We start from the raw sequence: 144,179 nt of genomic DNA, 5'->3' as shown, positions 1-144,179 counted from the left end.
ATTAAACTGATCCCTTTCCTTCCATTTCTATCCTAGGTCACCCAAAAACCAAGGCTTTTATCACTCATGGTGAAACCAATGGAATCTATGAAGCTATCTATCATGGAGTTCCCATGATAGGTGTGCCCACGTTTGCTGATCAGCCTGATAACATCGCTCACATGAAGGCTAAGGGAGCAGCTGTTGATGTTGACTTTCATACAATGACAACTGCAGATATGCTTAATGCTTTGAAGACAGTCATCAACAACCCCTCGTGAGTATCATAATTCACTGCTTCCTTACCACTGATAACCTTACCTACCAGTACTGGGAATTAGTATAGTGAAACAAACATTTGGTGTCAGGGTACCAGTTTGAATCCTTGTAGAATGCCAGGCCTGGCATCTTGAGTTCAAATCTGGCCTCAGAACTTTACTAGCTGTGTGGCCTTGGATAAGTAACTTCACAATATTTGCCGCAGTTTCATCATCTGCAAAATGAGCTGGAGAAAGAAATGGCAAACCACTCCAATATCTTTGCCAGAAAACACCAAATGGGTCACGCATAGTGGAACCCGACTGAAATTGCAGAGCCACTGTGTAACATGAGGACAAATCATTTCACCTTTTCATAGAATGTTGGACTAGATGGCCTCTAAGATTTGGGTGTACCCTAAATGTATGATCCTACAATGTGCTAATTAAATGTCACATTTTCAAAGCCTTTATTTTCTTTTCTTATGTTTCTCTTCTTTCTCTCTGTTTCCCTTCTTCTTTTCTTTCTTTTTCTTATCTTGCCCAGGGTAGAAGAATAGTGGCCACTCAAGGACCAAACCCATTGCTGATCAGCTGGAAACATTGACACAATTTGTTTCTGCCCTTGTCCAGTTCCTCCCTTCTTAAACAGCTTAGTGGCCCCCTATTACCAAGGTCTTCCCATATTGATGCGTACCAGTCCATAAAACTCCTAGCCTGACCTGTCTTCTGGATTAAGGTTTTGATGCGTCACAAAGATACTAAGCACCGTAGACATGACACTCATCATCTTACTCCTTGGAAGTGATTGACTTCCCACTTGCTTGCTTAGCAATGCTTGTCTTCATAGTTGCTAAATGCTGCCTGTTTTGCTGCCAAAAGGTGAGTACAACAGGAAAGAAACAGAAGAGGGCACAATTTCCTCAAATACTTAATGCAGATTGGCTTGAACCCTTTCGTAGCTCAGAATTCTCAGACTTCAATGATCCACTACTTTAATCATCTCCAATAGCAGGGACTACAGGTGTGCTCCGCTGTCCTTGGTTTAAAAGAGCTTATTTTCAATGAAATCATATATCTGAAAAGCAGCTATCATATTTTGTCATGTATTTCCCTCTACAACATGCTACTGAATCTCTATAAGATGCTTATAGAAAATTACACCTAAAAGTCACTTAATAAGTGTTTTCAATTGAATTAATGAAAATATTGGTGTGTCAGAAATTTTTAAAACTACTCTTTAGAACAAATGTTTCCAAATGTTATAGCTGCTTAAGTATTTCAGTAAAGCCATGACCTTATCATCCCTTCACGAGTGAAACACACAACATTGACAACTTCTCACCCTACTATTTGTATCTTTCCATACACATCATCCATAGATGATCTACTCAACCCAATGGAAGACTTCTATTAGGTCTTTTGCCATTTTGTGGACACTAGTGCAGGGATTAAGCTATTCCTCTGTTTTCTGGTGCTCTTAAACTTCATAAAGGTTCCCATATGATTAGAAAGGGATATTGACCAGTTCTGTGCCTGTGATGATTTTTCAGATATGATTCATAAAACAGATGCCCTATGGGGGAAAAAAACTTCGTCAATAAATAACAAGAATTGTAATTTCTGTTTTGCAACATTTGATGAAAGAGAAGAGAAGAATAAATTCTTTCAGTTTCAGACACTAAGTCACATGGTTCGTACTTCATTTCCCTTGTTCATCTTTAATAAAGGATAACTATGTGGCTGGAGTAGAAAGATGCTCAACATCCTTGACCAGCTCCAAATAGGAATATCTGCCATCTGATGACTTTGTAGGTATTCTAAGAGGGAAGAAGTAACTTACTCTCTTCTGCTTTGTGTATGTGTTTCCATTTCAGATACAAAGAGAATGCTATGAGGTTATAAGAATTCATCATGATCAACCCGTGAAACCCCTAGATCGGGCTGTCTTCTGGATCGAGTTTGTGATGCGTCACAAAGGTGCTAAGGACCTTAGACCTCCTTCCCATGACCTCACCTGGTACCATCACCATTCCCTGAATATGATTGGCTTCCTACTTGCCTGTGTGGCAACTGTTGCCTTCATAGCCATCAAACGTTACTTGTTTTGCTGTGGGAAGCTGGGTAGAAAAGGAAAGAAACAAAAGAAGGCATAATTTCCCATGATACCTGAGGCTAAAGTTGGGGTATTGAAGAGGTGAGAAAGAAGCCTGGAGGATCTCCACTTTAGTATAATGTAGTCTAGCTGCTATGAGATTGAAACAAACTCCTCTTTTTCACAATTCAACAATATTTATATGACTATTATTATGTGCGAAGCATTGCACATTAGTCCACAAGGATATGGAAAGATAGGTAAAATAGTTCTCCTTAATAAGCTTATAATCAATCTAGAAAGATAAGACATGTGCACAAATAATAAGAGTGGCAATTATAATATGATAAGAGATACTCCCAAAGAAGTACTTTTAGAGATTTTTTTGTCCTTTCATTACCTAGTTTGTGATATTAAAGTTTATCCCAGGTAGACTGGGAAAACTATAATACCAAACTCATTGGAAAATAACATTAAGGTACAGGAGAAAAAAACAAAATTCAAATGGAATTTTTCCTCAATATTCCACTTGATCTTGGTTGCCTAACTGTTCTCTGTTGATCTTCTATCTGTCCTTTCCACTTCCACAATTGTGATTTCACACCCTAGAATATAATTTCCAAGACTCATTCAAGCACCTTTTAATCTTGATGTATGAGGACAAACTTGACCCAAGTAGTTTCTAACCATAGCTTGATGATCTATGACTAATAACTCAGATACCTGAGATCTACTACACATTTTGCTGAGGAACCATGAGACTGCATGTCTCTGGTGTTCAAACAGTTTCCTCATTTGCAAAATGGGTAAAGGACCTATAAAACTGGAAGTGGACCAAAGACCCAGAATTCAGTGCTGACACTTTGATTCGGTATGTATCTATGATATAGCTGGGTCAGGGCTGTGGAGATACAAAGTTGCTCATGGGTGAAACTTACTGAAGTGTAACTTTCATAACCACAGTCCTCAGAGTCTACTGAAAATGTTTACCTTATTCTATGACATCAGAGTAAAGGAGTGAAAAGTCTTTACTCCATTTTTAGACCCAAAGGTCTCTTCTCTTTATACTATACTATTGAATATCAAACCTCACCAACGGAAATAGGACCAGAATTTTGTACTCAACATAACTTTGGTGTGTATTTGGTTTGAGGATACCCAGAATGCTGCAGACATTTTTCTGGGTGCTTTGCCCAAACTTTGTCATTGTGAGCATTTTATACCAAGTCAGAACATGACAGAATGTTGTCCTCCTTTTGCCATCAAACATTTTCTCGTAATATATGCCTTAGCTTTGAAACTCAAAATGTCTCATGGCAGTTTTCTACTAACCACATTGCTATTCACATATGGCTATAATTATCCTTGATATGTGCTTCAACCTTTTGGTTCAGCATTCCCCACTTCAAAGTTCATTATTATCTTCTTTCCAAAGAAGTAGTGAAATTTTCATTTCATTCAAAGCAGAAAATATGCTTTGGTTTGTGTATCTGAAAACTCCCACCTTACAGATCTTTTCTGAAAAGTGACCTGAAGACTCCCAAATATAGGTGACTGGAAAGTGAACATAATTCCACTGAACTGTAAACTATTTGAGCTTGCCTTGCCCTTCCCAGATATCTTCTCCTGTTCTCTTCTTCTCAATCCCATCCTCCTGACAGGCACAAGATCAGGGAGCTAATGACATTGGATGCCTCAAAGCATTCCCTCAGTTATGAGACTGATTGAACTTACACACTAAACTCAGCAGAATAAAAAACTAAAATTCACTGAAAAAAGAACTTAGTTGATAAGAGTTTCCCAGGGCCTGCCAAATCAGTAAAATAATTTAGGAGTAAGTAGGTCTGTGCTCCAAATAATAAAAACAATCTAAAGCTTCTCTATTTCTAAGGAGTATCCATTCAAGCCAATTACCAATGAAATAATCTAAGATCATAGTGTGTGGGATGCCTCAGGTCCCTACATAAATCAATTACTCAGAGGCCTCTCAAATTGATGACAGAAAAGAGATTTATTCGATTCTTGAGAAGCGGGGCTCACCTGTAGGAGTAGGAAAGCCGAAGACAAAGAAAAGGACAGTGATTTATATAGACCCTAATGCAAGTCCCTCCTCCCCCCACTGACCATTATCCTCATTAGCTGAGAATATGGTCTTACATTCTAGACATGAAATCTAACCAATACCTTTTGAAATGAAGACATCAAGGAATTATGTAAGTTTTGTCCAATCATTGAGACCCTAATACACTACACAGTTTTATATCCTTATATGGAATTATTCTATTCTAAAAATATTGTAACCTTGAGCCTTTAGGCCTTACCTCACCCCTGGGAGAAAAATTACAATCTACATGATCTCACACTGTCTATTAATCTCCTCATCCCAATCAGGATCATTCCTGTCTCTTGTCTCCACAGGTGCCCAACCTTCCTTCTTTAATATCATCCATCGAATGGCTCCTTCAGTCCTTTCTTCTACTCTAGCAAGTTTTAGTAAAGAATTTCTAACTATTTTAGTAATTAGTGAAATCAAACAAGGTAAACAAATAGGAAGTAATACAATACCACTAATTGCTATAAGGCCAAACCACAGTAACCTCTTCCACCAGCTCCCCTCAAACCAGGACCAGCAGGATGTATTGAAAGGGGAGCCCCAAGTTTGTATGGGAACATGAGCAACCTTCCTGATATTCTTGGTGATCTCTTTCACTATCCTTCCATTATCATCAATTTTTAAGCAACATGTAGATAAATTGAGTTTCCCACAAACTCCTCCTTCTTCTGCAAGTAAATAATCTAAGATTAATCTATGTTGCAGTACTGCTTCCCTAGTTTGTGTGGCTTGATCAGCCAATAAGTCCAAAGCCTTTGCTGTTTGATTGGTTATAATTTCAACTACTGCTTGGAGTCTGATTAGTCTGTTTAATAGATATATAGGGGTTCTATAACCCCAGCTCCCATCTTGAGCCCAAGTTGCAGGCCCATACTCTCTGATTATCCTCTCAGGAGGCCAAGTATCACCCCACCCATTTGCATTTCCAGTCTGAGTGAGGGAGGTGTCGATGTTCCTCTTTCTTTTTGCTAGATCACCATATAGAGGGACCCCTAGATGCTGTTTCCCTGATTCAGGCAAGAAAAAGAATTTAGGTCTCACCAATCCAATGTAACAAACACCTCTCCAGTTTAGCGGAAGGTGAGTATAGGCTGTCTGTCCACATATCCAATAATGCCCTCTCAAAGCAGGATTTTTCTCTAGAAACAGTCTTACTCTATAATCCACATCCAGAAAGTACTTCACATCATCCGGGCCTAATGGTCCCCCTTTCATGATCTCTGACTTACCCTTCCATAGTTGTTGTTTCTTCTTCCATGTACAATGTTGATAATTCTCCCCAGTTCTATTGATTACACTCCAGAAAACATCATCCTATGTGTTCCATTCTCCCACTTCCATACCCATTCTTTATATTCTGTGTTATTCTTAGTACTATTCATATATATATATATATATCTCCACAAATACTCATGGTCATGACCCCCTTCACATGGTTTTCTGGGATCAGAGGGGTTGTAAAACTTATACCCACAACTTTTGTGATATTCCCCTTTTGTTCTCTCTTTTTATGAAGAGGATGGAAAAAATGAATGGGTACAGGGAATCACCCTGCTATCTGAACAGGTAATACCTTTCTGATACCATCTGTTTGCATACTGGGCACAATCAATACAAGCCAGGGTTTCTGGCCTTTGTGTGAATGTCCATTTACAATTACTTTTTCCCAGCCATGTCTTCTGCAATTCAGGTCCTGTTTGGTTTAAACAATGTTCACCTGGAACTGATTCGGACAAAGACCATTGGTGTTTCTCTTGGCTTGTCCAGAATCTTGTTCTGTCATGTACTACAGATCTATTACTTAAAATCCAGACTGGACTCAGTGGTACTGCTACCCATGGCCATTGGCTTAACTGCTGAGGTCCCCCCACAAATCCAACAGTCGGATACCTCAAAGGTGTCCGCAATGGTCTGAATTAGGGCCAGGAAACTATTTTCAAGAGTGGGGTTGATAACTGGGGCCTGGTGTCCCAGCAGTGGGAACAGGATCATGCCTAAAAGGGACATTCCCAGGGTATTACATTTTGGTTGCATTGTTCCCACGGTTTGTCAAGTCCACACAGTCTTAATAGAAGAGTCCTGTTTAGATATTGTGATTAATGGCTTAGGACAATTGCTGAACAGAGAATCCTATTAAGAACAAATAATAATAATCCTAGTATAGTTCCCCAAATAACAAAACTTATAATGAATATATATATATATATATACCTCATTGGCTCTCCCTTTCCAAATTCTGTGTGTTCTCACACACGCTTCAAATGGAGCTTTTAATACTGACAAAGTGTGTCTCCAAGCATGAAGCTTGAGAGTTTAATAACTAATAGCAATAATTATAAATGACAATAAACAACTTTAAATTTTTTTTAAATGCAATAACCTTCCATAACTTTGTCTACTGGCTTCCCAATCATGCTAAACATTTTCTGAATTGGGATGGGGGAATAGATAGTTCAAGGTTCAATCTTACCCATATTCCTCCCCTCCTCTTATTTATTCCTGTTTCCACACCTAAATCCAATCAATAAATACCTCTTCACAGTCTTTCCCTTATGAATCCTTCCCTTCATCTATCTCCCTTTTATATGAATATGGGAAGGAAGCAAAGTTGACTGACACATTAGCAAATTATAGGGGGCAGTCCCCTTGTCATAAGTACAGATACAGAGATTTAAATTAATGAACTGTCCATTTAGAGGTTCCATCTCATACAGTAGTCTGGGGAGAAATATCATCTTCTGCAATTTTCTGATCTGGATGCTCCTTCAAACAGTCGTCAGCACAGCATCTCAGCATCTTCTTTTCTTTATCTTCTTGTAGAAATCTAGATGTCCACTCTCCTACAGAACTGAACTTAATACCATCTTAGATTACCATTCCTATCATTCTTACAAAAATCAAAATTGAAACTTTGACAAATTGTCACTTTTTTAAAAAAAAAAAAAGGAAATTCACATTAAAATGCAGCTTCTACATTTCACAGCAAGTCATTATTCATTCCCTCATGAGGAAGATGAGATTTCACTAAGGAGTCAATACCAGGCTCCAGTACTTCTATAAATACAATAAATAATCATTTTTAACACAGTGCATATCACATCATAAAACAATTCCAACTTCTGATCATGTGATGCTTCTTTTAAAGCATTTACAATATAGTCCACAAACCATTTTTCATTTAGCATTAACCAACTAGGACAAAATAATAACTGTGCATGCTAGTCTCACAAGCCTTTAACCTAATCATCTCCACACTATTACTAAGAATTAGAAGATCCTAACTTATTGTTGTTGGTCTAAAGTCCTAAACCTGTTAGCTCAATTTTATACTTAACCTCAGATGTTCCCCTACCGACAATCTATTATTCAACAGATCTGGTATTATTACTTACAAAACTTCTGATTTTAGGAATTTGCCACTAAGAGTAGGGACATTGCAGGGAAACAACATCTCCCTCACTTCATGTCAATTCCAGGCAGGAGTAGATTGTCAACTGGCATTCAGCCAGGCTTCAAGTCTGCCAAGTGTCAGTGGGGAAATTGAGTCAGGAGAATCCTACCTCAGCCCAGGCTGAACAGTCGCTCTCCTGACCTTCCCATGAGATCACCTTTTGCAGTTCATACCAGCATCTCACAGGCTTACTGGCCTCATGGATCAGTGGCTCAGATCGCCTCTCTTGCTATCCACACCTGGAGTTAGACTCAGAAGAACAGTCAGTTAATAGTCCCAGAAAAATCTTAAAATAGCAAGCTCCAATAATCAGTTTCAGACATGACTAATTTCACGTTGGCCAAGGAACATCTTTGAAGCAGGCCTTAAGTAGCCTACATGCTTTTCTATACATGTTCTAGTTCCTGATTGAATAACAATCATAAGTCATTGCTCTAGTAGATTTATATCCGTTTCCCAAACTACTTTATCTCTTTCTAACCCTGCTCAGTCTAAAAGAATGAGCTACACATGTGATAAGTTCAAACACTAACTTGAATTTTTATGTTTATGTAATGAATTCAAATCAAAACAATCATTTAACTTTCAATGCCAAATATTACCAGAGGCTACCTACCTCTAAGAAAATTAGACTGAAATTCTTTTTCCCAAACTGAAGATGTCTCTGATTTAGTCTCAGTAATTAATTCAGTTAATTGTTTTAATACTAATTACTTTTACATCATTTTGTAACATGTAAAGATCTCATTCCAAGTTGGGACCTTTGTCCATTACCCCAAAAGAGTTTTAGTCTCATTTGTCTAAAGGCCTTGGAAAACCTCACCTTGAAAACTCCTTGGTTTTTTTTTTCCATGTGAACCAGCTCTCCTAAGGTCCGCTCTATCACTATGCCCAAGTCTATTCTACTTCCCACTCTTAATTCTATCAGTCCAAATCTCCAGTTTACTGGCCACTCCCATCAAGACCATTCCTGGAGCTCCCAGACCACCTGGGCCCCCCCCCTTTTTTTTTTATAAGGGATTCCTTTCCTTGAATCCCCCTGTAAATAAAATACAATTACAGCTAACTTTGAATCCCAGTCTTATTCTATGTAACAATGATACAATATCTACTTATTCCCATTAGATTTAGAAAGAATGTTCCCAGAGATTTTATTTACCTCTTAGATCTTAAATTTGCCCTAAAGAGCCAATCACTGAAGATCATTTCTTGTACATTTTCAAATTCTCACCAAAGCAAGTTCCATATACAATCTCCTCAGCTGCTGGGGCTGTACTTGTTACTAGCCTGAGGACTGCTTCTTTCCCCCACATATTCACACAATGTACCAGCTTTAGGTTTTAGCATTAGAATTACAAATGGCAAACATAATTTTCATAAGTGATAACAAATTGTTTTAGCTATGAACCCGAACAATAAATTTCAGATGGCATCAATGGCATTTTCATATCCTATTAGAGAAACTCAATTCTTCCCACTTTTGTAACTTACAAATACAAATTGGATAGGTAGGCCTTCCAAAAACCCATACGAAAGATTTTACAAAGTATTTCTTAATACAGCAAATATTTCCTCTCTTATGAACAGTTTGCAATTTATCACAATCTCCTTGAAACTAATTGACAGAAATCACAAGAAAAGACCTAAACCCAAAGCCTTTTCACATTTGCCCATAAACTTTCTTTTACAAAAATAACTTTAGAGTAAATTCATGGCAAAAACAATTTTAGCTAAAATTTCCTTTTCAACAACAGAAATAAACTTTTAACATAATACATGCTCAGACGAAACAGGCTTGAAAATCACACCTATATATATATAATGTACATTTTTAAAGTGTTCTCATTTTCTTAACAAGAATGCTACAACAAGGAAACTCATAAAAAAATTCATAACAGCTCTTTTTAACCAATTCATTAATTAACTTAACAATGCAAATTCTAATACAATATTTAGATAGAGTACCTAAAAATTTAAACTTATTTAAGTTTACTTAAAACTTAAAAGAAGCCATTAACCTATTCAGCTCTTTTTTTAATAACCAAATGTAAGTTTCAAATTATCAAATTTCTATCACATCTTTTTAAAACCCCAATCTAAATGTGATAAATTACAAAATTTAAAATCGTGTAACAGTTACATTAGATTAATGTTGCATCTAACAAATACCTATCCTTTTGTTACTGGATCTAACATTTTTGGCAGAAATGCTGCTGGGTGTCTCTACCCTCCTCTTATTTGTGCCAGGATTCCCAAGGCCACCCCTTTCTGGCCCCCCCACTCTGCAAATAAAAAGAAAAACCTAAACTTATTATCTTTTTACTTTAAATACATTGTCTGGCATCAAATATATATTGATCTAATTAAACCTAAATCCAAAACTCTCAGCTCTAAGTTGCTTACTTGAGATTTTCTTTTACTTTCTAATCTTCTGCTTACTTCCACCAAACTTTAATAAATTCTAATCTATCTGAAATATTAAATTAAGAATGACACATTTCACCTATTCACAATTCCAAATATAAGCAGAGTGAATTCACTTAACTTTCTGTTATTTCCCATTGCACTAAAATTTCGTCTTTTGGGTGAGGCAGGAAATGGTTAATTGGTTGCTAGCATGCCTCTTAGGTATGAGGGAAAAAGATTTTTTTTTTCCTTTCTCTCCCTCCTTGTCCCTCCGCCCCTCTGAAACTAGTCTGGAGGGGTTGAAGAAAGGGAGTAACAGGAATTTCAAGGACAGTTCAGCTCAGCCTTTCTGCTCCTGCTGGCTGACTGGCTAAATTTACAACCTTATCAGATAAAAACAGAGACACACAGACTTTCATTCACACAGAAATACCAACACAACATATACAGACAAAACATTTAACAGAATAGAATAGTACATATAGGTTTAAATTTTTGGCAAACCCAATCCTTGGAGGAACCATATTTGGGCCAGATTGTGCCTCCTCCTCCGATGTCTTTTCACCCCGTATGAAACAACAATACTTAATCATCTTTTTCTTGTCCTTTCCCCTATAATTTTGGTAATTCATGTCAATTTTGTAATTGGTTTCCCAAGGGACTATTTACCAGTATTTCTTCCTGACTCCACTCTGAAGCTCTATTCTTGGACTGCTTTTGTCCCATTTTGGTCAAGGGTTGTCGCCAACACCTCCAAGTCTGAGACTCAACGAATTATGCTAGCTCTCTTGCCAGCTCTCAGGTGAGGGTCGCCCGTCACCAGCAGACACCCAACAAATGTTTTTGGGGGGGCCCTTCACCCTGGGGTCCCGCAGTCCACTAATTTGGTTGGGAGTCATCACCTTCTCCTTGAGTCTGTCTAAGACTCAACGAATTGACCCCCAGGGCCCACCCTGCGCTTACCGCTGGGTCGTATACACGTACAAGTTGCCTGACTGCAAACTTCAACACCAATCAGTTGGCATTTTTACACACTTCACAGCTTCGGAGTCTTTGAAGTCCCTATCTCTATTCTTTTCTGTCTTCACTGAGTTCCTCTTCTTCCAGTCGTTACCTTGCAGAGAGGGAGGCCCAGCAGCCCTTTTCAAGGACGATGGGGAAATATCCCCACGGGCACCCAGTCTTTGAACTGAGCTGTCAGCCGTCTCTCAGAAAGGTCACAGATCCCAGATGAGCCGCCAAACCGTGTGGGATGGCTCAGGTCCCTACATAAATCAATTACTCAGAGGCCTCTCAAAGTGATGACAGAAAAGAGATTTATTCGATTCTCAAGAAGCAGGGCTCACCTGTAGGAGTAGGAAAGCCGAAGACAAAGAAAAGGACAGTGATTTATATAGACCCTAACGCAAGTCCCTCCTCCCCCCACTGACCATTATCCTCATTAGCTGAGAATATGGTCTTACATTCTAGACATGAAATCTAACCAATCCCTTTTGAAATGAAGACATCGAGGAATTATGTAAGTTTTGTCCAATCATTGACACCCTAATACACTACACAGTTTTATATCCTTATATGGAACTATTCTATTCTAAAAATATTGTAACCTTGAGCCTTTAGGCCTTACCTCACCCCTGGGAGAAAAATTACAATCTGAGGAGTCTTTACTAAGTCTATCCCACTCAATACGATGGTCTTAGAGTAATGGGTGGTGATGGTAGTACCTGTTAGAAAAGGATTGCTAAAGAATTTCTTTCACATTTCATCTTGACTAGTAATACCTAAATTTAGAGCAAAGTAAAATTACTCCTATATCTTATAAGAAGAATTACACAGAATGCTTTTCCTTTTTCAGGAAAAGAGATTATCTCCAAACTGTTAATGGAAAAAGTAAGAGTATCTTAGAGTAAACTATAAAGGAATACAAGAGGAAAAATTATTGTTCACTGGTAGTATAAAACAAAACAATAACAAAATAAAAATCTTATGAGTACCAGGCATTTTTACTTTTGTTAATCATTTGTATTGATCAATTCTTAGACCATAGTCACAGTAATAAGACCCTGTGGGGAAACACTGAATTTTGTTCTCTAGGAATTAAGCTCTCATTGTGCTATCTATACAAGAGTGCTTTGTAAACCCTGTTTCTTAAAAATAATGGGGTTTCCTACAATTCTAGTTTAATTTTTTGATAGTGTTTGTAGCTAAATTAAATCTTTTATTTTTTTTCTAATTTTAAGAATTAATTATGAACATAGTCCATGGCATTTTATCTCATTGTACATTTGTAAACATCATGCAGATCATACAAAACCAGGTATTTTTCTGAGTCTTAAACTTTCTATTTATGCACAGAGGTTTACATAACACTCCTTAAAATGCCTATCAGTGTGCTAATTAAGTTGATTAAGCATTATATATTTGTAAGTGTTGGGAGAAAAGCATACACACACACACACACACACACACACACATACATACATATATATATACATATATATATATATATATATATATATATATATATATACAGCTGCTGTAATTCATACCCTTGTAATATATATTTCTACCTAGTAGTAAAGATCTACACATGATACATTTTCAGAAGACAAGTGCCCTCTACTGGCTTGATTAAAAACTGTAAATCTGGGCAGAGTTAAGATGGCAGAGTAGAAAGACACATATACTCTAGCACTTCCCCCAGAGACCACAAAATACCTGTAAAAAATGACTCTCAATAAATTCTAGAGCAGTAGAAGCCACAGAACAACAGAGTGAAAGAGCTTTCCAGCCAAGGGTAACCCAGAAGGCCAACAGGAAAGGTCTATCTCACGGGATGCTTAGCAGAGCAGAGCCCAGCCCTGCCCATGTGGCACTGGGTGGAACAGGATCTGAACAGACCTCCCAGGCAGAGTTCCCAGTAGGGAGGGTCTCAGATCCCTAAACCCACAAGTGACAAAGAAAGCTCCAAAGATCAGTGTAGGAGGCCTTTCCCAGATGGGTGAGAGGAGAACGTGGTTCCTCCAACAATAGCCCCAGGTAGTAGCAGGAGCACCACTAGCAGCAGCAGGCTACAAGCAGCTACAGTGTCCAGGAAGCAACCTGGGTTCAGTGTTCTGGCAGCCCAGCTTAAAGTCTCTGGAGGTAGGGAGCAGTTTATATAAACCTCAGCCCTCAGTGATGGCCCCACCCCCACCCAAAGCCCCAGGGAATTGAGCAGTTGATTTGAATCTCAGCCTTGAACATAGTACAGGAGAAAGGAGGGGTAATAAGACCCTCCTCTTGATAAAAGATCCAGAAGTCAAGTAATTGGCTGGGAAAATGCTCAAAAAAGTAAGAAAAATAAAACCAGAGAAGGTTACTTCCTTGTTGAACAGATGTATCCTCCCATCCTTTCACATGAGGAAAAACAACACATATTGTCACAGGAAATCAAGAAACCTGCCTCCAGTGCCTCCAAGGGGAATGTAAAATGGACTCAGGCAATAGAAGAGCTTGAAAAGCAAGTTAGCAGATTTCTTCCATTTATTTTAGTTCAACTACATAGCATGAGTATAATGAAAATGTACTCAATAGGAAAGTATATGTAGAACCTATACAGAATTGTATGCTGTTGTGGGGAGGCAGAGGGGTAGTGGGGGGTAGGTGAAGGGGGGATAAAATCTTAATTTTATGGCAGTGATCGTAAAACATTTAAAAATAATAATAATAAAATAAAATTTTAAAAAGAAAAAGAAAAGCAAGATAGCAGCTTGCTAAAGGAGAACCAAAAAAAAATGCTGAGAGAAATAACATCTTTAAAAAGAGGCTAACTCATTTGGAAAAGGAGGTCCAAAAAGCCAATAAGGAGAGGGAAGTTTTGAAAAGCAAAATTAGCCAAAGGGAGGAGAAGGTGGTTCAAAAGCTCACTGAACACAATAGTTCTTCGAAAGAGAGAATTGAGTTCAGGGAATATAAGGACTTTGTGATAAACCAAGCAGTTAAAAAACAAAACCAAAAGTTTGAAAAAGTAGAAGATGATATGAAACATCTCACTGAAAAAACAACTGACCTGGAAAACAGATACAAGAGAGACAATTTAAAAATTATGGGACTACCTGAAAGCCATGATCAAAAAAAGAACCTAGACATTATCTTCCAGGGAATTAGCAAAGAAAGCTGTCCTCATATTCTAGAGCCAGAGGGCACAATAACTATTGAAAGAATCCACTGATCACCTCCTGAAAGAGACCCAAAGAGAGAAACTCCTAGGAATATTGTGGCCAAATTTCAGAGTTCCCAGGTCAAGGAGAAAATACTTCAAGCATCTAGAAAGAAACAATTCAAGAATCGTGCGAATACAATCAGGATAACACAGGATGTTGCAGCTTCAATGTTAAGGGATTGAAGGGCTTGGAACAGGATATTCCAGATGTCAAAGGAACTGGGATTAAAACCAAGAATCATCTACCCGGCAAAACTAACTATAATAACTCAGGGGAAAAAATGGTCATTCCATGAAATGGAGGACTTTCAAGCATTCTTAATGAAAAGACTAGAGCTGAATAAAAAATGTTATTTTCAAACATAAGAATCAAGAGAAGCATGAGAAGGTAAACAGGAAAGGGAAATCATAAGGGACTTACTAAAGTCGAACAGTTTACATTCCTAAATTGAAAGGTAATATTTGTAAATAGTGAGACCTCTCTCAATATTTGGGTAGGTGGAGGGATTGTGCACACACACACACATACATAGACAGAGAGTACAGATTGAGGTCAATCACAAGAGATGATATCCATAAAAAAATAAAATAAAAACTAAGGAGTGAGGGAGTAAAATATTGAGAGGAGAAAGGGAATAGGGCAGGCTATAAATCATAAAAGAGATAAGAAAAATATTGTTCAATGGAGAAGAAAAGGGAGGATGTGAGAGGGGAAAAGTGAAGCTTACTCTCTTCACATATGGCTTAAGGAGGGAATAACATGCTCACTAAATTTGTTATGAAAATCTAACTCACACTACAGGAAAGTAGGGGAGGAGGCAGCAGGTGGGGGAGGGGAATGATAGAAGGGAGGGAAAATGGGAGAAGGGAGTAACTGGAAATAGGCGTTTGGTGGAAGAGACAAGGTCAAATGAGGGAATAAAAAATAAGAGAGGATAGGGTAGGATGGAGGAAAACTTCTGCAAAATGATACATGCTTAGTCCATATTGAATTATTTGCCTTCTCAGTAGGGATGGGTGGGGAGGGAGGGAGGGAGAGAAGTTGAAATTTAAAGTATTGGGAACAAAGGTTGAGAATTATTATTGCATATAACAGGGAAATAAGAAACATGGGTCAAGGGAAATGGAAATTTTTCTTGCCCTACAAGAAGAGAGAAGATAGGGATGGGGAAGGGTGGGATGTGATAGAAGGGAGATTTCATTGAGGGAAGGGGTAATCAGAATGCAGGGTATTAGGGGGTGAGAGGAGGGGGGAGATGGGGAGAAAAATTGGACATGTTACAAAGTGATGTAAAAGCAATTAGTATTAAAACAAGTGACTGAATTAATTACTGAGACTAAATCAGAAACAATTTTAATTTGGGGAAAAGAGTTTTAATCTAACTTTTCTAGAGGTAGGTAGCCTTGGGTAAAGTTTTGCATTGATGAAAAAGTTAAGGTTTCAATGGTAAATTTGATTTTATGATTGTTATTTAATTAGGAACTAGAACAGGTATAGAATGGCATGTAAGCCACTAAAGACTTGCCTCAAAAGATGTTCCTTAGCCAAAGTGAAGTTAAAGTTATATCTGAAACCTGGTTATTGGAAGTGGTTATTTTAAAATAGACTCTTCTGAGTCTAACTCCAAGGTATGGTTAGCTAAAAAGGTGGTCTGAGCCTCCAATCCATGATGCCAGTAAGCCTGTGAGATGCTGGTATGAACTGCAAAAAGTGATCTCATGGGAAGGGTGAGAGAGTGGCTGTTCAGCCTGGGCTGAGGTAGGATTCTCCTGACTCAATTTCCCCACTGACACAATTCTCCCTCAATTACCTGGCAGACTGTAAGCCTGACTGAATGCAAGCTGACAACCTACTCTTGCCTGGAATTCACGTGAAGTTGGGGAGATATTGTTTCCCTGCATTGTCCCTACACTTAGTGGCAATTTCTTATAGTCAAAAAGTTTGTTAGCTTAATACAAGATCTTTTAAATTATAGGTTGTTGGGGGGCAGAGCCAAGATGGCAGAGTAGAAAGATGCACATACACATAGCTCCGAACCCACAACCCATAGAATATCTGTAAAAAAGAACCCCAGGTGAATTCTGGAGCAGCAAAAGCCACAGAATGGTGGAGCGGAGGAGATATCTGTTCCAGAGAGCCCTGCAAACCTCTCACAAAAGGTCCGTTGCGCCACGGACACAGAGTCGAGCCCAGCCCTTGTGGCTACCACACGCGGAGAGGAGCAGATCTGAGCGGGCTTCAGGGATGGAATCTCCAGCAGCCGCAGGAGTCCCTCCACCCACAGGTGACAAGGGTCGGTGAGAGGGTCTCTTTGGCGGGGCAAGAGGGAAGTGTAGTGCCCCCATAACTAAGGCCCCCTCGGGAGGCAACAGCAGAGGCCGCAGCAGACAGAGGCTCCCCAAGCAGGCAGGAGCCAGGATCCCTTGTTGAAGGTCTCTGCATAAACCCCCTGAGGGAACTGAGCCCATAAGGTGGCCCTGCCCCCACCTAAGCACCTGAATGTAATTTCACACTGACTAGCAGCCCCTCCGCCGTCCAAAGCCCTGAGGCTGGGAAGCAGCATTTGAATCTCAGACCCCAAGTGCTGCCTGGGCAGATCTGGAGGCAAAATGGGTGTGAAGAGAATATTCAGAAGTCAAGTCACTGGCTGGGAAAATGCCCAGAAAAGGGAAAAAAATAAGACTATAGAAGGTTACTTTCTTGGTGAACAGGCATTTCCTCCCTTCCTTTCTGATGAGGAGGAACAAGGCTTACCATCAGGGAAAGACACAGAAGTCAAGGCTTCTGTATCCCAGCCCACTCAATGGGCTCAGGCCATGGAAGAGCTCATAAAGGATTTTGAAAATCAAGTTAGAGAGGTGGAGGAAAAGCTGAGAAGAGGAATGAGAGACATGCAAGCAAAGCATGAAAAACAAGTAAACACCCTGCTAAAGGAGACCCAAAAAAATGCTGAAGAAAATAACACCTTGAAAAATAGGCTAACTCAATTGGCAAAAGAGGTTCCAAAAACCAATGAGGAGAAGAATGCTTTCAAAAGCAGAATTACCCAAATGGAAAAGGAGATTCAAATGCTCACTGAAGAAAACAGTTGTTTCAAAATTAAAATGGAACAGATGGAGGCTAATGACTGTATGAGAAACCAAGAAATCACAAAACAAAACCAAAAGAATGAAAAAATGGAAGATAATGTGAAATATCTCATTGGAAAAACAACTGACCTGGAAAATAGATCCAGGAGAGACAATTTAAAAATTATGGGACTACCTGAAAGCCATGATCAAAAAAACAGCCTAAACATCTTCTGTCATGAAATTATCAAGGAAAACTGCCCTGAGATTCTAGAACCAGAGGGCAAAATAAATATTCAAGGAATCCACAGAACACCACCTGAAAGAGATCCAAAAAGAGAAACTCCTAGGAACATGGTGGCCAAATTCCAGAGTTCCCAGGTCAAGGAGAAAATATTGCAAGCAGCTAGAAAGAAACAATTCAAGTATTGTGGAAATACAATCAGGATAACACAAGATCTAGCAGATTCTACATTAAGGGATCAAAGGGCATGGAATAGGATATTCCAGAAGTCAAAGGAACTATGACTAAAACTAAGAATCACCTACCCAGCAAAACTGAGTATAATACTTCAGGGGAAAAATTGGTCTTTCAATGAAATAGAGGACTTTCAAGCATTCTTGATGAAAAGACCAGAGCTGAAAAGAAAATTTGACTTTCAAACACAAGAATCAAGAGAAGCATGAAAAGGTGAACAGCAAAAAGAAGTCACAAGGGACTTACTAAAGTTGAACTGTTTACATTCCTACATGGAAAGAGAATATTTGTAACTCTTGAAACTTTTCAGTATCTGGGTACAGGGTGGGATTACACACACACACATGCACATGCACACACACACATAGAGACAGAGTGCACAGAATGATTTAAAGAGGATTGGATCATATCTTAAAAAAATGAAATCGAGCAGTGAGAGAGAAATATATTGGGAGGAGAAAGGGAGAAATGGAATGGGGCAAATTATCTCTCATAAAAGAGGCAAGCAAAAGACTTATTAGTGGAGGGATAAAGAAGGGAGGTGAGAGAAAAACATGAAGTTTACTCTCATCACATTCCACTAAAGGAAGGAATAAAATGCACACTTATTTTGGTATGAAAACCTATCTTACAATACAGGAAAGTGGGGGATAAGGGGATAAGCAGGGTGGAGGGGATGATGGAAGAGAGGGCATGGGGAGGAGGCAGCAATTTGAGGTTGACACTCATGGGGAGGGACAGGATCAAAGAGAGAATAGAGGTAATGGGGGCCAGGATAGGATGGAGGGAAATATAGTTAGTCTTATACAACACAACTATTATGGAAGTCATTTGCAAAACTACACAGATTTGGCCTATATTGAATTGCTTGCCTTCCAAAGGGAAATGGGGGGGAGGGAGGGCAGTAAAGAAGTTGGAACTCAAAGTTTTCGGAACAACTTTCAAGTACTGTTCTTGCCACTAGGAAATAAGAAATATAGGTAAAGGGGTATAGAAAGTTATCTGGCCCTACAGGACAAAAGAGAAGATGGAGACAAGGGCAGAGAGGGATGATAGAAGAGAGAGCAGACTGGTGATGGGGCAAGTAGAATGCTTAGTGTTTTGGGGTGGGGGGAGGGGACAAAAGGGGAGAAAATGTGGAACCCCAAATTTTGTTAAAATGAATGTTAAAAATTAAATAAATAAATTAAATTAAATAAAAAATAAAATAAATTAAATTATAGGTTGTTGGTAGGGGAACATGTGAGGTTAAGTATAAAATTAAACTATTAGGTTTAGGACTTTAGGCCAACAATAATAAGTTAGGGTCCTTTAATTGTTAGTAATAGTGTGGAGACAATTCGGTCAAGGGCTTCTGAAGTTAGCATACGTAGCTATTATTTTTGTCTCAGTTGGTTAATAGGAAAAAAAGTTGATTTGTGATCTATATGGTAAATGCTTTAAGCAAAGTATCACCAGGCCGAAAGTTGGAATTATTTTTTGTGGTATGAACTGTGCTAAAAATAAAAATAAAAAAAGAAAGAAAAGTTCAGAGGGAAATATATAAGAGCAACTTTGAAAATATCACCCTGAATTTATCATACGTAAGCTGTAAATAAAAGTCAAAGATTCCCATAAAAAAACCTGTAAATCCCTATATAACATTTACATTCATTTTTCAAAAGTACACTTAGAATAAATATGATTATGACACTGTTAATGTTACTTCTGGAACTTGAATGAAAATAGCAATATATATAATTGCAAATCCTTTGTACCTTGATTTCAGGTTAATATACAAATGAGCTCTATAAATGCATTTTCCAAAGATTTAAAAAAAGATTGTTATGGTATGTGCATTTTTTAAATTGTATTTGTTTTATGTTGGGGAGTGGGGAATCCTAAAATTTATGGGAACATAACAGTCAATGGCCTAGATTTCTGCTTACTTTGCTAATGGGGTTCTACCTAAAAGCAGTAGAAAATAGATTCATTCCAGAAAACATCCTGGTATTGAACACTTCCACTATCAGAATGGTTTGACATGTATAGATGTCAAAGGTATTTGACACGGATCAAATCTGGTCCCTGTATGACAAAAAAATCCTTTTACACCTCCCTAACCCAGTCATTATTCCACTCACCATAGATCATTCAAATCTTTCATCCTTTCAAAACCCTCCACATTTCCCTCTTCCTCTCCCACAGATGAGAACCTCGACTTATATTTCACTGAAAAAATCGAGGCCAGTAGCTGAGCTCCTTTTCTCCACTCCTCCTCACTTCATATTACTCAAATAACTTCCACCACTATCTCCTCCACACCAGTCTCCCGGAAGAGATAGCCTTTATCAAGGCAAACCCCTCTATACACATATATAAAAAATCCTAATCCACCCTCTCTTCTCTTATCTTCATGCCCTCCCTATATACTATATACTTTCCTACTGCGTACAACACAGACTATATCACCTCCACCCACAAAAAAAATCTTCATTTGCTCCATCTATCGCTGTTGTCATCCTATCTCTCACCTCTTTTTTGTGGGCACATTTCTTGAGAAAGCTGTCAACAATCACTGCTTACACTTCCTTTTTTTTGTCTTCTATCTAATGACTCAACTAAAAATGTTATCCATTGATACAAATGATGTCTTAATTGACACTTCTAATGGCCATTTTTCAGTCCCCATCCTTACTGATCTCTCTGCACTATTTATCACACACTTCTCCTTGACACTTTTTTTCTCTTGTGACAAATAACAAATTTGAGAGACATAGTTTCTAGGTAACATAAATATTTTATTTATGAAGTCAGCAGGTTAATAACAGGATGGGCATTTCTAAGATCAGGAGGTTAATAAAAGGATGCTCATTTTGCTGTCTCTCTTATACCAAAGACAATCATGGTGGAGGATTCAGAGCTCATAAACCTCTCAGAACAGAAGATGATCCATCAAAGAGTAATTAAATCTAATTTGTTACTGTAATTAGAGGTTGATTGTTTTCCGTTCTCTTGGAGGACCAAAACTTCATCACCATGATAAAGTGAAATCTCATTGTCTCTGACTGGGGCTGGTCAGACCAATATGAGTTCAAAATGCTCTACCACAGGTTGGGCATAGATATTCCATGTGAATACTTGGGGTGGATACCCCAGACTTGTGCATCCTATGTTTACTTTGTGCTGTGTCAATTCTCCGTTTCTCATAGAGCCCAGTACCCTTTCTGATATGGGCACATCATGCTGAGCAGTCCTGTGCCAGTGTCTCCCATGTAGCACAGTCAAATCCAAAGTTCTTGAGAGAGACCTTGAGAGTGTCCTTGTATAGATTCTTCTGACCATCATGTGACTGCCTGCCCCATTCCAGTTCTCTATAAAATAGTCTTTTAGGCACGCATACATCTTGCATTTGAAAAATGTGACCAGCCCATCAGAGTTGCACTCTCTGAAGCACAGTTTGAATACTTGGCAGTTCAGCTCAAACAAGCACTTCAGTGTCTGGTAACTTATCCTACCAGGTGATCCTCAGAATCTTCCTAAGACAGTTCAAACGGAAACAGCTCAGTATCCTGGCATCACGCTGATAGTCCAAATTTCACAGGCATACAGCAATGACCACAACAGCTCTGTAGACCTTTAGTTTGGTAGTCATCCTAATACCTGTTCGCTCCAAAGCCTTTCTTCAGAGCCTCCCAAGCACTGAGCTATCTCTGGCAATAGGTGCATCAACCTAATTGTCGATGTGTACATCCCTGGAAAGTACACTGCCAAGATAAGTGAACTTATATACAGTGTTCAAAACTTCTCCATTTGTTATAACTCATGATTCCATGTATGAATGGTGCAGTGGTGGCTGATGGAGCACCTGTGTTTCCTTGGTGTTAATGATTAGGACAAAATTAAGACAGGCAGCAGAGAATTGATGGATAATTTCTTACATCTCAGCTTCAGAGCCTACATTAAGCAAACAGAAATCATGCACCAACACTCCCTCCACTTTAGTCTTGGCTTGTAGCCTTTTCAAATTGAAGAACTGACCATCAGTATGGTGGTTGACCTTGATGCCATGTTCATCCTCTTTGAAAGCATTTGAGAACATGACTGAAAACATCATGCTGAGAAGTATGGAAGTAAGCACACAGCCCTGTTGCACTCCATTGGTGACTGGGAAGGCACGAGAGCAATTAAATCTCACTGGTTAATGTAACTGGAGGTAGACTATATTAAAATGAAGGGCTGAGTATCTCTTGGATAGGGAAATTATCTCTATACCATACCACTCATAGCTTCAAGCTACCAATTCAAAGCATATATACTCCATCCACTCCTGAGCTGAATAAAATAGCTTCCCCTGGGTGGGGTCCTAAATGTGAAAGTGAATTCAATAGCACAATCAGTAATGTCCTCAAGAACTGAGAAAGTCAGGACTTTGTAGGGGAGAAGGTGGGGCTTCGAATCTCCCCAAGATATTGTTTGTTAACAATCATTTCTCACATTCCATCATATGATTCTGGAGAAGAGTGGCCTCTTCAATGAATCACTAACTGATATGAAAAACACTTTATCAAGAGTTTGAAACTATGACAGGAGACAATATAAGAGGAGAAAGAAAAGATGGACACACACACACTCACACACACACACACATGCACAGATGCTTTGACAGAGTCAAAGGGAGCAATCCCCTTTGATAAGTAGACTTTACAGATACAAAGGAAAAAAGGACAAGCAAAATAAAATCCACAAATGTGTCTCCTTCTGTTCCTCTGGAAACATCTGATGCAGTCCTGTAGTCTGAGTGTGGTCTTAGAGTTGATGACTCTTACTTAGTTTACATACATCTCTACATTACTCCACAATGCTACCAACATGAGATGAGCAGGGTTGATAGAAGGACCTAACAGCTTTCTAACCCATCCATTTTTTTCACAATACAAGTTTTAATCTAACATCTAGATTATAAGAGAAATTGTTTTTCTAAGAAAACACCTGAAAAAATTGTTTAACAAATTACACAGTATAAGAAAATTTAGAAATATAACAATATTTTTCAAAAATATTATATTTGAAACTTGAAACAAACCCATTACCAGGCAGGTGACCTTAATTTAGTGGTATACACTTCTAAATTACCTTACACAGGAAATCATTCATCTTATCAACATTGGTATTGTACACTGGTCATATCTAAAAACCTATATAAAATTTTCACGGATGAAGCAATTACATCTAATCAAAGAGATAATAAACTGGTAACATTTAGATAGAATTTGCCCTATGTCAAACGCTTTAAAATCATGTGATCCTCACAATATGCCTGAGAAGTGGGTTCTGTTATCATCCCCTTACAGAACAGTAAACTGCCTTGGAGTCACGCAGCTAAATGAATTTCTTCATGCCAAATAACAAGTGTGTTTTCATGGTACTGTGCTAACTCATCACTTCAAAACAAGATAAAAACCAGTTGGATCCTTGCTCTACCTGTTACCTTCTGTGTGAGACATAACTCCTTCATAATGTTTCCCATTTTGCTGGTTGTTATTCTGAACTTATGGAAGAAAATTTCTCCATTATATCTCTCAATTTTCCCCCTTCTTCTGCTAGAAGATAATCAAGTACCAGTCTATGTTCTTAGTGTCTTCTACAATCAATTTATTTTCCTAAATTTGCTGCAAAATAATTTCTGGTATATATGAATCCCTTAGATTTCACAAGTCATATATTGTGCAACTTCTGTGGAAATGAAAGTTCTAATTATTCGTTTCAACCCCACCTCTTTTTTTTTTCAAATTTTTGTTTCCACATCCTTCTGAAATCTAATAAATTCTTCCTCATTCCCTTTTCCATATTAATTCTTCCTTTCATATATCTCCCTTTAGGTAAGTATAGATAATTCTGAACAAACATAGGAAGGAAGAAAGGGAAAATGTTGATTGATGCATGGACAAATCAAAAGTCCTCTTAATACGTACAGATACAGCGACCCAAAAGAAAAAAAGTTAAATCTGTGAACTGTCCATTTAGAAATCTCATCTCATACAGCAATCTAGGGTAATGATCATGTGATGCAGTTTTCTTGTCTGGATGCTCATTCAAGCCATCTTCACCAGAGCATCTTCTTGCTATCTTTTTGTAGAAATCTTCTTTCCTGTTTCCATTCTCTAGAAAAATTGATCTTGATACAATTTTAAATTATCATTTACCCTTTGTACCCTTAGTATTCTTATACAAGTCTATGTTATTTCTCCTATTTTGATACCTAAATAGAGAAAAATAAATGCTAGAGAATGATACTATTCTTCTTCTACCCTCAAAAATAATTTTAAAACTCAATTTCCTCATTCTTGGTACTCCAGTACTATAGGTCAAACAACAAAACCTTACATGATTTTCAAAGTCTCTCCACTAAATAAGGGTTCCCCTGACAACTTTCCAAACCTCAAAAACTAGGAACCTTCTCCTTCCAAACAATCTGGCTATATACATAGGCCTTGTCCATTCCTTCACATCCTCCATATCCAGTATTTTCTCTAATACCTAAAAGGTCTCTTTCGACCATCTTTTAAAACCAATGTTCTGGGAGTGTGTATCACTTTTATTCATCTAAATCTAGACAATACTGCACTCCAATTTCTCTTACTGTTTTGCTCCACTATTTTCAGGGACCACTTTTCCTCTTAAATTCCACTTCTTGCAAACAACTCATACAGAATAAATCCTCTATTTCTTTCAAATACCATTTAACTGAACACATCTCGCTGCTTCTGAGTCCTGTCTCACAATCTCACATCGCTCCCCATAAAACCCTCTAAGTCTTTAGGTACCACAGAACAAATAGTGTACTTTTCCATTCACAAAAAACTACTCCACAAGTTACCTGCCTTTAGGAAAATTGTACTGAAATCTTTTCCCCAAACTAAACCTGTTTTTAATTTAGCTTCAATAGCTAATATAATAATGGCTATGTCTGTAACCAGTTATACCAATATCCAGTTATTCTTACATCATTTCTTGAAACATATATGCACTTTATTTCAGATAGGCATATGTTCAGTAGACATGCTTTATTAGAGTAACTCGAATGTATACTAGTCTATAGGATAATGATTCACCATTGTGATTGTATCCTTGTTTCACAAAATTCTTTTCCCTTTATCCAATTGTTCCCAGAATATTTAGAAAGAATGTTTATTTCGCAGATTCAGTCACCAATTATTCAATCATCAATGGGATGATTACCTATTCAGATAAAACAGGAAGATCTCACATACTTACACTGTGCTTATATCTTTTACTGACCACTGGCTCTGATCATACAAATTTGCTACAAATGGTGAAAAAAGCAGGGACATGTGACATACCAAATATGACAGGGTAAAACATCTGTGGCTCTATTTGAATTCAGATAAGATTTATATTTCTCCAACCATGCAGTATCAATTCCACTGCATAGGCAGACCAAGGAATAGTCAAGGGGAAACACTCCTTTTCAAAGGAACACAATGGGGAAACTGAGCCAGGAGCATCCCATTCTAGATTGAGACTAAAATTGTCCTCACAGCTCTTTTTTTCCAGATGCAGACCTCTATCTGTTAACAGTACAGAATTACATTTACTCTGAATAACTTGTAGCATTTCTCTCATAAATTCATATAACACAAATAAGTATAGTCAAATTCAGACTCAAAAGAAAATTAATTATGGTCCCAAGAACGTTTGACCTTAAATTGCAAATTTCACTAATCATAATTTACAGCCAGATACTCTCATTGCGTTGCAATAATCAGTAAAGTTTTCCCAGAATTCACATACATAATGGATTCCACTTAACGCCTCTTCTTCTCAAACTTAAATTTGTCCTGGTGTAAAAGCCAGTTGTTAAAAGACCATTTTATCTATGGTACATAAGCCTGCAACTTGTTATCAAGTCAAGTTCATTATTTAGGAACTTCATATTTAAAATTAATTATTTTCCTGGGACTGATGACCATGTCCAGACAGATGGCTTCCAGGGGGCTTGGAAAACTTACAAAATAAGGAGAATCAACATGGATTGAAGGAAGGGGTTAATCTTGGTGCCCCTACCAGCCAACCCTCATACAGGGGGACTGGTCTGAATGGACAGAATTAATGGATATAAACTTTTCACACAATCCCCTCCTTTCCATACACTGTAATCAATTAACTGTTAAAGGTTTAGCATTAAAACAGTTATCAATGGTATAATCAAATTGCTCTAATGATAACACAAACAATTGACCTCAAGTGACATCAAATGCAATTCCAGATCATATAAAAATTATTGATAAAAGGATGAGCTGTCTTACTCTTAATGCAGATGTTGACTGGCAGACTTCTCTAATTACAACTTCTCCCTGTCCTTCCTTTTCCCAGCGCTGTTGCTTGGCTCAGACATGCCTCCTTCACCAAGGAAGAGGGAGTGGGGGAAGGGAATGACAAGATTGCTTCCCCCATCCTGGGTCATAAAATTTTCCTTGTCTCTCTTGTCTTGTGTCTCCTATCCTGTCATCCATCTTCCTCATCCTGTCCCTAGTCTCATACCACCATGGAACCTCTTAAAACTACTTCTCTATTCTGAAACCTGTATAGAATCATACCTTTCCAAATATCAGGGTCTAACTTAGCCTTCATGCCAGGAGACCCCCACTGATTTTTTAATACCCTGTTGGTTATTTTCTTGCATATAAGACACTCTTCACAGATTTGTTTAGCAACTGTATATATACTTATACACCCATACTTTCTTAAAGCTAGGTCACACATTGTGTACACTCTCCAACGTTACTTGATTTAAAAATTGACCATATTTCCCTCATGATTTTTTTATTAACCATTTCTCTCTCATCAGGCAATAATCAATGGCCTAGCTCAGTTTCAGTCTTCCAGACTTAATCAAATCTTTCATTTCAGCTTCCATGAACGAAGGAGTCACTTTTGTCTTAGGGACCTAGAGAATTAACACATCCATCTTCATAGTTTCTCTGGATAGGGCAGCCTGTTTAGGCTTCTCAGCTCCTAGTCTTTTCCCCATCACCTCAAGTACTTCTCCTTTTTGGTATCCATCCACGTATACTATGACGATTACATTTGATAATATTAAGTTGGCTAGTACCTTCCTTACCAATTCTTCATGTATTTGTTCCTTCCCTTCTCTGTTTGTCATTCCTCTTTCATACCAAATTTTTCTAAATATATAAATTGCCCCATACATATATTTGGAAAATTCACAGTAGGTTTGGACCTAATTGTCATCACTATCACATTACTGCAACAAATTAGCTTATAAATCGAAACTTAGTAGGACTTGTAAAAATCACACCCAAAATCGTACCAGACATTTTTTCATAAAAGTACTTCCCTGTCTTAAGAACACTTTACAATTTGTCCCTATATTAATAGCTACTACACAGTTCCTAAACTCTCTAGTCACAAAAGCTTTTGCACAAAATGGAACAAATTTACCAAAGGAGATTTCACAAGGTCTTTGAATAATTACCAAGTTCCCTTTCACAAACATACTTTTGCAAATACTTGGTTGAAGAAAAACAACCTCACAGATCACAGAAATGACAGGAAAACAATTTTAACTGAAACTTCCTCTTAAATGAAGACAAAACTTGAAGTTTATGATTTCTATAAGTATAGCACTTTAAGGTATTGTAGCACATGGTAAGAATGCCCTGTTCATCATTTTTCTGTTCTTCTGATAGTACAGTTCTTAATCCAACAACATTTACATTACAAAAGAAATTGCTTTTCTAACAAAACAAATGATACAGTTATTTGCCAACTTATACAATAAAATAAAATTTTAGAAATTATACTGTAACACAAAAACCAATTAATTACCAATCTGGAGATCTTAATTTACTAGGGTGTTTTTCCAAAATGCTTTATACAGAGCATCATTCATCTTATCACCACTGGCATAAATTTCACATCTAGGAAAATCCATATAATGTTAACAAACATAAAACAATTATATTTACCTTAAACCATTTACATTCAGATAGCGTTTATTCTGTGCCAAGTACCGGGCACTTTTTATAATCATTTGAACCCCATAATATCCCTAGGAGTGAATTCCACCAAAACTCCCTTATTGAATAGTAAACTAAAGGAAATAGAACTTTCTTGTAGCCATACAGTTAATAAATTCCTTAATGCCAAATAATAATATGTACTTTCCAATAATATAAATATACTTTTCTAAGTCCAATGCCCTTGGTGTTTTAAAGGAAAAGTCCACAAATTCACATATTCTCTTAACATTTCAAGTCACATTCAGGTTCACATTTTCTCTTTCGGCCCTGATATTTCAACAACATTATAATTTCTCAAATATAATACCCAAATCTTCTAAAGAAAGATGGGGATAGGGTGGCTGAAAGCACATAAGCCCCTGTTGCTGATAGCCATCATTCTTCAAATCACACATAAACATATTTTCACTCAAGCTTTTATCTCTCTCTCCTAGTCTTTCAAACTCAGACTACCTCCTTGCTACTCTTGTGAATGGCTGCATTTTAAACCTTATACCACCAACATGAAATACTTCACAAACACACAGACACATACACAGAACTGATAGAGACTGAGCAGGGCAGATCTTCTCTTCTAAGGAAATAATCCAATTTAGGACTGAGATTAGACCAGTTAAAACTCAGACATTCACATGCCAATTTACTCTGACTGACTTCTAGTGAATTTATGAAGGATATCCTTCCCAAGTTCTCCAGCACCACTGATATGCTCAGGAAACGAGTTCAGATCAAAACAGAAGCATTTAACTTTTCCATCAATGCCAAATTTTACCAGAGGTTACCTGCCTCTAAGAAACTTAGACTGAAATTTTTTCCCCAAACTAAAGATGTCTCTGATTTAGTCTCAGTAATTAATTTACTCAATTGTTTTTACCCAACTGGTCTTTGTTATAAATAAAAACCTTATTCCAAGTTGGGGCATTTGTCCATTACCCCCAAGGAGTTTTAGTCCCACTTGTCTAAAAGGGCCCTGGAAAACCTCACCTTGTCCCACATAAACTGGCTCTCTAAAGAACCATAGAGGCATATCACTATGCCCTATCAGTCCAGTTCTCCAGCTTACTGGCTACTCCCAATAAGACGAGGCCTGGAATCCCCAGACTGCCTGTGGCCACCCCCGACTCCTTCCTCAGTCCCTCTTTAGATAACATACAATTACATATGGAACAATGATACAGCATCACATTTATACTTTGATTTCTTTTCCTTTATCTAATTATTCCTTTAAAACTCAGAAAGAATGTTCTCAGGGATTTTATCTTTCACAAGACTATACCAGAGTACCCATTCACCCAATTAATTGAAAACACCAAGATTCCACTACCTACATTGTGCTTATATTTTAAATTATCTGCTTTATTTGTGGACATATGCCATGTGGATTAAAAGCAAGGACCTAATTGGATATCATCTCTACTTTATAGTCAGACTCAGAAATAGTCAAGTGTGAAAACATTCCTTTTCGAAGGAACACAATGGGGAAGGTGACCCAGAAGGATTCCAATCCAGACTGAGGACACAAGAAGAAATGGTCCCAGAACCTTTCACCAAATGGCAGGTTTCACTAATCAAAAATTTTACCAGGACTTACATCTTAAATCTCATATTTGTCCTAAAAACCAACCACTAGAGATTATTTATCACCTAAAGAAATTTCTGGTTTAGGAACTCCATATGCAGTTTACACTTTACATGGACATTACAACTTTAACAGAGAGAAGGTTCATACCACTTAGGTGATCATTTTAGACTCTTCAGTCCCTGGGTAGAGCTGTTGCCACTCCCCTCCTTCAGCAATAGAAAGAGTAGCATCTCTTCTCTGAGTATCTCTAGTTCAGATTAGAGCTTAAGAAGTCCTTCTGAAGTGACTGCACTTCACAAGGAAAGGGGGATGAGGCCAGGAGCATTTTTGTCTTAAAAATGTCACAGAGCTTCCTGTAGCCATAAAATTCTTTTTGTCCCTTATCTTGTCCCTTTTTTTCCAAACCTCCATAAGATTTTTAGTTATGACAGTAAATTAACTTACAAGTGTAAATTTGGTAAGCAGGCTTTTCAAAAATCATACAAAAAATTTTACAAAACATTTCTTCATACAACAAATACCTTCCTCTTTTAAGAACAATTTATAACTTATCACAAAATCCTCATAAACCTAATTGGCAAAAGTTAGAAGATCTAAAACCCAAAACCTTTTCATATTTGTCCAGAAGATTACCTTTACGAACATACTTTTGTAAATGCTTGATCCATAGCAAAAGCAATTTTTGTTAAAATTTCTTTCTTAACAACAAATATAAAGTTTTTAGCACACTTAATATATCCTTAGATGAAACAGGCTTGAAAATCACACACACACACACACACACACATATTTATGTATGTATGTATGTATATATGTATGTATGTATGTATGTATGTATGTATGTATGTATGTATTTTTTCCGTAAAATTCTCATTTTCTCTATAGGAATTCTGCAACACAGAAACTTACACAGAATTGATAACGGATTTTTAAACCAACTCATGATTTATTTAACAATACAATTCCTAATATAAAAACAATTAGATGGATTGCCTAAAAATTTAAACTTATTTAAATTTCCTTAAAACTTAAAATAAGCCATTACTTATTTAGCTGAATGCATTTCCACATTACCTTGCACAGCCATTCATCTCCTTACTATCATATGTACACAGTCTATCATCCTGATCAGATAGTGTCATCTCAAATTTGATTGAGGTGTTAATTATCAAATCAAGCTACATGATTTTTTCTCTTCTTATAATACTACCTCACACCCTCACTACTTACTAAAACCATCTGAAATTGACCCATCCAGAATTATTCAATCCTTCTTATCTGACTTTCATCTTCAATCAAAACCCTTATTCATTGTTAAAAGTCTCTCAGTCACATTACTCAGATTACACAGTTTCTTCACATGTTAATCATAACTGTCTATAGTGGACTCTCCCTTTAGCTTAAAGCAAAGAAGTTAACTCTACCATTATATAGCAAACATCAGCATTTTCACTGCTTATTTATAATGAAATACTAGTTTGAAAATACTAAATTTCTAACACTTCCTTGTTAAAACCTCAATCTATGTATAAAAACAACTCCAGATTCAAAAATTATGTAACAATTACATTAGAATAATGTTCCATCTAACATATACTCATCCTTATTTTGAGCACTTTACAGTCATAAATGCCAAATAACAATGTCCTTCTCCTTAATCTAGATAGGAAATCATTCTCAGATGCTGTTCTATATTCCTTCAGGACAGATTTTAACTTGAATCATACCAAACCTGGATTTATGTAAACACTAATGATAAACATTTTAGCCCTCCTTTTTTCCCCCAAATACTCTTCCTACAGAAAGAAAATTTGATTTATAACTTCTCATAATCTCTTTTTATTCTATTTCCTTAAAGAGCTGAAAGGCCGTCTTCCAGCTCCCCTCCTCCTCCAAGGCCCACCAAGCCAGCTCTCCCAGTCTCATTCCAGCCTGTAAATCGCAAAGGGGTAACCTTCCCCTTATCCATGTGGTTTGTGCACATGGATAGAATTAATGCTTCTAAAAGGAATCAGTGAAATTCGAAAGTGAATTTGCGATTTTACACACATTGTCTGGTATCAGATACATTGACTCAATTCATACCTAAAGTACAGATTTTACCTTTCATATCTCATCAAATTAAAACACAAGTTTCCACTCCAGACTGCAGATATTTTGCTCTGCTAATTTCCATTACATAAGGGATCATCCTTTAAGTAAGGTCTGCCACTCCCCTGAGGGAGGAAGACTTTCCCAGATTCAAAAAGTTTTGAATCAGATTAATTTAAAATACCTATTTGCCCAGGCAAAAGGACTTAAATACTTTAACACTGACCAAGTGTGGCTTGCAAGCATGAAGCTTGGAAACTTGGGAACTAATAGTAATAATTACAAATCATAGAAAACAATTTCAATATTTTTAAATCCAATAACTTTCCATAACTTTGTCTATTGGTTTTCCAGTCAAGCTAATATTTTCTTAAGTGGGATGAGGGAGGGGGAAGCGAGTACAAGTTCCAAGCATGTGGAATACTCAATCATCCTATTCATATGCTCCCCTTCAAATAAACCAAATACTCACCAGTCTTCCAGGTACTTTGTTCCTTAAAAAGAAACTTAGAGCTCAAAGCCTAACAATTTAAATTATCAATACGGCAACATTTTTTAAAAATTGAATACACTTTAAAGAGCAAAAATCTTTCTTTTTCACCTTCACAGAACCTGAACAGGGTTCTAGAATGCAGAAAGAAAGATTCTGTAACAACTACCTAAAAGTTTTTCTTTCTTTCTGTAAAATTTTGTCTTATATTCATTGATGCATTTTTAATAGTTTATTTTTAAATTTTGACTTTCATTTCCACAAAATTTTGAGTTACAATTTTTCTCTCCATCTCTCCTCTCCCCTCACCCCATAACACCTTGCATTCTGATTACCCCTTCTCTCAATGTGCCCTCCTATTTATTGAGCTCCACCCTTACCTTTTCCTCATCTTCTCTATTTTCTAGTAGGGCAAGATAAATTTTTATATTCCATTATCTGTATTTCTTATTTGCCACTTATATGCAATAACAATTCTCAACATTCGTTTCTAATACTTTGAATTCCAACTTCTCTACCTCCCTCTTTCCCCACCTATCCCTGCTGAGAAGGCAAGCAATTCAATACAGTACATATATGTGTCCTTTTGCAAAAGATTTCCATAGTAGTCATGTTGTGTAAGACTAAATTTATTGCCCTCCATCCTAATCTGTGCTCCCCCCTTTCTTTCTATTCTCTCATTTGACCTTGTCACTTCCCAAAAGTGTTTACTTCTAGTTACTCTCTTGTCCCATTTGCCCTCCCTTCTATCATCCTCCTCACCCCACCTGTCCCCTTCTCCTCTACTTTCCTGTAGTGTAAAATATATTTTCATACTAAATTTAGTGAGCATGTTATTCCCTCCTTAAGCCACAGGTGAAGAGAGTAAGCTTCAGTTTTCCCTCTCACCTATTCCTTTTTCTTCTCCATTGAAAAAAAATTTCTTATCTCTTTTATGAGTAATAGTCTGCCCTATTCCATTTCTCCCATTGTCCTCCCAATATTTTCCTGTCTCACACTTGAATTGAATTTAATTTTGTTTATGGATAACATCTCTCCTGATTCAACTTAACCTCTACTCTGTGTGTGTGTGTGTGTGTGTGTGTGTGTGTGTGTGTGTGCATACAATCCCTCCACCTAGCCAAATATTGAGAAAAGTCTCATGAGCTACAAATATTATTTTTCAATTTAGGAATGTAAACAATTCAACTTTTGTGGGTCCCTTATGATTTCTCTTTCCTGTTTACCTTCTCATCCTTCTCTTGATTCTTGTGTTTGAAAGTAAAATTTTTTATTCAGCTCTGCTCTTTTCATCAAGAATGCTTGAAAGTCCTCTATTTCATGAAATGACTATTTTTCTCCCTAATGTGTTATACTCAGTTTTGCTGGGTAGGTGATTCTTGGTTTTAATCCTAGTTCCTTTGACTTTTGGAGTATCCTATTCCAGGCTTTCAATCCCGTAATGTAGAAGCTGCCAGATCCTGTGTTATCCTGATTGTTTTTCCACAGTACTCAAATTGTTTCTTTCTAGCTGCTTGCAATATTTTCTCCTTGATCTGGGAACTCTGAAATTTGACCATAGTATTCCTAGGAGTTTCTCTCTTTGGGTCTCTTTCAGGAGGTGATTGGTGGATTCTTTCAATATTTATTTTGCCTTCTGGTTCTAGAAGATCAGGGCAGTTTTCCTTGATAAATCCATGAAACACAATGCCTAAACTCTTTTTTTTGAACGTGGTCTTCAAGTAGTCCCATAATTTTTAAATTGTCTCTCCTGGATCTATTTTCCAGGTCAGTTACTTTTCCAATGAGATGTTTTGCATTATCTTCTATTTTTTCAAACTTTTTGTTTTGTTTTATAACTTCTTGCTTACTTGTATAGTCATTAGCTTCCCTGAACTCCACTCTCCTTTTTAAAGAACTGTTTTGTTCAGTGAGTTTTTGAACCTCCTTTTCCATTTGGCTGATTCTGTATTTTAAAATCTTCTCCTCATTGACTTTTTGGATCGCTTTTTCCAATGTAGTTAGCCTATTTTTAAAGGTGTTATTTTCCTCAGCATTTTTCTTTTTTTCCCCTTTCATCAGCTGCTGGCTTGCTTTTCAAGCTCTTCTATTGGCCTGAGCCCATTTCATATTCATTTTGGTGGTACTTGAGGGAGAAGCATTGACTTCCTCTGTCAGTATGCATTGTTCTTCCTCATCTGAAAGGATGGAAGGCGATACTTGTTTACCAAGAAAGTAACCTTCTATGGTTTATTTTTTCCCCTTTTTTGGACATTTTCCCAGTCTGTTACTTGACTTCTGAATCCTTTGTCAAGAAGAGGGTCCTAGTGCTCCTCCTCCCCCAGGACCCTTCTCAGGGCTGAGATTCAGATCAGCTGTTCAATTCCCTCAGGGTTTTGGGTGGGGGTGGGGTGGCCACTGAGCACTGAAGTTCAGATCAGCTGTTAAATTCCCTCAGAGGTTTTGGGTGGGAATGGGGCCACCAGTGAAGGCTGAGGTTCAGATCCCCTGCTCAGTTACCCCAGAGACTTCAAGATGAGCTGCTTGCATGATGAACCCAGGCTGCTTCTGGGGCCACTGTTGTTGCCTGCTGCCCACCTCTGCTGTTGCCACTGCCTCTGCCACTGCCTGGGGCCAGTACTGGGGGGATACCGCTCCCCTCTCTGAACTAGGAAAGCCCTCTCACACTGACCTTTGAAGGTTTCTTTGTCACTTGTGGGTTGAGGGATCTGAGACCCTTCCCTTGCTGCACTGCCAGGGCTGGGTTCTTCTCTGATCAATATCCCATGGGATAAAACTTTGCTGTTGGTCTTCCAGGTTACCTTTGGCTGGAAATCTCTTTCACTCTGTCCTTCTGTGACTTCTGCTATTCTAGAATTTGTTGAGAGTCTTTTTTTATATGTATTTTGTGGCTTCTGGGGGAAGCGCTAGAGTATATGTATATACTTTCTAATCTGCCATCTTGACTCTGCCCTCTTAAAGTTTTCAAACGTTCTATTAACACCATTATCAAGCCACACAGTAAAATACCTTTCTCTTTGTCTCTCTCTCTCCAGTCCAGTCACTCCTCTGAGGCTTCTATCATCAGAGAGGGAAGGAGAGGGAGAGATTAAAAGATAGCAGAATTCCAAGGGAAAGTCTTTCTACTCAGTCACAGCCCTTTGTACTCAGGCTGACTGCATGGCTTCATTTATAATTTGGCAAAGCACTTCACAAACACAGAAGAGATAGAGTAATATATTTTCTCTCTTTTTAGGAAATAAACTAATTTTAGATTAGACTGGTCAAAATTCAACTTCATGTCAATTTACTCTGACTGATTCCAAGCCAATTTCAAAAGGATCCTTCCCAGAATATTGATACTCCCTTCCCCCTCTTTCTCTCTGCTCTCTTTCTCCAGAGGAGACAGAGGAAGGAATATATCCAGGATTCCTTCAAACACACTTTCAAAGGAATACCCAGATGATTATTCATCCCCTACCTGGTACTATTGTTTTAAGAGCACTCACTCCTCGTATTATGTCTTATACTAAAAAATCCCCCAAAGGACTGGTCATGCCTAAGATGCCAAGGCACACAAGGCAGTACTTAGCCACTGATTTTTCTGCTGTTGTTCAGGTCCCTGACTTACACTGCCACCAGCCATTCAATCCATTATTTTAGCTGCGTTCCTGAGCTCATAACAACTCCAAACACTCCAGGAGAAGTTAGCAATCAGAAGAGAGGAACCAGGTCTGTGGGTGTCTGGGTCACTGAAAAATCAATGGAAAGGCTTCCGTTCACCACAAACAAGATTCTATCCTAACCTTTCTAATGCTAAAGATCCTGGAGGAGCCCTCAAGTATTTTTTAGAAGTGAACCCGTTTCACAAGCCACCAACAGTGAGAAACTTGCTCACAGTCAATAAGGAACAATACCTGCTGTGAAATCAGGAAAGTTTTTATTAATCTTTATGTCCTTTCCCCCAAACAGATGGGTAGCCTCCCCAGTAAGGTTGCAAGAAGTCTAACACACATGCAGGAAGATGGGGCATCTTATATTGTTTTCTGAACTTTGGATATCCCGCGACAGTGTCCCCTGGCCATGTGACTCCATGTTCTCCTCTCTGATACGACCTTCCTCGCACAGCTCCTTGGGCCTGCACGTTAGTTTCTGACCTCTTGTCTGTCCATGCTAGGTCACAACCCTTATCGCCTAGGAATGTGGACAACAGAACTTTCTTACTTCCCACATTTCCCCATGTCGATCCTATCCATGCTCCCTTGTGGATGCCTTCCTAGTCTAGTGGTCCTAAAAGATTCCAATATTTACTCAATCCTAGGCTTTGTAGGATGCGTCTCCCACTGACAAGGCAACTCTTAAATAGTCCATTTTCTTACCCAGCCCTTTACACAAACTTATGCAATGACCATGGTTTCTATGCCCAATTTACATTTTTCTGTTCACTCCTTTGCAATTTGCCTCAAGTTTCTGCAGTTGGTCAGAGAGAGTGTTCACCCCCAATACACGAGTACTTTAAAATTAATGGAGTTTGCCTTCTACTCCGGCACTTTGTGCTGGGAGCTCCTCCACTCTCATGGAACAGATTCTTCCCATTGATCTTCAAGTCTGTCCTGGACTGTGACTGTGCCATAGTTTCTATCCTATTGGATTGTGCACCTCCAAAATTTGATCCAGCAATTTCTCTTGTAATCTACGTATTGGATTAAGAATTGTATTATCAGACGAACAGAAAAATGATGAAAAGGGTGTTCTGATCATGTGTTACAATACTTTAAACTATTATAATTTAAGAAATCATAAACTAGCAGCTGAGAAGGCTGAAGAGCCGGGCCTGTCCATAGAATCTATGAAGATGCGTATGTTAATGTTCTAGGTCCCTAAGACATCAGTGATTTCTTTTTTCTTGGAAGCTGATAAGAAATATTTGATTAAGTTTGGGAGATTGAAAGTGAGCAAAGTCATTGGTTATTGCCTGGTGGTTAATAAATGGTTAATAAACAAATCATGAGGGAAATTTGTCAATTTTTAAATCAAGCAAGCCATTGGAGAGTGTAAACAATTTGTGACCTAGCTTGATAAAGCATGGGTATATATGTATATAAAGTTGCTAAACAAATCTGTGAAGAATGTCTTGTAGACAAGAAAATAACCAAAGGGGAATTAAGAAATCAATGGGGGTCTCCTGGCATGAAGGCTAGGTTAGACCCTGATATTTGGAAAGGTAGGATTCTATACAGGTTTCAGAATAGTGAAGAAGGTTTTAGAGGTTTTATGGTGGTTTGAGACTAGGGACAGGATGAGGAAGATGGATGACAAGATAGCAGACACAAGACAAGAGAGACAAGGAAAACTTTATGACCCAGGATGGGGAAAGCAGTCTCTTCATTCCTTTCTCCCACTCCCTCCTCCTTAGTGAAGGAGGCCTGTCTTAGCCAAGCAACAGCCCTGTGAAAAGGAAGGAGAGGGAGAAGCTGCAGGTAGAGAAGCCTGCCAGACAGCATCTGTATTAAGAGTAAGACAGCCCATCCTTTTATCGATAATTTTTGTATGATCTGGAAATGCATTTGATGTCACTTGAAGTTAATTGTTTATGTTACACTTAGAGCAATTTAATTGTCTTATTGGTTACTCTTTTAATGCTAAGTTCAAAAATTGTTGATTGACTCTTGTGTATGAAAGGGAAGGGATTGGGTGAATACCTTACACTCATTGATTCTGCCCATTCAGAGCTGTCCTCCTGTATGGAGGTCAGCTTGTAGGGGCACCAATATCAGGTCCTCCTTTGGGTTCATGTTGATTCTCCTTATTTTGTAAAAGTGCCAAGCCCCCTGGAAACCATCTGTCTGGACAAGGTCGTCACACCTGGGAAAATAATTTATTGTAAATATGAAGTTCCTAAAAAATGAACTTACTTTGATAACAACTTGCAAGCTTGTGTACAATAGACAGAAGGAATTTTTAACAATTGGTTTTTACAACAGGACAGATTTAAATGTGAGAAAGAAAGGTCTTCACAGCAACAACCACAGTGTGTGAGAGTTTTTTCTGGTAGACTTAGATTTTTGTAATAACACAAGAACTTCTGAAAAAAAAAAAAAATCCCAACGGTGGACCTCAAGGTAAAATGCCTTCCACACTCAGAGAGAGAAATATGGAAGTCACTCACATAATGTAGCAGATCAGGTTTGTGTATGTGTATCTGTTTGTGTATCATGTTCTGATTTGTTATACGGATTCTTTCATTTATCTTAGTCTGACTACACAGCATGACTATAGTGAAAATATACTCAATAGGAAAGTATATGTAGAATCTATACAGAATTGTATGCAGTCGTGGGGAGGGAGGGAGGTAGTGGGAGGTGGGTGGGGAGGGATAAAATCGCAATTGAAAAAAAAAAAAAAAAAAAAAGAAAGGTCTTAAGTGGAATCTTTATGTATGTGAATCCTGGTAAATCTTTACTGATTATTGCAACGCAATGAGAATAAAAATAACTACTACTGGTTCTAAGTTATAATTAGTGAAATTTACTATTTAATGTCAAAACTTCTTGGGACCATAATTTGTTTTGTTTTGAGATTGAATTTGAGTATAGTTATCTGTACTAAATGAATTTATGACAGAAATGTCACTAGTTATTCAGAGGAAATGTAATTCTTTACTGTTGAGAGGTGGAGGTCGACATCTGGAAAAATAGCTATGAGCACATTCTTAGCCTCAATCTAGGATGGAATCCTCCTGGCTCAGTTTCCACATTATGTTCCATTGAAAAGGAGTGTTTTCCAACTGAGTATTCCTGAGTCTGGCAATGACATGGAATTGATACTGCATGGTTGTAGAAATAGAAATCTTATCTGAATTCAACTAGAGTCAAGGACATTTTATCCTGTCATATTTGGTATGTCACATTTCCTTGCTTTTTTCCCTTTCTATGGCAAATTTCTATGATCAGAGCAAGTGGTCAGTAAAAGATATGAGCACAAAGTAAGTATGTGAGATCTTCCTGTTTTTATCTGAATAGGTAATCATCCCATGTTACTTTCACATGCAAAATTAAATCTCTGGAATAGAACATTCTTTCTAACTATTATGGGAATAATTGCAGAAAGAGAAAAGAAGTTTATGAAACAAGGATACAAACATTGCATTGAATCATTATCCTATAGACTCGGTTGGGATACATTGGAGTTATTGTAATGAATTGTGTCTAATGGACATATGACTGTATGAAATAAATCCATATATGCTTCAAAATAGAATGTAAGAATTCCTGGTTATTGATACAGCTAATAAAAGATGTAGCTGTTATTATATTAGTTATTGAAACTAAATTACAAACATCTTTAATTTGAGGGAAAGGATTTCAGTATAATTTTCCTAAAGGGAAGTAACTTGTGGAATACTTTTTGTATTAATTGAAATGTTCACTGTGTGTTCTGTGGTACCCAAAGACTAAAAATATTTTTTGGGGGGAGATGAATCCCCTCCTAAGAATATTGCTTCTAAAAGATTTTTGAAAGAGATCTTTTTGATATTAGAGAAAACACTAGATATGGAGGATGTGAAGGAATGGACAGAGTCTATGTATACAGCCTGATTGTTTAGAAGGAATAGGTTCATAGTTTATGGGGTTTGGAAAGTTGTCAGGGGAACCCTTATTTAGTGGAGACATTTTCAAAATCATATAAAATTTGGTTGTTTAATGTATGATATTGGAGTAATAAGCATGAGGAAATTTACTCTTAAAAATTATTTATGAGGCTAGAAGAGGAATAGTATCATTCTTTAACATTCAATTTTCTGTATTTGAATCACAAAGTAAAAGAAATAGCATACACTTGTATAAGAATACTTACAGTGTAAGAGTTGAATGATAATTTAAAATTGTGTCAGAATCAGTTTTGTAGGTAATGGAAACAGGAAAGAGAATTTCTACAAAAAGATGGTAAGAAGATTTTCTATTGAAGATGGCTTGAATGAGCATCCAGACCAGAAAACTGCATCAGATGATGCCTCTGCCCAAGACTGCTGTACGAGATGAGACGTCTAAATGGACAATTCACTGATTTACGTTTTTTTTCCTTTTGGATCTTTGTATCTGTACTTACTAAGAGGACTTTTGATTTGTCAAAACATCGATCAACCTTTTCCCTTTCCCCCTTCCTTTCTTTATTCAGAATAAGCTATACTGGCGAGCCAAGATGGCAGAGTAGAAAGACACACAGACGCTACCTCCGAACCCAGAGCCCATAAAATATCTGTAAAAAAGAACACCCAACAAATTCTGGAGCAGCAGAAGCCACAGAACAATGGAGCAGATGAGATTTCTGTTCCAGAGAGCCTGAAAACCTCTTGCAAAAGGTCCTTCGCACTGCAGACCAGAGCAGAGCCCAGCCCTGCCTTGGCCACGTGGCGCTGAAAGGAGTGGATCCGAGCTGGCTTCAGGGATGGAATCTCCAGCGGCCACATGGGTCCCTCCACCCATAGATGACACGGGTTGGTGAGAGGGTCTCTTTGGCGGGTTGAGAGGGGAGTGGGGTGCCCCATAACTCAGGCCCCTTCGGGAGGCAGCAGTGGAGGTGGGAGCAGACCAGGGCTCCCCAAGCAGGCAGGAGCCTGGATCCATTGTTGAAGGTCTCTGCATAAACCCCCTGAGGGAACTGAGCCCGTGAGGCAGCCCTACCCCCACCTGACCACCTGAACTTGATCTCACACTGAATAGCAGCCCCACCCCCACCCAAAGCCCTGAGGCTGGAAAGCAGCATTTGAATCTCAGACCCCAAGCACAGGCTGGGCGGATCTGGAGGCAAAATGTGTGTGAAGAGAATACTCAGAAGTCAAGTCACTGGCTGGGAAAATGCCCAGAAAAGGGAAAAGAAATAAGACTATAGAGGGTTACTTTCTTGGTGAACAGGTATTCCCTCCCTTCCTTTCTGATGAGGAAGAACAACACCTACCATCAGGGAAAGACACAGAAGTCAAGGTTTCTGTATCCCAGCCCACTCAAAGGGCTCAGGCCATGGAAGAGCTCAAAAAAGATTTTGAAAATCAAATTAAAGTGGTGGAGGAAAAACTGGGAAGAGCAATGAGAGAGATGCAAGAAAAGCATGAAAAGCAGGTCAGCACCTTGCTAAAGGAGACCCAAAAAAATGCTGAAGAAAATAACACCTTGAAAAATAGGCTAACTCAATTGGCAAAAGAGGTTCAAAAAGCCAATGAGGAGAAGAATGCTTTCGAAAGCAGAATTAGCCAAATGGAAAAAGAGGTTCAAAAGCTCACTGAAGAAAATAGTTCTTTCAAAATTAGAATGGAACAGATGGAGGCTAATGACTTTATGAGAAACCAAGAAATCACAAAACAAAACCAAAAGAATAAAAAAATGGAAGATAACGTGAAATATCCCATTGGAAAAATCCCATTGGAACTGACCTGGAAAATACATGCAGGAGAGATGATTTAAAAATTATGGGCCTACCTGAAAGTCATGGTCAAAAAAAGAGCCTAGACATCATCTTTCACGAAATCATCAAGGAAAACTGCCCTGAGATTCTAGAACCAGAGGGCAAAATAAGTATTCAAGGAATCCACAGATCACCGCCTGAAAGAGATCCAAAAAGAGAAACTCCTAGGAACATGGTGGCCAAATTCCAGAGTTCCCAGGTCAACCAGAAAATATTGCAAGCAGCTAGAAAGAAACAATTCAAGTATTGTGGAAATACAATCAGGATAACACAAGATCTAGCAGCTTCTACATTAAGGGATCAAAGGGCGTGGAATAGGATATTCCAGAAGTCAAAGGAACTAGGACTAAAACCAAGAATCACCTACCCAGCAAAGCTGAGTATAACACTTCAGGGGAAAAATTGGTGTTTCAATGAAAGAGAGGATTTTCAAGCATTCTTGATGAAAAGACCAGAGCTGAAAAGAAAATTTGACTTTCAAACACAAGAATGAAGAGAAGCACGAAAAGGTAAATAGCAAAGAGAAGTCATAAGGGACTTTACTAAAGTTGAACTGCTTACATTCCTACATGGAGAGACAATATTTTTAACTCTTGAAACTATTCAGTATCTGGGTACTGGGTGAGATTACACACACACACACATGCACGCACACACACAGACAGAGTGCACAGAGTGAATTGAAGAGGATGGCATCATATCTTAAAAAAATGGCATCCAGCAGTGAGAGAAAAATATATTGGGAGGAGAAAGGGAGAAATGGAATGGGGCAAATTATCTCTTATAAAAGAGGCAAGCAAAAGACTTTTTAGTGGAGGGATAAAGATGGGAGGGGAGAGAAAAACATGAAGTTTACTCTCATCACATCACACTAAAGGAAGGAATAAAATGCACACTCATTTTGATATGAAAACCTATCTTACAATATGGGAAAGTAGGGGATAAGGAGATAAGCAGGGTTGGGGGATGATGGAAGAGAGGGCATGGGGAGGAGGCAGCAATTTGAAGTCAACACTCTTGGGGAGGGACAGAATCAAAAGAGAGAATAGAAACAATGAGGGGTAAGATAGGATGGAGGGAAATATAGTTAGTCTTACACAACACGACTATTATGGAAGTCATTTGTAAAACTACACAGATATGGCCTATATTGAATTGTTCACCTTCCAAAGGGAATGGGTGGGGAGGGAGGGATGAAGAGAAAGTTAGAAGTCAAAGTTTTAGGAACAAAAGCTATCTAAATGTTAACAGTTTGTTGTCTCTTTGATTAGATGCAATTGCTTCATACTTGATAACTTTATATAGGTTTTTAGATATGACCAGCATACAATACCAATGTTGATGAGATGAATGATTTTCTGTGTAAGCTAATTTGGAAGCACTTTCAGCTAAATTAAAGCCATCTGATTGGTAATGGGTTTGTTTCAAGTTTCAAATGTAATATTGTTAAAAAATATTGTTTTATTTCTAAATTTTCTTATACTGTATAATTTGTTAAACAATTTTTGAAGCTGTTTTGTAAAGCAATTTCTTTTGTAATCTACATATGTGATTAAGAATTGTATCATTAAAAAATGAATGGGTTAGGAAGCAGTTAGGTCATTCTATCAACCCTGCTGACCACCTGTTGGTAGTATTCTGGAGTGCTGTAGAGATGTGAACAAACTAATTAAAAGTCACCAACTCCACGACCACACTCAGACTGCAGGACTGCATCAGATGTTTCCAGAGCAACTGAAGGAGACAAATTTATGAGTTTAATTTTGCTTTTACTTGTTTCCTTTGTGCATTTTTTTATGTAAGTCCTGCTTTCTAAGGGGATTGCTCCTTTTGACTTTGTCAAAGCATTGATGTGTGTGTCTGTGTGTGTGTGTGTGTGTGTGTGTGTACGTCTTTCCTTTCTCCTCCTATATTGTCTCCTGTCTTAAGTCCCACATTTTGAAACTCTTGATAAAGTCTTCGTCATATCAGTTAGTGATTCATTGAGGAGGCCACTCTTCTCCAGAATCAAATGGTGGAATGTGAGAAATGATTGATAACAAAAAATATCTTGGAGAGATTCAGAGCCCCACCTTCTCCCCCTACAAAGTCCTGACTTTCTCAGTTCTTGAGGACATTTCTGATTATGAGATTGGTTTCACTTTCTCATCTATGGCCCCACCAACGGGAAGCTATTGCATTCAGCTCAGGATTGGGTGGAGCATACATTCTTTGAATTGATAGCTATGGGTGGTATGATAGAGAGATACTTCCCCACTCAAACATACTCAGCCCTTCATGTTAATGTAGTCTGCCTCTAATTACATTAGCCAATTAGATTTAATTCATGGATCACCTCCTGCTTTCAAGGAAGCTGTGACTCCTCCACCATGATTGTCTTTGGTATCAGTAATGGTAAGGACTGAAAAAAGTCATTAGATGTGTCAATTGAGAGATCATCGGTATCAATGGATCAATGGATAGCATTTTATGTGACTCATTACATGGGAAGCCAGCCTGCAGAAGTCCAGAAGAGAAAGAAAAGAAAGTGTAAGCATTGATTGTAGACAGCTTTCCCAAGAAATGTGCCCACAAAAAGAGAGGTGAGAGATAGGATGACAACAGTGATAGATGGATGAGAGGAGGATTTTTTGTGGGTAGAAGAAATACAATCTTTTCTGTAAGCAGTAGGAAAGCATACAGTATACAGGGAGAGAGTGAAGATAAGAAAGGATGGATTAGGATTTCTTCTGCATGTATGTAGAAGATTTTGCCTTCAGAAGGGCTACCTCTAATGGGAGCCTGGGGTGGAAGAGGTAGTGGGGGAAGGCATTTGAGTAATATGAAATGGGGAGGAGGGGAGAAAAGGAGTTGAGCTACTGGCCTCGATTTTTTTCAGTGAAATGTAAGTCAAGGTTCTCATCTGTGGGAGACGAAGAGGGAAATGTGGAGGGTTTTGAAAGGATGAAAAAATTTGAAAGATCTATGGTGAGTAGGATAGTGAATGGGTTAGGGAGGAGTAAAAGGATTGTCTTGCCATAGAGGGACCAAATTTGAACCGTGTCAAACAACTTTGACATCTATATATGTCAAACCATTCTGATAATGGAAGCGCTCAATATCAGGATGTTTTCTGGAATGAATATATTTTTTGCTGGTTTTAGGTAGAACCCCATTAACAAAGTAGGCAGAAACATAGGCCATTGACTGATTTTGTCCCCATGAATTTTAGGATTCCCCACTCCCTGACATAAAACAAATATTCTTTAAAAAATGCACATACCATAACAATCTTTTTTTTTTATTTAAAAGTTTTGAAAAATGAATTTGCAACGCTTATTTGCATATTAACCTAAAATAAAGGTACAAAGGATTTGCAGTCATATACTGCTAATTTCAGGCAAGGTCAAGAAGTTATATTAGCAGTGTCACAATGATATTAATTCTAAGTATGCTTTTGAAAAATGAATTTGAAAGTTATGTAGGGATTTATAGCTTTTAATCAAGTCAGTAGAGGGCGCTTGTCCTCTGAAAATGTATCATGTGTAGACCTTAAACTCTTACTTGGTAGAAATACATATTACAATCGTAAGAATTCCAGCAGCAATATATATACACTTTTCTCCCAAGACTTCCAAACATATAATGCTATATCAACCTAATTAACACACTGATACATGAATTAAGGAGTATTATGTAAATCTCTGTCCAAAAGCAGAAAGTTTAAGACTCAGAAGAGTGCTTCGTGAGGTATGGTCTGTATGATCTTTAGAAATCTACAATGAGATAAAATGGCTTGGCCCATGATCATCTTAACTATTAAAACTAGAAGAAAATATAAAAGTTTTAACTTAGCTACAAACACTATCAAAAGACTAAACTAGACTTGTACAAACCCCATTATTTTTAAGAAACAGAGTTTACAAAGCAGTCTTCTTTAGACAGGACAATAAAAGCTTAATTTCTAGTGAACAAAATTCAAGGCTTCCCCACAGACTCATTACTTTGATTATGATCTAAGAAGTGATCAATACAAATGAATTTTAAAAAGAAAATTGCATGGAACTCATAAGATTATTATTTTGTTATTATTTTGTTTTGTACTACTAGTGAACAATAACTTTCCTCCTGTGTTCCTTTACAGTTTACTATAAGATAGTCACATTTTTCCCATTAGTGTATTGGAGATAATCTCTCTTCCAGAGTAAAGAAAAGCAATCTGTGTACTTCTTAGAAGACATAGGAATAATTTTACTTTGCTTTAAATTTAGATATTACTAGTCAATATGAAATGTGGAAGAAATCTTTTAGCAATCTTTTTCTAACAGGAAGTACCATCACCACTTATTTCTCTAAGAGTATCCTATGACTTTAGATCATTTGATTTGTAATTGGTTTGAATGGATACTCTTTAGAAATAGAGAAGCTTCAGATTTTTTTTTTTAATTGAAGCCCAGGACTACTTACTCCTAAATTATTTTCCTGAAATACAGGGCCTTGGAAATCCTAATTAACTGAATTCTTCCTTTCAGTGAATTTTAGTTTTTTATTCTTCTGAGTTTGGTACATAACTCCAATCCATCTGATGACTAAGGGAATGCACTGAGTTATTCACTGTCATGAGTTCCCTGATCTTGTGCCTCTCAGGAGGGTGGGGTTGAGAAGAAGAGAACAGGAGAAGATATCAGGGAAGGGAAAGGCAAGCTCAGATAATTTACAATTAAGTGGAATTATGCTCATTTTCCTGGGAGTCTCCAGGTCACTTTTCAGAAAAGATCTGTAAGGTGGCCAAGTGGGAGTATGCCTTCCTTTCAGACAGAAGAACCAAAGCATATTTTTTGATTTAAATGAAATGAAAATTCCACTACTTCTTTGGAAAGAGGATAACAATGAACTTTGAACAGGAGAATGCTGAATCAAAAGGTTGATGCACATATGAAGGATGCTTAAGACCACATGTGAACAGCAATTTAGTTAGTAGAAAATGGGCAGGAGCCATTTTCAGTTTTCAAAGCTGACACATAGACTACAAGAAAATGTTTGATGTCAGAAGGAGGACAACGTTCTGTCATGTTCTGCCTTCGTATGAATTCCTGACGATTACAAAGCTTCTGCAAATCACCCAGAAAAATGTCTGCAGCATTCTGGGTATTCTCAAACCACATAAAGACCAAAGCTATGCTGAGCGCACAATTCTGGTCCTATTTCCATTGGTGAAGGATGAGATTAGGGTATTGTAAAGAGAACAGCCCTTTGGGTCTAAAAATGGAGCTAACACTTTTTGATCGTTTACTTTGATGTCATGGAAAAAGGTAAATATTTTAAGCAGACTCTGAGGACTCTGGTTCTGAAACTTACTCTTCACTCAGTTTCAATTGTGAGCAACTTTGTATCTCCACAGACCTGACACAACCATGTCATAGAAACTTACCGTGTCAGCACTGAATTCTGGGTCTTTGGACCACTTCCAGTTTTAGAGCTCGTTTCTCATTTTCCAGATGAGGAGACTATTTGAATCCCAGAGACATGAAGTCTTCTAGGCACTCAACAAAGTGTGTAGTAGAGCTCGGGTATCTGAGTAATCAGTCCTAGAGCATCAAGCTATGGTCACAAACCATTTGGGTCAAGTTTGTCCTCATAGATCAAGGTTAAAGGTGTTTGAATGACTCTTGGAAATTATATGCTAAGGTGTGAAATAACAGTTGTGAAAGTGGAAAGGACAGATAGAAGATCAAAAGAAAACAGTCAGGCAACCAACATCAAGAGGAATACTAAGGAAAAGTTCCATTTGAATTTTGTGTTTCTCTCCTGCACCTTAATGTTATTTTCCAATGAGTTTGGTATTGTAGTTTTCCCAGTCTACCTCGACAAAACTTTAGCATCAGAAACTAGGTAATGAAAGGACAAAAAATCCCTTAAAGTGCTTCTTTGAGTGTGTCTCTTATCTTATTATAAGTGCCACTCTGATTATTTGTGTACATGTCTTATCTTTCTACATTGACTGTAAACTCGTTAAGGATGAAAACTCTCTTACTTATCTTTCCATATCCTTCTGGACTAATGTGCAATGCTTCGCACATAATAATAGTCATATAAATATTGTTGAATTGTGAAAAGGAGGAGTTTGTTTCAATCTTATAGCAGCTACACTACATTATACTAAGGTGGAGATCTTCCAGGTTCCTTTCTCACCTCTTCAATACCCCAACTTTAGCCTCAGGTATCACAGGAAATTATGCCTTCTTTTGTTTCTTTCCTTTTCTACCCAGCTTCCCACAGCAAAACAAACAGCATTTGATAGCTATGAAGACAATAGTTGCCACACAGGCAAGTAGGAAGCCAATCACATCCAGGGAGTGGTACTGATACCAGGTGAGGTCATGGGCAGCAGGTCTAAGGTGCTTAGCACCTTTGTGACGCATCACAAACTCGATCCAGAAGACAGATCGGTCTAGGGGTTTCACGGGTTGGTCATGGTGAATTCTTGATAATCTCATAGCATTCTCTTTGTATCTGAAATGGAAACACATACACAAAGCAGAAGAGAGTAAGTCACTTCTTCCCTCTTAGAATATCTACAGAGTCATCAGATGGCAGATATTGCTATTTGGAGCTGTTCAAGGATGCTGAGCATCTTCCTACTCCAGCCACATACTTATCCATTATTAAAGAGAAACAAGGGAGATGAAGTATGAACCATGTGACTTAGTGTCTGAAACTGAAAGAATTTATTCTTCTCTTCTCTTTCACCAAATGTTGCAAAACAGAAAATAGGATCCTTGTTATTTATTGATGAAGTTTCTTTCCCTAGGGCATCTGTTTTGTGAATCATATGTGAAAAATCATCACAGGCATAGAACTGGTCAATATCCCTTTCTAATCATATGGGAACCATTATGAACTTTAAGAGCACCAGAAAACAGAGGAATAGGTTTAGCCCTGCACTAGTGTCCACAAAATGGCAAAAGACCTAAAAGAATTCTTCCATTGGGTTGAGTAGATCATCTACAGTTGATGTGTATGGAAAGATGTGAATAGTAGGGTGAGAAGTTGTCAATGTGAGTTTCACTTGTGATAAGGTCATGGCTTTACTGAAATACTTAAGCAGCTATTACATTTGGAAATATTTGTTCAAAAGAGTAATTTTAAAAATTTCTGACCCACTAATATTTTCATTAATTCAATTCAGAACAGTCATTACATGACTATTAGGTGTAAGATTCTATAAATATCTTACAGAGAGATTCAGTAGTATGTTGTAGAGGGAAATAGGTGGCCAAAGATGACAGCTGCTTTTCAGATGCCTTATTATTTCACTGAAAATAAAGCTCTTTTAAACCAGGCACACCAGGAGGCCCTGCTATTGGAGAGGCTTAGGGTGGTGGATTGCTTGAGTTTGGGAATTCTGAACAACAAAAGGGTTCAAGCCAATCTGCATTAAGTATTTGGGTAAATTGTGCCCTCTTTTGTTTCTTTCCTGTTTTACTCACCTTTTGGCAGCAAAACAGGCAGCATTTAGCACCTATGGAGACAATAGTTGCTAAGTAAGCAAGTAGAAAGCCAATCATGTCCAAGGAGTAAGATGATGAGTGACATGTCTAGGGTGCTTAGCATCTTTGCGATGCATCAAAACCTTAATCCAGAAGACAGGTAAGGCTAGGGGTTTTATGGATTGGTAAGCATCATTATGGGAAGACTTTGGCAATAGGGGGTCACTAAGCTGTTTAAGAGGGGAGGAACTGGACAAGGGGAGAAATAAATTGTGTCAATGTTTCCTGCTAATCAGCAATGGGGTTGGTCCTTGAGTGGCCAGTATTGTTCTACCCTGGGCTAGATAGGGAGACAGTCTCAAAAAAGTAAAATAGAAACAGAGAGAAAGAAGGGAAACATAAGAAAAGAAAAGAAATACTTTGAAAATGTGGCATTTAATTAAGAGGATTTGGGGATCATGCATTTAGCATCCCCCACAAATCTTGGAGACCATCTAATCCAACCTCCCAAGAGAAGTGAAATGATTTGTCCTAATGCTACCCAGAGGCTTAGTCATTTCAGTCAAGTTCCACTCTTTGTGTCCCCACTTGGTGTTTTCTTGGCAAAGATAGTGGAGTGGTTTGCCATTTCTTTCTCCAGCTCATTTTGTAGATAAAGAAGATGAGGCAAACAGGGTGATGTTACACATCCAAGGTCACACAGCTAGTAAAGGTCTGAGGCCAGATTTGAACTCAAGATTCCAGGCCTGGCATTCTGCAAGGATTCAAACTGGTCCCTTGACACCAAATGTTTGTTTCACTATACCAATTCCCAGTACTGGTAGGTAAAGTTATCAGTGGTAAGGAAGCAGTGAATTATGATACTCACGAGGGGTTGTTGATGACTGTCTTCAAAGCGTTAAGCATATCTGCAGTTGTCATTTTATGAAAGTCAACGTCAACAGCTGCTCCCTTAGCCTTCATGTGAGCAATGTTATGAGGCTGATCAGCAAACAATGGAACACCGATCATGGGAACTCCATGATAGATAGCTTCATAGACTCCATTGGCTCCACCATGAGTGATAAAAGCCTTGGTTTTGGGGTGACCTAGGATAGAAATGGAAGGAAAGGGGATCAGTTTAATTAACTTATGATGCATTTAGAAGAGAGAAGAAAGAATGGACAGCATAAGTCATTGAGGCAGTGGTATTAATGTAACAAACTGGTATAAAAATGGGAGCACTTGGAACTTTGAATGTGTCAGAAAAGAAGATGAGGTAATGTCTGCATGTTGATCTCTGGGTACATTTATGATTAGTAAGCAAATGAAAGGAAGGTGGATCACAAAAATCTTCCATTGCATCTTTAATAAATGTTTAAAAAATGTGTACAGAGAGAACTGGAGAAGAAAGTCCTCTTTTTCTGAAGAGTCTCTGAACAATTGCACTTCTTTTTCATGGATTTGCTTGATAGACTATTTCTATGGCAACCCACTCCCCTCTGTTTCCCTGAATACAACAAGAACACAAAAAGCAGGTCACTTGGAACTTTCTCTCACTTTAATCAACTTGATTCTTGGTTGTCATTTCCAACCCAAGTAAGTAGCCAGGTGGACACTCCACCAGATCTGTTTCCTCTCTTTTTCTTGTGAACCTCTCACAATTTATTTCCCCATGCCCCCACAATTTGAGATGACTTAGAATGTTGAAAGAATCTATAGAGGTAATCTTTAGAGTCATTTTTCTAGAAGGAATTGAACCTCTCATTACAGAGGTTCTTAATCTTTGTGTGTGTGTGTGTGTGTGTGTGTTATGGATACTTTTGGCAGTATAGTTAAATCTATGGCCTGCTTATCAGAATGTTTTTAAAAGCATAAACTATTAGAAGATTACAAAGGAAACCAATTATATTTAATTACAGTTATCAAATATTAGAAAAACAAGGTGAAGATCCTTTAACTCTTTACCCAAATGTTCTACCATTTTGATCTGTCCATGGGATCACAGATTTAGAACTAGAAGGGTTCTCCGAACTCATGTAATCCAACTCTTGTTTATTTTACACATGAGGAGGATGAGGCCCCCAAAAACTTAACTAGTTCATAGGAAGCCAAGATTTGAACCTAGGTCCCTTAACACCAAATCCAACATATTGTCACTGTACCATACTTCATTTAATGTAGTAGAAGTTGCAACAAGCAATAGACCTACTGACGGTTTAATAATTTAGCAAATGCCAGTAATTATTATCATCTAAGTTATCTGCTTTCAGAAAGATTAGAATCCTTATGGGAAACCTTTCCCCCCTTAGATAGTAAGAAGAAGGAACACCTGGGAAAGACTAGCTGAGTTTCATAACTCCTTGTATTTAATTTGCAATCTTCTGTCAGCCTGATCAATTATTTCAGTTGTTTTAGAGTTGCCTTAGGCTTTTTAGGGGGTCACTGATAATTTTGATCAAGGATGAATATATAACATAATTCATTCAGGTTTGTTTTTTTCATAATGCCTTAAGTGAATGCACTGTCCTGGAATTATTCTACATACAATATCAGACCTATGATTTCTTAGGTGTAAGAATTTGTTCCACTAAAACACATAATGATCTTTTTTATTCCTTAGTTATAGAGTTGCTTAAGGCTCATAGTGTTCAGTCATTAGTACAGAGAAACTAAATTAATAAGTATCAGAGTACAAATTTGAACCTAGGTCTCCCAAATTCTAAGTCTCTTCACTGTACATTAACTTTTCTCTCAAGGTCTCCTATTAATTGGAAATACTTCATAAAATAAACCACTTGATTTCTTGGTATGAAGAATTTTCGTCAACACTTCACTTGGAAAACTGTTCCAGCACTGACAATGAGGTTCATAGAGCAGATGGACATCTCCCTCACCCAACAATGGAAGAGAACCAAGAAGAGAAGATTTAATTAATTTCACTACTTCTACTCCATAGTCTCACCAAGGAGATCATTCTGAGGAATCCAGTCATAGGTTCTGGTATTTGGACCTAATGTGTCTGGCTTCTTTCCTTCGTATCGCCATAGAACCTTTCAAAAAAAAGGAATAAAATTACAGTGTGAGCTGAATCAAAAAACCAGAAGGAGTTTTAATGAGAGTCGAGACCAGCCTTACTGTTTAATAACTGAAGGAAATTAGGCCCAGAGAAAGCAGGTGACAAGAACTTTTAAACCACTAGCTAGCAATGCTACTTTGTATCTATCCTTTTTAAAGAACTTTCATAAACATCCTATTAAGAAGGTCACTGTTGTCATTCTCATTCTCATTTAATAGAGGAGAAAACTGTAACAACCCAAACAGGGTAGGGAACCAACATAGAATTTAAGACATCTTCCCTGAGTCAATTGACAGAACTGGATTAGAATGGACAGTGCAAATATTAAATTTACAAAAAAACTGGTTTCTGCGGTCCATCCTAGCTCTCAGCATTGCTACGAAACAGATTTGCTTTAATGTTTGTTGAGAAAAGCTTACTTATGATCACTTTCTTCAGAAAATATTTTGTTAGCCATGTCCCCTGTAGCAAGCATGTTATGTATGGGCACAACATCATTTAGGTGTTGTTGAATGCAAAGAAAAGATAGTGTCTTGCCCCAAAGAGCCTACAGAAATCTACTGGTTCATGCAATACAGATCTAAATAAGCAACAAAAGAAAAAACAAACAAACAAGGAATTAGAGAGAGAAGATACATGAACACATTACTACTATGAGAGATCAGGGAAGGCTTCACAGAAGAGGTAGTTCCTGAACTGAGCCTCGAAAGAAAATAGGGATTCTCAAAGAAAACAATGAAAAGGCACAGAAGATGGCTAAAGTTATGAAGTAGCAAGACAGAATTCCAGGATCAGGGAAAAGCTAGAAATTCAGTTTGGAATTTAGCACTTGGAAAGGTACAAAAGTAGATTGGAACTAAATCATGGAGAGCTTTAAATGCCAGGCTGGAGAGTTGATATTTTATCTCAGAGCCAATAAGGAGCCAGTGAAGAATTTTGAGCAGCAGAGTAACAGGATCAGAAATGTGCTTCAGGAAGATTATTAGGGTAGCTGTGTGGATGATGAATTGAAGAGAGATAACCTGAAAACAAGAAAAATAGAGCCATGTCATGTGGTGCAATGAAAACAATGCTGAACTCGAGCTAGGCAAATACTAGCTCAGACTCTAGCTGTGTGACTGGGCATGTCTGAGTCATTTTATTCTTCCATGAAATGGGGCTAATACTTGCACTATACACTGCACTGGGAAATACTGGAATGAAATTCATTCTTTGCGGAAAGATAAGATAATTTTATTCAGAATTATGTTTTGACAGAAAGTTTCAGGATTCTTTTTACAATGTCAAAAGGAATCACAAAGTTCTAGAGTCTCAGATTTAGAAGGGACCTCAGTGGTCATTTAATCCTTTCTAGTCTGTCTTCTTAGCAATTTACCTGACAATGATCAGCCCACTTTGTTGAAGAACCTTGGTTCTTCAACCTACCACTCTCCAAAACAACTCAATTTGGGATAGTTCTAACCGCTAGTGAAACAAAAATGTTTTGTATTTTAAGCAGCCATGTGCCTTTTTGCATCTTAGTCTTATCTTCTGATACAGGCAGAATGAAGGTATAGCTATGTCATAAGATTGTAGAATTTTAGATCTGGAACGAATCTTAGAGATCATCTAGTCTAATCCTCTCGTTTTACAGAGGAAGAAAATGAAGCCCCAGTTTCTCAGATCACTCCCTCACTAAGTGGCAAAGCCTCGATTTAAATCCAGGTAATCTGAGTTTGAATCCAGGGCTCTTTCCTACCACACTGCCTCCTTCCTGCTATTGCTGCCTACCATATTCCTTTCAGGGACTAAGCTTGAAAAGAGGGAACTGAGAAGGAACGACCAGGTAGAAGGTATTTGACGCTGGAGAACACAGTCTATTCATCAATTCTCCACTCAGCTGAATTCTATTACAATGGAAATATAAAAGACAAGAAATTCCCAACAGTCAGTATTAAGTGATGCTGGGAAACTAAGTTGGACCTAAGTCGTGAACAATTTTAAACATTGAGTCTAAGTCTGAAGAGGCTGTATTTTACCTTAGAGACAATAGGGAGCTAGGATTTCGAGCAGGGGAAATTCTATAACACCAGAAATATTGGGATAGCTCCTTTGAGATTGTTGGAGAATGTATGTTCACCTGTCTTGTTCATTACCCCAAAAAGTCATAGATCCCTGGAATGTTAGAGCTGTAGTGCTCCTCTTTTTACAGATGAGGATACTCAGTCAGCAGGTTCATTCTATTGATAAGGTTGTTTTTCTTTTAGGATATATCCAGTTTACTTTCTCAAATTCATGTTTCTATTTTAGGGTCTAGGAAGCTTTCATAAATAAATAGATGGATAGAAATAAAGATGCGGACAGCTACACAATGTGAGATATAGTCAGTGTTGAATGTTTTTTCTGAGCTACATTTTCTTTTTTAATCATTGTTGCAAGGCAGAGATCACTGAGAAGGGGAGGAGAAGGGATATATTTGGGAATAAAATGACATAAAATCAAAGGATATAAATAAAATAATTATGAAAAGAAGACATGGGCCATCTTGATCAGAGCAGGATAATATTCAGACCAAATGATTTTTCATTCCATTCTTGTCTTAGAAAGACTTGGAAATTAAAACAGTAAAAAAAGTTATGATTACTTATTCTAAAACCTTGAATGTATAGAGATTTAAAAAAATATTTTTTACGTTGCCTACATTTACCCCATGATCTTTTCCTTCATCTTTCCACAAAACCATTTCTTACCAAAAACAATTTTGAAGAAGACAGAAAAGGGGAAAAAATCAACAAAACCAATGAACACATTGAAAAAAATCCGATGTCATATGCAGTACTCCCTGGGCTAACTGACTTTCCCAGGGTCACATAGTCAGTCAATGTCTGAGAGCCTGACTGCAAGACCAGTGCTCTAGACACTGTGCCTAGAATCAAATGGCATTCATCAAAGAAAAGACTTCGACCTAAGTTATACTGAGTCCAAGTGTTCGGAGCCACTCTAAGTAGCTCTGTAGTTACCCTACTTCACTATATAGAGTTGTACAGTATGCTTTCCCATGCACTAGAACCTGTAATAATGTATGTAGAGTTTTAATATGTTAGGGAACAGAAACAGAAACAGTTTCACTTCATACAGTCCTTGAATTGTGAAACTCACTCAGTTCTAACAAGCTGAATGCTTATTGCTAGGGAAGGAGAGATACCCAAAACTCGTTGAGAAAAAAAAAATCTAAAACCAACAACAACCCCAAATCCACTTAAGTCATTACAACAATGACAAAAAACACTAATGTATTCAGTATTTTTTCCAGTGAAACAATGCTTTGTTGCTTGCCAACAGGTATTAGTAGGAAAGTAGAAAAATGCTCACCAGCATCACTCAAGTCTTTCCCTAAGTTGATTCTCAAACAAATTAGGGTCATTGTGAGTGCTGAGGAAATTCCAAGGCTGCACAGTTTCTCTTCAGTTTTGCTAAGGAGAGTCCCCAAAATGATTTTAAAAGACAGATTTTTATTGGGACTTAAAGGAGTTTTCTGACCATAACTCTAATGATAGTCAAACTAAGAAGGTAACTCACCAGCCTCTGTGCTCTCCTGGTCCCCTTCCTACTCTACCTGCCATCTCCCTTCACCTTCTTTCCTGCCACTTAAACCTCTCCCCATTCACCTGTACTTCTCCATCCTCCTCATCCATAATCATAATTTCTTCTTTCCTGCTACCCCCTCCTAGTATATTGGGATTAGAATCAAAGGACTGGGTTCAAATTCTCACTCAGTTACTCATTTTCTCGGTGACCTTGGGCTAGTCCTGTTGTCTCTTTCATTTTCTGTTTCTCCATCTGTAAGATGAAAGGGTTGGACTATAGAAAAAGTGGTACTTTGGTTGTGTCTGGAAGGAATACAAGGCACTTGGTGAGGAAGGAGCGGGGAGTCAGTGCATTCTAATTTTGAAGAGTAGCCAATGCAAAGGAACAGAAACAGGAAAGGGAATCTTATATGTTAGGCATACAGAAAAGACCAATTTGGCTGGATTGTAGTGCGTCAGATAGAGGGAGATTGTGCAAGGCTTTAAGAGCTAAAGAAATTGGGGCAGTTATATGGCACAATGGACAGAACATTGGCCCTCTGCGTTCAAATCTGACCTTAGACACTTACTAGCTGTGTGACTCTGGCAAGTCACTTAACCCCAATTGCTTCCCCAAATTTTTAAATAGAAAATCTTGCTAAGCAGACCCTCTTTCTAAATTTCAAATAGACAAAGGTAGCAGAAGAAGTTTGTCCTTTTTCTCACCTTCTGTGGAATCTGGGCAAGAGCTGCAGCAATCAGGTTACCCTTTTCCTCAGTTAGGTTTTTGACCATTGACCCAAGAGAAAATACCACAATGCCATGCTCCCCAGAGCTCTGGACAAATTTTTCCATTTCCTGTGAAGGAAAGACTGATCATCTATCAGATGGAGAGCAATAGCTTAAAAAAAAATCACCTCAATCAAATCATGTTAACGAACACTTATGAAGTAACAAGTCTGTGTTAACCATACTCTGTATATTTACCTCTAAAGTCCTCTTATGATGCCTTATGGGTACTCTCTGCATTCTCAGACCATGCTAGTTTGCTGAAAAGACTTCAAATAGGGGTTTCGTGAGGTCATTCAAACACTGACCTAGCTGTGTTTGTAGAAGTTCGTTATCAGAGTTGGCTGCCTTTCATTACTGACAATTATTGCTGGTCACAGCAATTCAAAGACTGCCTACTTAAGTGTACAGAAGCTGTTTGCCAAAGGGAGCATGTACAGCTCTTGTGAAGTGTTGGCAAACTACAATAAGAAGCCCTGTGTGAAGTTCTAGAGCTATAAAGTATGGAAACAGATTTGGAAGTGACTTCAAGTTCAATATGCTCCTGAATAGGAATCCTATCTCCAGTTTCCTTTCTCTAAGATGGAAGTTGGTAGTGCAGTGGACCTGGAGTCAGGAAGTCCTGAATTCAAATCCAGCTTCAGACACTTCTTAGCTGTGTGACCCTGGGCAAGTCACTTAGCCTCTCTGTGCTTCAATCTCCTAATCTGTAAACTGGGGATAACAGTAGCATCTATTTCCCAGGTGTGTTGTGAGGATAAAATTATAGTAGTTGTAAAATGCTATGTAAATGCCTCCTACTGCTATTCAGAGTCAATGACCCCTGCTCTTCAGCAGTCTAAAATCTCACTGGGGAGATAAGACAGATCCCAAAATTCAGATCAAAAATGAAATATATAAGTACAAAGCAGGGTTATAAACAAAGAGCTATCAGAAATCTAAAAAGGGAGAAATTATTTCTGGTCAGAGGGAATAGAAAGGTCTTCATGGAGAGGTAAAACTTCCACTGGATCTTGAAACAAATGTATGTACACACGGCACACCCACACAGTGACTGACTCACTACTAAAACTGTGACCTTTAAAGAACAATCATGATAAAATTAAAAACAAGCTTGGGCTATAGAGCAGGGGATTTATCCTAGATCTATGAACTTGTATTTTAAAATATATTTTGATAACTCTCTATATAGAGAAAGCGAGACTAGTTCTCCCTATCTTGCTCAGGCTAAAAGTAAAATGGTTGTTAATAGCCCAATCACACCGCTGATGGGTGCAGGGACATTGGCATTTTCTGTTTCTAACCTGGCCCAATTTGTCTTTCCTTAGGCAGAGTGGTGACTCCCCTACATTGGGATGAGACTTATTATGGACACCAAGAATTCTTGAACTCGGTGTCCCACTAGACTTCAGTTTTCCCTGTAGCAGAGATTACTGGCATGTGCCACAGTACCCAACTAATAACTGAATTTCAATAAAATTGGTTTATTTGCAACTCTATGTATTTAATTTTATGTATTTATATATTTAATTATTTAAAAACATTATTCTGAGAGGAGATGCATTGGTTTCACCAGGGTGTCAAGAGGATTCACAACACCAGAAAAGGTTAATAACTCCTGTTATACTGTTATACTTTTATGCAAAGAACTGCAAACTAAAGGAGGGAACCCATCAACTGAGGAATGACTGAACAAATTATAGTATGTATGTGTAAACATATATGTATTCACATGTATATATGTATAAGGGAATATTACTGATACATGAGACATTGTTGGGGGTGTAAGCTCAGTTCCATGTGGACAGTCTCAGGCAGGTAAAAGTGAGAACTTCTAATCTCAGAGTTCTCATGAGGCCCCCCAGGGAACAGCTGGGAATTGAGGAGTGAGACATGGGCTATCTCGTGCGTCTCCGCCTCTTCTACATGGGATACGTGCTGGGGAAAGCATCCCACCCTGGAGATTGGCCCGGGGTCTGAGCACACCTGTTGTTGACTAACAAAAGGCTGAGAGCACGCCCGGTATTCACGTGCAAACTATGCAGCAGGAGAGCTTAAGTAGGGTCAGGAAAGCCTGAAGGCGTTCTTAGCGATGAGGGGCCCTTAGAGGACAGAAGGCCCCTCTCCCCTCTCCCCTCTCCCACTCCCATTTCCAATCTCTTACTGTAAGATCTTTGCCTCCTTGGGAAGAGGATTCCTCTCTCCTGAGGAAGAATTCCCCCTGCACATGTAACCAAGACACTGAATAAAGCCTAACCCTTGTTCAACTCTGGAAAGTCTCTTCTCTCATACGTTTATCCGGTTTGGCCAGCCGAAGACCTGCGACAGGTAAGGAAAGACTCGGGTAGCCCTTAGGCCTCTAGGCCTGACAAGACATGGTGAAGAGTGTTATTTCAGAGAAATTAGGAAGATGCTTAAGAACAGATGGAGAATTAAGTGAGTCAGGAAAGCAGTTTATGCTATGACAACAACCATGTAAGTACAAGGTGTTTTGATCAATTCAACGACCAATCAGGATTCGAGACAACAAGTGATTAGACATACCACCAACCTCCTGCCTTAGATATGGTGGATTCTGCATATAAATTGAAAAATATACTTTTTGAACCTGGCCAAAGAGAGGGATTTGTTTTTCTCAACTATGCTTATTTGTGACAAGGCATTTCTTTTTCTTTTCTTTTTATAGTGAGGGAGTGAAAGTGGGAGACAAGATAGATTCTTGCTCATTTAAAAATATATTTTGAAACATTTAAGAACTGCTATACAAGAGGGAGACTGAAGTTCAATTGTAGCCCATAAAATTAATCTTGTTTTATAGTTTCACTGTGTACAATCCTTACATATGCAGAGTGGTCAGGAGTTAAAAGTCACTGGGGATTGGGATATTAATTTTCTGTTTGCTCTCTCTGGTTGGCACTACCTTTAAGATAATTTATCTTTGAATATATTCTATGCATAAGCATTCTATATAGGACATGCAGTCCTACCTCAGGCGAGGACAAAAGCTCAGGTTTATAGGGTGCTGGGTTGAGTAGCAGAGTCAAGCGAGCTAGAATATTTTCACTCTCATAGCAGAGAGTCTCCATGATACACAGATTTCTCACAGGCGGAGTTCAAAACTAGTTATAGTGATGTTCATTTCAGCATGGTATGCTAAAATCAACATAGCATGAAGAGGCATTTAAAGAGTTAAGATGTCAGCTTAAGTTCTGCCTTTGATATTTCCTAATCATGTTACCCTGAGTAAATCATTCACCTCATCATGACTTACTGTGCACAACTCACCTTCTATTGTTTATGTTTGTTTTCTGCTTTTAAAAAGTTAACAGATCATCCTTTTTGGAAGAAAAAATAGGAGCAAAATTAAAACTAAGCACTTTTCTTCTCTCTTTGGTCAGTCATCATTGTCCTTTCCACTTCAAGCAATAGGAGTCCTGTCTCTTTTTTGTTAACTCTTAGAATTCTGGTCACTTCACCTCATTCTGAGACTTACTAGCTGTGTGACCTTGGACCAATCACCTAAACCCTGCCGGCCTCAGTTTCCTCATCAATAAAATGCTGATAGTGATAGCACCTGTCTTCCAGGGGTATTGTGAAAATCAAAAGAGATAATATTTGTAAAGCACTTAGCATACATCCTGGCACATAGTAGGTGCTATATAAATGTCCAGACTGACTTGTTTTTGTTATTATTATTTTACCAAGGGAGGTTGTTAGGTCTTGTCCATACTTAAAGAATACCTGATAAATGTGTCAGAGCATAGTGTCTTATCATTTAGCTTCATTTAGGATAATTTAAATGTATCAGAGCATGACACTTCATCACAGTTTAAATGCGGAAGGGGGGTTTGATTGATTTATTAAGTCAAAGCTTGACTGTTACACATATTTTATTGCTTTTTTAAAAACATCCAAATTCTGATATAATTTTCCACTTTCTACCTACACCAAAATCCTTTAAAACCTCCCTTGTTATGAAAAAAACAATCAAAGAGTCATGTCTGTGTGACATTAAACACATCTAGAATCCAAAACTTTCCCTTATTTATTAAGGAGGAGAGCAGAATTAAATTTTCATTTTCAAAGTCTCCATGACTGTAATGCATACACAATACAAAGAAAATCAGAAATCTATGCCTGAAAGTATACAGTGAGGTAGTGACAAATGAAGAACTAGACCAGGGATCTCCACAGTCCCAGTTCAGTATCATTGCCCTTGAGTCATTTGGTGGTACATAGACAGAGAGCTGGTCCCAGAGTCAGGAAGTCCAGAGTTCAAACTTGACCTCAAAGACTTGTTAGCATGGTGACCCTGGGCAAGTCATTTTACCTCTCTCCACATTAGTTTCCTGAACTGTAAAATAGGAATAATACTGGCACCTAGAATGTTAGAGTTGTGAGGATAAAAGGAGATATTATTTGCAAATCATTTCACACAGTGTCTGGCACATAGTAGGAATTTAATAAATGTTTGTTATCTCTCTCCCTTCCTTCATTCTGGGCATAGAAAACAGGACATATTTGTAGGAGATTAAAACTTGGAAAACCAAAAGATAGATTTACCTCAGGAAGAGGCTTGGCAGGCTTACAGTGGAGTCCTCCAACAAATTCAAAATTTGGCAAGTATGGACGAGGAAATTCAAAATCCCAGTAAGTCCGAATCAGCCACATTTCAGCTTTTCCCATAGTTTCACATAATGTAGTGGGCCTTCCTAAGGGAAAAAGAAAAAAAGGAGTTAGCTCTGTCATGGATGGCTCAAACCTCTAGGCCAGGGATTCTTAACCTTGTGTGTGTCATGAATACCTATGGTAGTGCGGTGAAATATTATTTGGATTGCTTCTCAGAAGAATGTTTTTAAATGCATGAAACAAAATACATAAGGTAATAAAGGAAACTGACCACTTTAAAAATTGTTATCCAAATGAGGTTAAGAATTCCTGCTGAAGCTTACTGGAGGATCTTGAGTTCCTAAGAAAACTTCTGAGTTCCTAAGAGCTCATTTTGTTCAAAAGAAATCTTTCTCATCCTTCTTAATCCAAGTGTCTCCAACTGAGATTATATTCAATCTATCCTGCATATATGCAATTGTTTGTTTATCCTGTGAGATACTGGGATTGTATTTGCCTTTCTTTGTATCCCTGGACCTTATGACAGTACCTGACATATAAGAGACCCTTAATAAATGCTTATTGACTTTACATGGAAAAAGAAAAACCAAAGTACTGATTCAAACAATTTTTGTCAGAGTGATATCCATAATCACTTTTGCTCTTTAAAATTATGGAAATCAAAACTATTGCATAAAAAGTAAGAAAAATTGCCAAGAGCCAAACCAATATATACAGTCACTGCAAAAAACTACCTCAAACTATTGGGGTCATATCAAATCACATAGAATTCTCAAATGTCATTCAAGATGTTCAATTAATTGGCCATACCTTAGCTCTCCTAATTCATCTCACAATGCTTTTTTTTCAACCCTCTTTTTCACCAGGCTCTGTCACTCTAATATATTTGCCATCCCTTCCTTGATCTCATCTTCAGGTTTTTATACTTGTCACCTAGGAATAACAAAAAGTGTGTGTATGGGGAAGGGCATAATGCACAGTATTTTTCAAAGTGATTGACCACCATGGTCACTGTACCTTCAGCTTAGGCTAAATACATAAAATACATAAAATGACCCAGTATCAAAATTAAAAAAAAAAAAAAATTCAGTGACCCCTAACCCCACTGAATTTAGCACTTATTCCTATGAACTTGCTTTTCTGGTTTAAAGATTCAACCTTTAGATCATAAAGTAGTAGTTATAGGACACTTGCCTATGTTTGATAGTTAACTGAGTCCTATTGTTAAAGACCAATTCCATTTCTGATCAGAAATAAGTAAACAAAGGCTTCTCATATAACTTTAAACACCAACCCATTTACCTTCAGATATATACAAAATGGTGGAGTGGCTGTATACTCCTGACATGGAAACCATGAAGGAACCCCAGCCTTACCTAACACATCACTGTAAAACCGATCCCAATCCTTCACATCAAAATGCTGAAACCAAAAGTCATAATAAAGGAAGAAAAGCATATTTTTCACCTTCTCCATAAATGTCATCTTATCAGTCAATTCTGAGGCAACCACAGGCACATAGGAAGGGGGTGAGGGGAGTCCTCCACAGTATTTTTCATATGTATTGCCAGTAGTGAACCGAAGAGTATAGACAACAGGTATTCCAAGGACCTCAGCTATGAGCTCACCACATGGACTAAAAGGATCTGAAACAACAACATCGTATCTGGTTTCCTTCAATGTCTTCATAAGCTTCTGGTTCAAAACAACACTCTCACAAAACTGTTTGAGAACCTTTGTAAATTCAAAAAACATTTCTTGCATTCGTTTAGCATACTCCCAAGGGAAAAGGTTTGGCAGCTCATACAGGTATTCCTCCATCGATTTGTCAGAAAAAGTAACAAAATCTTCTTTAGTGAGTGGCACAGGATAAACCTCAAAGTTGAGAAGAGATGCCTCAGTAGGATCAACAAGAATGGAAGCTGTAGATGTCAGCACAGTCACCTCATGGCCCCTCTGCGCCAGCTCATCCAGAATGATCTTCATATTTATCCAATGACTATATTCCATAGGCCATGCTAGGACCTTCCCACAGGAACCACAGCAAAAGAACTGCAGCCCTCTTCTCAGATCTCATGATTGTGCCTTTTTGGAATCTCTAGCTTCCTCCTATCATGTTCTATAGGTTATATATTGACAAAGAAGTAAAAATGTAATTGAGATCTGTCAAGTCCTTATCAAAAAGAAAATCCTTACTCATATTCACTGTTGGAAAAAGGGAGCCGGAATTGTGAGGAGATGGATATATAGCAATCAGTTTAGTGTCAAAGTAGGACATTCAGTTAATTGCACAAGTCTTTAGTTCAAAGAATGTTGAACATTCACCTCCTATGTCGCCAGTATTACCAAGAGGTTTCTTCAGGGACTGTGGAATGGTTTTACTTATTCAACTTTTAAAAGATAATTCCATTTCCTTTTTTACTCCCACAGGAGTATATTTCATATAAAAGGGCATTAATGATGAAGATGTCTGGATTATCTTTGTCCTTGAATGTCCAGATCAAGTAGCTGACTAGCATTGACTCCTTATTATGCCAGAGAAAATTTGCTGATTTATTTCTAAGACATCCTTCTGTAGTTCTTAATGGGTTAGAGAGTTTTGGGGTACAGTGAAGGCTAATTTCTGATCCCATTGGGGGAGCTCCTGTTGGAAACAATTTATTGCTTCAAACCTTATATCTTTTAAGACTTGGGTCTGACAGTTATCCCTTGATTATCATGAACTTGATTTCATGGACTGTAACCTGGTATCTATATTTGGGATTAGCTTCTTTCCAACGATATTCAGCAAAAAATGTTGGCAATTTGGCTTTGTCTCAATGAGTTTTAAGATAATTTTCCCTGATTCCCAAAGGGCATCTGGCCTCACTCATAGGGTGGTCTCTCTAATGGTGCTTCACATCATTGGAAATATTCATACCAGCTCACATTTGTTGTTCCACTGGGTCTGCCCATCCCTTCACTTGAGCTAATACATCAGGCATCTCTTTTGTGCTGTATCCCTAAAGGGCTGAAATTATATTTTGTAGGTACTACAAAATGACAAGGAGTCTGAAAAGGACATTGCACTAATGCAAACCCAGAATGTCCTCAAGTAGTTGGTGGAACCATTCCATTCCTTTTGTTTGTGAATTGTAGGTGGAAGTAAAGCAGTTCTAGAATTGAAGATGTACAATAAAGGCTTAAAGGGCAAAATAATAAAAATAAATAAAATAAAAAAATTTAAAAAATGTTCTACCTTTGGGAACCATGTTCTCGGCTGTCAACTAACATGCCCTGTGTCAACGTTTATGATATTCTGAGGCTACACTTCTTCTACTAAACAGCAATTTTCTTTTTCCTGTTTGATGGTCATTTTTATTCCAAAATCTTGACCTGTTCCTTCAGGTGAGAAAGCTGAGCCGTTGAATTCTCCCAGGTAAGGAATCTCTCCCAGCTTCATAGCCTTCAACAACCTTCATACTGTCCCAATTGCTTGGGAAGTATTTTTTGCTTAGAACTCTAAACAACAGCCCAGACAACCTGACCTTGTAACTTGTGGATTCCCTTTCTCATTTCTTTGCTGGTTTTGAGGGCTGCCAAATTTTCTTGTTTACTATGTAGACGATGTCAGATGTTATGGAGGCAGCCTCAAATTAGCAAGCCCTATGCTCAAAACTCTCCTCTGGCACATACAGGCTGCACACACAAGGCTGCTTCAGTCTAGAAGTCACCATTCTAGGTGACTCGAACTCTTTAAGTTCCAGAGAAGGGGCAAGGTTAGAGGGGGTTTCCTAAACCAGGGAAGTCACACGTCCTGCCACTATCCCCGTTCATATTACAGGTTCTGCCCGAATCTGTAAAAATCCAAAAAGGTCAAAGTTTCTATGCCAATCAGTTAAGGCACTGGTGCCTTGAGTGGCAAGTGTACGTCCAGCTTAGACCACGTATATAGAGATAACAAATATCAAATTAAAAAAAAAACACTCTTCTCCCTAAATAATGTCATTTAGCTATTATTCTATGAACCTATTTTTCTGCTTTAAAGATTTAGACATTAGCACACAGAAAAGCAGTTATAGGGTATGTACCTACGTCACATAGTTAACTAAGTCATATTCTTAAAGACCAATTCCATTTCTTATCAGAAAAAAGTAAATAAAGGAATTTCATAACTTTAATTACCATCCTATTTACCTTCACATTTATATAAAATGGGGGAGTGACTGGATAGTCCTGACATGTAAACCATGAAGGAATCCCAGCCTTACCTAACACATCACTGTAAAACTGATCCCAATCCTTCACATCAAAATTCTGAAAGCTAAAGTCAAAATAAAGGAAGAAAAGCATATTTTTAACCCTCTCTATGAATGTCATCTTGTCAGTCAATTCCGTCAAGAGCACAGGCACACAGGAAGGGAGAGAAGGGAGTCCTCCAGAGTGTTTTTCATATGTATTGCCAGTAGTGAACCAAAGAGTAGATAATAGGTATTCCATGGACCTCAGCTATGAACTCAGCACAAGGACCAATAGCACCTGAAACAACAACATCATATCTGGCTTCCTTCAATGTCTTCATGAGCTTCTTGTTCAAAACAACACACTCAAAAAGCTGTTTGAGAACCTTTGAAAATTCATAAAACACATCTTGCATCTTTTGTAGCATATTCCCAAGGAGAAAATCTTGGCAACTCATACACACATTCCTTAATCCAGTTTTCAAAATGATTCACAACATCTTCTTTAGTGAATTACACAGAATAAACTTCAAAGTTAAGAAGAGATATTTTGGTAGAATCAATAAAAATGGAAGCCGTAGATGTCAGTACAGTAACCTCATGGCCCCTCTGTGTCAGCTCATCCAGGATGGTCTTTCTTTTTTTTTATTATTATTTTTAATTTATTTAACTTTTAACATTCATTTTCACAAAATTTTGGGTTCCACATTTTCTCCCCTTTTGTCCCCTCCCCCCACCCCAAAACCCCGAGCGTTCTAATTGCCCCTGTCTGCCAATCTGTCCTCCCTCCCACCCTACCCCTTCCCTTTGGAAAGCAAGCAATTCAATATAGGCCAGATCTGTGTAGTTTTGCAAATGACTAACATAATAGTCGTGTTGTGTAAGAACTAATTATATTTCCCTCCATCCTATCCTGCCCCCCATTACTTCTATTCTGTCTCTGATCCTGTCCCTCCCCATGAGTGTTGACCTCAAATTGTTCCCTCCTCCTCGTGCCCTCCCTTCCATCATCCCCCCCACCCTGCTTATCCCCTTGTTCCCCACTTTCCTGTATTGTAAGATTGGTTTTCATACCAAAATGAGTGTGCATTTTATTCCTTCCTTTAGTCGAATGTGATGAGAGTAAACTTCATGTTTTTCTCTCACCTCCCCTCTTTTTCCCTTCACTAAAAAGTCTTTTGCTTGCCTCTTTTATGAGAGATAATTTGCCCCATTCCATTTCTCCCTTTCTCCTCCCAATATATTTCTCTCTCACTGCTGGATTTCATTTTTTTTAAAAAAATATGATCCCCTCCTCTTCAGTTCACTCTGTGCACTCTGTCTCTATGTGTGTGTGCATGTGCATGTGTGTGTGTGTGTGTTATCCCACCCTGTACCCAGATGCTGAATAGTTTCAGGAGTTACAAATATTGTCTTTCCATGAAGAAATGTAAACAGTTCAACTTTTGTAAAGTCCCTCATGACTTCTCTTTGCTATTTACTTTTTCATGCTTCTCTTCATTCTTGTGTTTGAAAGTCAAATTTTCTTTTCAGCTCTGGTCTTTTCATCAAGAATGCTTGAAAGTCCTCTGTTTCATTGAAAGACCAATTTCTCCCCTTCAGTTTTGCTGGGTAGGTGATTCTTGGTTTTAGTCCTAGTTCCTTTGACTTCTGGAACATCCTATTCCATGCCCTTCGATCCCTTAATGTGGAAGCTGCTAGATCTTTTGTTATCCTGATTGTATTTCCACAATACTTGAATTGTTTCGTTCTAGCTGCTTGCAATATTTTCTCCTTGATCTGGGAACTCTGGAATTTGGCCACAATGTTCCTAGGAGTTTCTCTTTTTGGATCTCTTTCAGGCAGTGATCTGTGGATTCCTTGAATACTTATTTTTCCCTCTGGTTTTAGAATCTCAGGGCAGTTTTCCTTGATAATTTCATGAAAGATGATGTCTGGGCTCTTTTTTTGACCATGGCTCTCAGGTAGGGCCAAAATTTTTAAATTGTCTCTCCTGGATCTATTCTCCATGTCCGTTGTTTTGCCAATGAGATATTTCACATTATCTTCCATTTTTTCATTCTTTTGGTTTTGTTTTGTGATTTCTTTGTTTCTCATAAAGTCATTAGCCTCCATCTGTTCTATTCTAATTTTGAAAGAATTACTTTCTTCAGAGAGCTTTTGAATCTCCTTTTCCATTTGGCTAATTCTGCTTTTGAAAGCATTCTTCTCCTCATTGGCTTATTGAACCTCTTTTGCAAATTGAGTTAGCCTATTTTTCAAGGGTTTCCTTCAACAGGCAGCTGATCTGCAGTTCATGCTTTGACTGCATGTCTCTCATTTCTCTTCCCAGCTTTTCTTCCACCTCTCTAACTTGATTTTCTATGAGCTCTTCCATGGCCTGAGCCCACAGAATATTTAGTCTGGATGTTTGGGATACAGAGGCCTTGTCTTCTATGTCTTTGCCTGATGGTAAGCATTGTTCTTCCTCATCAGAAGGGAAAGGAGGAGATGCCTGTTCACCAAGAAAGTAACCTTCTATAGTCTTATTTCTTTTCCCTTTTCTGGGCATTTTCCCAGCCAGTGACTTGAGCTCTGAATATTCTCCTCACACCCAACTCACCTCCGGATCCTCCCAGCCCCCGCTTGGGGTCTGAGAATCAAATGCTGCTTCCCAGCCTCAGGGCTTTGGGTGGAGGCAAGGCTGCTATTCAGTGTGATATTAAGTTCAGGTGCTCAGGTTGGGGCAGGGCCGCCTCACGGGCTCCGTTCCCTCAGGGGGTTTATGCAGAGACCTTCAACAATGGATCTAGGCTCCTGCCTGCTTGGGGAGCCCCGATCTGCTCCCGCCTCCGCTGTTGCCTCCCGAGGGGGCCTGTGTTATGGGGGCACCCCGCTCCCCTCTCTACCCACCAAAGAGACCCTCTCACTGACCCCTGTTACCTGTGGGTGGAGGGACCCACGTGGCCACCGGAGATCCCATCCCTGAAGCCCACTCGGATCTTTTCTTCTCGGTGCCGTGGGCACGGCAGGGCTGTACTCAGCTCCCAGTCCCGGCACCCAGTTCACGGCGCGAAGGACCTTTTGCGAGAGGTTTGCAGGTCTCTCTGGAACAGAAATCTCCCTCGCTCCAATGTTCTGTGGCCTCTGGGTGCAGAATTCGCCGTGAGTTACATTTTTGTAGATGTTCTATGGGTTGTGGGTTCGGAGCTATGTGTATGTGCATCTTTCTACACCGTCATCCTGGCTCCGCCCCCATGGTCTTTCTTTATATTAATCCTGTGACTTTCCTCTGTCAGCCACACCAGGACTTTCCCACAGGGCCCACAGCTAAAACAACACAGCTGCAGCAAAAGATCTGCTGCTCACTTTTCAGATCTCACAGATATGCTTTTTCAGATTCACTATCTTCTCCTATAAGGTGCAATGCGTTATATAAGAAAGGAATTGACCAAGAAGTTAAAATGTAATTGAAATTTGTCAAGTCCTTATCCAAAAAGCAAAACCCTAGTCAGAGCCATTGATGGAAAATGGAGGCTGATTTGGCAGGAGATTAATGCATGTCATGAACTTTAGTGTCAAAGAAGGACATTTAGCTAATTGCACAAAAGTGCATTCCAAAGTTGAACTTTCATCTCCTGTGTTGCCAATCTAATCCAGAAGATTCTTCATGGACTGTGCAATAATTCTACCTTTTACGTATTTTTACAAGTACAGATTTTATAGTGAAAGTACGTGAATGGTCAAGCTGTCTTGATTGTCTTTGTCACTGAATATCCAGATGGAATAAATGACTAGCATGGGCTCCTTGCGATGGCAAAGAAAAATTGGTGATGACTTCTTAAGAAATCCTTCTGTAGTTATTATTTGGTTAGAGGGGATTGGGACCCAGTGCAGACCAATTTCAGATCTCATTTGGGGAACTCTCATTGGAAACTCTTTCTGTAATGTTTCAAAACTTGTGGCCTTTAAGAACTGGGCCTGACAGTGTTTCCTTGATTATCAAGGACTTGAGTTCATGGACTATGACCTGGTATCTAATATTTGGGAACAGTCTCTTTCTAACACCCCAGGTAATCTAATTCATAAAATTCTCTCATTGCAGCTGAACTTGATATTCTGGAAGCAATGTTTGCAAGTTTGCTTTGTCTCACTGTGATTTCAGTTGATCTTTCATGATTCCAATGGGTATCTCTCCTCACCCATAGGGTGGTCTCTGTAGTTGTTTCCCATATTGGTGAAAATATTCCTACGAGGTCATATTTCTTGTTCCACTGGGCCTGTCCAGCCTTTCACTGGAGCTAATACATCACGTATCCCTTTTGGGCTGAATCCTGAGAATTAGAGTCATGTGTTGTAGGTACTACAAAATGACAGGGAGCCTGAAAGAGACATTCTACTTATGCACAAACACAATGGCCTTAAGTAGTTGGTGGAACCATTCCACAACTTGTGCTTGTGAATTGTAGGTGAAAGTATGGCACTTTTAGAATTGAAGATCTGCCAACACATGCTTAAAGTGAGGGTTAAAAAAAGAAAATTCGACTTTGAGAACCATGGGTAGTCAACTATCATGCCTTGTATCAAAGTTTGTGAAATTCTGTGTCTGTCCTCCTAACAAGCAGTAATATTCTTTTTCCTGTTTGATGGTGATTCTTTTTCCATCCTGCTATACTCCTCCAGGTGAGAAAGCTGAACCATTGGCTTCTCCCAGGTAAGCAATCTCTCCTAACTTCATGGCCTTCAAAAATCCTCAAACTTTCCCAACTGGGTGGGAAGTATTTTTGCATGGAATGCTAAAGAAAGCCAATACAACCTGACATTATAACTTGGGGAATCGTTTTCTCATTATTTTTCCTGGTTTTGAGGACTGACGTGCAAATTTTCCTCTTTAACATATAAGCAGTGTTATATAGTATGGAAAGACAGGAAGCCGTATGCTCAAGCCTCTCCTCTGGCATACAGGCTGCACATTCAAGGCTGCTTCAGCCTAGAAGTCATTTTTTTTCTAGGATACATGAATTCTTTCAGGTGCAGAAAAAGGGCATTGCTAGAGAGAATTTCTATATACCATGTACTGGAGTTTCTTATACTAATGAAGTCACAGTTCCTGTCACTATCTCTATACATTGTGGAAGTGCTGCCTGAGGGTGTTAAAAACTGAAAAGGTAAAAGGTTCCATGCCAATCAGCGAAAGCACTGGCTCTTTAGTGGCCAATGTACTTTCACCTTGGGCCACATACATTGAACATGCAATAGTAAATTAAAAAAAAAAAAAAATTCTCATCTCCCAAATAATGGTATTTAGCCAATATCAATGAACCTATTTGTCTGCTTTAAAAATTCAAATTTTAGCGTACCTAGTATCAATAATAGGGCAATAGCCTGTATTTCATAGTTAACCAAGTGACATTGTTAAAGACAAATAATACTTCTTATTAGCAGTAAGTAAGCAAAGAATCCTCATAACTTTAAACACCAACCCATTTACCTTCAGATATATACAAAATGGTGGAGTGGCTGTATACTTCTGACATGTAAACCATGAAGGAACCCCAGGCTTACCTAACACATCACTGTAAAACTGATCCCAATCCTTCACATCAAAATTCTGAAACCAAAAGTCATAATAAAGGAAGAAAAGCATATTTTTCACCCTCTCCATGAATGTCATCTTGTCAGTCAATTCTGTCAAGACCACAGGCACATAGGAAGGGGGGGAAGGGAGTCCTCCACAGTATTTTTCATACGTATTACCAATAGTGAACCGAAGAGTATAGACAATAGGTATTCCAAGGACCTCAGCTATGAGCTCAGCACAAGGACCAATAGCATCTGAAACAACAACATCGTATCTGGCTTCCTTCAATGTCTTCATAAGCTTCCTGTTCAAAACAACACTCTCACAAAGCTGCTTGACAACCTTTGAATAATCAAAAAATATATCTTGCATCTTTTTAGCATACTCCCAAGGTGAATGTCTTGGCATCTCATATGCCCATTCCTTAATCCATTTGTCAAAAGTATTAACAACATCTTCTTTGGTGAATGACACAGGATAAACCTCAAAGTTGAGAAGAGATGCCTTGGTAGGATCAACAAGAATGGAAGCCGTAGATGTCAGGACAGTCACCTCATGGCCCCTCTGTGCCAGCTCATCCAGGATGGTCTTTATATTCATCCAGTGACTGTACTCTGTAGGCCACACTAGGACCTTCCCACAGGACCCACAGCTGAAGCCACACAGCTGCAGCAGCAAAAGAGCTGCAGCCCACTTCTCAGATCTCATGGTTGTTCTTTTTCAGAACCACTAACTTCCCTGTCAGATGCGATGGGTTATATCACAAAAGGAGTTTACAAAGAAGTTAAAATGTAATTGGTATCTGTCAAGTCCTGATCCAAAAAAGAAAATCCTTAGTTATAGATATGGGTGGAAAAGGGAGACAGATTTGGTAAGAGATCAATACATGGCATGAACTTTAGGGTCAAAGGAGGACATTTAACTGATTGCACAAAAGTCTTCATTATAAACAAAGCTGTAAAACTGATCCCAATCCTTCACATCAAAATTAAAGCAAGAAAAGCATAATTTTCAACCTTTCCATGAATGTCATCTTGTCAGTCAATTCTGTCCAGACCATAGGCACATAGGAAATGGCGGAAGGGAGTCTTCTATAGTATTTTTCATATGTATTGCCTGTAGTGAACCGAGTTGTATAGACAATAGGTATTCCAAGGACCACAGCTATTAGCTCAGCACAAAGACCAATAGCATCTGAAACAATTACATCACATCTGGCTTCCTTCAATGCCTTTATAAGGTTCTTTTTCAAAGGAACACTCTCACACAGCTCTTTGAGAACCTTTGAATATTCAAAAAATGCATCTTGCTTCTATGCAATATACTCCCAAGGTGAAAGCCTTGGCAACTCCTATACACATTCCTTAGTTCAATAACCAAAATAATTAACATCTTCTTTAGTGAATGGAATAGGATCAACCTCAAAGTTGAGAAGGGATGCTTTTGTAGGATCAACAAGAATGGGAGCTGTAGATGTCAGGACGGTCACCTCACGGCCCCTCTGTGCCAGCTCATTTAGAATGGTCTTTGTATTGATCCAGTGACTGTACTCCATAGGTCACAATAGGAATTTTCCACAGGACCCATAGCTAAAACAACACAGCTGCAGCAGAAAAAGAGCTGCAACTCACTTCTCAGAACTCACGCTTGTGCCTTTTTGGATTCACTAGGTTTCTCCGATAAGGTGCGATGAATTATATCAAAAAGGAATTGATGAGAAAGTTAAAACGTACTTGAAATTTGTCAAGTCCTTATCCTAAAAGCAAAACCCTACTCACAGTTATTGATGGAAAATGAAGACTGATTTGGCAGGAGGTTAATGAATATTATGAACTTCAGTGTCAAAGGAGGGCATTTACCTAACTGCACAAAAGTTCATTCCAAAGTTGAACATTTGTCCCCTGTATTGCCAATCTAATCTAGAGGTTTCTTCATGAACTGTGGAAAGTTTTATTTACTCAGGTTTTAAAAGATAATTGCATTTACTTTTTTTTTTTACAAGCACAGATTTCATAGTGAAAGTACATGAATGGTTAAGGTGCTGTGATTTTCTTTGACTTCAATGTTGAGATAGAGCAGCTGACTAGCATTGGCTCCTTCCTATTCCAGAGAAAAATTTGTAATGAATTTTTAAGACATCATTTTGTTGTTCTTATTGGGTTAGCGGGGGTTGGGGCCCAGTAAAGGACAATTTCAGATCTCATTGGGGGAGTGTTGTTTAAAACTCTTTACCTAATGCTTCAAACTTTGTGGCCTTTAAGACCTGAGCCTTACAGTATTCCATTGATTATCATTGACTTGACTTCATAGACTGTGACCTGGTATCCAATATTTGAGGATAGCCTCTTCCTAAAATCCCAGGTAATCTCCTCAATAATATTCTCCTGTTGTAGCTCTGCTTGATATTTGGCAAGCAATGTTTTCAAATTTTCTTTGTCTCACTTTATATTCAGATGATTTTCCTTGATTCCAAAGGGGATATCTCCTCACCCATAGGGTGGTCTCTGTAGCTGTTCCTCACATTGGTGGAAACATTCCTACTAGGTCATATTTCTTGTGCCACTGGGCCTGGCCAGCATTTCACTGCAGCTAATACATCAGGTATCCCTTTTGGGCTGCATCCCTAGAATTGGAGTCATGTTTTGTAGGTACTACAAAATGACATAGAGTCTGAAAGAAACATTCTGGGGGAGGAGCCAAGATGGTACAGTAGAAAGATACACATATGCTTGCTCCTAACCCACAGCCCATAAAATACCCATAAAGAAGAACTCCCAACAAATTTTGAAGCAGCAAAAGCCACAGAACAATGGAGTGATTTCTTATCCAGAAAAAACTGAAAAACTCACATGAAAGGTCTGTAGCATACCAGACCCGCAGCAGAGCCCAGCCCTGCCTTGGCCATGTGGCACAGAGGGGAGCAGATCCAGGCAGGCTTCAGGGACAGAATTGCCAGAGGCAGCGCAGGTTCCCCCACCCACAGGCACCAATGGTCAATGAGAGGGTTTTTTTGACAGGCCAAGAGGGGAGTGGGGTGTCTCCATTACTCAGGTCCCCTCAGGAAGCAGCAGCAGAGGCAGCAGAGGTCAGGGGCTCGCAAATAAGGCAGGAGCCCAGATCCCAGGTCTCCACATAAACCCCCCCTCGAGGGAACTGAGTCCTGTGAAGCGGCCCTGCACCCACCTGAGCAGCTGAACTTGATCTCACACTGAATAGCAGCCCCACCCAGCCCCAAGCCCTGAGGCTGGGAAGCAGCATTTGAATCTCAGACCCCAAGTGCTCACTGGACAGATCTGGAAGCAAGGTGGGTGTGGAGAGGAAACTCAGAAGTCAAGTAACTGGCTGGGAAAATGCCCACAAAAAGGGGGAAAAAGTAAGACCATAGAAGGTTACTTTCTTGGTGAATAGATATCTCCTCCCATCCTTTCAGATGAGGAACAACAATGCTTACCATCAGGGAAAGACATGAAAGTCAAGGCTTCTGTATCCCAAACATCGAAAATAAATATTCAATGGGCTCAGGCCATGGAAGAGCTCAAAAAGATTTTGAAAATCAAGTTAGAGAGGTGGAGGAAAAACTGGGAAGAGAAATGAGAGAGATGCGAGTAAAGCATGAAAAGCAGGTCAACATCTTGCTAAAGGAGACCCAAAAACATGCTGAAGAAAATAACACTTTGAAAAATAGGCTAACACAATTGGCAAAAGAGGTTCAAAAAGTCAATGAGGAGAAGAATGCTTTCAAAAGCAGAATTAGCCAAATGGAAAAGGAGGTTCAAAAGCTCACTGAAGAAAAGAGTTCTTTCAAAATTAGAATGGAACAGATTGAGGCTAATGAGTTTATGAGAAACCAAGAAATCACAAAACAAAACCAAAAGAATGAAAAAATGGAAGATAATGTGAAATATCTCACTGGAAAAACAACGGACATGGAGAATACATCCAGGAGAGACAATTTAAAAATTATGGGACTACCTGAAAGCCATGGTCAAAAAAAGAGCCTAGACATCATCTTCCATGAAATCATCAAGGAAAACTGCCCTGAGATTCTAGAACCAGAGGGAAAAATAAGTACTCAAGGAATCCACCAATCACCGCCTGAAAGAGATCCAAAAAGAGAAACTCCTAGGAACATTGTGGCCAAATTCCAGAATTCCCAGATCAAGGAGAAAGTATTGCAAGCAGCTAGAAAGAAACAATTCAAGTACTGTGGAAATGCAATCAGGATAACACAAGATCTAGCAGCTTCTACATTAAGGGATCGAAGGGCATGGAATAGGATATTCCAGAAGTCAAAGGAACTAGGACTAAAACCAAGAATCATCTACCCAGCAAAACTGAGTATAATACTTTGGGGGAAAAAATAGTCATTTCATGAAACAGAGGACTTTCAAGCATTCTTGATGAAAAGACTAGAGCTGAAAAGAAAATTTGACTTTCAAACACAAGAATGAAGAGAAGCATGAAAAGGTAAACAGCAAAGAGAAGTCATAAAGCACTTACTAAAGTTGAACTGTTAACAATCCTACATGGAAAGACAATATTTGTAACTCTTGAAACTTTTCAGTATCTGGGTAGTTAGTGGATTACATGCACACACACACACACACACACACACACGCATGTACAGACACACACACAGACAGAAAACAGAGTGAATTGAATAGGATGGGATCATATCTTTAAAAAATGAAATTAAGGGGTGAGAGAGAAATATATTGGGAGGAGAAAGGGAGAAATGGAGGGGGGCAAATTATCTCTCATAAAAGAGGCAAACAAAAGACTTTCTAGTGGAGGGAAAAAGAGGGGAGGTGAGAGAAAAACATGAAGTTTACTCTCATCATATTCGACTAAAGGAAGGAATAAAATGCACACTCATTTTGCTATGAAAACCTATCTTACAATACAGGAAAGTGAGGGAGAAAGGGATAAGCGGGGGGGGGAGGATGGAAGGGAGGGCATGAGGAGGAGGGAACAATTTGAGGTCAGCACTCATGGGGAGGGACAGGATCAGAGACAGAATAGAAGTAATGGGGGGCAGGATAGGATGGAGGGAAATATAATTAGTCTTACACAACACGACTATTATGGAAGTCATTTCCAAAACTACACAGTTATAGCCTATATTGTATTGCTTGCCTTCCCAAAGGGAATGGGTGGGAAGGGAGGGAGGAAGAGAAGTTGGAACTCAAAGTTTTAGGAACAACTGTTGAGTAGTGTTCTTGCTACTAGGAAATAAGAAATACAGGTAATGGGGTATAGAAAGTCATCTGTTCCTACAGGACAAAAGAGAAGGTGGGGATAAGGAAAGGGAGGGATGATAGAAGAGAGGGCAGATTGGTGATAGGGGCAATTAGAATGCTCAGTGTTTTGGGGTGGGGGAAGGGGACAAATGGGGAGAAAATTTGGAACCCAAAATTTTGTGAAAATGAATGTTAAAAGTTAAATAAATAAACTTATTTTAAAAAAAGAAGTGAATGTTGAAAACTAAAACCAAATAAATAAAATTAAAAGAAAAAAGAAAAAAAAAAAGAAACACTCTACTAATGCACAAACAGATTGGCCTTAAGCAGTTGGTGGAACCATTCCACAACTTGTGCTTGTGAATTGTAGATGGCAGTGCAGCAATTCTAGAATTGAAGTTCTGCAAAACATGCTTAAAGTGTGGGTTAAAAAAAAGAAAGTTCTACTTTGACAGTCATGTTCTGGGTAGTCAACTATATTGCCCTGTATTACATTTTATGAAATTCTGAGTCTATATTTTTCTACCAAGCAGTAATTTTCTTTTTGCTGTTTGATGCTGATTCTTCTTCCATCCTGCTATACTCCTCCAGGTGAGAAAGCTGAACCATTGGCTTCTCTCAGGTAAAGAATCTCTCCCAACTTCATGGCCGTCAGAAACCCTTATACATTCCCAAATGAGTGGGAAGTATGTTTGCATAGAACTCTAAACAACAGCCAAGATAACCTGACATTGTAACTTGTGGAATCATTTTCTTGTTATTTTTCCTGATTTTGAGAATTGACATATGCAAATTTTCCTCATTAACATGTAGGCGGTGTTACATGGTATGGAGAAATAGGAAGCCCTATGCTCAAATCTCTCCTCTGACACATACAGGTTGCAAATTCAAGGTTGCTTCAGCCTGGAAGTCACTTTTTTCTAGGTTATTCGAACTCTTTCAAGTGCAGAAAAGGGGCATTGCTAGAGGGGATTTCCTAGAGTTTCTTATACTAGTGAAGTCACAGTTCCTGCCACTATCCCCATCCATTCTGAAGGTGCTTCCTGAGACTGTAAAAATCTGAAAAGGTAAAAGATTTCGTGCCAATTAGCTAATCCATGGTTTCTTAGCTTAGGCCACATATACTGAACATGCAATATCAAATTAAAAAAATAAAACCCTCTCATCTCCCAAATAATGATGTTTAGTCCATATCTATGAACCTTTTTTTACTGCTTTAAAGATTCCAATTTTAGCTTATCTAGTATTAGTAACAGGGCAATAACCTACATTTCATAGTTAACCAAGTGATATTGTTAAAGAAAAATTCCATTTCCTATTAGCAGTAAGTAAACAAAGAATCCTCATAACTTTAAACACCAACCCATTTACCTTCAGATATATACAAAATGGTGGAGTGGCTGTATACTTCTGACATGTAAACCATGAAGGAATCCCAGCCTTACCTAAGACATCACTGTAAAACTGATCCCAATCTCCTTCACATCAAAATTCTGAAACCAAAAGTCAAAATAAATGAATAAAAGCATATTTTTCACCCTCATCCAGGATTGTCTTCATATGTATCCAATGACTATATTCCATAGGCCACACTAGGACCTTTCCACAGGACCCTTAAGTAAAGCAACACAGCTGAAGCAGCAAAAGAGCTGCAACCCACTTCTGAGATTTCATGGTGGTGCCTTTTTTCGGAATCACTGGCTTCCACCTATCAGGTGCTATGAGTTGTATCATGAAAGGAATTGACAAGGAAGTTAAAATGTACTTGGGATCTGTGAAGTCCTTATCCAAAAAGAAAATCTTTAATCATAGTTACAGGTGGAAAAGGGAAGCCGATTTGGCATGGTTCATGCATGGCATGAACTTTACTGTCAAAAGAGGACATTTAGTTAATTGCACAAAAGTCTACATTCCAAACAAAGTTGAACATTCACTTCCTATGTTGCCACTCTAACCAAGAGTTTTCTTCAGAGACTGTGGAATGGTTTTATTTAGGTTTTCAAAGATAACTCCATTTCCTTTTATTTTTCTTCACAGGTAAAGATTTCATAGTGGATATGCGTAAGTGGTGAAGTTATCTTTATTGTCTTTGTCCTTGAATGTCCAGAGCGGGACTAGCATATGTTCCTTGGTATGCCAGAGAAAAACTGGTGATGAATTTTTAGTTGTTACTGGGTTTGAGGGGGTTGCAGCCCAGCAAAGGTCAATTTCAGATCTCATTGGGAGAGCTCTTGTTAGAAACTCTTTCTCTACTACTTCAAACAGTGTGGCCTTTAAGACCTGGGAATGACATTATTCCCTTGATCATCATTGACTTCAGTTCATGGACTATGACCAGGTATCTAATATTTGGGAACAGCCTCTTTCCAACATTCCAGGTAATCTCATTAATAATCATCTCCTGTTCTTGCTTTACATGATATTCAGCCAAAAATGTTTGAAATATGACTTTATCTCACTGTGTTTTCAGATGATTTTCCATGATTCCAAAAGTCGTCTCTCCTCACTTATAGGGTGCACTCTGTAGTGTTTCCTCACTTTGTTGGAAACACTCATACTGGCTCACATTTCTTGTTGCACTGGGTCTGCCCACCCCTTTACTGGAGCTAATACATCATTAGCACCCCGTTAGGGCTGCATCCTTAAGGAATTGAAGTCAAGTTTTGTAGGTACTACAAAATGACAGGGAGTCTGAAAAGAACATTCTACTAATGTATGAACCCATAGAATGGTCTTAAGTAGTTGGTGGAACTATTCCACACCTTCTCTTTATGAGTTGTAGGTGGAAGTATGGTAGTTATGGAACTGAAGATCTGCAATCAATATTTAAAGAAAAAAAGGAAATTCTATTTTGAGAACCATGCTCTGGGTTGTCAACTAACGTGCCCAACACTGAAGTTTATGAAATTCTGAGTGTATACTTCCATCAAGCAGAAATTTTCTTTTTCTTTTTTGGTGGTGATTCTCGCTCCAAAATCCTTATCCAGGAATGGGGAACCTGGGGTTTCAAGGCCACCTGTTGCCCTCTACATCCTCATGTTCTGCCCTCTGACTAAATCCAAACTTTAAAGAACAAATTCCCCTAATACAAGGATTTGCTATGCAAAACTTGTACAGCATCAAAACGCTCCACCCAAGGACCTAGAAGGCTGTAGTCATATTTTCCATATTTTCACATAGATCTCTAAACAATAATCAGGACAGCCTGACTTTGTAACTTGTAGAATCATCTTCTCATTCTTTTTCCTGGTTTTTGAGAACTGACAGGTGCCAAGTTTTCATAGTTTACTGTGTAGGTAGTGTTATAGAGAGAGTCAGCCTTGAAGATAGCAATCCATATTCTCAAGCCCCTTCTTTAGCACACACAGCCTCCATGTTTCAAAGTGCTTCAGCCTAGACGTCACTTTGTTCTAGTTGACTTGAGCTCTTTAAGTTGTAGAGAAGGTGCATTGCTAGAGGGAGTTTCCTGGAATTTCCAGTAGTGGTGAAGTTACATATCTTGACTCTATCCCCATACCTTTTGCAGGTACTGCCCAAGCCTTTGAAACTCTGCAGTACATCCTGAAGTACATCCTTTTAATGGAAGTAATCTGTACCCTTGGTTATTCCCTTTTCCCTAGTATATACATTAGACTCAGGAACTTGTTAATTCTCCATAGATGTCCTGGAAATCATGAACTAACTACTCCTGTGAAATATTGTAGAAACAATATTGGATGGAGATACTAAGGTCACTTTAACAATTAAAAGTATGATGTTAGGAAGGAAATATTTCTAAGGATTACATTTTTGGGAAAGTGAGTTTTTCATGACATGACTGATATAAACCTCCAGTGCTACAATATATTTCCACAACATCTGATGTGCACTTCTCTACCTCTTACCCAACAGCTACATGTATACACATAAAACATATCCTATGTACAATTATATGCATACATATTATACATGCATATCCTTTACAATGTATATATAGATGTCTTCCAAAACTCTAAATAGCAGACATATATACACATTAACAAATCAACATGTTTCCAAAATCAGAAATATATCCAAAAATACTGAGTGCTTCAAAAATCTTTTTTTAATTTTTTATTAATTTTTATTAATTTTTTTTAATGTTCTACAATCTACCATAAAATTTAGATTTTAACCCCCTCAAACCTACTCCCCTCTCTCCCCAAGATGGCATACAATTCTACATAGGTTCTACATATACTTTCCTATTGAATACGTTTTCACTGTAGTCATGCTATGTAGATGAAGTAAAATAAATGGAAGAAAATAAAAAACAAATTAAAACATAATACACAAACACACACACACAACCATGATCTGCTACATTCTAAGAATGAATTCCATAGTTCTTTCTCTGAGTGTGGAAGGCATTTTGCCTTAGAAAACCACTAGGATTTTTTTTTTTTATAAACTCTTGCATTATTATGAAGCTCCAAGTCTACCAGAAAAACTCTCGCACACTGTGGTCGTTGCTGTGCACAAAGTTCTCCTGGTTCTGTTCCTTTCACTCAGCATCAGATCATATAAGTCCTTCCAGGTCTCATCATATCTTATGGTGTAATTGTACTCCATTACATTCATATACCATAATTTATTCAGTCATTCCCCAATTGATAGGCATCCCCTTGACTCCCAGTTTTTGGCAACTACAAAGAGGGCTGCTATAAATATTTTTGTACTTGTGGGACCCTTTCCTATTTTTATGATCTCTTGGGGATACAGTCCTAATAGCGATATTGCTGGGTCAAAGGGTATGCACATTTTTGTAACCCTTTGGGCAGAGTTCCAAATTGCTCTCCAGAATGGTTGGATGAGCTCACAGCTCCACCAACAATGAATTAGTGTTCCAACTCTCCCACATCCTCTACAGCATTTATCATTTTCTTGTTCTGTCATCTTTGCCAATCTTATAGGTATCATGTGGTACCTCAGAGTTGTTTTGATTTGCATCTCTCTAATCAATAGTGATTTAGAGCATTTTTTTCATGATTGTAGATATCTTTAATTTCTTCCTCCGAAAATTGCCTGTTCATATCCTTTGACCATTTATCAATTGGGAATTACACATTTGAGTCAGGTCTCTATATATTCTAGAAATGAAGCCTTTATCTCTGAGCTTGGCCATAAAATTCTTTCCAAATTTACTATGTCCCTCGGAATTTTGGTTGCATTGGGTTTGGTTGTGCAAAAACTTTTCAGTTTAATATAATCAAAATTATCCAACTTGCATTTCATAATGCTTTCTATCTCTTCTTTAGTAAAAAATTCTTCCCTTCTCCATAAATCTAATAAATACACTATTCCTTGCTCCTGCAGTTTGTTCATGGTATCAATCTTTATACCTAAATCAAGTACCCATTTGGACTTTTTTCTTGTGTATGGTGACAGGCATGGGTCTATGCCTAGTTTCCACCACACTGTTATCCAGTTTTCCCAGCAATTATTGTCAAACAGTGAGTTCTTATCCCAGAAGCTGGGGTCCTTGGATTTATCAAACAGGAGGTTGCTGTATTCCTTGCCTACTGTGTCTTGAGTACCAAGTCTATTCCACTTGTCTATCCCTCTGTTTCTTAGCCAATACCAAGTGGTTTTGATAATTGCTGCTTTATAGTACAATTTGAGGTCTGGTAGCGCTACACCACCAGACCAAGCATTTTTTTCATTAGTCCCTTTGGTATTCTGGATGTTTTGTTCTTCCAAATGAATTTTGTTATTGTTTTATCCAGCTCTAGAAAGTAATTATCTGATAGTTTAATTGTTATGGCACTAAATAAGTAAATTAATTTAGGGAGAATTGCCATTTTTATTATATTAGCTTGGCCTACCCATGAACAACTGATGTTTTTCCACTTACTTAAATCTGACTTTATTTGTGCAAAAAGTGTCTTGTAATTGTGTTCATATAATCCCTGGGTTTGTTTTAGCAGGTAAACTTCCAAGTATTTTATAGTGTCTACCTTAGCTTTAAATGGGATTTCTCCTTCTATCTCTTGCCATTGGACTTTGTTGCTAATATATAGGAATGCAGAAGATTTGTGTGGGTTTATTTTATAATCTGCAACTTTACCAAAGTTGTCTATTATTTCAAGTAGTTTTTTACATGAATCTCTGGGATTCTCTAAGTATATCATCATATCACCTGCAAAGAGTGATAACTTAGTTTCATCTTTGGCTATTCTTATTCCTTCAATTTCTTTATCTTGTCTAATTGCTACAGCTAACATTTCTAGCACCATATTAAATAATAGTGATGATAATGGACATCCTTGTTTCACCCCTGATCTTATTGGAAATGCATCTAGCTTATCCCCATTGCATATAATGCTTGCTGAAGGCTTTAGGTAGATACTACTTATTATTTTATGGAAAGTTCCCTTTATTCCTATGTTCTCCAGGGTTTTTAATAGGAATGGGTGTTGTATTTTGTCAAAAGCTTTTTCTGCATCTATTGAGATAATCATGTGGTTTTTGTTAGTTTTATTGTTGATATGATCAATAATGCTAATAGTTTTCCTAATATTGAACCAGCCCTGCATTCCTCATATGAATCCTACCTGATCATAATGTATTATTCTAGTGATAAGATCCTGTATTCGTTTTGCTAAAATTCTTATGTAAAATTTCTGCATCTATATTCATTAGAGAAATTCATCTATAATTTTCTTTCTCTGTTTTGTCTCTTCCTGCTTTGGGTATCAAAACCATATTTGTATCATAGGAAGAATTTGAGAGGACTCCTTCTCCCCCAATTTTCAAAAATAGTCTGCATAGTATTGGAATTAACTATTCTTTAAATGTTTCATTGAATTCACTTGTGAATCCATCTGGCCCTGGAGATTTTTTCCTAGGGAGTTCATTGATGGCTTGTTCAATTTCTTTTTCTGAGATGGGGTTGTTTAAGTACTCAACTTCCTCTTCTGTTAATCTGGGCAATTTGTATTTTTTAAAATAGTCATCTATCTCATTTAGATTATTGAATTTGTGGGCAAAAAGTTGGGCAAAGTAATTTCTAATCATTTTTTAATTTTAATTTTAGTTTCCTCCTCATTGGAGGTGAGTTCACCCCTTTCCTTTTTAATATTAGTAATTTGATTTTCTTCTTTCTTTTTGTTAATCAAATTGACCAAAGGTTTATCAATTTTATTAGTTTTTTCATAAAACCAACTTTATTTTATTTATTAATTCAATAGTTTTCTTAATTTCAATTGTATCAATCTCCTTTGGCTTTTAGTATTTCTAATTTGCATTTACTTGGGGATTTTCAATTTGTTCTTTGTCTAGTTTTTTCAGCTGCATGCCCAATTCATCGATCTCCTCTTTCTCTATTTTATTTATGTAGGTATTCAAAGATATAAAACTTTCCCTAAGAACTGCTTTTGCAGTATCCCATAAAATTTTATACGTTGTCTCATTATTGTCATTCTCTTGAATGAAGTTGTTGATTGTTTCTATGATGTCTTCTTTAACCCACTCCTTCTTTAGGATTAGATTATTTAGTTTCCAATTGATTTTTTGGTTTATCTTTCCATGGCCTTTTATTACATATAATTTTTTTTGCATTATAATCTGAGAAGGATGCATTGATTATCTCTGCCTTTCTACACTGGATTTTCAGATTTTTCTGTCCTAGTACACGGTCAATTTTTTTAAATATTCCATGTACCACTGAGAAAAAGGTATATCCCTTTCTATTCCCATTCAATTTTCTCCAAAGATCTATCATATCTACCTTATCCAGAGTTTTATTTACCTCCTTAACCTCTTTCTTGTTTATTTTGAGGTTAGATTTACCGGGTTCAGAGAGGGGACGGCCAAGGTCCCCCACTAGTATAGTTTTGCTATCAATTTCTTCCTTCAACTCCCCCAACCTCTCCTCTAAGAATTTGGATGCTATAGCACTTGGAGCATACATGTTTAGTAATGACATTGCTTCATTGTCTAGGGTGCCTTTTAGCAGGATATAGTTTCCATCCTTAACTCTTTTGATTAGATCTATTTCTGCTTTTGCTTTGTCTGAGATTAGGATTGCTACTCCTGCTTTTCTTACATCAGCTGAAGCACAATATATTCTGCTCCACCCTTTGACCTTTATCCTATGTGTATTCCCCCGTTTCATATGTATTTCTTGTAAGCAGCATATTGTTGGATTATGGCTTTTAATCCATTCTGCTATACGTCTCCATTTTATGGGAGAATTCATTTCATTCACATTCACAGTAATGATTACAATTTGTGTATTTCCCTCCATCTTCTTTCCCACCATTTGTGCTTTTAGCTTTCCTGTCTCCCTTCCCCTCCTCAATAGTATTCACTTTTCACCACCTCCTCCTGCAGCCTTCCCTTCCTTCTTTTAACCTCCCTCCCTTTTACTCCCCTTTACTCTTACTGCTTCTTCCCTCCCTTTTAGCCTTCCTCCCCTTTCTTTCCCCTTCCCCTCCTACTGCCTATAGAGCTAGTTAGGATTATCCATTTAAGTTTACTGTTCCCTCCCTTAAACAAATCAGATGAGAGTACCTCTCAAACAATGCTCATCTCCCTCCCTCTTTCCCTCTACTATAATTTTGTACTTTTTCCTGTGATGTAATTTGCCATTTTCTGCTTCTTCCTTTTCACACCTCCTGTTACAATCCCTTCTCATACTTAAATCATATTTCTAACATGACATTATTTACTTTATACCTGTTCCCTCTATGTATATGCCTTTTATATTTCATAATAGCTGCACAATTCTCAAGATTAACAGGCATCATCTTCCCTTATAGGGAGGTAAACAGTTTCCCCTAATTGAGTAACAATTCCCCTCCCCTCCCCACCATGTAGCTTTTTATGATTCTCTTGAGACCTGCATTTGAAAATCAAATTGTCTACTGAGTTCTGGCGTTCTGGTCAGGAAGCTCTGGAAATCCCTTACTTCATTGAATGACTTTCTCCTTGCCTGAAATGTTATGCAGAACTTTGCTGGGTAGTTGATCCTTGGTTGTAGTCCCAACTCTTTTGCCTTACAGAATATTGGATTCCAATTTCTTCAGTCTTTTAATATAGAAGCTGCAAGGTCCTGTGTGATCCTGACTGTAACTCCTTGATATTTGAATTGTTTCTTTCTGGCTGCCTGTAGTATTTTCTCCTTCACTTGATAGTTCTGGAATTTGGCAATGATATTTCTTGGCGTTTTGAGTTTGGGATCCCTTTTGGGAGGGGAATGGTGAATTCTTTTGATGACTATTTTGCCCTCTGAATCTAGCACTTCTGGGAAGTTTTCCTTGATGATTTCCTGGAAGATATTGTCCAGACTCTTTTATCCATCATGGGTTTCTGACAGGCCAATAATTCTTAAATTTTTTTCTCTTGGATCTATTTTCCAGGTCAGTTGTTTTTCCAATTAGATATTTTATATTTTCTTCTATCTTTTCATTCTTTAGATTTTGTTTGACTGATTCTTGCTGTCTCACTGAGTCATTAGTTTCTACTTGCCCAATTCTAATCTTTATCAAATTGTTTTCTTCAGTTCACTTTTGCATCTCCTTTTCCATCTGTCCAATTTTTTCTTTTAAGGAGTTATTTTCTCCAGTTAATTTTTGTACTTCCTTTTCCATTTGACTGATTTTCCCAATTAGGTTTTAAGTTTCCTTTTCCATTTGACCAACTGTTCCTTTTAGGGAGTTATTTTCTTCAGTTAATTTTTGAACTTCCTTTTCCATTTGTTCAACTTTCCTTTTCAAAGAGATGTTCTCATCAGTGAATTCTTTTCTCATAATTTTAAAATCATTAGCCAGTTTATCTCCTATTTCCTTCTTTAGCTGTCCCAGGAGAGCTGCTTGTGCTTACGAGCAGTTCATAGTCTCTTCTGAAGTTTCAGATCGAAGTACAGTCTCAGCCCTGACCTCTTTGGTGTTTGTGTTTTGGTCCTTATTCCCATAGAAAGATTTTATGGTTTTTTCACCCTTCTGCTTTTTCTTGTTCATGATGTTGATTGATTGTTGTGGCTTCTGGTTCTTTTAGTCAGAGGCTACAGAACTTTGTGTTGAGCTGATGTGTGAAAAAGCTAAAACCAGGTTTTTGTTTTGTGTTTCCCCAACCAACGCTGGGATTAGCTTGTTAAGTCTGGGGGAGGAGTGGTCTGGTCACAGGAGATCTTCTCAGCTGAAATGAGGCAAAGGCAAACTCAGGGGATGGTGATGCCAGCTTCCCTATTGACTTCCTGTTTCCCCTGGAGTGCTGAGGCATGCCTAGATGCTAATGCATGTTCCCATCCCTCCTGGGGCTCCTCTCCTGGTGCTGAGTCTTGCCTGGGTCCTAGTGGGAGTTTTCACTGCCCTGGGTTCTCTGTCCTTCTGGTTTGCCTCTGGCACAGTAGGAGGAATCCCCCTTAGCTATTTTCCCTAGCCTCAAGTGTTATGAGACTATGGACCCCTTCTGCTGTTCCTGCTGATCCAGAATTTTTCTGAGCAAATATTTTATGGTTCTTTCACCGTCATCAAGGGGGTAGGAGAGAGCATTTACTGACCACTCCACCATGCTGGCTCCTAGAAGTTCAAGTAGGTGACTTACCAATGTTTAATCTGCGGGCTGAAAGTCTCAGGAGCTGCTGCTGCTAAATGTACAAGTGGAATGTGATTAAAACCACTTTTACTTTACTTCTTGCAGATTCTCAAAGTAACTCCAACTCATTTTTTCAAATGGGTAGGGTGATAACAAAATCTCTCAGGTAGCTTCTAGAACAAAAGTTAAGTAATTCTCCTCCAATTTCCCTTGTTTCTAGCCTCCAATCAACCTTGACCATAGCAGTTAAGGCCTGGAACTGCTGGATGCCACAGATCCAGCTAGGCATTTCTAATGGTCTAGTACAAATACCTGTGGACTGAACACCCTCAGATCAAGGCAAAGGGGGTTGTCCACAATGGCGAGAAGGACAAACACAAGGGTATTGTAATTATATTGATTAAATGTTTTGCCCCAGATATACAAATATGCTATACTTTCATGTCTATTAAAAAAACCAAATTAAAAACAAAAAGCAAAATCAAACCTATTAACTAGATTAAACAGTTTCTGGAAATAGCACCTAGAATAAGGAGAACTTTTCCTTTGGAAAACCAAATGCCCTTGACAGGGCTGGCAAACCGGTTTAGCTGAAGCAGCAAAGAACTTTGAGAGAGGAGCAGGGCATGGGCATGTAGGTAAACTTATCACCTCCACCGTGACCACTACCTCTCCTCAGCCCATGATGGAGACAGCCTAGGACTGAGAGACCAAGAGTCCCAGGATTAGCAGCATCCCCTGCCTTTGAGAGCACTGGTAGTACCTCCACTCTGCCCTCCAGCCCTGACTCTCAGCTTTCCCTGAGGGGAACAACCCCTGTGAAGAAGAGACCCACCATGCTTGCCATTATCAGCATCAATGGAAGCTTAATTGCCATCAACACACAGAGAAGCCCAAGACATAAGAACAGGAATGCATGCCACACCAGGTCCAACAACCACTGTCCAGGAAAACAATTTCTGTGGAGATGCAAGCTGGTGATGGGCGGCAGGTAGGTGTCTCAGTGGATAGAGTGCCAAGCCTGAAGTCACAAAGTCTCATATTACTGGGTTCAAATCTGGTCCCAGACACTTACTAGCTGTGTGACCTTGGGCAAGTAATTAATGCTATTCTCCTCAGTTTCCTCATCTGTAAAATGAGCTGAAGAAGGAATTGGCAAATCACCCGTATCTTGGCCAAGAAAATCCCAAATGGGATCACAAAGAATTGGACGTGACTGGATGGCTCAACAACAACAACAAAACTGGTGTCTGCCTCTGCAGGAGCTCTAATCCCTGCCTCCTCAAAGGCCACAGCTACTGAGGACCTCAGAGAGTAAATGGTAAAGTGCTTCCAGAGGGTTCAATATCAGAAATGGATTTGTTTTATATCAGTGGTAGTAACATCAAAGAGGATGCATTATCATCTGCTTTGCCACTAAACTTTCATCTCACTAGAAGCAGGAGTCCTCTCTGTGGGACTTACAACTGAAACTTACTCTGGACACTATCTCCCCCACTGAAATGCACCTGGAGGACAAGGGGCTGTGTGCTTTTCTATTTAGACTCCAGAACTAGCACAGTGTAATAGACATGTACAAGGTGCTTCATGAATGCTTTTACCCTCATTCATTGATTCATTATGCTAATTTCCCTGCTTTTCTGTTTTGACTGAAGATTCAAACTTTATTCTATTTAGCAACCATTAGATGGCAGTTTTCATGTTTTATGGACAAGACGGTCATTTTGTCACAAAATTTTCCATATCTGGCTGTAATTTTAAAAATAAGCATCTGATTTTTTTCATGAAATTAATTTTCTGTCTATTTACAATAAGATGTATAAAGATATCAGAGAATCACTGAAGAGTTTTGACCTGTAAACCATAAAGGGAACTCTATTTCTTATATTGAATAATGACTTGACCAACAAATCACTGTAAAACAGATCCCAGTCCTTCATATCAACAATCTGAAACCAAAAGTCAAATAAATGAAGAAAAGTATATTTTTCACCCGCTCCATAAACATCATCTTGTCAGTCAGTGTTGTCAGGGGCACAGGCACATAGGAAGGAGGCAATGAGAGTCCTCCACAGTATTTGTCATATGTATTGCTCATTGTGAGGCTGAGACTATAGACAAAGGGTATTCCAACTATCTCTGCTATGAGCTCAGCACAAGGAGAGAAGGCATCTGCAAGAATAACTTCACATTTGGCTTTCTTCAATGTCTTCCTAAGGTCTTTGCTGAAAACAGCACTCTCACATTTCAGTTTTGCAAGTCGTGAATACTCAAAAAACTGTTTTTGTAAGGCTGTACCATACTCTAATGCCGAAAGCATTCGAAGTTCATAACTCCAAAGCAAGACTGAGTTTTCAAAAACTGAAACCAAATCCTTTTGACTTATCTCCACAGGAAAAACCTCAACATGGAAACCTGATGAATTACCAGGATCAAAAAAAACAGTAGCTGAGGGTGTCAGCACAGCCACCTCATGGCCCCTATGTACCAGCCCATCCAGGATGTTCTTTAAATTCATCCAGTGACTATACTCCATGGGCCATACCAAGACCTTCCCACAGGACTCACAACTAAAGCACCAGAGCTGCAGAAGCAAAAGAGCTGAAATCCATTTCTCCAAGTTCATGGTTGTTCCTGCCTCATCCCTTACTAGGTTCATTTCCTCATAAGTTCTTCCTTATATTATCAATAAAGATTAAAGAGTTAAAATTTAACTCATGTATAAATTTCATATCAGAAAGTCAGGGAAATTATCTTATCAGATAAAAGCAATTCTCTGGTATTATCGAAGTTCATGTTTTGCACAACATTCATGGTTTTTTGCATTATTGATACTTTAATAATGGGAGTTCTCCAGGGTCCAAAGAACAGTTGTTTTTAATCACTCTGAATTAAAATAGGAATAGTATTTTATATCTTTATGGAATATAGCTTTTATAGCAAAATGTTCTCCTTTCATTCTATCTCAGTTGTATCTCAAGCTTCCTTGACCTCAAATTTCAAAATGGGGCCTCTTACCATCATTGTCCTTTGAGGGGTAGCTGATGAAAAAGAGTTACAGATTGTCTCAGTAAGTTGTACATTATTGGGTTCCTAAGGAGGCCAATTCCTAATCCCACTGGGAAGAGTGCTATTATAAGTTATTCCTCCACCATCATTGCTTTGGATCTCAAACTAGGAATGATTTTCTTCCAAGTGATTATCATGAAGCACATGGGCTTGGTGTCAGCTAAGTGGCACAGTGGGGAGAATGCCAGGCCTGGAGTTAGGAAGACTGACCTTGACTTCGTATGTGACTTCAGACACTTAGTAGCTATGTGATCCTGGGCAACTCTGCCTTGGTATACTAGATCCTTTCTGGCTAATTGCAGTATTTTTTTTTTCCTTCACTTAGGAGTTCTCAATTTTGGTTGTAATATTCCTAGGAGTTTTCATTTTAGGTTTCTTTTCAGAGATGACCAATGACTTTTTTTAATTTCTACTTTACTCTGTAGTTCTAAGATATTTGAACTATTTCTTCATGTATATTCCTGATGATCTACTGATTCTTAAACTATCTCTCCTGGATCTATTTTTTCCAGGTCAGTTGGTTTTTTTTATCAGATATTTAACTTTTTCTTCTATGTTTTCAGTTTGGTTTTTTTTTTTTCTACATTTTATTATATCTTGATATTTCATGGAGTCATTTACTTCCACTTGGCCAATTCTAATTTTATGGAATTATTTTTTTCAGTAGTAGTTTCAGCCTCCTTTAGCAATCTAGTCATCCTCTTTTCACAACTTTCTTCAACAGCATGTTCCCACTATTTTTTCTCCCTCATCAATACTTGTTTTAAATGTTTTTCTCTTTTTTTCATGTTTTTCTTTTACTCATCTGAGAATTCTCATCAAGTTTGTGTCTAATTTACATTTTTCTTTGAGGCTCTTCTTGTAAATGTTTTCAAGTTATTGTTGTCTGTGTTTTCAGTGTTCCATGTGATCTTCCCTGTCATCAGAGGAGCTCTTTAGGGTTGGGTTCTATTTTTGTTTACTCATTCTTCCATCCCACTTCTTGACTTTGGATTTTATATTAATGATAGGCCCTGCTCCTTTCTGGGGACAGTGTTGGGGAACGTCTGAGCTGAGTTACTATCTTTTTATGTCCTTCTGTTGCTTTCAGACCTAAGCCTAAGGTCCTGCACATTTTCAGTGCTTCCATATGGTGGGATCTTGAGAGAAGTTTGTTCACTGCCCTTCTGTCATGAACTTTGAAAGTTTCTGACCCACATTTGAACCTGTTGAATTATGTGTAGTTGTGTTTCAGTAGAAAATGCTGCTGGACTGAGTTATGTTATTCCGATGGGAGGTTGTATAGGTTCAATGACTAAAGGGCTTAATTCTCCTTCTGTATTAATTTCCTATCCTGGTTGTTCCAACTGTAAGTTTATGTGATGGGCTAAAGGTTAGATTGGATATCCTTTTCTGCTCTTGGGCTCAGACCCACACAGCTAAACTTTTGGAACTTGCTTTTTCTCTGAACACAGCTAAGGTCTCCCTTACTTATGACCTTGACCTCTCCTCTCTGCCCTGGAACACTGACCTGAAACTGGGCAATGTGGGACCAATAGAGCCACCAGCTGGCACCTCTTCTGGTTCACAGTGTTGGTTCAGGTGTATTCTGGGATTTCTCTTTACTTCTATCCCTGATTCAGTCCTCTTCTCCTTGCCATCCCTGAATGACAGAATACTCCCCACTCTTGCCATGGGGAGGGAGAAAAATATTTAGAATGCATAATCTTATCCAAGTGAATGTTGGAAACTATCTTGCAATGGGATGTGGGAAAAAAATACTATTAATTGGGTAAAAAGCAATGACACGCAGAATGATGTCACAAAAACCTGGATAGACTTCCATGCGTTGATATATAGTGATGTGAACAGAACCAGGAGAATGTTGTACTTCTGAAAGTTATTATTGGATGAAGAATGGTGAATGACTTAGCTCTTCTTAGCACTACATTGATTGGGTTGTTTTTTCTATGCCTTTTCCAGTTCATTTTACAGATAAGAAAATGTGGGCACATAGAGTTAAGGAACTTGCCCACAGTCACATTGTAAATAAGTTTCTGAGACCAAATTTGAACCCAGGAAGATGAGTCATCCTGACTAGAGACCTGGAACTCTTTCCACTGTGCTATCCAGCTACTCCTAGTTTATCATAAATTTACTTGGAAAAATGAAGATTCAAATCAAATGAATAACAAATTCAAGTCTCGAAAAGTACATTCTATGGAGAGTGGCAAGAGGCTGCATGGTGCAGTAGATGGGGTGGCTTGGAGTCAGGAACACCCTGCATGGAATCTCACCTCCAGTTCTTACTGGCTGTCTGGCTTGGAGAAAGTAGGTTAATCTCTTTGGGCTTCTGGTTCCTGTTCTGTAGAAATCAGGGAGGTAGATTCCATTTCCTCTAAGGTCCCTTCTACATGTAAATCGTTGCTTTTTCTGAGGCAGTGGGTGGAATACAAAAAATCAATGAATGTATGAAATGATGAGGAGCCAGCGTAAACAGCGGGAAGACTAACATGGAGATGTATTTGTCTACAAGGCTATGGAGACATTAATGATTCTCCTGCGGTTATGACATTTGCCATGACTTCTGGCACACTGTAAAATTTGCAATCAGCCCTAGAGAGTTTGACTATTTCTTCCTAGCTACTAAGAGTGCTTGCAGCTAGCACCCAACAGGCCAAAAACAGAGGCTGCGGGATAGAGGGGAAAGAACATGGCTGGGGTTAGAACACTTTGACTCAAATGCTGACTCAACTGCTTACTCCCTGGGTGACAATGACCAGGTACTTCTCTGCAAGTTGAGGGAATTGGAAGAGAGCAAGGAACCTTGGGATCTCTGAGAGAGAAGCTCAATCACAATCCAGTCCAATTTAGACACCAAAGGAACCTTTAGTATAACAGCCAGGGTGTTATCACACAACCTCTCCTTTAAGACATCCAAGGTCAGGGAATCCACCACCTCCTAAGGCTGGTTGTTAAGTTTGGAGCAGCTCTCATTGTTAGGAAGCATTTCACCACACCAAGCCTAAATTTTCCTCCTTGTAATTTCTACCCATTGGTTCTCTCAGTTCTCCTTTCTGGGGTCCAGCAGAAATGATCTAATCCCTCATCCATGTTAGCTCCTCCAACACTCGTACAAATGTATCAGGGCCTCCCTGAAACATGCACCTTTGCTCTAGGACAAATATGCCCAGTGACTTCAATTGATTCTTTTGTGTCAAGGACCCAAGGATCTTCACCATCCTGGTTTCCTTCCCCTGATCACTCTCTAATTTGTCAATGTATTGATGGTACCCACAAAATAAAATAGATGATTTTAATTCTATGAAATTATTAATTTTTTCCCGAATAAATTAACATAGCAACAATCGAAAGAGAAACAGGTAAAAAACAATTTAGCAATAGCAGACCAGAACCTCATTTTTCAGACCTCTGCATGTCTGTATATTTTTGTCTACAATACTTTGACTTGTTTCCTAGCACCAAAGGGATGTCAAAAAATAAATGAAAGATCACCCTCTACTTAAATTTTCTGACAGGCATAAAGAATGTGCATTGTCATTGTGTTTGTTGGATTTTTAAGAAATCCCCCCAAAAGCAGTTAACCAAGTTGAAAAAAAATGCCACTTTACAAGTTTTTGTAACCAGGTTTCTCTTGCCATAGATTAAAAGTAACTTAAGATTCTTTGGAAGATATAGCCAAGGGAAAGAAAAGATCACAGGAGAATGAATTAACAATTTTAAAAGTTATTTTAATTTTGCAAAGCAATTGGGGGTAAGTAACTTGTCCAGGGTCATACAGTTAGAGTATGTGCCAAATATTAGAACAGATTTGAACTCAGGTCCTCCTGAATCCAGGGCATGTACTCTATCCATTGAGCCATCCACCTGCCCCAACAATTTTAATTACATAAAATTCAAAAGTTTTCCCACAATCAAATCCAATATAGCTAAGATAAGATGTGAAATATAACTGGAGAAAAATATTTGCAACATTTCTCTGACAAACGTTCCAGGATAGATAAGGAACTTACTATAACGCAGCATTTTCCTGTGACTGTGTGCTATATGTATAGAAATGCTGTAGCATTTAGCGCAAGGTGAGATGATTCTGGATAGAAATGAAAGGGCTTCAGAGGGACCATGTTCAGGTTGGTGTTAGTCCCAACACCAGCCAGAGAGAGGTTCTGCAAAGAACACTGGATATATAGTCAGAGAACCTGGGTCAAAATCCTGGCTCTTCTATGAACTATTCCTGTGACCTTAGGAAAGGCTCCATACTTCTCTGGAGCTGAGTTTCCTCATTTTACAAATAAATGGATTGGGTTAGCTGTTCTATAAAGTTGTCTTCCAGTCCTGGAGCCTATGAAGAGAGTACAGATTTTGAATAGGAAAAGATGTTGAGTTTGCAGTGGGAGGGTTTATGTAAAGCAGGCAAGAGATGATCAGGTTCAAGGATCATGAAGGCCCAGAACACACAAGCTTGGGCCACATTCCTTTCAGAGACAGGTTCAGATGCAGGCTGGGATATAGTTGGAGCAGGCAATTTTTACACCAAAGATGGAACCAACCATTTACACTTACTAATGATTTACTTCAGAAAAATTGCCCAGGACACAAAGGAATGCAATGAAAATAAATGAAAAGGCAGCAGCCAGAATCATTGAAATTGTACCTGACTGTCAGATCAACACAGGAAGGCCTGAAGCATGGGGAAGACCTTGAGAGACCTGGCACTGAAGGTTCTTATTTAGGAAGGCAAGGCAAAGGGAAGGCTGAAAGGACATAAGACTTCAACAGATTAAATAAGAATGCATGAATCACTGCTGCACAGATTAAACAGTGTTGCACCAAGCCCAGATTCCTATGCCATTCTTCTGAGGAATCCTTTGAAAGTTGCCTTGAAATCATCATACTTGTTCAGTTCTTTCCATTTCAAGTAGGTTTCTCTTGGACAGAGATTACATGCGCAGATCACTCAGGTACTAAGTGTCTGATGTACTAGGTATCTCATGAAATGTTTATGTTCACTCTCCAGATTGATCTGTCCCTCTTCAAAATTCCTAGAGCATTTGCACAAATACCCTATGTTGCCATTGGGAAATCATTTTATTAATATCTTATGTGTGTCTTTTTTCCTTCCCTATATTCATTCCAAACCTTACCCCTGTCCCAAGTCTCCAAATCTATATCCTCAGCTTGCTCATCTTATTTTATTTATTTAAATTGAAGGCACTTGTTTTCAATTTTCTCAACTCTTTTCTTCCACATTATTGCCCATTGCTTCCACTGACCCAGATTAAATCTCCCTCTATGCCCCTGAGACTACACTCTCTGACCCCTAGAATATTGTTTCATCAAATACCTTTCTCTTTCATTTTCCATATCTTCCATTTTACTCAATCTTTCGACAGTTACCCATCTCATCTATTGCCTCCCTTTTTTTGACTTTTTTTAAATTAATAAACACTTAGAACAGTTAGCCCACATAAGCTGTCTCTGCTTTCTCACCTATCACTTTATCCTCAACTCATTGAAATCTGACTTCTTTCTCCAGTGTTCAAGTAACACTGATCTCTCTACTGTCCCTACTCTCTACATGTTATGGTGCTTTCCTCATGTTAAGACTGAAGAGCTAAGTCCTCTGCTTCAGTGCTTCATTGATTGTTTGGCTTGGACTGGACACTTCTAACCCTGGAATCTATGTTTTAGGATCCTGCAACCATCAAACCCTATTGACTAGCACAGGGGGCTGAACCTGTGGCCTCAAGGCCATACGTGGTCCTCTAGTTCCTCAAGTGCAGCCCTTTGAATCCAAATTCCACAAAACAAATTACCTTAATAAAAGGATAGAGGCCACAGGTTCTCAACCCCTGCATTAGCTTCACCAGGCACTCAAGCACCTCCCACTGGAAGGAGCTTTTCTCTCCACAATGCCACCTGCTGGTTCCAGTGGGAAAGGAACTGGAATAGGCATTTGCTCCCTAGCATATAATTTTGTCTTCTAGTTCTGCAAATAATCTGGAAGCCAAATTCCATCCCAGAAACAAGAAATTATTGTTCCAGTAGCAGTCAGAGTGGTGTTGCAAATAGACCACTGGATTTATAGTCAGAGAACCTGGGTCAAAATCCCAAAATGCTGTGGTAACACTCCTATACTCTTTTTCTTTAGTTGCTTTTCAGGCATTTCTAACTCTTCAAGACCTCTTTTGGGTTCTCTTAGTAAAGACCACTGGAAGCATAAATAGGATTACGTGACTTGCCCAGGATCAAGTCTTCCTGACTCCAATTCAGGCATTCTATTCACTGTGCCCTCTAACTTCCCTTGGACTTTAAGAAAGATTATAACCTCTGTGGACCTTAGTTTCTTCATCTATAGAAAGAGAAGTTTGGGCTGTATGATTTTAATGTTTTGGTAAACATTTCCCAATTACATTTTATTCCTTTAAAGGAATTTTATAAGACTTGGGATCATGAATTTGACAGCTAACTGACAAACTAGTTTATAGATGCAGGACCAAAGTGGTTAAGTGTCCAAGGTCACATATGAGTAACACAGCCAGGATTTCCTTGACCCTATGTTTAACATGCAATTCATCATAATACACAACTGTTCCATGGAAAGTACATCTAACTCATTTTGCCAAAAATATATATGTATTTGTCACATACCAGAGGAGATATAGGACTAGATTTGGAGTCAGGAATAATTGCATTTAAATCCCACCTCAGGCAATTATTGTGTGCTACCAGGAAGACACTGTCAACTGGAGAATCAATATATAATAGCACCAATCTCCCAGGGCATTAGGAAAATAGAATGGGAGAATACAAAGTTCTTTAAAAACTTCAAGAATGATATGTGTTAACTATTAGAGAACAGTGTAATTTTCTGGAATTAAGACAGACCAATACATGTATAATATCAACTCTGTTATAAAATTATCCCTAGATGGACTTTTATACTTTGGACTTTCTAGATACCTATTTACTTTGGCAGCTCTCAATCCTGATTCTGGTTTTGAACTCTAATAACCCTAAAAAGCTGACTTTATCTCAGCTAGATTACATAGAGGAGGAAGACGGGGTCCTCTAATGTCATTGGCTAAATCTGGACAAAAAGATTCACCATGAAAGTAACAATTAAATGAGATGCATTAACATGTAGTCCTTTTGCAAACTGCATGGAAGACCTGGTGACACCTTTAACCTCTTCCTGTCTTTCTTATTTTCAATTCCAGGCTCATGTTATTTGTCATAAAAAGAAAACAAAAATTTAAAGAAGACATGAAAAGCGATTTCAGAGAGCTGAGTAGGAGGAAAAGAACAAAAGCTCCGCACTCTTCATAGGTTAGGTTCAATGTCAAGGATTCTCAATTTAAAATTAGGTTCAATGTCAAGGATTCTCAATTTAAAGTTTTAGCATTTGGAGGTGGGTGATGGGGAGGTGGGTTAAGTGGTGACACAGAGGCACCAATAAAAGAATGAGTGATCCAAACCTGAGAATTAGCTCGTGGAATGAAAAATGGTCTATTTAGGGATCATAAAGCTGTATATTAGGACAGTTGAAACACAAGGACTCTGGTACTGAGAAGTGATTTCCATCAAGGATTTTTCTAATGAAAATCACTGGTTCTTGACTGGTAAATAAATAGCCCAGTTCTGCTAGATAAAGTTAATCTATGTCAGGAGTTTGCTTCCCTGCACTAAGAAAGCCTTCCCTTGAAACTTTTCCACCTCTCTGTATATTCTCAAATGAGAAAGTCATAGCATGGATTAGTGAACAGTAATCCCCTTGAAAGACAGAGCTAAAAATTGTGTTGCTTTGTGCAGAACTCCTCTGAAAACAGTCTTACCTAATGCTTCAGTAAAAAGCTTCTCCCATACTTTAATGACTGGAACCCAAAATCAAAGAGAAAGGAAAGCATCGTATTCTTCACCCTCTCCATAAAAGTCATCTTGTGTGTCACTCTTCCTAGGGGAACAGGTACATAGGAAAGTGGAAGTGGAAGCCTTGCACAATATTTCTCCCAATTGTTCCCCAGCTGAACCAGGGACTGTGCCCAAAAGGAAGTTCAAGCTTCTCAGCTGTCAGACTCCCACAAGGACACAGAGCATCTGAGATCATTAAGTTATAACCAGTTTCTTGGAGCTTCTGCATGAGTTTCTGGTTGAAGACTGCACTTTCACAAAGTGATTTCAAAAGCTGATGAACAGAGCTTTTCTGCTCGTGGAGCTTCATCATTGCTTTCCAGTATGGAATATTTGGTGTCATATGAATCAAATCCTTCACAACAATTTCAAAAAGGTTTTTTTATTTCCTTTTCTTCACACAGTTCAGTCCAGAAGATGTTGTGGGTTCAATGAGAAGGGTAGCAGATGGCCTCGAAGGGGCGGCCCGTCGGGAGAACATGCGGCCTCGAGGCCACCGAAGCCGAACTTCATAGAACAAGCCTCATTCATAAAAGGATCTGTTCTGTCAAAAGCCCGCACCCGAGGACCCAGAGCGAGCGGGGCGGAGGCAAGGAGCTGGGAGGTGGAAGAAGATCAGGCCAGGGCCGCCGGCTCGCCCAGCAGGTGAAGGTGAGCCTAGAACTGCGGGAAAAGGAGGGAGGGGCCCTTCTGCGGACTGAGCACGGGGTGGGGGACACGAGCCGGCCGAGTTTCCCTAACGGCGGGCCCCCGGGGGAGGGTCTTTACTTCGCAGGGGTGCGCTTCCTCACCTGCTGAGCGGGGATGGGCTCTCCGATTAGGGTCACTCCGGGGTCCCCCAAGGAATGGGAAGCAGGGGCGGCCCGCGGGGTCGGACTCCGCCACGGGGGCACTAGGAGGCTACGGGCCCCAGCCAGCGTTCCCGCTCCGCCCCCGCCCTGTCATCGGGAGGGTAAAGGAGCTCTGGGCTGCCGGCCCTGGACGCGATGCCTGGAAACCCGCGCCCCAAGCCCGGGGTCCGAGGCCCAGAGCCCAGGGGGCGAGGGACGCGCGGCGGTCCCCCTGACGCGATGGCGCCCACCCTCCAAGAGAGGGCTTCGCTTGTTCCTCTGCCCCGGGGGATGCCTCTCTTCTGATATTAATTTCGTTTTGCATTGTGCATGATCCGACGTTCGTATTTCCTATGCTGACTCTTCCCTGTAGGAATATAAACGGAGGGCAGGGACCTCAGCTCAGTCCTTTGGTCCTAAATGCTTGTTGTCTGGCTGACAGACCGAAACTCAGCGCAGAAAAAAGCTGTATTTCTCTCTACCTGTGTAGATATAGCCAGATACGATGTTGTTGTTTCAGATGCTTTTTGTCTTTGTGCTGAGCTCATAGCTGAGGTCCTTGGAATACCTGTTGTCTATACTCTTCGGTTCACTACTGGCAACACATATGAAAAATACTGTGGAGGACTCCCCTCACCCCCTTCCTATGTGCCTGTGGTCGCCTCAGAATTCACTGATAAGATGACATTCATGGAGAGGGTGACAAATATGCTTTTCTTCCTTTATTTTGACTTTTGTTTTCCGAATTATGATGCGAAGGATTGGAATCAGCTTTTCAGTGATGTGTTAGGTAAGCCTGGAAGTTCCTTCATGGTTTACATCTCAGGAGTATACAACCACTGCACCATTTTTTATAAATCTCATGGTAAATTGGTTTGTGTTTAGAGAATCCCTTGTTTACTTATTGCTTATAAGAAAGAGAATTCGTCTTTAACAATAGGACTTAGTTAACTATGAAACACAGCTAACTGCCCAATAAACACTGCTTTATGAGCTAAAGTTTAATTTTTGTGTCAGAAAAGCATAAGAGTAAGAGCTGAATATATTGGGGTGTGGGGGTAGTTGTATTTTGCTTTTAATTTTGATACTGGATCTTTTTATGTATGCAGCCTAAACTGAAGGTACAGTGACCATTCATGATCCAATGCATTAGTTGATTGGAGTGGTAGTCAATCATTTTGAAAAATTCTGTGGATTCTGCCCTTGTCCCATCCACAGACTTCCTGTTAATCCTAGGTGGTAAGTAGAGCAGGAATGAAAACTCCAAGATGAGGTCAATGAGGGGATGCCAAATACATTACACTGACAGAACCTGGTGAAACAGAGAGTTGAAAAAGAAAGAATTTTGGGATGAATTAAGACAGCTAAGGTGTGACCAATTAATTGAACATCTTGAATAACATTTGAGAATTCTATGTGATTTGACGTGACCCCAATAGTCTGAGGTAGTTTTCTGTAGTGACTGTACATAATGGTTTGGATCTTGATAATTTTTCTTAGTCTTTATGCAATATTCTTGATTTCCGTCATCTTAATGAGCATAAATAAGGATGTATATCACTCTGATAAAAATTGTTTGAATTTGTTCATTCTTTTGGTTTTGTTTTGTAATTTCTTGGTTTCTCATAAAGTCATTAGCTATCATCTGCTCCAGTATAATTTTTAAAAAACTATTTTCTACAGTGAGTTTTTGAACGTCCTTTTCAATTTGGCTAATTGTGTTCCTTAAAACATTATTCTTCTCATTGGCTTTTCATGCCTCTTTTGCCATTTGAGTTAGTCTGTTTTTAAAAGTGTCAATTTCTTCAGCATTTTTGGCTTCTCCTTTAGCAAGCTGTTGACTTCCTTTTCATGATTTCCTTGCATTCCTCTCATTTCTCTTCCCAACTTTTCCTACACCTCTCTTACTTGATGTTCAAAATCCTTTCTGACCTTCTCCATGTCCTGAGACCATCTGAAGACTGAGACTCTTCTCCCTTCCTTGTGCCACTCTGGAGGAACTGAGAACTTATTGGTCCCTACAGCATACCCTCGCCTTGACAAAGGACTCAAAAGTCAAGTTGCTGACTGAGAAAATGCCCAAAAAAGGGGGAAAATAGGACCGTGGAAGATTACTTTCTTAGTGAAAAGGTATTTTCTTCCTTCCTTTCAGATAAGGAAGAAGAAAGCATACCATCAGAGGAAGACATCAAAGTCAAGACCTCTACATCCAAAACCTCCTAGAAAACATTCAGTGGTCTCAGGCTTGCTAAAGTCAACAACTTGCTAAACTAGACCCAAAAAATGCTGTAGAAAATAATGCCTTTAAAAATAAAATAACCAAAATGGCAAAACAGGTCCAAAAAGACAATGAGGAGAAGAATGCTTTAAAAAGCAGAATTAGCCAAATGAAAAAGGAGGTTCAAAACTTCGCTGAAGAAAATAATTCTTTAAAAATTACAATGGAGCAGATATAAGGTAATAATTTATGGGAAACCAAGAAATTGCAAAACAGAACCAAAAAAACAGAAAAGACAATGTGAAATATTTCATTGGAAAAACAATTGACCTGGAAAATACATTCAGAAGAGGCAATTTAAGAATTAAGGGGAAACTTGAAAGCTATGATCAAAAGAGCCTAGACATCATCTTTCATGAAATTATCAAGAAAACTGGCCTGATATTCTGGAACCACAAGGTAAAATATACATTGAAAGAATTCACTGATCACCTCCTGAAAGAGATCCAAAATGAAAAACTCCTAGGAATATTATCACCAAATTCCAGAGTTCCCAGGTAAAGGAGAAAATATTTCAAGCAGTCAGAAAGAAACAGTTCAAGTATTGTGGAAATACAATCAGGATAACACAGGATCTGGCTGCTTCTACATTAAGAGCCTGAAGGGCTTGGAATATGATATTCTAGAAGTCAAAGGAACTAGGACTAAAACCAAGAATCACCTGTCTAGCAAAACTGAATATACTACTTCAAGGGAAAAAATGGTCACTCAATGAAATAGAGGACTTTCAAGTATTCTTGATAAAAAGACCGGAGCTGAATAGAAAATTTGACTTTAAGCACAAGCATCAAGAGGAGCATGAAAACAGGAATGAGAAATCATAAGGGACTTCTAAAGCTGAATTATTTGCATTCCTACATGGAAACATAATATTTGTAACTCTTGAAACTTTTCTCAGCATGTAGGTATTTGGAGGAACTACACACACACACACATACACACACACACACACACACACACACACACACCAGACATACATAGACAGATGGTATAGGGTGAGTTGAAGAGGAAGGGAAAATATCAAAATAAGTAAAATTAAGGGGTGAGAGATGAATATATTGGGAGGATAAAGGTGGAAATGGAATGGGCCAAATTATCTCTCATAAAAAAGGCAAGAACAAGCTTTTTCAATGGAGGGGAAAAGGGGGAGGTGAGAGGGAAAAAGTGAAGCTTACTCTCATCACATTTGGCTTAAGGAGGGAATAACATGCAGACTCAATTTGGTATGAAAATCTGTCTTACACTACAGGAAAATAGGGAAGAAGGGGATAAGTGGGGTGTGAGGGGGATGACAGAAGGGAGGGTAAATGAGAGGAGGTAGGTAATTAGAAGTAAACACTTTTGGGGAGCGATAAGGTCAAAGAGAGCATAGAATAAAGGGTGGGGGCAGGAGAGGATGGAGGGAAATATAGGTAGTCTTTCACAACATGACTCTTATGGAAGTCTTTAGCAAAACTACACATACATAGCCTATATTGAATTGCTTGCATTCTCAGTGGGGATAGGCTGGGAGGGAGGAAGGCAGAGAAGTTGGAACTCAAAATTTTAGGAAGAAATGTTGAGAATTGTTTTTGCTTGTAACTGGAAAATGAGAAATACAGGTAATGGGGTAGAGATTTATCTTGCCCTACAAGAAAAGAGAGGAGATGGGGATAAGGGAAGGGAGGGATGTGATAGAACGGAGGGGAGACTGGGGGAATGGGTAAACAAAATTCACGATGTTTTGGGGTGGAGGGAGGGGAGAGATGGGGAAAAAATTTGGAACTCAAAATCTGTGGAAATGAATGTTGAAAACTAAAAATTAATAAATAAATTGGAAAAAAGTTGTTTGAATGAGTACTTTGCTTTTCCTTTTCAAAGTAAAGTCAATAAGCATTTATTAAGGGTCTCTTATGTGCCAGGCACTGTCATAAGGTCCAGGGATACAAAGATAGGCAAATGTAACCCTAGTATGCAAGGACCTCACAAGATAAGCCAACATTTTGATATATGAAGGATAGACTGGATATAATTTCAGATGGAGACACTTGCATTAAGAAGGATGAAAAAAGACTTCTTTCGAGTATCATGAGTTCCTAGGAACTCAAAGGTCTTCCTAGGAACTCAATATCCTCCAGTAAGCTTCAATAGAAATTCTTAACCTCATTTTGATAACAATTTTTTTCAGTGGTCAGTTTCCTTTATTATCCTATGTATTTTGTTTCATGCATTTAAAAACATTCTTCTGAGAAAGAATCCAAATAATATTTCACCAGACTACCAAAGGTATTCATGACACATAGAAGGTTAAGAATCCCTGGCCTAGAGGTTTGAGCCATCCATGACAGAGCTAACTCTTTTTTTTTCTTTTTCCCTTAGGAAGGCCCACTACATTATGTGAAACTATGGGAAAAGCTGAAATGTGGCTGATTCGGACTTACTGGGATTTTGAATTTCCTCGTCCATACTTGCCAAATTTTGAGTTTGTTGGAGGACTCCACTGTAAGCCTGCCAAGCCTCTTCCTGAGGTAAACCTATCTTGCAGTTTTCCAGTTTTAATCTCCTGCAAAGATGTCCTGTTTTCTGTGCCCAAAGGGAAGGAAGAGAGAGAGATAACAGACATTTATTAAGTTCCAGTTATGTGCCAGACCCTGTGTGAAGTGATTTGCAAATAATATCTCCTTTTATCCTCACAACTCTGGAAGGTAGGTGCCAGTGTTATTCCTATTTTATGGTTCAGGAAACTAACATGGAGAGAGGTAAAGTGAGTTGCCCAGGATTACAAATCTAATAATTCTTTGAAGTCAAGTTTGAATGCTGAACTTCCTGACTGGGGTCAGCTCTCTGTTTATGTACCATCAGATGCCTCAAGGGCAATGGTACTGAGTTGGAACTCTGGAAACCCCTGATCTAGTTCTTCATTTGTCACTACTTCACTGTATATTTTTTAGGCACAGATTTCTGATTTGTATTACAGATATAGAGATATTGGAAATGAAAATTTAATTCCTCCCTTCTCCTAAATAAAGAAGGGAAGATTTTGGATTCCAGATGTGGCTAATGTGGACAGACATAACATTATGATTGCTTTTTTCATAAGAAGGGAGGTTGTAAAGGATTTTGGTGTATGGGGAAACGGACATTATAATAAAATTATGTTGTTTTTTTTTAAAAAAAGCAATAAAATATGTGTAATAGTCAAGATTTGACTTAATACAACAACCAAACCATCCTTCGCCATTTAAACTGTGATGAGATGTCATGCCCTGATTTATTTCAGTTCTCCTCAATTAAACTAAATGATAGGATGCTATGCTCTGACACATATATCAGGTATTCTTTAAGTATGAATAAGACCTAACTATTCCTTTGGTAAAATAATAATAACAAAAACAACAGTCAATCCTGGTATGTATATAGTACCTACTGTGTGAGAGGATGTATGCTAAGTGCTTTACACATATTATCTCATTTGATTTTCACAATACCCCTGGAAGACAGGTGCTATCACTATCCCCATTTTATAGATGAGAAAAGTGAGGCAGACAGGGTTTAGGTGATTGTTCCAAGGTCACACAGTTAGTAAGCCTCTAAGTGTGATTTGAAGTTAGGTCTTCCTGGCTTCAGGCCCATTGTTCCACCCACCAGAGCACCTACTTTTATTGGCTCAGAGATTTGATCACACTATGTGGATTTTCTGTAAAACAGAAAACCAGTTCAGAAGCCAAGATGGGAGTGGTGGTGGAGAGCAGGAAGAGCCATATCTGAGGAGTAATCTCTGCCAGAGAAAGAGAATACCTTGCCGAACAGAGATTTCCTTCTGACCATTTTTAGTTAGAGAAGTATTTTGTGAGTCTCGGAGGGTCCCAAGGATTTTGAACTGCTCTTCAGTGACCTGGCACAGTCCCCACAACAAGGGATGAAAGTGTCTACATTGAGAGTCAAGGACAAGCTTCACAGACATTCAAAGCTCTTTAAAAAGCTCAGAAAAAAAAACAAAGAACATGTATCTAAAGGAAATATCTAAAGGGCTCCTGAAAGCGAAAGGATTTGCAGGAACTGTAGCCACATGTGATCTTTAAGTTTTAGACCGCTTATATGATATAACCATGTAAGAATAACACCAGAAGGGCTGAATCTCAGAATGAGTTGAAATGACCAGAATTCTAAGAGTTAACAAAAAAGAGATAGGACTCCTTACTGCTTGAAGTGGAAAGGACAATGAGGGCTGACCAAAGAGAATAGAAGATGGCTTACTTTTAGTTTTGTTCCTATTTTCTCTTCCAGAACAATGATCTATAAACTTTTTAAAAACACAAAACAAATATAAACAACAGAAGGTTTGTTCTGCACAGTAAGACAGGATGAGGTAAATGATTTACCCAGGGTAACATGATTAGGAAATATCTAAGTCAGAACTTAAGCTGAATTCTTCACTCTTTAAAATGCAGTTCGTGCTACATTATTTTACTCTGCCATGCTGAAATGAACGTCACGGTAAGTAGTTTTGAACTCTACCTATGAGAAATCTTTATAATCTTGGAGACTCTCCACCATGATCCTGACAACATTCTAGCTCCTTTGACTCTGCTACTCACCCCAGGACCTATAAAACTGGCTTTTTGTCCTTGCCTGAGGTAGGACTATATGCTCTACGTAGAATGGGTATGCATAGAAAATATTCCAAGGTAAACTATCTTAAATGTAATGCAAACCAGAGAGAGCAAACAGAAAGATAATATCCTAATCCCCAATGACTTTGAACTCCTGGTCACTCTGCATATATAAGGATTCCACACAGTGAAACTATAAAACAAAATTAACTTTTATGGGCCACAAATGAACTTCAGTCTCCCTTGTCCATAAGAGTTCTTAAATTTTTTAAAATTTAGTTTCAAATGAACGAAAACCTCTCTTCTTTCCCACTTCCACTCCCTCACTATGAAAAGAAAAGGAAAATAAATCCCTTGTTACAAATAAGCATAGTCGAGAAAAACAAATCCCTTACTTGGACCATGTTCAAAAACTTCATTTTTCAATTTATACCCAGAGTCCACCATATCTATGGAGAAGGTTGGTAGTGTGTCCAATCTCTTGTCCTCTGTAATCCTAATTGGTCATTTCGTTGATCAGAATACCTTGTCTTACTGTGGTTATTGTTATAGTATAAACTGCTTTCCTGACTCACTTTATTCTCCATCAGTTCTTAGAGATCTCCCCAAGTTCTCTGAAATCACCATCTTCATCACGCCTAATATATGAGTAATATTCTATTACATACACACACGCACACACACACACATATATATGTATATATATATATTTTTTTTTACAGACACTCACAACCATAATTTTTTCAGCCATTCCCCAAGTGAAGGGTACTCCCTTTGGTTTGCAGTTCTTTGAACAAAAGTGCTATATAGCTGGAGTTATTTACCTTTTTTGGTGTTGTGAATACGTTTGACAGCCAGGTGAAGCCAATGAATCCCCTCTCAGAATAATGTTCCTAAATATTAAAATATATAATTACATAGAATAAAACATACAGAGTTGCAAAGAAACCAATTTAATTGAATTCCAGTTGTTAGCTGGGTATTATGGCACATGCCAGTAATCTCTGCTACAGGGAAAGCTGAAGTCTAGTGGGTCACCTGAGGTCAAGAATTCTTGGTAATTATACAGTAAGTCTCACAGCAATATAGGGGAGTCACCAGGCTGCCAAGGAAGGACAAATTGGTCCAGGTTAGAAAGAAAAAATGTCAGTGTTCCTGCAGCCATCAGCAGTGTGATTGGCCTACTAGCAATCATTTCACTTTTAGCCTGAGCAAGATAGGGAGAACTAGTCGGGCTCTTTCTCTATATGGAGAGTTATCAAAATATACTTTAAAATACAAGTTCAGAGACCCTAGGCTAACCTCCCTGCTCTATTCCCCCAGCTTGTTTTTAATTCTACCATGATTGTTCTTTAAAGGCCATGGTTTTACTAGTGAGTCAGTCACTGTGTGGGTGTGCCATATGTACATACGTTTGTTTCAAGATCCAGTGGAAGTTTTACCTCTCCATGAAGAACTTCCTATTCTCTCTGACCAGAAATAATTTCTCCCTTTTTAGATTTCTGATAACTCTTTGTTTATAAGCCTGCTTTGTACTTATATATTTCATTTTCTATCTGAGTTTTGGGATGTGATTTTATGCCCCTGTAGAGCAGGGTTCATTGACTTTGAAGAGCAATAGCAAGGATTTACATAGGATTTTTTAAATGCTATAATTTTATCCTCAAAACTAACCTGGGAGGTAGATGCTGTTACTATCCCCATTTTGCAGATTAGGAGACTGAAGCACAGCAGAGGCTAAGTGACTTGCCCAGGGTCACACAGCTAAGAAGTGTCTGAAGTTGAATTTGAATTCAGGATTTACAGCGAAAGGAAATTGGATAAGCACTTGACTTATCTGACAGGATTGTTATTCAGGCCCATGCTGAACTCAAAGTCCCTTCCAACTCTGAGTTTCCATGCTTTACAGCTCTCAAGCCTCACACAGGGCTTCTCATTGTAGTTTGTCAACACTTCGCAAGAGCTGTCTATGCTCCCATCGGCAAACAGCTTCTCTGCACTTCAGTAGGCAGTCTTTGAATTGCTGTGACCACCAATAATTGCAAGTAATGAAAGGTAGCCAACCCTGATAATGAACTTCTGCAAACACAGCTAGATAAGTGTTGCATGACCCCTTGAAACCTTATTTGCAGCCTTTTCAGAAATGTAGATAGTACCCAGAAGGCATCAGAAGAGGACTTTAGAGGTAAATACACAGATTATGCTTAATACAGACTTGTTACATCATAAATGTTCGTCAGCTTGGTTGGACTGAAGCAAATGATTTTTTGTATGCTGTTACTCTCCAACTAATTGATGCTAAATCTTTTCTTTACAGGAAATGGAAAAATTCATCCACAGCTCTGGGGAGCATGGCATTGTGGTATTTTCTCTTGGGTCAATGGTCAAAAACCTAACTGAGGAAAAGGGTAACCTGATTGCTGCAGCTCTTGCCCAGATTCCACAGAAGGGGAAAGGAGACAAACTTCTTCTGCTGCCTTGGTCTATTTCAAATTTATCAAGAGTGTCTGTTTAGCAAGATTTTCTATTAAAAATGTGAGGGAAGCAATTAGTGTTAAGTGACTTGCCTAGGGTCACACAGCTAATAAGTGTCTAAGGTTAGATTTGAACTCAGAGGGCTGATGTTCTGTCCATTGTGCCACATAGCTGCCCAATTTGTTTAGCTTTTAAAGTCCTTCACCTCAATCCCACACACTACAACCCAGTCAAATTGGTCCGTTCTCTGCTCCTAACATATAAGTTGCCTCCTGTTTTTGTTCCTTTGCATCAGCTGTCCTTCCAACCTAGAGTGCTCTGCCTCTTCACTCCCTCCTCACCAAGTGCCTTTTCTTCCATCCATACACAACCAAAGTACCACTTTCTGTATTGTCCCCAATTGTCTCCCTTTCTAACTACCTTTTTCTTCTTTGTATTTATTCTCTTTATAATAATTCTATATGTATTTGTAATCTTGTTTCCTCTGCCACAGGAAAATGCAGATTTCTTGGGCACATGGAAGGTTTCATTCTTTTAATCTGTATATGTAACAGATTATCTGTAATATAGTAAGTCCACTTAATACTTACTGATCATGTGTGGCCATGTGTGATCTGGTTTGTACATAATTGCTTGAATGTTGTGTTTTCCAGTAGATGATGAGTTAATTGAGCAGGACCTGGGATTTTTTGCCTTTCTTTATGTCCTTAGCAAAGTGCCTTGACACATAGTAGGCACCTGGGCTACTTAACTGCTAACTGACTGAGGAGAGAAAGGAACAGAGAGAAGTAAGTTTTAAACACTGACTCAAAATCCCCTTAGGACTTTCCCTAGCAAACTAGCTGGATAAGTGTCATCGACAAAAGTCTGAATTTAAAAATAACAACCTAGTACTACAAGTTTTTCTTAGCTGACAACCTAGCAGCTATAATGTAGTCATAATGCCAAGAAAGAGCAGGTGATGGTGGGAAAGGGGACCTGAGTTTATGTGCCATGCCCTGGGCTAAGTGACTTGCAAAGTACAATAGTTCAATAGCATAGAAAGATAAATGACAAAATGTTTTCTTCTCTACAGAGAATCCCATAGATTACCATATGCCTGGTCAAGGGATCTACAAAGGGAAGTGAAATGACCTGGGAAATGTGTGTGACAGAGCAGAAAAATAGGGAGGATATACCTAGGGAATATGTGAGGAGAGCACATACATAAGGAACAAGTGAAAGGTTACCTAGATTTTGAATTAGAGGGAACCTTAAAAGTTATCTGGTTCAATCTTTTCATTTTACACATGAGGTAACTTAGACTTGGAGAAGTTACATTTCTTGTCCAAGACCAAACTAGTAGCAGGCTGCAGAACTCCTACCTGAAGACAGGTTCTTTGTATCCAAAGCTGGCACTGTTTCATGGCTGCATCTTTATCCTGTGTAAAGGGTTGGATCTTGTGTAGTCAGATAGCATCAATGGCTGAGACAACTGACACAACATATACATACATACATATATGCACACATATATAACCATAGATACACATATATCATATATATATATATACACATGTATGGTATACACATATACACAAATGTGAAGCATGTATATATATTTTTCAGTTGTGTCTGACTCTAACCCTATTTTGGGGTTTTCGTTACAAAGATATTGTGTGTGATTTGCCATTTCCTTCTCCAGCTTATTTTGCAGAGAAGGAGCTGAGGCAAACAGGGTTGGGTGACTTGTCCAGGTGTCCCCATGTGGTTCGGTAAAGTGGTGAAAAAGAAAGACACAAGCAGACAAGGAGACAGGACAACTCCATTTATTGATCCGAAGGTCCGGGTTTTAAAGACAGAAACTGCAAGCCTATGTGACCATTTCCTCGTCTCCCATCCTAGTAATTTGGTCAGTCTTATTGTCCTAAAAGAATATTATCCTAGAGAGCACCTGTCTGTTTTATATACCCCTTGTGTTCTGTAGTTCTCTTGTTTATCTCACGGTCACAGCAACATCCAGGGGGGCCTGGAGAGCAATTCTGGATGATAATGAGCAGTCTCAGAGAACAGGTTTTCCCGAAGTTCTAGCCTGAAATTGCCAACAGCAATTCCCCCTTTCTTTTGATGTAATTGGAGATAATGTACTTGGGTTGGAAGATCTTTCCCATGAGAGAGAAGGCACCTATAAATAGGTGGCCTGATACAGAGAAATAAAAGGATAGAGGTAATATACACATGAGCCAATGGAAGAAGGATGCACAGGGAACTGTTTTAGTACAATAATCCCAAATTACACTTGCATCTTCACTGTGATCAAGATTTTCCTTGGAGATCCAATCTATACCATTAGCACTCTGATGAAGATCTTCAATATCCAAAGCAAGACTGCTATTCCCCATATTCCATTCAAATGATTTCTAATCTTAGTCCTATAGCGCTATTGTAATAGACAGGAGTAACACAAATAGAAATGAACCTACAATCACATCTCATGGACAATCTTGTTTCAAGGACATCCACTTTGTTTCCCACCACCACGAGTTTCCCTTAAAACATCCATTAAGTGGTATGTACAGATAAACCAATTTATACAGAGGAAGCCAATGCTGCCACAAATCTTACAATACCTACACCTTTACTTTTGGTAGTCATTAAAGCAAACTTAGGATGCATAATGACAAAAATAATGCTAGTATTAGCTGTAGAAGAAGCAAAGCATTCAGGATAGTACAATTAAAGCATGTTATATTCCACGTCCCTTGTTCTGACATACATATAGTAACATTTTTCTTGGGGAGCGATCCATTCAGGAATAATCCACTCCCCACAAGTCAACCAATTCCTGGAAGTTAGGGGATAACCAACCTTGCAATATAATGTTTGTATCATTGTTCACAGATCAATAAGGGGATTGACATCTCACAAATGGAAAAAAATTATTATGTTCAGTATCCCAACTAGCCATCTTATAGTATGGTGGTGAATTGGTCTTTTTTATGGGCCACTGTGTTGACTCATTACCTTTTATCCTTAACATAAGTATTCCCTAACTCTATGGTATTATTTGTGCAGTGATATTAATGATGGAAAGTTGTAAATAAGGTGGATGTTCAAAGGCATTAACACTCTTCGCCAAGCAGATAGGATTCATATGGGTTAATCCCATAAAATTATATTTAACTGATGGTGAAGACATATTTTTTCTATCCATATCAATTTGTTTACCAAAAACCTTTGACCCACATCCTACCAAAACTACCTCCTCTACCTCCTCTCCCCATTCACCACACTAACTCAAGGAGGATTATATAGAAAAGCCCATCCATCTCCCTCTCTATCAGTTCCTTCTGCTGCAGTGGTCAGCTGGAGGGTGCCCAGAAGCAGAACGAGTGTCTTCATTGTCCTGTTAGTCCCATGACAGGTTCATCATGATCGTGGCTTCTTCTCTTTCCTCTTTTCCTTGATCCGTATCTTCTCCAGTATGTGTCAGAGGTCAGATGTTTCTTTCTGGTACCCAGATCATTTCTTCACCATTTCCTGTGGAAATACTCACCCATACCACATTAAGGGTTCTGATGGCCCATGCTACAGGCCTGCCTTTGGGTTGTTCCATTTCACCTTCACTTTTTTCCAATCAGTGAGGTGTGTTTTACCTTTCTGAAACTTTTTTGAGCAGGTATAAGTCCCTCTCTATCTGGTGTCAGGAAATTTATGGTATATAATACCATGTCAACTCTTCTTATTCTTTTGCCTTCTGCCCCTTGCTTTTGTTTTTGGAGGAGAGGTTTTATATTGCGATTGTGATGTTCTTCAATGGCCTGACCAGTAGGATTATATGGGATGCCAGTTCTATGCTGTATTCTCTCTGACAGACAGAACTTATAAAGGCTTGACTAGTGTAAGCTGGGCCACTATCTGTTTTTATAATTTGTGGAATACCTAGAGTTTCAAAACACCTAAACAGATGATCAATAGCAAATTTGTTGATCCCCCAGTCAGTGGTGTGGCAATAGTATAACCTGAATATGTTTCTATAGTCACATGAAGGTATTTATTCCTTCCAAATTCTGGGACATGTGTGACATCCATTTGCCATATTTCAAGAGGATTGCATCCTCAAGGATTGATAGATGTATTTGATGGAGCTGGCAGAAATGAAATGCAATGTGGACAAGACCTTACAATGCTTCCTGCTTGCTCTCTAGTAATGTGAAATTACCTGCGAAGCATGGAAGCTGACTGATGAAACTGGTTGTGGGAATGCTGTGTTTCTAAAACTGCCAATGTGAGCAAGCTGTCTGCTTGTCTATTTACCTCTATTATAGGCCCTAGCAGTTGTGTATGAGATGGGACTCAAGATCTTTTGGGGTAAGGGATGAAGGTTTCGGCTTCTGAAATTGCTTCCTGCTGAGACTGGATGTAGAACTATCCCTACCTTGATGAGTCCTGTTCAAGGGGTGCATAGCCTGAGCAGTTATCTGGCAGTTGATGACTTCTACCCTGGAAAGGACAAACCTAGCATGGAAGCTAGACAAAGACCAAACAGGCACAAAAGGTGTACAAATAAGAGGCAATTTCCCTGGCATAACAGACAAAGGAAGGCCAGGTTAGGCCAAGGGCAACAGATTAGAATATGAAAGGCCAGATTAAGTGGGAAGATTCGGGGGGAACCTGTCTACAAGTTTGAGTATGACTGGCCAGGTGAGGAGATTCAAGGGGAAGTTCAGGGAGGTTACCAGAGTCTGAACCCCATCATTCAGACTGCTTCACTTTCCTTTATATTTCTACCATAGACAAGATAGTTTACAAGTTATTACTCTTCACTAACATAACTGTCTTGGCTTAAACAAAAGAGATTTCATACTTGAACCTTACAACATTACATCATTGTTTCACAGTCTAGTTTCACCTTCTCTGATTATATGCACTCTGGAAGAAAAACTTTAGAAATCAAGTTGTTAATAAGTTCACACACTAATTTAACTTTTCCTTAGGCCATGGAATGACTACAAATTGAGATTAAAACAGCAGGATCTTTTCTGCTTTGTAGCTCATTACATATTAATTTATCAACACACTGTCTTGAAAATGAAAATTTAGTAGGCTGTACAAGAGAGATTGTTTTAAAATATTTCTTCTAAAAGTGTTTTCTTTTGTTTTAAAACAGTTTAAAATTTGTCCTGATGTTAACAGAGTCACTAAACTTTTATAAAGAAAATTAGTTGAAAACCTTTAAAATCCTAGTTCTCTTTTTACTTTCAAACAAAAAAAAACCTTTTAAAATTAAAACCCATTAAAGCTTAGCTGGCATAAAAATGTCCTTAACTGACATGAATTCCCACAGTAGTAGAACAAACCAAATTCTTAATTATCACAGAATTCTTAGATATCACAAAATGCTTTAGTCAGAAAGGTGCAATATACTCTCACACTGATAACAGTAAGAGACTGATTACAGAAAAACACTACTGCTTATAAAATCCTTTTAAACAATGGAGACATCTTAGGTGAGTCTTAAGTAGTTTACTTAGATTGATGAACATGTTCTAATTTCAGATAAAAATAATATTAGATTTCCCAGTAAGATTACACAAAAGGGGCTCACAGGTTTTGTTGGTCACTTGCTATTGATCATAGAAATTAGCTATAGAAAGAGAAAGCAGGGACACATGACATAGCAAATATGACAGCATAAAGCATCTTTGACTCTGTTTGAATTCAGATAAGAGTAAAATTCTCCAGTCATGCAGTGTCTTTTTCATAGCCAGACTCAGGAATATTCAGGTGGGAAATATTCCCTTTAAGTAGCTTGTGACATTTCCCTCAGATACTGTTTTAATGCAAACAACTACACCCAAATTCAAACTCAAAACAAAAATATTTATGGTCCCAAATGTCTTTCTCTTTAAACAGCAATTCACTAGTCAGCTCAGAGCCACATAGTCATTTCTATCCTCATAAAGTGGCAGTAAGCAATAAAGATTTACCAGGACACACCTATATAAGGGAATTCCATTTAAGATCTTTCCTTTTCAAACTTAAAACTTGTCCTGATGTAAAAACCAATCGCCAAAAATCCTCTCCATATATTACAACTTCTGAGCAAATCCTATTCATTGTTTAGAATTTGCATAAGCCAAACAAATTTCTTTCTTATGGCTGATGGCCTCGTCCACAGGGATGGTTTCCAGGGGCCTTAGCAATTTTACAAAATAAAGAAGATTGGTAAGAGCCCCATGTGTGCCAACTCCCACATATACAGGACAACTGTTCTGAATGGGCAGAACTAATCTGAAGTTTTCATTCAATTCCTTTCTTTCTACACACAGTAATCAATTAACAATTTTAGGCTTAACATTAAAGTAGTAACTGCAAATAACTTAATTAACAATCTTTGCCAAATTGTTTTAACTGAAACTTTTTTAAAAGGCAAAGGTGAAAATACCTGGTTTTCTAAGTGACAATAACAAAAAACAAAACATTATAAGAAAAGGTTGGCGGGACTGATAAAATTAAAAATAAGATAACTGGTTTTACACAATTTTCCCAACATCTTTCAGTTTCAACAAAATTCAGATTAAAAATTGGTTTCTCTTACAGTTTCCAGGTTACAGTGGTTACTCAAGTTTTACAATACAAGAATATTTTACTATAATTTAGAAACACAGTAATAACACAAATAGTGAACTTTAGGTGACAATCATTACATTTCCAAACCATCACTCAGAGAACAGGTTTTCCCAAAGTTCTAGCCTGAACTTGCCACCACACTCCATCGGAGCCATCAATATTTCTGAAAGTAGATAACTTAGATGATTATAATTACTAAAATTTACTGAACTGTTAAATCATCCATAGATCTGTTGATAATCTTAGCCTCCACTACACTAAAGGCAGCATGGTACAGTAGTATTATACTGAATTTGGGGTTAAGGGATCTTGGTTCAAATCCTGACTTCCTATGAAGTAAATTTTGACCTTTGTAAGTTATTTATGTTTTGGAGGCCTCATCCTCTTCATGTGTAAAATAAGAAATAGTTGAACTACATGAGTTCTGAGACCCCTTCAAGTACTAAATCTGTGCTCCTAATGATCAAAATGGTAGAACATTTGGGTAAAGAGTTAAAGTAGCTTTAACTTGTTTTATTAATATTTGATAACTATAATTAAATATAACTGCTTTTCTTTGTAATCTTCTGATATTTTATGCTTTAGAAAACATTATTTTAATAAGGAGGTCACAGGTTTAACTTTACTGCCAAAGGTATCCATAATACACACGCATACAAAAGGTTAAGGAACTCTGTAATGAGTGATTTCATTCCTTTTGGAAAAATTACTCCAAGGATTAAGTCTGTAGATTCTTTCAACATTCAGAATTATCTCAAATTTTGGGGGCATGGGAAAACAAAATATGAGAGGTTCAGCAGAAAAAGAGAGGAAACAGACCTGGTAAAATCTAAACCTGACTACTTACTTAGGTTAGCAATGACAACTAAGAATCAAGTTGATTAAAGTGATAGAAAGTTCCAAGTGACCTGATTTTTGTGTTCTTGTATTCAGAGAAATAGAGGGGAGAGGGTTGCCACAGAAATAGTCTATCAGACAAATTCATGAAAAGGAGGTGCAATTGTTCAGAGGTTCTACTGAAAAAAAGAGGCCCTTCTTCTCTGCTTTTCTCCATGTACATTCTTTAAACATTCATTAAAAGATACAATCTAACGTATTTGTGGTCCGCTTTCAGTTCCGTTGCCTACTATTTGTAACAATAGCCAGAGATCAACATGGAGACATTGTCTCATGTTCTTTCCTAACACATTCAAAGTTCCAAGTGCTCCCATTTTTATAGCAATTTCTTACATTAATATCACTGCCTCAATGGGTTATACTGGCTATTCCTTCTTCTGTTTTCTGAATCCATCATAAGTTAATTAAACTGAACCCCTTTCCTTCCATTTCTATCCTAGGTCACCCCAAAACCAAGGCTTTTATCACTCATGGTGGAACCAATGGAGTCTATGAAGCTATCTATCATGGAGTTCCCATGATAGGTGTGCCCATGTTTGCTGATCAGCCTGATAACATCGCTCACATGAAGGCTAAAGGAGCAGCTGTTGAAGTAGACTTTCATACAATGACAACTGCAGATATGCTTAATGCTTTGAAGACAGTCATCAACAGCCCCTCGTGAGTATCATAATTCACTGCTTCCTTACCACTGATAACCTTACCTACCAGTACTGGGAATTGGTATAGTGAAACAAACATTTGGTGTCAGGGTACCAGTTTGAATCCTTGCAGAATGCCAGACCTGGAATCATGAGTACAAATATGGCCTCAGACCTCTACCAGTTATGTGACCTTGGATGAATAACATCACCCAGTTTGCCTCAGTTTCCTCATCTGCAAAATGAGCTGGAGAAAGAAATGGCAAACCACTAGAGTATCTTTGCCAAGAAACATCAAATGGGGTCACAAAGAGTGGAACTTGACTGAAATGACTAAGCCACTGTGAAACAATGGGACAAATCATTTCACCTCTCTTAGGAGGCTGGATTAGATAGTCTCCAAGATTTGTGGAGGATGCTAAATGCATGATCCCACAGTCCTGTTAATTAAATGCCACATTTTCAAAGCATTTATTTTCTTCTCTTATGTTTCTCTTCTTTCTCTCTGTTTCTATTTTCCTTTTTTGAGACTGTCTCTCTATCTTACCCAGCGTAGAAGAATAGTGGCCACTCAAGAACCAACACTATTGCTGATTAGCAGGAAACCTTGACACAATTTATTTCTGCCCTTGTCTAGTTCCTCCCTTCTTAAACAGCTTGGTGGCCCCCTATTCTCAAGTTCTTCCCATATTGATGCTCACCAATCCATAAAACCTCTAGCCTGACCTGTCTTCTGGATTAGATTTTAGATGTGTCACGAAGATGCTAAGCACCCTATACATGCCAGTCATCATCTTACTCCTTGGACATGATTGGCTTCCCACTTGCTTACTTACCATCTCTTGTCTTCATAGTTGCTAAATGCTGCCTGTTTTGCTGCCAAAAGGTGGGTAAAACAGGAAAGAAACAGAAGAGGGCACAATTTACCCAAATACTTAATGTAGATTGGCTTGAACCCTTTTGTAGCTCAGAATTCCCAGACTCCAATGATCCACTACTCTAATCATCTCCAATAGCAGGGACTACAGGTGTGCTCTGCTGTCCTTGGTTTAAAAGAGCTTATTTTCAGTGAAATAATATATCTGAAAAGCAGCTACCATATTTTGTCATGTATTTCCCTCTACAACATGCTACTGAATCTCTATAAGATGCTTATAGAAAATTACCCCTAAAAGTCACTTAATAAGGGTTTTCAATCGAATTAATGAAAATATTAGTGCATCGGAAAATTTTAAAACTACTGTTTAGAACAAATGTTTCCAAATGTTATAGTTGCTTAAGTATTTCAGTAAGGCCATGACCTTATCATCCCTTCACAAATGAAACTCACAACGTTGACAACTTCTCACCCTACTACTTGTATCTTTCCATACACATCATCCATAGATGATCTACTCAACCCAATGGAAGACTTCTATTAGGTCTTTTGCCATTTTGTGGACACTAGTGCAGGGCTAAAGCTGTTCCTCTGTTTTCTGGTGCTCTGAAACTTCATAAGGGTTCCCATATGATTAGAAAGGGATATTGACCAGTTCCATGCTCATGATGATTTTTCACATATGATTCACAAAACAAATGCCCTATGGGGGAAAAAACTTCATCAATAATGAACAAGAATCCTATTTTCTGTTTTGCAACATTTGATGAAGGAGAAGAAAGGAGTAATTTTTTTCTCTTTCAGACACTAAGTCACATGGTTCATACTTCATCTCCCTTTAATAAAAGATAAGTATGTGGCTGGAGTAGAAACATGCTCAGTGTCCTTGACCAGCTCCAAATAGGAATATGTTCCATCTGATGACTTTGTAGGTATTTTAAGAAGGAAAAAGTGACTTACTCTCTTCTGTTTTGTGTATGTGTTTCCATTTCAGATACAAAGAGAATGCTATGAGATTATCAAGAATTCACCATGACCAACCCGGGAAACCCCTAGACCGAGCTGTCTTCTGGATTGAGTTTGTGATGCGTCACAAAGGTGCTAAGCACCTTAGACCTACTTCCCATGACCTCACCTGGTACCAGTACCACTCCCTGGATGTGATTGGCTTCCTACTTGCCTCTGTGGCAGCTGTTGCCTTCATACCCATCAAATGCTGCTTGTTTTGCTGTGGGAAGTTGGGTAGAAAAGGAAAGAAACAAAAGAAGGCATAATTTCCTGTGATACCTGAAGCTAAGGATGGGGTATTGAAGAGGTGAGAAAGGAACCTGGAAGATCTCCACCTTAGTATAATGTAGTCTACCTGCTATGCGGTTGAAACAAACTCCTCCTTTTCCCAATTCAATAATGTTTATACAACTATTATTATGTGCAAAGCATTATCGATAAGTCCAGAAGGAGATGGAAAGATAAGCAAGATAGTGCTCATCCTTAATGACGTTATAATCACTGTAGAAAGATAACATGTACACAAATAATCAGAGTGGCACTTATAATATGATAAGAGATATACCCAAAGAAGCAGTTTAAGAGAATTTTTGTTCTTTCATTACCTAGTTTGAGATATTAATGTTTTTCCCAGATAGAGTGGGAAAACTAAAATACCAAACTCATTGTAAAATAACATTAAGGCACAGGAGAAAGACACAAAATTCAAATGGAATTTTTCCTCAATATTCCATTTAATCTTGGCTGCCTGGCTGTTTTCTGTTGATCTCAAATCTGTCCTTTCCACTTCCACAATTGTGATTTCACACCCTAGAATATAATTTCCAAGAGTCATTCAAGCACCTTTTAATCTTAATGTATGAGGACAAACTTGACCCAAGTGGTTTCTAACCATAGCTTGATGCTCTATGACTAATAACTCAGATACCTGAGATGTACTACACATTTTGCTGAGTGACCATGAGACTGCATGTCTCTGGTGTTCAAACAGTTTCCTCATTTGCAAAATGAGAAAGGACCTATAAAACTGGAAATGGACCAAAGACCCAGAATTCAGTGCTGACACTGATTTAGTAAGTATCTATGATATAGCTGGGTCAGGGCTGTGGAGATACAAAGTTGCTCATGGGTGAAACTTACTGAAGTGTAACTTTCATAACCAGAGTCCTCGGAGTCTACTTAAAATGTTTACCTTGTTCTATGACATCAGATTAAAGGAGTGAAAAGTCTTTACTCCATTCTTAGACCCAAAGGTCTCTTCTCTTTATACTATACTATTGAATATCAAACCTCAGCAACGGAAATGGGACCAGAATTTTGTGCTCAACGTAACTTTGGTATGTATTTGGTTTGAGGTTACCCAGAATGCTGCAGACATTTTTCTGGGTGCTTTGCCCAAACTTTGTCATTGTCAGCATTTTATACCAAGTCAGAACATGACATAATGTTGTCATCCTTTTGCCATCAAACATTTTATTGCAATATATGGCTTCGCTTTGAAACTCAAAATGGCTCATGGCAGTTTTCTACTAACCACATTGCTATTCACATATGGCTATAATTATCCTTGATATGTGCTTCAACCTTTTGGTTCAGAATTCCCCAGTTCTAAGTTCATTATTATCTTCTTTCCAAAGAAGTAGTGGAATTTTCATTTCATTCAAAGCAGAAAATATGCTTTGGTTTGTGTATCTGAAAACTCCCACCTTACAGATCTTTTCTGAAAAGTGACCTGAAGACTCCCAAATATAGGTGACTGGAAAGTGAACATAATTCCACTGAATTGTAAACTATTTGAGCTTGCCTTTCCCTTCCCAGATATCTTCTCCTGTTCTCTTCTTCTCAATCCCATCCTCCTGACAGGCACAAGATCAGGGAGCTAATGACATTGTATGCCTCAAAGCATTCCCTCAGTTATCAGACTGATTGAACTTACACACCAAACTCAACAGAATAAAAAACTAAAATTCACTGAAAAAAGAATTTAGTTGATAAGAGTTTCCCAGGGCCTGCCATATCAGGAAAATAATTTAGGAGTAAGTGGGTCTGTGCTCCAAATTAAAAAAAAAAAAACAATCTAAAGCTTCTCTATTTCTAAAGAGTATCCACTCAAGCCAATTACCAATCAAATGATCTAAGATCATAGGATGCTCTTAGAGTAATGTGTGGTGATGGTAGCAGTTGGTAGAAAAGAATTGCTAAAGAATTTCTTCCACATTTCATCTTGACTAGTAATACCTAAATTTAGAGCAAAGTAAAATTACTCCTATGTTGTATAAGAAGAATTACACAGAATGCTTTTCCTTTTTCAGGAAAAGAGATTATCTCCAAACTGTTCATGGAAAAAGTAAGAGTATCTTAGAGTACACTATAAAGGAATACAAGAGGAAAAATTATTGTTCACCAGTAGTATAAAACAAAACAATAACAAAATAAAAATCTTATGAGTACCACGCATTTTTACCTTTGTTAATCATTTGTATTGATCAATTCTTAGACCATAGTCACAGTAATAAGACCCTGTGGGGAAACACTGAATTTTGTTCTCTAGGAATTAAGCTCTCATTGTGCTATCTAAACAAGAGTGCTTTGTAAACCCTGTGTCTTAAAAATAATGGGGTTTCCTACAATTCTAGTTTAATCTTTTGATAGTGTTTGTACCTTAGTTAAATCTTTTATTTCTTTTTCTAATTTTAAAAATTAATTATGAACATAGTCCATGGCATTTTATCTCTTTGTAGATTTCAAACATCATGCAGATCATACAAAACCAGGTATTTTTCTGAGTCTTAAACTTTCTACTTATTCACAGAGCTTTATATAACACTCCTTAAAATGCCTATCAGTGTGCTAATTAAGTTGATTAAGCATTATATGTTTGTAAGTGTTGGGAGAAAAGCATACACACACACACACACACATACACACACACATACATATATATATACATATATATATATATATACAGCTGCTGTAATTCATACCATTGTAATATATATTTCTACCTAGTAGTAGTTTAAGATCTACACATGATACATTTTCAGAGGACAAGTGCCCTCTACTGGCTTGATAAAAACTGTAAATCTGGGCAGAGTTAAGATGGCAGAGTAGAAAGACACATATACTCTAGCACTACCCCCAAAGACCACAAAATACCTGTAAAAAAGGACTCTCAATAAATTCTAGAGCAGTAGAAGCCACAGAACAACAGAGTGAAAGAGGTTTCCAGCCAAGGGTAACCTAGAAGGCCAACAGGAAAGGTCTATCTCACGGGATGCTTAGCAGAGCGGAGCCCAGCCCTGCCCATGTGGCACTGGGAGGAACAGGACCTGAACGGACCTCCCAGACAGAGTTCCCAGTAGGGGGGGTCTCAGATCCCTAAACCCACAAGTGACAAGGAAAGCTCCAAAGATCAGTGTAAGAGGCCTTTCCCAGATGGAGGAGAGGAGAACGTGGTTCCTCCAGCAATAGCCCCAGGTGGTAGCAGCAGCACCACTAGCAGCAGCAGGCTACAAGCAGCTACAGTGTCCAGGAAGCAACCTGGGTTCAGTGTTCTGGCAGCCCAGCTTAAAGTCTCTGGAGGTAGGGAGCAGTTGATATAAACCTCAGCCCTCAGTGATGGCCCCACCCCCACCCAAAGCCCCAGGGAATTGAGCAGCTGAATTGAATCTCAGGCTTGAACATAGTACAGGAGAAAGGAGGGGTAATAAGACCCTCCTCTTGATAAAGGATCCAGAAGTCAAGTAATTGGCTGGGAAAATGCTCAAAAAAGTAAGAAAAATAAAACCAGAGAAGGTTACTTCCTTGTTGAACAGATGTATCCTCCCATGCTTTCACATGAGGAAAAGCAACACATATTGTCACAGGAAATCAAGAAACCTGCCTCCAGTGCCTCCAAGGGGAATGTAAAATGGACTCAGGCAATAGAAGAGCTTGAAAAGCAAGTTAGCAGATTTCTTCCATTTATTTTAGTTTGACTACATAGCATGACTATAGTGAAAATGTACTCAATAGGAAAGCATATGTAGAACCTATACAGAATTGTATGCTGTTGTGTGGAGGCAGGGGGGTAGTGGGGCATAGGTGTAGGGGGGATAAAATCTTAATTTTATGGCAGTGATTGTAAAACATTTAAAAATAATAATAATAAAATAAAAAAAAAAAAGAAAAGCAAGTTATCAGCTTGCTAAAGGAGAACCAAAAAAAATGCTGAGGGAAAAAACACCTTTAAAAAGAGGCTAACTCATTTGGAAAAGGAGGTCCAAAAAGCCAATGGGGAGAGGGAAGTTTTGAAAAGCAAAATTAGCCAAAGGGAGGAGAAGGTGGTTCAAAAGCTCACTGAACACAACAGTTCTTCGAAAGAGAGAATTGAGTTCAGGGAATATAAGGACTTTGTGATAAAGCAAGCAGTTAAAAAACAAAACCAAAAGTTTGAAAAAGTAGAAGATGATATGAAACATCTCACTGGAAAAAACAACTGACCTGGAAAACAGATACAAGAGAGACAATTTAAAAATTATGGGACTACCTGAAAGCAATGATCAAAAAAAGGACCTAGACATTATCTTCCATGAAATTAGCAAGGAAAGCTGTCCTCATATTCTAGAGCCAGAGAGCACAATAAATATTGAAAGAATCCACCGATCACCTCCTGAAAGAGACCCAAAGAGAGAAACTCCTAGGAATATTGTGGCCAAATTTCAGAGTTCCCAGGTCAAGGAGAAAATACTTCAAGAATCTAGAAAGAAACAATTCAAGTACTGTGCAGATATAATCAGGATAACACAGGATGTTGCAGCTTCAATGTTAAGGGATTGAAGGGCTTGGAACAGGATATTCCAGATGTCAAAGGAACTGGGATTAAAACCAAGAATCATCTACCCAGCAAAACTAACTATATTACCTCAGGGGGAAAAATGGTCATTCCATGAAATAGAGGACTTTCAAGCATTCTTGATGAAAAGACCAGAGCTGAATAAAAAATGTTATTTTCAAACATAAGAATCAAGAGAAGCATGAGAAGGTAAACAGGAAAGGGAAATCATAAGGGATTTACTAAAGTCAAACAGTTTACATTCCTAAATTGAAAGGTAATATTTGTAAACAGTGAGACCTCTCTCAATATCTGGGTAGGTGGAGGGATTGTGCACACACACACACATACATAGACAGAGAGTACAGATTGAGGTCAATCACAAGAGATGATATCCACAAAAAAAAAAAAAAACAACAAAAATTAAGGAGTGAGGGAGGAAAATATTGAGAGGAGAAAGGGAATAGGGCAGGCTATTAATCATAAAAGACATAAGAAAAATATTGTTCAATGGAGAAGAAAAGGGAGGATGTGAGAGGGGAAAAGTGAAGCTTACTCTCTTCACGTATGGCTTAGGGAGGAAATAACATGCTCACTAAATTTGTTATGAAAATCTATCTTACACTACAGGAAAATAGGGGAGGAGGCAGCAAGTGGGGGAGGGGAATGATAGACGGGAGGGCAAATGGGAGAAGGAAATAAGTGGAAATAGGCGTTTGGGGGAAGGGACAAGGTCAAATGAGGGAATAAAAAATAAGAGAGGATAGAGTAGGATGGAGGAAATCTTTTGCAAAATGATACATGCTTAGTCCCTATTGAATTATTTGCCTTCTCAGTGGGGATGGGTGGGGAGGGAGGGAGGGAGAGAAGCTGAAATTCAAAGTATTGGGAACAAAGGTTGAGAATTATTATTGCATATAACAGGGAAATAAGAAACATGGGTAAAGGGGAATGGAAATTTTTCTTGCCCTACAAGAAGAGAGAAGATGGGGATGGGGAAGGGTGGGATGTGATAGAAGGGAGATTTCATTGGAGGAAGGGGTAATCAGAATGCAGGGTATTAGGGGGTGAGAGGAGGGGGGAGATGGGGAGAAAAATTGGACGTGTCACAAAGTGATGTAAAAGCAATTAGTATTAAAACAAGTGACTGAATTAATTACTGAGACTAAATCAGAAACAATTTTAATTTGGGGAAAAGAATTTTAATCTAAGTTTCCTAGAGGTATGTAGCCTTGGGTAAAGTTTTGCATTGATGAAAAAGTTAAGGTTTCAATGGTAAATTTGATTTTATGATTGTTATTTAATTAGGAACTAGAACAGGTATAGAAAGGCATGTAAGCCACTAAAGACTTGCCTCAAAAGTTGTTCCTTAGCCAAAGTGAAATTATAGTTATATCTAAAACCTGGTTATTGGAACTGGTTATTTTAAAATAGACTCTTCTGAGTCTAACTCCAAGGTATGGTTAGCTAAAAAGGTGGTCTGAGCCTCCAATCCATGATGCCAGTAAGCCTGTGAGATGCTGGTATGAACTGCCAAAGGTGATCTCATGGGAAGGGTGAGAGAGTGGCTGTTCAGCCTGGGCTGAGGTAGGATTCTCCTGACTCAATTTCCCCACTGACACAATTCCCTCTCAATTACCTGGCAGACTGTAAGCCTGACTGAATGCAAGCTGACAACCTACTCTTGCCTGGAATTGACATGAAGTCGGGGAGACATTGTTTCCCTGCAGTGTCCCTACCCTTAGTGGCAATTTGCTATAGTCAAAAGGTTTGTTAGCTTAATACAAGATCTTTTAAATTATAGGTTGTTGGGGGGCGGAGCCAAGATGGTGGAGTAGAATGACATACATACACATAGCTCCGAACCCACAACCCATAGAATATCTGTAAGAAGAACCCCAGGCGAATTCTGGAGCAGCAAAAGCTGCAGAATGGTGGAGCAAAGTAGATTTCTGATCCAGAGAGCCCTGCAAACCTCTCACAAAAGGTCCGTCGCGCCATGGATGCGGAGTCGAGCCTAGCCCTTGTGGCCGCCCAGCGCCAAGAGGAGCTGATCCAAGAGGGCTTCAGGGATGGAATCTCCAGCAGTCGTGTGGGTCCCTCCACCCACATGTGACAGGGGTCTGTGAGAGGGTCTCTTTGGCGGGTCGAAAGGGGAGAGTGGTGCCCCCATAACTCAGGCCCCCTTGGGAGGCAACAGCGGAGGCGGGAGCAGACAGGGGCTCCCCAAGCAGGCAGCACCCAGGATTCATTGTTGAAGGTCTCTGCATAAACCCCCTGAGGGAGCTGAGCCCATGAGGCCGCCCTGCCCCCACCTAAGCACCTGAACTTGATCTCACACTGACTAGCAGCCCCTCCCCCGCCCAAAGCCCTGAGGCTGGGAAGCAGCATTTGAATTTCAGACCCCAAGTGCTGGCTGGGTGGATCTGGAGGCAAAGTGGGTGTGAAGAGAATATTCAGAAGTCAAGTCTCTGGCTGGGAAAATGCCCAGAAAAGGGAAAAGAAATAAGACTATAGAGGGTTACTTTCTTGGTGAACAAGCATCTCCTCCTTTCCCTTCTGATGAGGAGGAACAAGGCTTACCATCAGGCAAAGACACAGAAGTCAAGGCTTCTGTATCCCAGCCCACTCAATGGGCTCAGGCCATGGAAGAGCTCAAAAAGGATTTTGAAAATCAAGTTAGAGAAGTGGAGGAAAAGCTGGGAAGAGCAATGAGAGACATGCAAGCAAAGCATGAAAAACAAGTAAACACCCTGCTGAAGGAGACCCAAAAAAATGCTGAAGAAAATAACACCTTGAAAAATAGGTTAACTCAATTGGCAAAAGAGGTTCAAAAAGCGAATGAGAAGAATGCTTTCAAAAGCAGAATTAGTCAAATGGAAAAGGAGATTCAAAAGCTCACTGAAGAAAATAGTTCTTTCAAAATTAGAATGGAATAGACGGAAGCTAATGACTTTATGAGAAACCAAGAAATCACAAAACAAAACCAAAAGAATGAAAAAATGGAAGATAATGTGAAATATCTCATTGGAAAAACAACGGACATGGAGAATACATCCAGGAGAGACAATTTAAAAATTATGGGACTACCTGAAAGCCATGATCAAAAAAAGAGCCTAGACATGATCTTTCATGAAATCATGAAGGAAAACTGCCCTGAGATTCTAGAACCAGACGGCAAAATAAGTATTCAAGGAATCCACAGATCACCGCCTGAAAGAGATCCAAAAAGAGAAACTCCTAGGAACATTGTGGCCAAATTCCAGAGTTCCCAGGTCAAGGAGAAAATATTGCAAGCAGCTAGAAAGAAACAATTCAAGTATTGTGGAAATACAATCAGGATAACACAAGATCTAGCACCTTCTACACTAAGGGATAGAAGAGCATGGAATAGGATATTCCAGAAGTCAAAAGTACTAGGACTAAAACCAAGAATCACCTACCCAGCAAAGCTGAGTATAACACTTCAGGGGAAAAATTGGTCTTTCAATGAAAGAGAGGATTTTCAAGCATTCTTGATGAAAAGACCAGAGCTGAAAAGAAAATTTGGCTTTCAAACACAAGAATGAAGAGAAGCACGAAAAGGTAAATAGCAAAGAGAAGTCATAAGGGACTTTACTAAAGTTGAACTGTTTACATTCCTACATGGAAAGACAATATTTGTAACTCTTGAAACTATTCAGTATCTGGGTACTGGGTGGGATTACACACACACACATGCACGCGCACACGCACACACACATAGAGACAGAGTGCACAGAGTGAATTGAAGAGGATTGGATCATATCTTAAAAAAATGAAATCCAGCAGTGAGAGAGAAATATATTGGGAGGAGAAAGGGAGAAATGGAATGGGGCAAATTATCTCTTATAAAAGAGGCAAGCAAAAGACTTATTAGTGGAGGGATAAAGAGGGGAGGTGAGAGAAAAACATGAAGTTTACTCTCATCACATTCGACTAAAGGTAGGAATAAGATGCACACTCATTTTGATAAGAAAACCTATCTTACAATACAGGAAAGTGGGGGAGAAGGGGATAAGCAGGGTGGAGGGGATGATGGAAGGGAGGGCATGGGGTGAGGGAACAATTTGAGGTCAACACTCACCGGGAGGGACAGGATCAAAAGAAAAAAGTAATGGAGGACAGGATAGGATGGAGGGAAATGTAATTAGTTCTTACACAACACGACTATTATGGAAGTCATTTGCAAAACTACACAGATTTGGCCTGTATTGAATTGTTTGCCTTCCAAAAGGAAGGGGTGGGGAGGGACGGAGGAAGACAAGTTGGAACTCAAAGTTTTAGGAACAACTGTCAAATACTGTTCTTTCCACTAGGAAATAAGAAATACAGGTAAAGGGGTATAGGATGGAGGCAAGGCCAGAGAGGGATGATAGAAGAGAGAGCAGATTGGCAGATAGGGGCAATTAGAATCCTCGGCATTTTGGGGTGGGGTGAGGGGACAAAAGGGGAGAAAATTTGGAACCCAAAATTTTGTGAAAATTAATGTTAAAAGTTAAATAAAGAAAAAAAGAAAGAGGTAAGCAAAATACTTTTTAGTAGAGGGAAAAAGAGGGGAACTGAAAGAAAAACATGACGTTTACTCTCATCACATTCGACTAAAGGAAGGAATAAAATGCACACTCCTTTTGGTGTGAAAACCTATCTTACAATACAGGAAAGTGGGGGATAAGGAGATAAGCAGGGTTGGGGGATGATGGAAGAGAGGGCATGGGGAGGAGGCAGCAATTTGAGGTTGACACTCATGGGGAGGGACAGGATCAAAGAGAGAATAGAAACAATGGGGGGTAGGATAGGATGGAGGGAAATATAGTTAGTCTTACACAACACGACTATCATGGAAGTCATTTGTAAAACTATACAGATATGGCCTATATTGAATTGCTCACCTTCCAAAGGGAATGGGTAGTGAGGGAGGGATGAAGAGAAAGTCAGAAGTCAAAGTTGTAGGAATGAAAGCTATCTAAATGTTAATAGTTTATTGTCTCTTTGATTAGATGTAATTGCTTCATACCTGATAACTTTATATAGGTTTTTAGATATGACCAGTAGACAATACCAATGTTGATGAGATGAATGGTTTTCTGTGTATGGTAATCTGGAAGCACTTTCAGCTAAATTAAAGTCATCTGATTGGTAATGGGTTTGTTTCAAGTTTCAAATGTAATATTGTTAAAAATATTGTTTTATTTCTAAATTTTCTTATACTGTATAATTTGTTAAACAATTTTTTCAGCTGTTTTGTAAAGCAATTTCTTTTGTAATCTACATATGTGATTAAGAATTGTATCGTTAAAAAATGATCAACCCTGCTGAGCACCTGTTGGTAGTATTCTGGAGTGCTGTAGAGATGTGAACAAACTAATTAAAAGTCACCAACTCCACGACCACACTTAGACTGCAGGACTGCATCAGATGTTTCCAGAGCAACAGAAGGAGACAAATTTATGAATTTTATTTTGCTTTTACTTTTTTCCTTTGTGCATTTTTTTATGTAAGTCCTACTTTCTAAGGGGACTGCTCCTTTTGACTTTGTCAAAGCATTGGGGTGTGTGTGTGTGTGTGTGTATGTGTGTGTGTGTCCATCTTTCCTTTCTTCTCCTATATTGCCTCCTCTCTTAAGTCCCACATTTTGAAACTCTTGATAAAGTGTTCGTCATATCAGTTAGTGATTCACTGAGGAGGCCACTCTTCTCCAGAATCAAATGGTGAAATGTGAGAAATGATTGATAACAAACAATATCTTGGGGAGATTCAGAGCCCCACCTTCTCCCCTACAAAGTCCTGACTTTCTCAGTTCTTGAGGACATTTCTGATTATGAGATTGGATTCACTTTCTCATTTATGGCCCCACCCAGGGGAAGCTATTGCATTCAGCTCAGGATTGGGTGGAGCATGCATTCTTTGAATTGATAGCTATGGGTGGTATGATAGAGAGATACTTCCCCACTCAAACATACTCACCCTTCATGTTAATGTAGTCTGCCTCTAATTACATTAACCAATTACATTTAATTCATGGATCACCTCCTGCTTTCAAGGAAGCTGTGACTCCTCCACCATGATTGTCTTTGGTCTAAGAGAGATAGCACAATGAGCATCCTTTTATTAACTTTAGAAATGACCATCCTTTTATTAATGTGCTGACCTTGTTAAAAAAGTGATTAAATTACCCAGAACAATGTTTCTGAAATGTTTTAATTTTAATGAGAATAAAAAAGTGTCCAGGAGAAGTGGGTGATAAGAGCAGAGGTATCAGTAAAGATAAGGACTGAAAAAAAGTCATTAGATGTGTCAATTAAGAGATCATTGGTATCAATGGATCAATGGATAGCATTTTATGTGACTCATTACATGGGAAGCCAGCCTGCAGAAGTTCAGAAGAGAAAGAAAAGAAAGTGTAAGCATTGATTGTAGACAGCTTTCCCAAGAAATGTGCCCACAAAAAAGAAGTGAGAGATAGGATGACAACAGTGATAGATGGATGAGAGGAGGATTTTTTGTGGGTAGAAGAAATACAATCTTTTTTGTAAGCAGTAGGAAAGCATACAGTATACAGGGAGAGATTGAAGATAAGAGAGTATGGATTAAGATTTCTTCTGCAGGTATGTAGAAGATTTTGCCTTCAGAAGGGCTACCTCTAATGGGAGCCTGGGGTGGAATAGGTAGTGGGGGAAGGCATTTGAGTAATATGAAATGAGGAGGAGGGGAGAAAAGGAGTTGAGCTACTGGCCTCGATTTTTTTCAGTGAAATATAAGTCAAGGTTCTCATCTGTGGGAGAAGAAGAGGAAAATGTGGAGGTTTTTGAAAGGATGAAAAGATTTGAAAAATCTGTGGTGAGTAGGATAGTGACTGGGTTAGGGAGGAGTAAAAGGATTGTCTTGCCATAGAGGGACCAAATTTGATCTATGTCAAACACCTTTGACAACTATATATGTCAAACCATTCTGATAATGGAAGCACTCAATATCAGGATGTTTTCTGGAATGAATCTATTTTTTGCTGGTTTTAGGTAGAGCCCCATTAACAAAGTAGGCAGAAATCCAGGCCATTGACTGTTATTGTCCCCATGAATTTTAGGATTTACCACTCCAGAATATAAAACAAATATTCTTTAAAAAATGCACATACCATAACAATCTTTTTTTTATTTAAAAGTTTTTGAAAAATGAATTTACAATTCTTATTTTCATATTAACCTAAAATCAAGGTACAAATGATTTGCAGTCATATACTGCTAATATCAGTCAAGGTTAAGAAGTAATATTAACAGTGTCTCAATCATATTAATTCTAAGTTTGCTTTTGAAAAATTAATTTGAAAGTTATATAGGGATTTATAGCTTTTAATCAAGTCAGTAGAAGGCATTTGTCCTCTGAAAATGTATCATGTGTAGACCTTAAACTCTTACTTGGAAGAAATACATATTACAATGGTAAGAATTCCAGCAGCAATATATATACACTTTTCTCCCAAGACTTCCAAACATATAATGCTATATCAACCTAATTAACACACTGACACACGAATTAAGGAGTATCATGTAAATCTCTGTCCAAAAGTAGAAAGTTTAAGACTCAGAAGAATGCTTGGTGAGGTATGGTCTGCGTGATCTTTAGAAATCTACAATGAGATAAAATGGCTTGGACCAAGATCATCTTAACTATTAAAACGAGAAGAAAATATAAAAGATTTCACTTAGCTACAAACACTATCAAAAGACTAAACTAGAATTGTAGCAAACCCCATTATTTTTAAGAAACAGGGTTTACAAAGCAATCTTGTTTAGACAGCACAATAAAAGCTTAATTTCGAGCGAACAAAATTCAAGGCTTCCCTACAATTGCATTACTTTGATTATGATCTAAGAAGTGATCAATACAAATGAATTTAAAAAATAAAATTGCATGGAACTCATAATATTACTATTTTATTATTTTGTTTGATACTACTAGTGAACAATAACTTTCCCCCTGCATTCCTTTACAGTTTACTATAAGATAGTCACGTTTTTCCCATTAGTGTATTGGAGATAATCTCTCTTCCAGAGTAAAGAAAAGCATTCCATGTACTTCTTCTTATAATACATAGGAGTAATTTTACTTTGCTCTAAATTTAGATATTACTATTCAAGATGAAATGTGGAAGAAATCTTTTAGCAATCCTTTTCTAACAGGAACTACTATCACTACTTATTTCTCTAAGAGCATCCTATGACCTTAGATCATTTGATTGGTAATTGGTTTGAATGGATACTCTTTAGAAACAGAGAAGCTTTAGATTCGTTTTTAATTGAAGCCCAGAACTACTTACTCCTAAATTATTTTCCTGAAATACAGGGCCTTGGAAATCCTAATTAACTGAATTCTTTCTTTCAGTGAATTTTAGTTTTTTATTCTTCTGAGTTTGGTACATAACTCCAATCCATCTGATGACTAATGGAATGCACTGAGTTATTCACTGTCATGAGTTCCCTGATCTTGTGCCTATCAGGAGGGTGGGGTTGAGAAGAAGAGAACAGGAGAAGATATCAGGGAAGGGAAAGGCAAGCTCAAATAATTTACAATTAAGTGGAATTATGCTCATTTTCCTGGGAGTCTCCAGGTCACTTTTCAGAAAAGATCTGTAAGGTGGCTAAATGGGAGTAAACCTTCCTTTCAGAGAGATGAACCAAAGCATATTCTTTGATTTAAATGAAATGAAAATTCCACTACTTCTTTGGAAAGAGGATAACCATGAACTTTGAACAGGAGAATGCTGAACCAAAAGGTTAATGCACATGTGAAGGATGCTTAAGGCCGCATGTGAACAGCAATTTGGTTAATAGAAAACGGGCAGAAGCCATTTTCAATTTTCAAAGCTAACACATACACTACAAGGAAATGTATGATGTCAAAAGGAGGACAATGTTCTGTTATGTTCTGCCTTGGTATAAATTCCTGACGATTGCAAAGCTTCTGCAAAGCACCCAGAAAAATGTCTGCAGCATTCTGGGAATCCTCAAACCAAATAAAGACCACAGCTATGTTGAGCACAAAATTCTGGTCCTATTTCCATTGGTGAAGGATGAGATTCAGTAGTGTATTGTAAAGAGAACAGCCCTTTGGGTCTAAAAATGGAGCTAAGACCTTTTGATCATTTACTCTGATGTCAAAGAAAAAGGTAAATATTTTAAGTACACTTTGAGGACTCTGGTTCTGAAACTTACTCTTCAGTAAGTTTCAATTGTGAGCAACTTTGTATCTCCACAGCCCTGACACAACTATGTCTTCGATACTTACCAAATCAAAGTGTCAGCACTGAATTCTGGGTCTTTGGACCACTTCCAGTTTTAGAGCTCGTTTCTCATTTTCCAAATGAGGAGACTATTTGAATCCCAGAGACATGAAGTCTTCTAGGCACTCAGCAAAGTGGGTAGTAGAGCTAAGGTATCTGAGTAAACAGTCCTACAACATCAAGCTATGATCACAAACCATTTGGGTCAAGTATGTTCTCATAGATGAAGGTTAAAGGTGTTTGAATGACTCTTGGAAATTATATGCTAGGGTGTGAAATAACAGTTGTGGAAGTGGAAAGGATAGATAGGCGATCAAAAGAAAACAGCCAACCAAGATCAAGGGGAATACTGAAGAAAAATTCCATTTGAATTTTGTGTTTTTCTCCTATAACTTAATGTTATTTTCCAATGAGTTTGGTATTGTAGTTTTCCCAGTCTACCTGGACAAAACTTTAACATCAGAAACTAGGTAATGAAAGGACAAAAAATCCCTTAAAGTGCTTCTTTGAGTGTGTCTCATATCATATTATAAGTGCCACTGATTATTCGTGTGCATGTCTTATCTTTCTACATTGACTGTAAACTCATTAAGGATGAAAACTCTCTTACTTATCTTTCCATATCCTTCTGGACTAAATGCTTCGCACATAATAATAGTCATATAAATATTGTTGAATTGTGAAAAGGAGGAGTTTGTTTCAATCTTATATCAGCTAGACTACATTATACTAAGGTGGAGATCTTCCAGCTTCCTTTCTCAAGTCTTCAATACCCCATCCTTAGCTTCAGGTATCATGGGAAATTATGCCTTCTTTTGTTTCTTTCCTTTTCTACCTAGCTTCCCACAGCAAAACAAGCAACATTTGATGGCTATGAAGACAACCGTTGCCACACAGGCAAGTAGGAAGCCAATCACATCCAGGGAGTGGTACTGGTACCAGGTGAGGTCATGGGAAGCAGGTCTAAGGTGCTTAGCACCTTTGTGACGCATCACAAACTCGATCCAGAAGACTGCCCGATCTAGGGGTTTCAAGGGTTGGTCGTGGTGAATTTTTGATAATCTCATAGCATTCTCTTTGTATCTGAAATGGAAACACATACACAAAGCAGAAGAGAGTAAGTCACTTTTTCCCTCTTAGAATACCTACAAAGACATCAGATAGCAGATATTCCTATTTGGAGCTAGTCAAGGACACTGAGCATGTTTCTACTCCAGCCACATAATTATCCTTTATTAAAGATGATCAAGGGAGATGAAGTATGAACCATGTGACAGTGTCTGAAACTGAAAGAATTTATTCTTCTCTTCTCTTTCATCAAATGTTGCAAAACAGAAAATAGGATGCTTGTTATTTATTGATGAAGTTTCTTTCCCTGGGGCATCTGTTTTGTGAATCATATGTGAAAAATCATCACAGGCATAGAACTGGTCAATATCCCTTTCTAATCATATGGGAACCATTATGAACTTCAAGAGCACCAGAAAACAGAGGAATAGGTTTAGCCTGCACTAGTGTCCATAAAATGGCAAAAGACCTAATAGAAATCTTCCATTGGGTTGACTAGACCATCTACAGTTGATGTGTATGGAAAGATGTGAATAGTAGGGTGAGAAGTTGTCAATGTGAGTTTCACTTGGGATAAGGTCATGGCTTTACTGAAATACTTAAGCAACTACTACATTTGGAAATGTTTGTTCAAAAGAGTAATTTTAAAAATTTCTGACCCACTAATATTTTCATTAATTCAATTCAGAACAGTCATTACATGACTATTAGGTGTAATATTCTATAAATATCTTACAGAGAGATTCAGTAGTATGTTGTAGAGGGAAATAGGTGGCCAAAGATGATACCTGCTTTTCAGATGTCTTATTATTTCACTGAAAATAAAGCTCTTTTAAACCAGGCACAGCAGGGCACACCAGGAGGCCCTGCTATTGGAGAGGCTTAGGGTGGTGGATCACTTGAGTTTGGGAATTCTGAACAACAGAAGGGTTCAAGCCAATCTGCATTAAGTATTTGGGTAAATTGTGCCCTCTTCAGTTTCTTTTCTGTTTTACCCACCTTTTGGCAGCAAAACAGGCAGCATTTAGCAACTATGAAGACAAGAGTTGCTAAGTAAGCAAGTAGAAAGCCAATCATGTCCAAGGAGTAAGATGATGAGTGGCATCTAGGGTGCTTAGCATCTTTGTGATGCATCTAAAACCTTATCCAGAAGACAGGTAAGGCTAGGGGTTTTATGGATTGGTAAGCATCAATATGGGAAGACCTTGGGAATAGGGAGCCACTAAGCTGTTTAAGAAGGGAGAAACTGGACAAGGGCAGAAATAAATTTTGTCAATGTTTCCTGCTAATCAGCAATGGGGTTGGTCCTTGAGTGGCTACTATTGTTCTACCCTGGGCAAGATAGGGAGACAGTCTCAAAAAAGGAAAATAGAAACAGAGAGAAAGAAGAGAAACATAAGAAAAGAAACACTTAGAAAATGTGGCATTTAATTAAGAGGAGTGTGGGATCAGGCATTTAGTGTCCCCCACAAATCTTGGAGACTATCTAATCCAACCTCCTAAGAGAGGTGAAATGATTTGTCCTAATGCTACACAGAGGCTTAGTCATTTCAGTCAAGTTCCACTCTTTGTGACCCCATTTGGTGTTTCTTGGCAAAGATACCGGAGTTGTTTGCCATTTCTTTCTCCAGCTCATTTTGCAGATAAGGGAGCTGAGGCAAACAGGGTGATGTTACTCATCCAAGGTCCCACAGCTAGTAAAGGTCTGAGGCCAGATTTGAACTCAAGATTCCAGGCCTGGCATTCTGTAAGGATTCAAACTGGTCCCATGACACCAAATGTTTGTTTCACTGTGCCAATTCCCAGTACTGGTAGATAAGGTTATCACGGGTAAGAAAGCAGTGAATTATAATACTCACGAGGGGTTGTTGATGACTGTCTTCAAAGCATTAAGCATATCTGCAGTTGTCATTGTATGAAAGTCAACGTCAACAGCTGCTCCCTTAGCCTTCATGTGAGCGATGTTATCAGGCTGATCACCAAACATGGGCACACCGATCATGGGAACTCCATGATAGATAGCTTCATAGACTCCATTGGTTCCACCATGAGTGATAAAAGCCTTGGTTTTGGGGTGACCTAGGATAGAAATGGAAGGAGAGGGGATCAGTTTAATTAACTTATGATGCATTTAGAAGAGAGAAGAAAGAATGGACAGCATAAGTCATTGAGGCAGTGGTATTAATGTAACAAACTGGTATAAAAATGGGAGCACTTGGAACTTTGAATGTGTCAGAAAAGAAGGTGAGGTAATGTCTGCATGTTGATCTCTGGGTACAGTTATGATTAGTAAGCAAATGAAAGGAAGGTGGACCACAAAAATCTTACATTGCATCTTTAATAAATGTTTAGAGAAAGTGCACAGAGAGACCCAGAGAAGAAAGTCCTCTTTTTCTGAAGAGTCTCTGAACAATTGCACTTCTTTTTCATGGATTTGCTTGATAGACTATTTCTAGGCAACCCACTCCCCTCTGTTTCCCTGAATACAACAAACACAAAAAGCAGGTCACTTGGAACTTTCTCTCACTTTAATCAACTTGATTCTTGGTTGTCATTTCCAACCCAAGTAAGTAGCCAGGTGGACACTCCACCAGATCTGTTTCCTCTCTTTTTGTTGTGAACCTCTCACAATTTATTTCCCCATGCCCCCACAATTTGAGATGACTTAGAATGTTGAAAGAATCTATAGAGGTAATCTTTAGAGTAATTTTTCTAGAAGGAATTGAACCTCTCATTACAGAGGTTCTTAATCTTTGTGTGTGTGTGTGTGTGTGTGTGTGTGTGTGTGTGTGTGTGTGTGTGTGTGTGTGTTATGGATACCTTTGGCAGTATAGTTAAATCTATGGCCTGCTTATCAGAATAATGTTTTTAAAAGCATAAACTATTAGAAGATTACAAAGGAAACCAATTATATTTAATTACAGTTATCAAATATTAGAAAAACAAGGTGAAGATCCTTTACCTCTTTACCCAAATGTTCTAGCATTTTGATCTGTCCATGGGATCACAGATTTAGAACTAGAAGGGTTCTCAGAACTCATGTAATCCAACTCTTGTTTATTTTACACATGAAGAGGATGAGGCCCCAAAAATCTTAACTAGTTCATAGGAAGTCAGGATTTGAACCTAGGTCCCTTAACACCAAATCCAACATATTGTCACTGTACCATACTTCATTTAATGTAGTAGAAGTTGCAACAAGCAATAGACCTACTGATGGTTTAATAATTTAGCAAATTCCAGTAATTATTATCATCTAAGTTATCTGCTTTCAGAAAGATTAGAATCCTTATGGGAAACCTTTCCCCCCTTAGATAGTAAGAAGAAGGAACATCTGGGAAAGGCTACCTAAGTTTCATAACTCCTTGTATTTAATTCGCAATCTTCTGTCAGCCTGATCAATTATTTCAGTTGTTTTAGAGTTGCCTTAGGCTTTTTAGGGGGTCACTGATAATTTTGATCAAGGATGAATATATAACATAATTCATTCAGGTTTGTTTTTTTTCATAATGCCTTAAGTGACTGCATTGTCCTGAAATTATTCTACATACAATATCAGACCTATGATTTCTTAGGTATAAAAATTTCTTTCACTTAAACACATAATGATCTTTTTTATTGCTTAGTTATAGAGTTGCTTAAGGCTCATAGTGTTCAGTCATTAGTACAGAGAAACTAAATTAATAAGTGTGAGAGTCCAAATTTGAACCTAGGTCTCCCAAGTTCTAAGTCTCTTCACTATACATTAACTCTTCTCTCAAGGTCTCCTATTAATTGGAAATATTTTATAAAATATACCACTGAATTTCTTGGTATGGAGAATTTTCATCAATACTTCACTTCTAAAACTGTTCCAGCACTGACAATGAGGTTCGTAGAGCAGATGGACAACTCCCTCACCCAACAATGGAAGAGAACCAAAAAGAGAAGATTTAATTAATTTCACTACTTCTACACCATAGTCTCACCAAGAAGATCATTCTGAGGAATCCAGTCATAGGTTCTGGTATTTGGACCTAATGTGGCTGGCTTCTTTCCTTGGTATCTCCATAGAACCTTTCAAAAAAAAGGAATAAAATTGCAGTGTGAGCTGAATCATAAAACCAGAAGGAGTTTTAATGAGAATCGAGACCAGCCTTACTGTTCTATAACTGAAGGAAATTAGGCCCAGAGAAAGTAGGTGACAAGAACTTTTAAAGCACTAGCTAGCAATGATACTCTCTATCTATTCTTTTCAAAGAATTTTCATAAACATCCTATTAAGAAGGTCACTGTTGTCATTCCCATTCCCATTTAATAGAGGAGAAAACTGTAACAACCCAGACAGGGTAGGGAGCCAACATAGAATTTAAAGCATCTTCCCTGAGTCAATTGACGGAATTGCATTAGAATGGACAGTGCAAATATTAAATTTACAAAAAAAGTGTATTCTGCGGTCCATCCTAGCTCTCAGCATTGCTAGGAAACAGATTTGCTTTAATGTTTGTTGAGAAAAGCTTACTTATAATAACTTTCTTCAGAAAATATTTTGTTAACCATGTCCCCTGCAGCAAGCATGTTATGTATGTGCAAAACATCATTTAGGTGCTGTTGAATGCAAAGAAAAGATAGTGTCTTGCCCCAAGGAGCCTACAGAAATCTACTGGTGCATGCGATACATATCTAAATAAGCAACAAAAGAAAAGACAAACAAACAAGGAATTAGAGAGAGAAGATAAATGAACACATTACTACTATGAGAGATCAGGGAAGGCTTCACAGAAGAGGTAGTTCCTGAACTGAGCCTTGAAAGAAAATAAGGATTCTGAAAGGAAATGATGAAAAGGCACAGGAGATGGCTAAAGTTGTGAAGTAGCAAGACAATTCCAGGATCAGGGAAAAGCTAGAAATTCAGTTTGGAATTTAGCATTTAGCACCTTCCGGTAGAAAAGTAGATTGGAACTAAATCATGGAGAGCTTTAAATGCCAGGCTGGAGAGTTGGTATTTTATCTTAGAGGCAATAAGGAGCCAGTGAAGAATTTTGAGCAGCAGAGTAACAGGATCAGAAATGTGCTTCAGGAAGATTATTAGGGTAGCTGTGTGGATGATGAATTGAAGAAAGATAACCTGAAAACAAGAAAAATAGAGCCATGTCATGTGGTGCAATGAAAACAATGCTGAACTCGAGCTAGGCAAATACTAGCTCAGACTCTAGCTGTGTGACTGGGCATGTCTGAGTCATTTTATTCTTCCATGAAATGAGGCTAATACTTGCACTATACACTGCACTGGGAAATACTGGAATGAAATTCATTCTTTGCGGAAAGATAAGATAATTTTATTCAGAATTATGTTTTGACAGAAAGTTTCAGGATTCTTTTTACAATGTCAAAAGGAATCACAAAGTTCTAGAGTCTCAGATTTAGAAGGGACCTCAGTGGTCATTTAATCCTTTCTAGTCTGTCTTCTTAGCAATTTACCTGACAATGATCAGCCCACTTTGTTGAAGAACCTTGGTTCTTCAACCTACCACTCTCCAAAACAACTCAATTTGGGATAGTTCTAACCGCTAGTGAAACAAAAATGTTTTGTATTTTAAGCAGCCATGTGCCTTTTTGCATCTTAGTCTTATCTTCTGATACAGGCAGAATGAAGGTATAGCTATGTCATAAGATTGTAGAATTTTAGATCTGGAACGAATCTTAGAGATCATCTAGTCTAATCCTCTCGTTTTACAGAGGAAGAAAATGAAGCCCCAGTTTCTCAGATCACTCCCTCACTAAGTGGCAAAGCCTCGATTTAAATCCAGGTAATCTGAGTTTGAATCCAGGGCTCTTTCCTACCACACTGCCTCCTTCCTGCTATTGCTGCCTACCATATTCCTTTCAGGGACTAAGCTTGAAAAGAGGGAACTGAGAAGGAACGACCAGGTAGAAGGTATTTGACGCTGGAGAACACAGTCTATTCATCAATTCTCCACTCAGCTGAATTCTATTACAATGGAAATATAAAAGACAAGAAATTCCCAACGGTCAGTATTAAGTGATGCTGGGAAACTAAGTTGGACCTAAGTCGTGAACAATTTTAAACATTGAGTCTAAGTCTGAAGAGGCTGTATTTTACCTTAGAGACAATAGGGAGCTAGGATTTCGAGCAGGGGAAATTCTATAACACCAGAAATATTGGGATAGCTCCTTTGAGATTGTTGCAGAATGTATGTTCACCTGTCTTGTTCATTACCCCAAAAAGTCATAGATCCCTGGAATGTTAGAGCTGGAGGGGTCCTCATTTCACAGATGAGGATACTCAGTCAACAGGTTCACTCTGTAGATAAGGTTGTTTTTCTTTTAGGATATATCCAGTTTACTTTCTCAAATTCATGTTTCTATTTTAGGGTCTAGGAAGCTTTCATAAATAAATAGATGGATAGAAATAAAGATGCGGACAGCTACACAATGTGAGATATAGTCAGTGTTGAATGTTTTTTCTGAGCTACATTTTCTTTTTTAATCATTGTTGCAAGGCAGAGATCACTGAGAAGGGGAGGAGAAGGGATATATTTGGGAATAAAATGACATAAAATCAAAGGATATAAATAAAATAATTATGAAAAGAAGACATGGGCCATCTTGATCAGAGCAGGATAATATTCAGACCAAATGATTTTTCATTCCATTCTTGTCTTAGAAAGACTTGGCAATTAAAACAGTAAAAAAAGTTATGATTACTTATTCTAAAACCTTGAATGTATAGAGATTTAAGAAAATATTTTTTACGTTGCCTACATTTACCCCATAATCTTTTCCTTCATCTTTCCACAAAACCATTTCTTACCAAAAACAATTTTTAAGAAGACAGAAAAGGGGAAAAAATCAACAAAACCAATGAACACATTGACAAAAATCCAATGTCATATGCAGTACTCCCTGGGCTAACTGACTTTCCCAGGGTCACATAGTCAGTCAATGTCTGAGAGCCTGACTGCAAGACCAGTGCTCTAGACACTGTGCCTAGAATCAAATGGCATTCATCAAAGAAAAGACTTCGACCTAAGTTATACTGAGTCCAAGTGTTAGGAGCCACTCTAAGTAGCTCTCTAGTTACCCTACCTCACTATATAGAGTTGTACAGTATGCTTTCCCATGCACTAGAACCTGTAATAATGTATGTAGAGTTTTAATATGTTAGGGAACAGAAACAGAAACAGTTTCACTTCATACAGTCCTTGAATTGTGAAACTCACTCAGTTCTAACAAGCTGAATGCTTATTGCTAGGGAAGGAGAGATACCCAAAACTCAATGAGGAAAAAAAAAACCTAAAACCAACAACAACCCCAAATCCACTTAAATCATTACAACAATGACACAAAACACTAATGTATTCAGTATTTTTTCCAGTGAAACAATGCTTTGTGGCTTGCCAACAGGTATTAGTAGGAAAGTAGAAAAATGCTCACCAGCATCACTCAAGTCTTTCCCTAAGTTGATTCTCATACAAATTAGGGTCATTGTGAGTGCTGAGGAAATTCCAAGGCTGCACAGTTTCTCTTCAGTTTTGCTAAGGAGAGTCCCCAAAATGATTTTCAAAGACAGATTTTTATTGGGACTTAAAGGAGTTTTCTGACCATAACTCTAATGATAGTCAAACTAAGAAGGTAACTCACCAGCCTCTGTGCTCTCCTGGTCCCCTTCCTACTCTACCTGCCATCTCCCTTCACCTTCTTTCCTGCCACTTAAACTTCTCCCCATTCACCTGTACTTCTCCATCCTCCTCATCCATGATCATAATTTCTTCTTTCCTGCTACCCCCTCCTAGTATATTGGGATTAGAATCAAAGGACCTGGGTTCAAATTCTCACTCAGTTACTCATTTTCTCGGTGACCTTGGGCTAGTCCTGTTGTCTCTTTCATTTTCTGTTTCTCCATCTGTAAGATGAAAGGGTTGGACTATAGAAAAAGTGGTACTTTGGTTGCGTCTGGAAGGAAGACAAGGCACTTGGTGAGGAAGGAGCGGGGAGTCAGTGCATTCTAATTTTGAAGAGTAGCCAATGCAAAGGAACAGAAACAGGAAAGGGAATCTTATATGTTAGGCGTACAGAAAAGACCAATTTGGCTGGATTGTAGTGCGTCAGATAGAGGGAGATTGTGCAACGCTTTAAGAGCTAAAGAAATTGGGGCAGTTATATGGCACAATGGACAGAACATTGGCCCTCTGCGTTCAAATCTGACCTTAGACACTTACTAGCTGTGTGACTCTGGCAAGTCACTTAACCCCAATTGCCTCCCTCACGTTTTCAATAGAAAATCTTGCTAAGCAGACCCTCTTTCTAAATTTCAAATAGACAAAGGTAGCAGAAGAAGTTTGTCCTTTTTCTCACCTTCTGTGGAATCTGGGCAAGAGCTGCAGCAATCAGGTTACCCTTTTCCTCAGTTAGGTTTTTGACCATTGACCCAAGAGAAAATACCACAATGCCATGCTCCCCAGAGCTCTGGACAAATTTTTCCATTTCCTGTCAAGGAAAGACTGATCATCTATCAGATGGAGAGCAAGAGCTTAAAAAAATCACTTCAATCAAATCATGTTAACGAACACTTATGAAGTAACAAGTCTGTGTTAACCATACTCTGTATATTTACCTCTAAAGTCCTCTTGTGATGCCTTATGGGTACTCTCTTCATTCTCAGACCATGCTAGTTTGCTGAAAAGACTTCAAATAAGGGTTTCATGAGGTCATTCAAACACTTACCTAGCTGTGTTCATTATCAGAGTTGGCTGCCTTTCATTGCTGACAATTATTGCTGGTCACAGCAATTCAAAGACTGCCTACTTAAGTGTAGAGAAGCTGTTTGCCAAAGGGAGCATGTACAGCTCCTGTGAAGTGTTGGCAAACTCCAATGAGAAGGCCTGTGTGAAGTTCTAGAGCTATAAAGTATGGAAACAGATTTGGAAGGGACTTCAAGTTCAATATGCACCTGAATAGGAATCCTATCTCCAGTTTCCTTTCTCTAAGATGCAAGTTGGTAGTGCAGTGGACCTGGAGTCAGGAAGTCCTGAATTCAAATCCAGCTTCAGACACGTCTTAGCTGTGTGACCCTGGGCAAGTCACTTAGCCTCTGCTGTGCTTCAGTCTCCTACTCTGTAAACTGGGGATAACAACAGCATCTATTTCCCAGGTGTGTTGTGAGGATAAAATTATAGTAGTTGTAAAATGCTATGTAAATGCCTCCTACTGCTACTCAGAGTCAATGATCCCTGCTCTTCAGGAGTCTAAAATCTCACTGGGGAGATAAGACAGATCCCAAAATTCAGATCAAAAATTAAATATATAAGTACAAAGCAGGGTTATAAACAAAGAGCTATCAGAAATCTAAAAAGGGAGAAATTATTTCTGGTCAGAGGGAATAGGAAGTTCTTCATGGAGAGGTAAAACTTCCACTGGATCTTGAAACAAATGTATGTACACACGGCACACCCCCACAGTGACTGACTCACTACTAAAACTGTGACCTTTAAAGAACAATCATGATAGAATTAAAAACAAGCTCAGGCTATAGAGCAGGGGATTTATCCTAGATCTATGAACTTGTATTTTAAAATATATTTTGATAACTCTCCATATAGAGAAAGTGAGACTAGTTCTTCCTATCTTGCTCAGGCTAAAAGTGAAATGGTTGCTAATAGGCCAGTCACACTGCTGATGGGCACAGGAACATTGACATTTTCTGTTTCTAGCCTGGAACAGTTTGTCTTTCCTTAGGCAGCCTGGTGACTCCCCTACATCGGGATGAGACTTACTATGGACACCAAGAATTCTTGAACTCGGTGTCCTGCTAGACTTCAGTTTTCCCTGTAGCAGAGATTACTGGCATGTGCCACAGTACCCAAGAAATAACTGAAGTTCAATAAAATTGGTTTCTTTGCAACTCTCTATATTTTATTTTATGTATTTATATATTTAATTATTTGAAAACATTATTCTTAGAGGAGATCCATTGGTTTCACCAGGCTGTCAAGAGGATTCACAACACCAAAAAAGGTTAATAACTCCTGTTATACTGTTATACTTTTATGCAAAGAACTGCAAACTAAAGGAGGGAACCCATCAATTGAGGAATGACTGAACAAATTATAGTATGTGTGTATAAACATATATGTATTCACATGTATATATGTATAAGGGAATATTACTGATATATAAGACATGATGAAGAGGGTTATTTCAGAGAAATTGGGAAGATGCCTAAGAACAGATGGAGAATAAAGTGAGTCAGGAAAGGAGTTTATGCTATGACAACAACCATGTAAGTACAAGTTGTTTTGATCAATTCAGTGACCAAACAAGATTCGAGACAACAAGTGATTAGACATACTACCAACCTCCTGCCTTAGATATGGTGGATTCTGGGTATAAATTGAAAAATATACTTTTTGAACCTGGCCAAAGAGAGGGATTTGTTTTTCTCAACTGTACTTATTTGTGCCAAGGGATTTGTTTTTCTTTTCTTTTTATAGTGAGGGAGACAAGATAGATTTTTGCTCATTTAAAACTATATTTTAAAACATTTAAGAACTGCTATATAAGAGGAAGACTGAAGTTATATTGTGGCCATAAAATTAATCTTGTTTTATAGTTTCACTGTGTACAATCCTTACATATGCAGAGTGGTCAGGAGTTAAAAGTCACTGGGGATTGGGATATTAATTTTCTGTTTGCTCTCTCTGGTTTGCACTACCTTTAAGATAATTTATCTTTGAATATATTCTATGCATAAGCATTCTATGTAGGGCATATAGTCCTACCTCAGGCGAGGACAAAAGCTCAGATTTATAGGGTGCTGGGTTGAGTAGCAGAGTCAAGTGAGCTAGAATATTTTCACGATCATGGTGGAGAGTCTCCATGATACACAGAGTTCTCACAGGCAGAGTTCAAAACTAGTTATAGTGATGTTCATTTCAGCATGGCATGCTAAAATCAACATAGCATGAAGAGGCATTTAAAGAGTTAAGACTTCAGCTTAAGTTCTGCCTTTGATATTTCCTAATCATGGTAGCCTGAGTAA

General features: G+C 38.4%; 2 protein-coding genes and 2 pseudogenes across 9 annotated transcripts; 2 read left to right on the top strand and 2 right to left on the bottom strand.

The window, feature by feature from the left end:
* The window catches only part of LOC140512118 (UDP-glucuronosyltransferase 2A1-like), an 8,617-nt pseudogene extending 4,310 nt beyond the window's left edge, over positions 1–4,307 (top strand).
* Positions 4,308–44,961: 40,654 nt separating this feature from the next.
* LOC140511751 (UDP-glucuronosyltransferase 2A2-like) lies at positions 44,962–97,901 on the bottom strand. Of its 6 annotated transcripts, XM_072620944.1 has the most exons (8): positions 70,957–71,759; positions 66,559–66,565; positions 62,569–63,191; positions 61,127–61,275; positions 56,501–56,632; positions 52,116–52,203; positions 50,040–50,259; positions 44,962–48,194 (listed from the first exon to the last, which is right to left on the bottom strand). In XM_072620944.1, exons 1-8 carry the CDS (start codon positions 71,678–71,680, stop codon positions 47,915–47,917), a joined length of 2,223 nt encoding a protein of 740 aa, XP_072477045.1. In that variant the 5' UTR covers positions 71,681–71,759; the 3' UTR covers positions 44,962–47,914. The 6 variants fall into 6 exon arrangements, with proteins under 6 accessions (XP_072477045.1, XP_072477044.1, XP_072477040.1 ...); XM_072620943.1 differs by lacking the exons at positions 62,569–63,191; positions 66,559–66,565; positions 70,957–71,759 and adding an exon at positions 97,674–97,901; XM_072620939.1 differs by lacking the exons at positions 62,569–63,191; positions 66,559–66,565 and having other exon boundaries at positions 70,957–71,745.
* A 529-nt stretch (positions 97,902–98,430) lies between these two features.
* LOC140511752 (UDP-glucuronosyltransferase 2B18-like) lies at positions 98,431–120,412 on the top strand. Of its 3 annotated transcripts, XM_072620946.1 has the most exons (6): positions 98,431–99,369; positions 103,216–103,364; positions 107,767–107,857; positions 115,874–116,093; positions 117,946–118,266; positions 120,272–120,412. In XM_072620946.1, the coding sequence occupies exons 1-5, from the start codon at positions 99,000–99,002 to the stop codon at positions 118,223–118,225; spliced, it is 1,110 nt and encodes a 369-aa protein (XP_072477047.1). In that variant the 5' UTR covers positions 98,431–98,999; the 3' UTR covers positions 118,226–118,266; positions 120,272–120,412. The 3 variants fall into 3 exon arrangements, with proteins under 3 accessions (XP_072477047.1, XP_072477046.1, XP_072477048.1); XM_072620945.1 differs by having other exon boundaries at positions 117,946–120,412; XM_072620947.1 differs by having other exon boundaries at positions 107,767–107,952; positions 115,834–116,093; positions 117,946–120,412.
* Positions 120,413–129,922: 9,510 nt separating this feature from the next.
* The window catches only part of LOC140511749 (UDP-glucuronosyltransferase 2B31-like), a 23,552-nt pseudogene continuing 9,295 nt past the window's right edge, over positions 129,923–144,179 (bottom strand).

The sequence above is a fragment of the Notamacropus eugenii genome, chromosome 6 (genome assembly GCF_028372415.1).
Source record: "Notamacropus eugenii isolate mMacEug1 chromosome 6, mMacEug1.pri_v2, whole genome shotgun sequence".
Classification (NCBI taxonomy): Eukaryota; Metazoa; Chordata; class Mammalia; order Diprotodontia; family Macropodidae; genus Notamacropus; species Notamacropus eugenii.
This window is presented reverse-complemented; position numbering and strand designations above follow the sequence as displayed.

Excerpts from the sequence above, each read along its gene's own strand:
- LOC140511751 (XM_072620944.1), bottom strand. The coding sequence starts at position 71,680 with ATGAGATCTGAGAAGTGGGCTGCAGCTCTTTTGCTGCTGCAGCTGTGT. Across the intron at positions 61,276-62,568 it reads GTTTTACAGTGATGTGTTAG|GAAGGCCCACTACATTATGT; the intron begins GTAAGGCTGGGG and ends TTTTTCCCTTAG. Across the intron at positions 50,260-52,115 it reads TCCTCAGAATGATCTCCTTG|GTCACCCCAAAACCAAGGCT; the intron begins GTGAGACTATGG and ends TTTCTATCCTAG.
- LOC140511752 (XM_072620947.1), top strand. The coding sequence starts at position 99,000 with ATGCTTGTTGTCTGGCTGACAGACCGAAACTCAGCGCAGAAAAAAGCT. Across the intron at positions 99,370-103,215 it reads GCTTTTCAGTGATGTGTTAG|GAAGGCCCACTACATTATGT; the intron begins GTAAGCCTGGAA and ends TTTTTCCCTTAG. Across the intron at positions 107,953-115,833 it reads CTATTTCAAATTTATCAAGA|TTAATTAAACTGAACCCCTT; the intron begins GTGTCTGTTTAG and ends ATCCATCATAAG.